Source organism: Lathyrus oleraceus, chromosome 5 (assembly GCF_024323335.1).
Source record: "Lathyrus oleraceus cultivar Zhongwan6 chromosome 5, CAAS_Psat_ZW6_1.0, whole genome shotgun sequence".
In the NCBI taxonomy this organism is placed as follows: Eukaryota; Viridiplantae; Streptophyta; class Magnoliopsida; order Fabales; family Fabaceae; genus Lathyrus; species Lathyrus oleraceus.
The window spans coordinates 512,080,130-512,224,308 of record NC_066583.1 but is presented as its reverse complement, the minus strand read 5'-3'; the positions used below and the strand labels follow the sequence as shown (position 1 = coordinate 512,224,308).

At 39.0% G+C, this 144,179-nt stretch overlaps 1 protein-coding gene, 1 long non-coding RNA gene, 1 other non-coding gene and 1 pseudogene across 3 annotated transcripts; 3 read left to right on the top strand and 1 right to left on the bottom strand.

Annotated features, from left to right (window-relative positions):
• The first annotated feature begins 4,516 nt into the window (after positions 1–4,516).
• Positions 4,517–7,969, top strand: LOC127085913 (uncharacterized). Its single transcript, XR_007789310.1, has 3 exons — positions 4,517–4,860; positions 6,136–6,713; positions 6,909–7,969. It is a non-coding gene; the product is annotated as an uncharacterized LOC127085913 (long non-coding RNA).
• A 37,671-nt stretch (positions 7,970–45,640) lies between these two features.
• LOC127089306 (uncharacterized) lies at positions 45,641–45,740 on the top strand (annotated as a pseudogene).
• A 25,056-nt stretch (positions 45,741–70,796) lies between these two features.
• On the top strand, positions 70,797–71,642 carry LOC127081684 (uncharacterized). The gene is made up of 2 exons (XM_051021911.1): positions 70,797–70,834; positions 71,240–71,642. The coding sequence occupies exons 1-2, from the start codon at positions 70,797–70,799 to the stop codon at positions 71,640–71,642; spliced, it is 441 nt and encodes a 146-aa protein (XP_050877868.1).
• A 5,575-nt stretch (positions 71,643–77,217) lies between these two features.
• LOC127089461 (small nucleolar RNA R71) lies at positions 77,218–77,324 on the bottom strand. The gene has a single exon (XR_007791054.1). It is a non-coding gene; the product is annotated as a small nucleolar RNA R71 (small nucleolar RNA).
• Positions 77,325–144,179: the final 66,855 nt, after the last annotated feature.

Sequence of the window (144,179 nt, the reverse complement as noted above, 5' to 3'; positions counted from 1 at the left end):
TGTGGAACAAAAGGACGTTTCAATCGGACCGGTCATTGAATTTCTTGTCAATTATATGTAATTTGTATTATAACATAAATATAAGTTTTATTTTCAATATTTTTTTATTTAATTGTAAAATTAACATTTAAAATTAAAAATTAAAAAATTAAAGGTGCATGTGCTAGATGCATTGCCGTATACACTATATAGTGCATGCATACGCCAATACATGTAGCACCACACATGCACGCGCTAAGAGGCATGACACCTACATGCATGGCCATTAGGAGCATGCGCCAGGTCCAACGACGCCTCCTCTTAAGCTTCAATGGATGTGCCAGTTCAACTGACGCATCAGTTAGTAAATGTGGTTATTTTCGTTTTTTTTTAAATGGTTATTTAGGGATTTAATTTTAAAACCATGGTTATTTTTAAAAAAAGTCTGGTTAGGGTGATATAGATTGAAGCGCTGTGAAAAATACAGAGTCGCCACCGGATTTTATTTATTCCAAAGGAAAGGGAAAATAACGATAAACCCCAAAATGAGAGAAATGGTCTCGCAACCAAGAGTGGGTTCGGAAGTCGATTATGCAAGGGGAAGGTATTAGCACCCCTCACATCCATGGTACTCCATGGGAACCATTTGCTCGTATCAAATGCGTATGGATATTTGTTTATCTGTAAGTCGTTTGCTATCGAGAATGAGATGAAAGAATAAGATGGGGGAGAAAATATGTTTTAATTTAGTGTGATCGCCAAGGATTGGGACCCTTGTGCCTACGTATCCTTATACGTGCAATAAGGAAGTCAGAGCTTCGTAGTTCGACTTACAAACGGGACATGTGTTTGGTTGTTTTTACTGAACATTATTAACGTTCGCATGCTACCGCTTACTTGCTTGTATACTCTGTCATGGGAGCGGAAAGTATTTGCTTGTTTGCGGTAAAGTGGATACGCTTGGTTCACACTCTAGCAGTTAAACATTACTTACTCGCACATGGAGGCTTAAGCTTCGTTCATGGTAGAACGGAAGTAACACGTTCTTATTAAAAGGTTTTGATGAGTGCACTAAGGCAAAAGATGATTTGATTTGTTGGGGTTGATTTTATGTACGGAGACAAGCATCAGACCTTTGGCTAGATACAATCAACAATCCAAGAACTCGGGAATTGAGAGGACAATATTGTCGTAACCACTCTTTTTTATCCAAAAAAGATATTTGAATTGTGAAAAGAGTTTGGTAAGTCTAATCATTGGAACTTAGAGGGAGACAAGTATCTGACCCTTGACTAAGTACGTTCAACTATCAGAGTATTTGGGAATTGAGAGGACAATAAAGTCCTAATGATCGCTCGACTGGGTGAGTCGAGAATGGGATACAAACTGCAAGTGCACAGTTCTATCGCGTAGTTTTAAAAGATATCGATCCCACAGGGACTTATGAATCGATATACCGTTATCTAAAGTTACTACGTAAATCTAAGGTGAAGATGTTTGATCGTTTGGGGAAAAACTAAGAGCTAAACTAATGTCTAGATTAAATATTAATAAAACGGATATCGGTATGTAATTCGTCAAAACTAGGGAATCAAGTCTTTGTCGGTTTCTTGGTTTTAAAATGAATCGTTTCGGTTAACTTTATTGGTTAAAGGTTCTATCTCAAACTCTCGCTCTGTTGAATAAACCATGATTTTATATTAATGTTGCTGTCACTTATAATTAAGTCAAAAACCATATTTTGAAAACAATAAAGTTGCAGAAACTCTTTTTAAGAAAATACTGACCGTTTTAAACACCCTTATCTCAAACTCTCGCTCTGTTGACTTAGGTTATATAATTAAATCCAAATGCTTAACTCTCGTCCTCACATTCAATCTTTAAAAATACTTTTTGGAAAAGGTCAGAATTTAATTAACTCTAAAACTTGCTCTCGCCCTGATCTAGAATTAATGCCTAACTTACACTGTCCAGTTAAAATCTCAAACTCTCGCTCTATTGATTTTAACTTCTTTATGTCTTTTACTTTTGTAAAAAATCTTGTTATTAAACCTGTAAGTTGAGACCATAAAAAGATTGATTTTGATTTTAAGTTTAGATAGACCGACTCAGTCTCGATCCCTTATTCTGCTTACTTTACATACCGATACCTAGGCAAATTAGCCAGACATGCTAAATAAACAAGAATTTATATCATGCATAAACAGACTCATTCCAGGCAGGCAATATGAATAAACAATAGAATAAAACATAAAAAATTAAATAACAATTAAAGAACCTGAATGCGTAATACAATGGTCTTGAACACTCCACCACAAGCCGGTAGGATTTGTTCTTCGATTCTTCAATTAAGCAGTAAAATAAATCAAGGAAATAAAACTCGAATATAACGTAAGGTTAAATCCGGTATAAAGTTGCACAGTAGTTTCCGGTGTAGAAACTATTATGCGAAAAATATCTAAAAGCTAAAAACGGGAAAGATAAATTGCAAGGGAAAAGAGAAAGTAAAGCTTGCAAAAGAAATAAATAAAATGAACAATGCTGGAAAGGAAGAAAAATAAGCAAAGGCGTGAAAGGAAAATTTGGCAGAGCTTTCGCAAAACTGAGCGTGCAAAAACTTGTTGTTCGGCAAAGAGAGGAGATGGCTATTTATAATAGCCTTGGTAACTGCCTTGCGTTTCCTACGAGTCTTCAGCATGGCTAAATACACGGCTTGGGAATAGGACACGAAGTCCTCAACGTTACTTCCATTCTTCTGAGAGCGTAACTTGCGCCAAAAAGCTAGTGGACTGGTGTGACGCTCGTCACACCATGTGTGACGTCCGTCACAAGGCTACTTCGCGTGACGCTCGTCACAACCCTTGTGACGCCCGTCACAGGGGCAACGTGCGCTTTCTTTTGGGCTGGGCTTGGTCTTGGTTATTTGTTTCCTTTTTATTGCTTTTTACACCTCCTTTTCTTCCTTTTTTCACTTTTGCTTCAAAATGGGTACCTGATGTAAATAGAAAAGAAATACTGCATAATATCTGATAAAATGGGATAAATTAAAGTAAATGATAATATAATCTAATTAAATTAAGTCTTAAAATGTGATATAATTTCATGTTATCACCTAACTACTCTTTTTATCCCTCATAGAACCTAGATCTAACTTGTTTGAATCATTAGATGTTTTAAGGGGGAAAGTCAAGTGTCGGGTCCTCAGGCTAGGTATGGCCGACAATCCAAGTACTTGAATGTTGTGTACAAGCACATACACCCCATTTTGCATTCCAATTTATTATGAAAATGGTTTTGAAAAAAAAACTTGATATTGGATCAAGTGTTTGATTTTATTATGAAAAGGTGTGAGTGAATAATAAAGGTGAGAGATAGAATAAGGTTGAGAAGAGAATGGAGAAGAGATGTAAATGATGGATCACAGAATGGATGGGGAATACTTGGCGTTGGATAAAATATTTGCGTTGCAATGGTGTGAGTTTTATTCGGAAAACAACTTGATGTTGAATCAAGTACCTTTTGTTTCTTTTGAAATGCTTTATTTATCGTTTTGTATTTTATCTTTTTTTTATTAACATGCATGGTGAACTAACTCGAAAGCAATAAATCTAAGCTATTACATGATCATGGGGTGGGGGACATTTGACCCACAATGGGGGGATGGATCCACACAATACAACATAAGGGAATAAAAAGAAAATACAAGTTACAAATCATGTGCCATGTCTAAACCATACAAGTGGCATGATACTTCAAACAACACAAACTAATGAATAAAAACAAGATGAGTAACTTGGATGGTTTAGATCTCTCATTCACATGTTAACACAAAAACAACAAATATGGTCAGTATGCATTAACAACATAGAATTAAAATGAATATTAAAATTCTAAATAGATGGATGAAACGTTGGAATTACGTAATGACCATGGACATGCTAACACATCATATCAAATTGAAATATCATTTTCAATTTGGTTATAATAACCAAAATAAAATGGACAATTCAATTAAATGGAATTAAAAGTCACACAATACATGAACATGACATATGGAATTAAAAGGGAATTACAATGATTTAATCCTAATCAACCCAAACATTTAATTGTTAAGAATGAAGGGAAAGTTCTAATCAAAATTAATATGTATAATCAAGTATTTTTGGGAATTTTCCATATGAGCTAATCAAAATGTTTAAAATCCCTAAACATTATTAATCTTTAAATCTAAACTAAAACTAACAATTAATATCTTTTATCATTTATAATCATGGTAAAAAAAGCTATTAAAAAATCAACATCAAAAGTTAAAACTGAAAGGAATGAAAAAAAACAATTAAATAAATAAATGGGCCAAGGGGTGCATATGTTGGAACTGTGGTGATGAAGCCAAAAGAGGCGCATGGGCCCTGGGTGTTAGACCCATTGAATTCTCTTCTGGTCAGGGGTAAGAAGATGAATTTTGGGGTGATGGCTAGAAGATCCAAGTTTAGGCCCACCTAAACAGACCAGGTCTGGAAGTGATTTCAGCACATGCTAAGAAAAAGAGCCAACAAACACATGTGGATCTTGATGATTGGATAAGGAATTCAAATGAAGAAATTAAACAGAAGTCAGTTTAGAGAGGCGGCTCAGGTCGACATCCTCTCCTCACCTCCGCGGACCACCGCGTCGGAAATCGCTTCCGGCGGCGATGGCCACAAAAATAGGAATCGAATACATCAACTTGTTCATCCCACCTCCATGATTCATTCTCAGACCTTAGGGCTATTGGTACTGATCCATACCCAACCTACCGGTAACTAGAAACGAAGAAAACAAGATGAAATTTAGAATGCCTACCGGAGTAGCTCGAAGGTGACGATGACAATGAAGTCTCAGGTAGGTCTTGTACTTCCTCCGCTTCCCTTTGAATCTCTTACTTCCTCCACTTTCTTCTTCTTCTTCCCTTCTGATTTGTGGTTGTAGTTGCTCTGAATCTTAGAGTGAGTCGTTGAGAGATTGAGATGTTGAATCAAGAGTGATGGAGATTGTTGCATAGAATGATCAGTGAATAGAGAAAGATGAGGATGAATGTTCAGGAGAATGAATTTTGTAGCTCCATGATGATAATGTATGGTTAGAGATTGAATGTGTAAGGGTGAAAAACTGATTGGAGATGATGAAGCAATATTCAATCAATGGAGTATGATTGAGGATGATTGGAATTGAAGAGTGATTCCAATCAAAATGGAAAGCGATGAATGTGTAACTGATTGGGATTTGAGAGTGGAAAAATGATTAAACTCCTCGAATGAAAGATTGGAGATTGAATTTATAGGTGGTTTAACATTGGGATTGGGGACTTTCAGTTAGGAGTTAGTTAGGAATTGAGGAATTCGATGTCAAGTTCTGTTATTCAGTTTTAATTTCTGATTTTTTTGGTGGATCCCTAGGCAGTTAGTTAGACAGCTGGCATGGTGGTTAGGGTAGTTAAGTTGGTTAGCTGAGGTTAGTTCAATTAGATTCAGTTATCCGTTGGAGAAGTTAAGGAGTGGTCATTGAAGGGTTATCGAAGATGGTTTATTGCGGGTTGTGTAGGAGTTATGGAGTTCGCGAAAGATGAAGAAGTGTGAGGGAAGTGAGAGTGTTATGAGGGAGTTTTGTACGGTTCTGCTATGGATTTTTCCAGGTCCTTTATTAGTTGAAGAGGGTTAGTTAAAGGTTTTGTCATACCAGTTTGTTACAGGTTATTGGAAAAATGGTTGAGAGAAAAAATGGAGGGTGAATTCGATTAGGTTGGTTCTGGGTGATTGAGTTGGATGAGAAGTTAGGTTGAATTCTCATTCTGTTATAGGTTATTAGCGGAAGGTTGGTGTCGCCGGCTTAGTTGCGCTTCTGTTGGAGGTTGCAAAGTTGTTACAGAATTGGAATTTTATCGAGTTGGTTCGCCATTCGGTTGGAGCTTTGGGTAAGTGTTACGGAAACAGTTGGAGTGAAGAAAAAGGGTTGAGCGGTTTTTTCTGTTGAGAGTTTGGTTATGGTTCTCTTAACTGAAACGTTCAGTGAGTTAGCATTTCGGTTAAGGGTTGTTATGGTTGGTTTCTGTCAGTTGGAGAAATCGGTTGAGATTGGCTAGTTGTGAAATCTGAGTTTCCAGTTTATATTCTTTTGCAGGGTTCTTCTTCCATAGATTGGCAATATGAATATGCGACAAGACTTGGCGGTGGACTTGTTCCATGATCTAGATAGTGGCTGCAGCTTTTCATGGATGGATTATGTCATCTAAGCGTGTATACTCATCATTGCTTCCAATCCTTCTTTGTTCCCACTACTTAAGCATAGTCTTTGTAAGGTAATGAAGAGGTTATCCATAAAGCTTCTTAATGGATGTGCCTAATTCCATCCATGAGGCAAATGGGATAACAGAGCCTCGATTACTCTTGGTTTTGGAATCTACTGCATGTAATCCGGATACATTGTTGCCCGTCTGATGATTACATCCGGGGAATTGATATTTATTGAGGGTATTAAGATCGGACTGTGGATTGTTGGAAGATTGGGAATAGGATTTGTAAGAAAGCCATCACTCGATACTGATGGAAATGACATCTTCTTTGTGGTCGAAGAACACACTCCCATTCCTTCAACTTCTTCAAGATAAGTGGTAGAATGATTTTCTGGTCCCCCGACATGATGGTTTCCTCCAATATTATGTCTACCCGATTTCAAAGATCATCCAAACATTGCAGCAGGTATGTTACGATTAATAAATGAAGTATCTGTTTTGATTTTTCGTGGTCACTTCGAAAATGCTAGGTGGTTGTAGAATGTTAGGAATATTTGTGAACCATTATGATATATGTTTGATGATATACATTGCCATGGACTTGGTGAATTACCTTGCTGTTATTGACTGTTGCAAATATGTTTTTGTATTTATTATGCAGTTTTTTTTGGTGTTATTGTCATGATCATTTGGGACGTTTCTTCACTTTGGAAAGCCCAACAGGTAAAATCATTTTCTGAAAAGAGAGATGAAGAAGTTGTTTTGTAGAATGCTAAAGGAACATGCTTCACCCTCTGAGTAATCTTTGCTCCAAGTATTGTTGCATAAGAAACATTGCTAAACTCACCAACATCGTAGGACTTTGTCAAGAAATCAGATAACATGATGGGATTAGACAGATGGGGAAGCACTGCTTGGTGAAGATTAATAAGAACCTCTTTGTACACATCAAGTGGAAGTGGCAATCTAAGATATGCAATCCAAGCTTTAGTAAATTTTAACTTCATATTCTTGGCAATTCTGTCAACAGACAATACATAATTTTCATGCTTCTTGGACTTAAGCTGCTTGTCATCCAGATCTCCGGAAAGCACTATATTATCACTTTTTGATACACTCCACATTTTGAAAGCATATGTATCATCAGATTTTCAAGAAAAGGGGCATGTGAAATGGTGTAGTATATATTATGGATGACCCTCAATATTTGAGCTCAATTGACTTTCATTAGTGCCATCTACACTTGCAGTTTTATCATCAATAACATCTTTTTCTTCCAAATTTCTAGCAAATTTTTCAAGACTTATGAATGTAAAATAACTGACATCAATATAGTTGAAATACTTTGATGTTAGTAAATCAATCAAAAATTCAGCAGAACTAGAAGAGTGAAGAATGCTACTGATAATTCTGTTATACAAAGAAGAATGAAAGGGTTGTATGTAATCAGAGCTCAAGATGTATGTGTATGGTTTATGTATGGAATTGTAGTTTCGGAAATTGGTTTCAAATGGTCATTTGAATAGAGTTGGAATTTTGGAAGTTGGTTTGAAATGTTCATTTGAATAGAGTTGGAATTTTGGAATTTGGTTTGAAATGTTTGGTTTTTTTTAATACATAAGTTGGTATGCATTAGAAAGTGACTTAGAATGTTTGTAATTGAATTTTGGTTGTGATCATTTGATGTAAAAAATAAAATTGGAATTTTGTATTGGATTGAAATTGTAATGGGATTTTGGATGTTTGAATAATTTGGGTTGACTTTGGTCAAAGTTGGCCAAAAGTTCAATTGTTGACCAAAGTCAATATTTGGTCAACATTTCCATTTTTTTTATTTCTCATGTAATGGATATTCCTAGCAATGTAGATGATTATTTGAATGAATTTGGTTTTTATTTATGGATGAAATTGATATGAGTGGAAATTGAAATGAACATGACTTGAGAAAACCAACTATGGTGTGTAACATGGCATGAATAGCATATAAAAAATGGAATTGAATTAACCATTTTAGACCTCTTGAAATCAACCTTTGAATGGATGATGGAGTGAAAATGAACAACACGACTTTAATTAATCACCATAGCATGGACCAAAGAACAATGAGACTGCATACATGAACAAATGGACATATGGACAAACCATGAATGATCCATGCACTAGGTGTGACCAGATGAAATGAAACCAAATAAGACATGAACAAACCTCGGGCTAGGAATAAGAAAATGATCAGATGATATACCATGGACTTGAACTTGAAACAAAGATCATAAACAAGCAAGAGATGACCATGTGGGGCCATGAGATGAATGCCAATCAAACCAAAGAAAACACATGACCAAGTGGGCTTAGACTGGATTTTGGCCACGCAAGTGCACATACAAACCATGGAATGATGATGGCCAATGAAATGGGATTAGGGGTACACACAAGGAGTAGTGCCATGAATTAGGGTTTGGGGATATGATTAAGGTTTATAGAAAACAACAAGAAATCACAGTTGAATCTCCAATGCTAAGCATATACACAAGCTTCAAGAGATACCTCCAATTAAGGTTTAACTTATTGGGCCATCTTGAGTTGCAGAGAAATCTCAGTTTTCACTAGGTGCAAGCACAAAGTTTAGAATCCATGACACATGTCCTCTTGTATTTGACCAATGATTATGTAGATGCAATGAAATGTCTATAAGGCTATTCATAGGATTAAGGTTAGTGACCTATATGAATTTTGTGAAAGGTATGGTGAATTTTGGGGTATGATATAGATGAATATTTTTTTTAATTAAAATTTAAAGTTAATGCAATGTAAAACAATATTAGGCACATATTTTTTAGATTTATCAAATTATATTATATTTTAAAAATAAAAGTGTGATATAGCATAATGCACGCTTTATTGATTTGATAGTATAAAATTTTTTTATATTATTAGTGTATATATATATATTTAAGAGGAAAATGCTAACGAGTGTCCTCGGGACACTTATTAAGACATTAACATGATAAGTTAAATATTATTTAAGATATTAAAAAGATATATATATATATATATATATATATATATATATATATATATATATATATATATATATATATATATATATTAAAATATATGTGTATTCAATATATTGAAAATAAAAATAATTAATTTTTAAAAAAATATTATATATATTCAATGAACTCAACCTAACATATTTTTTTTATTTGAAATTCTTAACCTCGGAAACACCGGTTAACATGACCCTTTTTAAAATAATAAAAAGTTAAAATTATAATAATTAATAATTTTAATTTCTTAAATTAAAATAACGCTAATATGTACAATATACAATAAAAGAATACAAATTCAAAGTAAATATAAAAAAATCTTAAATATTATTTTATTTTAATTAAAAATTAATAACTATTTTTTAAATTGCTTTTTCTAAACAAACTTTCTATTTTAGATTTGAGCACCCTTTAAAATATAGGAATTAAATAATATACTTATCATAAGAGCACCCTTTAAAATATAAAATATAGAAGTTAAATAATATACGTATAGGTTTAATTTCAATATAGATAGAATTTATGTAGACTTATATAAAATAAACTGGAATAAAACTATGATTAAAATAATAAAATTGGTATATTTATAAAGAATGGAAATATAACACTTTAATTGAAATTTAAAATAATAAAAGAAACAAATATTATTTTATAATATAACTAACAATATAGTTAAATAAATTTTAAATATTATTTTATATAACTAACAATCTAGTTAAGTCAAACAAACAAAGACATTAACAAAATTTAGATTTATTTTTAAATTATTATAGAGTGAATTTATAAATATCGGATAAATTATTTTGGATTTCATTTTAAAATTTTCTTTTCATTTTTGTCTATTATTAATTTTTTAATTTATTTTTGGTAGAGATGGAAATTTAGTTTATATTTAGTGTATCTTTAATTTCTTTTACGATATATTGAATGAAATCCCGTAAAATGGATACGTGCACATGCAATCATTCACTAAAATAAGTGAGCATAGGCACATTACTATCCACCCCACTCCGTACTCATACAAAATATATTTATATATTATCATTTTTATTATTATATAAAAATAATGTTTATGAGTTTTTAAAAATATATCGTTATTAAATTATTACACATTTTAATATAAGTGTTTGTTTATTTCATAATTCATTTTTTTTAATATTGTCAAAAAAACTGAAATGCTATGATGTTTTATAGTCTATCGGTTTATTCTTACTAAAAATGTGGATAACGAGTCCAAGTATGGAGAGTTAGATACCCATAGAGTATAGACATAGATAAAAACATTGTTCCCACATGCATATGAGTTTGGGTACGAGGATTTTTTTTTAACATGTGTATGGGAATAAGTACTATAGTACCTTGCCCAAACATTCATCATTATCATTCCTACTCTTTAGTAAAATCATATGTTTAGGAAATGTGGATAATATTGTGTCTCTTAAATTTAAACTCTTTTGAATCTTATTACTTTTTTACTACTTTTGTCTTATTGTATGTATGTTATCATAAAATATAGTTTATGCAGGTATATCTTCATCACCTTTGAATCCTACTAGACCTGAAAATGTTGTCATCAACACCTCTTTCCCATTTTTACATATACATTTATCTAGGGGTGTTCATGGGTGCGGGTTGACCAACAAATCCGATGACCCAAATCGAACTTGTTGGAACAAAATTGGTTAATATCATATCCTTTGCGTTTTGATGATAACAAAGGATTTAAAGAACAATTGAATATTCTAACATATGTTCATGTTTGCAGGAATATAATCATTAAGAACAGATGCTTGAGGAATATGAATTTGAAGATCATACTCTGGCTCTGAACATCACTTTTGAAGACTCTGGCTTTGATGGTGATCCAGACTTTGAAGAAGTCAACTCTGAAGAAAGTCATCCTCGGATGCCTCAGACTCTGAAGCAAAGTCTCTTCAATCGTGGCAACTCTGGAAGACTCATAGACCTTTTAATCACGTGAAGACTTAAGAAAATATCTCTCTCTTGGTTATCTGAGCTTCAATAGATAATTCCTCTTACAGAAAAGTGTTTGCTTGATGTGTCTAATTAAATACAAAGGTTATCCAACCTTTTAGTGAAAGTCTTCAACATCTCTTTTCTCTCTCTCTATATAAGGAGATACAAACCTGAAGAAGAAGAAGACTACCACACATCAATACACCACACCACAAGACTCTGAACATTGACGTTCAAAGAGAAGCTACTCTGTTGAATTTTTTAGATTTTGAACCTCTTAACCTTGTGTACATTTTATAAATTCTTAAGTCTTATAGTCTTTCTAAGTTGTATTTTGTCTACGCCTTTGATTGTGTATCAAGTGTAGTTATTGATGGTGTAAGCCCTATAGGCCAATAATTTTGGTACTTGTATTGAATTATTTATTAATAATAAAAGACTTTTTTTTTCTTTATTATGTTTATTTAATAAAGTCCCTAGAATAAATAGTCCGTTTAATGTATCAAGTGTGACTTAATCATGAGATCCCATTAAACATAAGGACATTATTCTTAAAGTATCCGTAGTCGAGCTTTATTGTGAAGTGGGATAACATTGAAGCATTAAGAGTATTATGTATATAGACTGATGATCACATCTCATGGATCATGGATAATAAGTTATCAAGTCTTAAACATAAGTATGAATATTAGGAGTAATATTTATACTGGATTGACCTGCTATGAGAATATTATATAAAATGTTATGCAAAGTGTCATAAGTTATTCTCATAGTGATAGTGGTGTATACCACCCTTCGACCCGAAACCACTATGGACCCTAGATGTAGAGTCAAGTGCTTTATTGCTGATAAAATGTTGTCCATAATTGGATGACCATAAAGACAGTTGATGGATACTCAACGAAGCATGTTAAGGGACATGAGTGACCTAGATGGAATTTGCCCATCCTGCGTTACATGATGAATGTCTAAGGGCCCAATATTGACTGGACAAGGATGACACGGTCTATGCCTTGTGTTCAATATAAACATAAGGGAAATGGGTAATTGTACACATAAGTATTATCATAAAAGGATTTGTCATATCACATGACATTTTCGTGTCTTTGGTAGTAGTGATGTGTTGCTAGATACCGTTCACTGTTTATTATGTTAAATACGTGATTTAATATAATTTTCAATGTCGTGAAAACCTACAGAATCACACACAAAAGGACGGATTGATGAGAGATAGAGTAAATAAGGAACACCGTAAGGTACGATGCACTTAAGTGAATTGTAGAACATCATAAGGTACGGTGCACTTAAGTAGAATATGAAATATGGTAAGGTACCACGCGCTTAAGTGATTTTGGTATATCATAAGATATGTGCCACATACACTTAAGTGGGCTTTTTATCTTGCAGCCCATACAAGTGGTTCTATAAATAGAACCCTTGTGCAGAAGCATTTGATTAGATGAAATTTCGTTCTCTCTCTCTCTCTCTCTCTCCCTATCTATCTCTCTCTCTCTCTCTCTCTCTCTCTCTCTCTCTCACACACACACACACACACACACACACACACACACACACACACACACACACACACTCACTCACTCACTCAAAGCCTTCCTTCGTAGCAGCTAACACTGAGACTGAAGACATTCGTTCGTGTGGACTGAGTAGACGCGTTGTCACCATTCAACATTTGTGATCACTCCTTAGATCTGCATCAAAGGTTTCAATCGCCACAAGAGGTAATGATTCTATCATTGATCATGCCCATTTGTAAGGATCACCAAAGGAGTTTTTTTTCTGCTGCGCTTTGGATCACTATTCTCCTTCAGTTATTACCTAAATCTCTTACCAATTTGTTAAAGAGTCATAAGCCTCTTGCTTTAGAGCCTGGGAATTTGAAGTCTCTTACTTGTGTGTTTGAGCAAAGGAAGTCCCTACCTTGTGTGCTAGATCAAGGAAGTCTTTAGCTCGTGTTGAAATTCTAGTTATCAGACTTTCGATGTCACACGTGTTGTTATGACATCCAATTCTGCGCAGACAAGAATTATGCAGAACTTAAAAAGTAAGTGTAGTAAATAACACAAGTAATTGTTTACCCAGTTCGGTCCAACATGACCTACGTCTGGGGGCTACCAAGCCAGGGAGGAAATCCACTATCAGTAGTATTAATTCAGACCTTAAACCAACTGTTTAACCCTATCACTTAATACCTATCCAATGCAATTTCAATCTTACACTAAGATCAGAGTTCCTACTCACTCCCCCTCAATCACCTCAGTGATTACAACCTTTAATTAAAATTAAAGACAATTGTGAAGTCACACTTCAAACAACTCTTGATTGTGCTTAACAGCTTTAATCAAGATACACAGCACTCACGCTTAAAAGCTTAGAGTGACACAACACTTACAACTCAATGAACACCCTATACCAATGCAATCATCTCAGTGATAATAGCTTGGCTTACAAGATACGTCTAATACAAGACACACAAAAATACAGCAGTGAAGTATACTGGACAAATAAAATCTTCACGCCTAAAACCCCTAGTGCTGAATGAAGGATTGCCATCCTTTTATATTGCAGCACTTGGGCCTTGTACTTGTATTTTCCTGAAATTAAGGTCACGCGTGTTCCCCTAAATTCCACATCTAGGTTACTAACAAATAGGCTATTTGTTAGGTTCATTAATTGTTGCTTGGTTGTTGGTTTCCTGGATTTTCGCTCAGCTGTTGAATCCCTGAAGAATAGCCTGAGAAAAATGCTGAAACAGAAAAACTAAACAACCTACAATGTAGCATACGCTGTCAGGAATGAATGTCACAACATTCAGTTTGACGTCCAAATCATAGACCATATGCTAAGTCTGTTTTTCCTGAAAACAGACTGTACAAATTTGCTGAACTGTACAGAACCAATCTGTCCATACTTTAGTATCAGCGTACATTAATAAATGTCAAAACATCCAATTTGACATTTACACATAGAGCCTTACATCAGGTCTGTTATCCTCTTGATAAGCAGACTGAGCTGCACACTGAAATGTAGCATAAATCCAATCTGCCTATTTCAATATACGTTGTCAATGATGAATGTCATAACATCCAGTTTGACATTCAGACAGTAGGCCTTATGCCAGGTCTATTATTTCCTTGATAAACAGACTGAAACTAAATACTGAGTTACAGTAGAACACCAACTGTTCTATTCCTCAGTATCTGCTGACAGGGATGAATGTCATAACATCCAGTTTGACATTCAATAAATCCTGTATTAGCTAAACCTGCAGTATACTACTCAAGTATGTCATGACATCAGCCAAGACATCATAGTACATCTAGATATTCTAACATACAATGTAGTCAAACAAACATCTCCACAACATGTCATGACATCAGTCAAGACATCAGAATCCAGCTAGTGTTTTACCATACAATGTAGCCAATTAAACATCTACAAACTCCCCCTTTGGCAAATTTTTGGCTAAAACACTTAGGTCTCACAACAGAGTCCATAGCAGCGGAAAACACACATCTAGCAGGAAATTAACCTAGCTAATACACTCAGAGTAGCAGCACACTCACACAGATGGAAGTTAAATAAAAACTTCACATATCAGCACACATACAGAAGTTAAATAAAAACTTCTAATTGCAGCACACATAAACACACTCACACTCATAGAAGTGGAACATCAGCTGCAGCACAACCTCTGGAGTAGAGGATTTTGAATATCTATCTTGAATATCTGTTTAACAAAACAATCTGTTGTCCTGGGGCATCACAGGTGTTACTCCCCCTTTTTGGCAAAAATGTTGCCAAAGCAACACTTTAAATTACAGACCAACATAAAATAAACAGAATTACACAAATGACAGAATTACAGAAAATGATTTATTCATCAGCCTCATCATTAGTGTCATCATCAGAACTGGCCTCCTCCTCACCCTCTGAGCTTTGTCTTGCAGCTCCATCTGTATCCTCAACAGACATCTCCAATTGACTAATCAGTTTTTCCAAAGTGAGCTTCCTAGCCTCCAGCTCTTTGCAAGTCTCTCTGAGCACAGCAATGACAGCAGCTTTATCTGGTTGGTTGCCAACATTGGATGTTTCTCCAGTTGTCATGACAATGTCAGGAACATGCTTACCCAGGAACAACTTGTAATTGAAGGCCAACGGACTCTTTCTTCTTTTCACAAAGTCATTGTCTGTCAAGATGTTTGGGAATTGATTCAGCACAATGCCACATATGAGAGAAGGAAAGGCTATAGGTCCCTTCACACTGAAACTCCCAGCATGTTTCATGGTCTGATCAAAGATGTAGGTTCCATAGTCAAACTTTGCCTTGGTTCCAACAGCATAGATGAACTTTCCAAGCATCACTGACACAGTTGACTTGTGATTTGTGGGCACCCAGTTGGCAGCTCCAACTTTGTGTAGCATAGCATACTTCACACTGAGTTGGCTGGCCACCAGCTTACCTTTAAGAGGCCACTTCCGGACTTGATTTGCAGTGATGACTTGACAGATTCTGTTGTCAGTCACTTCAAGCTCTGGTTGCACTACATCAGCTCTTCCCAAATACAGATTGATTACTGAGGGAGAGAAGGTCACACACTTGCCTCGCACATAGACCTTTCTGAATTCTCTGGACTTCCCATCTGCACATTCCTCAGACACATTGACAATGAACTCCTTCACCAAAGTCTCATAGCACTTTGGGAGTTGAGTCACAGTTCTCATTAGCCCTGCCTCTTTAATAAGGTCCACAATCTCCTTACACTCCAGGGCATTCTGAGCCAGTTCCCTCTCCAAGGCTAGCCTCTTGTGGTAGACATACTTCCACTTGTTCACACTAGAGGCAAAATGGAATGACACATTGTCAATAGGTACCATTGGAACACTAGCAGCCAGCTTGCTAGTGGTTGGCTTCTTCTTAGACAGAGATGTTGTGGCATCACATGGGACATCTGAATCAGACTCCACCATAACAGCCTTGGTCTTCATTTTCTTGGGCACCTCTTTGCTCCAAGATTTTGCAGGTCCATGACCTTTCCTTTTGAGGGAACTCTCTATCACCTTTTGATTGTGAGAAGTTGTCACATCAACCTCCCTAGTTGGGGACCTCTGCACCACAGTCTTCTTCTTTCTCCTAGTCCTAACCCTTTTGGCTATGCTAGGGACAACTGAGGTCAACAGTTCATTATCAGAGAACTCTTCCAGATTCACCGTGTCAGCATTAGGGTTGTCACTGGCATCTTGAGTGACACCGACCTTCTCACCTCTCACATTGTCTGAGGGTTTGTCAATTTTTGACCCCTCATGAGCATCAGGTTGCTCAGCATTGTCAGAGACATTCTTTCTTAACACGATTGCGTTTTCTTGACATGCAACATTATCAGGTATGATCGTGTTCAGGGGAACTGAGACCCCAGGAACCTTATGATTACCATACAGAATTCCAGTTACCAAGGTTGCAATGGAATTATGAACATACCTTGAACCTTCTCTGGTTTGTTCATCAAGCGCGAGTGCTGAGGAGAATCCGGAGACCGTTTCTTTAGGTCTTCTTGCATGGGACGAAGTTGCAGCGTCAGCAACAGGATCCTCCCGGTTAGGGTTGCAAGACTCAGTGCTGGGGGAATCAGACAGGGTCGTGTAGGAGGTTGAGTCCGATTGGTGCGACATGCTGAATATCTCAGAGGAGAGTTGAACAATTTCGTTGGGAGAAAGTTTGCAAGACTGAAAGTTGAAGCGATGGAATAGGAAACGCTTGTTGCACGAGTAATGTCTATTATTTGTTGACCACTCAGAGTGCCCTATTAATTGTTTAATAAGTTGACTTCCTAAACAGTAGCTAACTAACATCATTAGTTGCTATAATTTATCAGAAGTGCACATTCCCTCTTTGCCCCTAACTTTGTCAAACTGAGTAGCATCCAATGTCATGACATTCTGAGTGACATTGTACTCAGTCTGCATCAGGTTCATCCATACCAGTGATAAACACCCGCTACCAGAAGCTAGGTACTTAGCTTCTGCAGAGGACAATGATACACACATCTGTTTATCCCTTGCTACTGCACCATTTGTATGATGACCAATATGTGACAATGACTCACATCTTTCAATCAGATATTTTCCACAGTCTGTTCTTTTATCCACAGGCATATTTGGGATTCCTCTAATTGCTCCCTTGGATATGATCTTCTTCATTCCTTTTAAAAGAAGTTGTCCAAGTCTTCCATGTCCCAGCTTCACTTCCAGCTCTCCCTTGGCTAAGGGGCACTTGGAGGAGTAGAGTGAGTCTTTAGATTCCCATAGATAACAGTTATCTTTGGATCTGGCGCCTCTCATTACTTCCTGATTGCAACCATTCAACACCACACATCCTCCCCTAGTGAATTTCACATTGAATCCTTGGTCACATAGCTGGCTTATGCTGATGAGATTAGCAGTTAGTCCTTTTACTAACAGCATATTACTCAGTTTTGGACCTCCGGGACAATCCAGCTTACCAACACCCTTGACTTCTCCTTTAGCTCCATCACCAAATGTCACATACCTGGTGGCATGGGGTTGTAGATCCACCAATAAGTTGCTCATCCCAGTCATATGTTTTGAGCAACCACTATCAAAGTACCAGTCTTGTCTGATAGATACCCTTGGAGATGTGTGAGCTAGTTTAGCAACACATTGTTGATTCTCACTGGGGAGATTAAGCTTAGATGCCTGCTGCTTAGGTCTGACTTGAGGTGTCTGATTTGCAGCCCATTTTTGTTTCTTAATGGGGGCATTATGCTTAGAAGCCTTTTGCTTAGGTCTGACTAGAGTAGCCTGGTTAGGATAACCATGCAGCCTGTAGCAGAAGGGTTTTATGTGACCAAATATACCACAGTAATGACATCTCCATCTCTGAAATTTCTTCTTCTGATGATTACTCATTCTGGTTCCCTGATGTTGAGATATCGGTTGTGACTTCTGCTTGAATTTCTGAACTTCAGCCTTAGCTCTTTTGAGTTCAGTTGACGATTTCTTAGCAAAGCCTAAACCAGACATGGTTCCTGACTTCTGTTCCACCTTTAGAATCTCTTCCAAGGTGTCAGTTCCTTTATTCAACATTCTGATGGATTTAGTCATTTGTTCTAGCTTAGATGTCAGCAAAGATATCTCACCATTCAGACCATCTATGACTTTCAGCTGCTTCTGTTTCTCAGCTTCCAGCTCTTTGATGAGTTTCTTCTGCTTTTCTCCTTGGATACACACTTCTACACTTTTAACACATAGTTCTTTATATGAAGCAGCAAGTTCATCCAAGGTAAGCTCATCTCCGCTTAAGTCATCATCTGAGGCACAGACACTGGTCAGAGCAGTGACATGTTTGGAAGATTCTTCTTCAGATTCACTCTCAGAGTCTCCTTCTGACCAGGTGACAGATAGCCCTTTCTTTTGCATCTTGAGAAAGGTAGGGCATTCAGCTTTAATATGACCATACCCTTCACATCCATGACACTGGATTCCCTTGCCTTGAGTGACATTCTCTTCATATTTTGACTTTCTACTGATGTCATATGAAGAGTTCTTGACATTAGGTCTACCCTGTTGATCAACCTTCTTTATGAACTTGTTGAACTGTCTTCCAAGCATGGCTATGGCTTCTGAAATGCTTTCATTTCCTCCAATGTTTCCTTCTTCTGAATTCTCTTCAGTATTTGATACAAAAGTTATGCTTTTGTTCTTCTTTTCAGCATCCTCACATAAGCCCATTTCAAAGGTTTGGAGAGAACCAATGAGCTCATCCACCTTCATATTGCTGATATCTTGAGCCTCTTCTATGGCTGCGACCTTCATAGCAAATCTCTTAGGTAAAGACCTGAGAATCTTTCTTACAAGTTTCTCTTCAGCCATTTTCTCACCTAGGCCATCAGAGGTGTTTGCAATCTCAAGAATATTCATGTGAAAGTCATGAATAGTCTCATCCTCTTTCATCCTCAGATTTTCAAACTTGGTGGTCAGCATCTGAAGTTTGGACATCTTCACCTTGGAGGTACCTTCATGAGTTATCTTGAGGGTATCCGAAACTTCCTTAGCCAGCTCACAGTGGTGCACCAGCCTGAAGATGTTCTTACTGATTCCATTGAACAATGCATTCAAGGCCTTAGAATTTCCAAGGGCTAATGCCTCTTGCTCCTTGTCCCACTCTTCTTCAGGAATTTGCACACAGACTCCATCTTCACTTGTCTTCGTTGGATGTTCCCATCCTTTGTTGACAGCTCTCCAGACTTTGCTATCTAGAGACCTTAAGAAGGCTATCATACGAGGCTTCCAGTCATCATAGTTAGAGCCATCCAACATGGGTGGTCTATTTGAGTGTCCTATATCCTTGTCCATGGTACTAGAAAGTAACTTCCCTAGATCTCACCCAGAAATTAACAGGCAGGGTGCCTGCTCTGATGCCAATTGAAATTCTAGTTATCAGACTTTCGATGTCACACGGGTTGTTATGACATCTAATTCTACGCATACAAGAATTATGCAGAACTTAAAAAGTAAGTGCAGTAAATAACACAAGTAATTGTTTACCCAGTTCGGTCCAACATGACCTACGTCTGGGGGCTACCAAGCCAGGGAGGAAATCCACTATCAGTAGTATTAATTCAGACCTTAAACCAACTATTTAACCCTATCACTTAATACCTACCCAATGCAATTTCAATCTTACACTAAGATCAGAGTTCCTACTCACTCCCCCTCAATCACTTCAGTGATTACAACCTTTAATTAAAATTAAAGACAATTGTGAAGTCACACTTCAAACAACTCTTGATTGTGCTTAACAGCTTTAATCAAGATACACAACACTCACACTTAAAAGCTTAGAGTGACACAACACTTACAACTCAATGAACACCCTATACCAATGCAATCATCTCAGTGATAATAACTTGGCTTACAAGATACGTCTAATACAAGACACACAAAAATACAGCAGTGAAGTATACTGGACAAATAAAATCTTCACGCCTAAAACCCCTAGTGCTGAATGAAGGATTGCCATCCTTTTATAATGCATCACTTGGGCCTTGTACTTGTATTTTCTTGAAATTAAGGTCACGCGTGTTCCCCTAAATTCCACATCTAGGTTACTAACAAATAGGCTATTTGTTAGGTTCATTATTTGTAGCTTGGTTGTTGGTTTCCTGGATTTTCGCTCAGCTGTTGAATCCCTGAAGAATAGCCTAAGAAAAATGCTGAAACAGAAAAACTAAACAACCTACAATGTAGCATACGCTGTCAGGAATGAATGTCATAACATTCAGTTTGACGTCCAAATCATAAACCATATGCTAAGTCTGTTTTTCCTGAAAACAGACTGTACAAATTTGTTGAACTGTACAGAACCAATCTGTCCATACTTTAGTATCAGCGTACATTAATAAATGTCAAAACATCCAATTTGACATTTACACATAGAGCCTTACATCAGGTCTGTTATCCTCTTGATAAGCAGACTGAGCTGCATACTGAAATGTAGCATAAATCCAATCTGCTTATTTCAGTATATGCTGTCAATGATGAATGTCATAACATCCAGTTTGACATTCAGACAGTAGGCCTTATGCTAGGTCTGTTATTTCCTTGATAAACAGACTGAAACTAAATACTGAGTTACAGCAGAACACCAACTGTTCTATTCCTCAGTATCTGCTGACAGGGATGAATGTCATAACATCCAGTTTGACATTCAATAAATCCTGTATTAGCTAAACCTGCAGTATACTACTCAAGTATGTCATGACTTAAGGAGAATTGCGGTCCAAAACGCAGCGGAAATTAAAATTTTCGCCTTCAAAGATCCTTACGAATGGTCATGATCAGTGATAGAATATTTACCTCTTGTGATGATCGAAATCTTTGGTGCAGATCTCTTGTGACGATCAAAACCTTTGATGCAGATCCACGAAGCGATCACGAACGTTGAACGATGACAACGTCTCTACTCAGTCCACACGAACGGGTTCCTTCAATCTCAGTGCTAGCTGGTACGAATGAAGGCTTTGAGTGAGAGAGAGAGAGTGAGAGAAAATGAAAATAATGCAACCGCAATTTTTTTTTTTGCTTCTGCACAAGGGTTCTATTTATAGAACCACTTGTGTGGGCTTCAAGCTAAAAAGCCCACTTAAGTGTATTTTGGCCCATATCTTATATTATGCCCAAAATCACTTAAGCCCATGGTACCTTACCATATTTCGTATTCTACTCAAGTACAACGTGTCGCATCCTGCGAAAAATCAACCGGCGAGCTAAAAATAAAACACACACAGAGCCGCCACTGCGCGTTATTTATCCCAAGACAGGGAAAGGAAACGCTCAGAGAAACCTGGAAAGGAAATGGTCTTGCGACCAGAGAGAAAGGGTAAGGGAGTCGGTTACGCGAGGGGAAGGTATTAGCACCCCTCACGTCCGTCGTACTCGACGGGATCCACGTCCTAAGAAAAGAACAGGTTGCTAAACATCACACACACACACAAGGGAACGCAGGTGGGGTTAGGAGGAACGAGCTCGATAAGGTATCGCACCTTATGCCTACATATCTTGTCTGGAACAAGAATCAGAGCCACTGTAGTTCGGCTTACGCACGCCAAACAACACAAAACATACAAACAAGCAAGGGTGGCAAACATGGAGCCCGACAACCACTTGACGGAATTACGTCGGCATCCGAACCAAAACACACTCAAAGGGGCAAACGGGGAGCCCGACTGCCAATCACTGGGCTTACGTCGGCATCCGAGCCAAACACATAGTCAGATAACAAGTAAACACACGCAAAAAAGAAAAAGGTTGCCCGGAGTGGTCTCGCACGACCACCTGCCTACATACCTTGTCTGGAACAAGGATCAGGTCGATGTAGTTCCCCTGAAAGGGAAAAAGATTTCAGCCAGAAACCGGGGAAAGACACACAACTAGGGAGCTGAGACTCGAGCCTAATGTTGTCATGCATCGTTCACCTAAGTTCGGTTTTCTATCCTACTTGCATAAGCAAACTAACCTAACCAGGAAAGAAGCTAGCACACAAGCATACAATCATATATCATACATCAAATGAGAACAAGCATCTCAAACAAGCATGTCAATCAGATATCCACATAGCACGCACTATAGCCAAACAAGGGGCTCAATCAATAGGTTTGACTGCCTCAACAAGTCGTCTGTACAGGCTGTGTTTGCTCTTAACCTTGCCATTACGAGGCTAAGGTGAAGCAGATGAAAGGATGAAGTGAGGATCAGACCTCACAGCTCTTATCCCTAACCAGGGAGAGCTGACAAATGAGCATGGGTCCAGAATAGGGGAACCCTTCTATACTCGAAGACTATGACACAACAAATCTTGGGCTTTTGATCTCAATGCTACAACCATGTAATGGGAGCAAGGAGAAGACTCACAGAATAGTGGGGGACAGACTGCTTATCCCTAACTTCCACCAATTGCCTTATTTAAAGGACTTTCACCTGCTTGGGCACAAAATTAAACAATCACAATCATCGCCTCTTAAGGAGGACTTCAGACATTTATTTGCCCGGCCCGGTAACAGCCGGGTCTCCAGACTACATGAAGTTAAGAGGACCTACCTCAATGCAAGTTGCTTAAGCAACGCAAAGCAAAAGTTCACAAGGAACTGAGCAACTAAAGTACCTGGAAACAATCCAACACAGTTAGTACTCAGACAGACAAAACCAAACAGCAAGTGTTCAATCAATCAAACTATACAAAGCAATGCACAATAAAGCAAGCTCAAAGCTCAAGCCTAAGCTTCACCACCTACAAAACAATGTTACGTTAGTGTACAAACATCAACAACATCAATTAAATTTAACTTGATTCATCCTCCATGTGCATTATGCTTTTGATCCTGAAAAATCAAGCAAATATTAGCAACAAGACCACTAGGCTAAGCCTAGGGTCCAAAGCAAGAAAAAATTCCTAAACAGCAAGGTATTCACCAACCAAACTCAGATTAATGTCAAACAAAAACAAACACCATTGGTCTCATGTTTATATCATTCATCATGCTCATGCTATGCACAAAACAATTCAACTTATGTCAAATGGAACACAAAACATCCAAACAGAACTATTGCATTCAAATCCACACCAAAACACTTCCAAAAATTCTCAAATAAATTACACCTAAACAGGGGCTAATCCAGGTATGGCACACCAAATTTGAGCTTAAATGGGCAAATGGAACCATGTCAATGAAAATCAACAAAAACAGACACAATTATAGGCTCTAAATCACAACATCAACACATGAACTCACTTCAAAAATTCATAACCCAATGAAAACAGTAAAGAAATGAGTGAGACCAAAACAGGGATGTCACATTATGTGTCTACTACAAGCATATCAAATTTCATTACAATCCAATACCATATGAGCATTTCTCATTCAATCTACCAACCTATGTCAAACAAGCTTGCACAATTGACCAATCAGAAATGAAAAATCACAATTAAATCGAAAATGCAATGTAAAATTCCATAAAAATTCACAAAGCATCTTAACATACCAATAAACCATCATGCAAAATTTCATATTATTTCAACAAGCACAGATCACTCAAATAATTTCAACAAGTTGACATCAAGAGGTGTGACACAAATTGTCACACCTAAGTTCTAAAATTCATAACTCCATGGCCAGGTATTAAAAATTCACAAAGTTTACATATAAATGAACATCAATGAATCATGAATCAACACAAAAATTTTCAGACATTTATTTTATGATATGAGAATTTCATGATCAAAATGGTAGAAGGTGTCAAAATGTAACACATGTGAAAGAACCCTAGGTCAAATGGAATTTCTACCAAGCACAACTTTGACCAATAGGTCAAAAAAATTCTACACAAGTCAACAAAGTCATAGAAAAAATCTCCATATTTTTCTGAATTTTTTACCATTTTTTATGATTTTTTTAATATGCTAATGATTTTTTTAGAATTAAATGAATTAATTAAAGTGAACAATGGCAATTTGGTAATTAAAGCTGGCGCGGGCGGTAAACATGAGATTCAAAAATTTGAACAGAAATTTGGATCAAACTACCAATTCATCATCGTTTTCAAGCAAACTTTTCCAGAAATCTACAAAATTCGAAGAACATCCAAACTCCATGGAAATGAACAAACAGATACTCGTTAGAACCGTCTAATCATGAGGAACACGAATATCACATTATTTTTGGCTAAAAGTTCCTAAATCGAACGGATCGTGCAAGTTAGGGTTTGTGTTCATATCTTCAAACCTAGATTTCTCAAGCTACAGTTAATCATTTTCTAAACCACAAGCAGCATTAGAACCTACGTTTCATGCTCTTTCTAACGCATATAAGCATTAATAGAATCGTGACGGTCGAAAAGTTGACATACCTGCTACGGCAGTGCTTGTGCGCGCGGCTTTCACGTGTTTCAGCTCCAAACAGGTGAGCTAGGATGATTAAGAAGATGTTTGATGCGCTTGCTTCGAGTCCAGGCTGCCTCTAATGCCTCAAATCACGATTTGCCATGAACGGATGAATTTTGGACAGCTGCGTTTTCAAGCTCTTTAAGCTCCAATCTCCAAAACAGTTTGAGAAGATGATTATAGGAGTTGAATGCAAAAGAAATCTCGAAGATTGGTTGAGATTTGAGGAAGATTGATGGATTTGAGGGTTTGGTGTTCTTGATGAAAATTGAGAGAATGTGAGAGGTTTAGATCTGAATTTTGGTGAAAATGAAATTCTGTTATGATTAACAGATGATTATGATTATATATGGTAGCTTAATCCATGCTTAAGTGTGTGATTAACCAAATTAGCATTGTTAGTGTAATTGGTTATTTCAAGTGAGGGGTAAAAATGGTATTTCACTATGCCAGCTCATGCCACCTGTTTTGACAGCACATACACCTTCCAATTATCACATGTGAGCTGTAGAAACTTGCCTCATGCTCATTGGTTGCTTAAATCTCAAAATCACCATGTGACACCATTTGTCCATTTTTATCCATTGCATTTTTCAAGCCAAATCTCAATTTACAAGGCCTATGCAAGAAATGATGATTCCAACACACTCCAAATTCCATTTATGAGGTGTAGCAAAAAGTCCCATCTCCAAATTCCAATTATTTTGAAAGTTGGACAATTTTGCCCCTGATCCAATTCAGTTGTCCAGTTGAAAAGTGACTTTTTGCCTTGGCCACTTTTGGGAAAATCCAATTATGCACCATGAAAGTACATGTCAAATGGAGTTTGTGCATATAAAGAACTTGCAATTTGGACAAAGCATGTGGAAATTATGGCCTCCTGATTACGGGTCATTTTTGAATTTCACTGAGCCATAACTTTCCAACCATACATTGGATTTTCAAGTTCTTGGACTTTTTGGAAAGGTGAGAACAAGATCTACAACTTTCATGTTGAACAATTTTTCATTTGAAGCTTCCTTGGACACGTGGTCTTGAGGTCCAAAACTTTCCATTTTTGGAAACTTCAGTTACAAGTCACTTTCTATTTTTGGCAGTTTTTGTCCTGACTTGATTTTCTTCATTCTTAAGCCTTGAGATGTCATATAACACTTGTCCCAACATGAATGAAGTGTATCCAACTCCTTTCCACCTCCAAATTCACCAGATCATGTACAGTTGACCACAGTTGACTTTTCATCTGATAGATGAATCTGGCAATGCATAGATCAATCTGAGCTCCAATCTTCAACTGAAATGGCTCAAGGGTGAAAACCTAGCCTCAATTATCTCCATAAAACCATATAATGAACCCCATATCCATCATAAACCCCATCTCCTGACTAAGCCCTGCTTGGCCCAATGCAGCTGATTAGGGTTGACCAGTGGTCAAAACCCTAATCTCAAGGTATCTTCTTCAATCTTCTGATGACATCCAACCATGATGATGATGATGTATCATTACAATCAAGATGAAGACCAACATCCATTGGAGAATCATGAAACCCTAATTCATAGCCCAATTCTCAGATGGCCAATGATCAGTCAGTAAACCCTAGGCTTGCACTTGACTTCCTCATCTTCTGATCAAGACTTGGGAGAATGGCTTGCACAATGTAACCACATGATATGCAACATGCAATGCCTAATGACCTAAAATGATATGCAAATATGTTAATGCTTAGTCCCAAGAGAGGAGGGCAAATTTTGAGGTGTTACAGCTGCCCCTATTCAATCCACTGTGGACCTGTCGATACGAAATAGCCTCGGCTTTCGGATGATCAGGATGAAGAGTGATTGAATACCAAGAACAGACGAACAATTTGCACTCTGATGGGATAATAATTAACAACGCCTGTCAGCATCGGCGAAGAAACAAACTCTGAAATCGTCAACCTGGATACCAAAATAAATGGTAACGCAGGGATAACCATGGCCTGATCACCACACATCCACTCGGGATTATCATTCTTTTTATGCTTTTCTTGAACCCCGGAAATTTTCTCTTCTCTTTTTTTCCTTTTCTTGAACCCCGAAGTTTTTTTTTCTTTTTTTTCTTTTTCTTGAACCCCGAAGTTTTTTTTTCGCGCAAACGATCCTCGGATCTCTGCATTTGAACCCCGGAAAATGCCTCAGCACTCCTTCTTTGCCAAAATAATGAACCCCATCTCCAGTTTGAACCCCAGTCGCCTGACGATAACTCTCGATCGCCAGAATGAACCCCGTTCTCCAGAAAATGTCGCAACATCTCCCTTTCTCCATTTGAACCCCGGAAAATGCCTCAGCATATCCTTTCTCCATTTGAACCCCAGGAAAATGCCTCAGCATATCCTTTTCTCCATTCTCCCGTGATAATTCCGCTGGCAACGTCGGAAATAACACCAAACCACTCTGAGGGCGACATGTCAGAGGGTAAACCTTCTCAAAAGGAAGGTAGCATGTGTAACTCTTCCTCAGAAGACACCTATAACGACCTCCATTGGCCTCAGCCAGAGTCTAAGGTGACACATGAACAGAAGATAATCCTAAGGACCTCATCCTGGATACAATCTTCAACTTCAATCTTCATTTGAACCCCAGAAAATACCTCAGTATCTCCTTTTCTCCGTTTGAACCCCAGAACATGCCTCAGCATTTCTTTTCTCCATTTGAACCCCGAAAATCGCGTTGATCGAGTAACGTCTTCTGATTTTATCTCCATCTCTGTCCGACGGAAACATCTCCTCCAATATCGCACTACTGGGGAACATTGTTGATCTGACGTCGTGATGCTAAACTCCTCAGAGTAACATCTTCACCATCCAGCGAAACCAAAACTCCAAGCGGTAACCACGGCTTGAATTGCGCTGATCGCATAACCTTTCCATCTCTGTCCGACGGAAAACAATTACTCCAGTATCGCACTACTGGGGAAATACCTTTGATTCAATCACGATGCTGAACTCCTCGGAGTAACACCTCTTCACCTTTGGGCAAAACCACTTCTCGAACAGTAACCACGGTTTGAGACTAGCTTATGCTCGCAATGATGCATGATTGATTTTTTCTGCGTAATGCTCCATAGTTATGGAAATGCTACGCGATTATTATTTTTCTATGCAATATGCCATGCTATTTTTTCATGATGAATGCATAAAAAGGTATCCCCCTCAAGGGACTCTTCTGGGGAGCATGAGACACTCTGCTGAGGAACTCGCCATTGCTCCGATTCCACCCTGCTGGGGAATAACACTGCTGCTGGGAAATAGGCAACCCTTGTTGGGGAAGAACCTCCTTTGCACCCAATCCGCTCGAGAAACTGCTGGGGATAAACACCACCAACACTCTGTGGGGATACAACAGTCTTGACTTGCTGGGGATATCAATCCTGACTCCGCTTCGGGAAAACCCTCACAGATACCTGCTGACTTCACTGGGGAAATACTCACAGAGACTCTGCTAGGGGAATAGCAACCTCCAGGCTCAACTGGGAATGCATCAATCTAAATCACCTGCCGTGGATAACCATCCTGATCCTGCTTGGGACACGCATACTACTCCGCTGGGGATTATCCATGCAATCCATAGGTAGAATCATCTCAGCTGGGGATGCAGAAATCCGTCCACTACGGGACTTTGTTCAATCCACTGGTAGGATGAACACTGCTGGAGAAATATGTCATTGAAACCCGCTCCACTCGGGGAATAAGCACCTTCAGACCTGGCTGTTGAGGAAACACCAGCGTAAACCCGCCGGGGATAACCATCCTGACTCGGCTGGAGAAGTCCACAGACCTTGAATCTGCTGGGGAGCTAGTCCTATGATTCTGCTCGGGGACCTAGCTGGGACATGAGAAAAGTTGGTACAGAACACCCGTCGACTCGTCGAACCACGGTATCTACCTTCCAGCCTCGCATCAGCTTTCCACTTTTGAGAATTCCCAGACTCGTCTGGACCTTTTCTGCTCCATCATCTTGCATTCCAAGTCGCTCCGCGCTCGACGAGAGACGTACTCCTGGGATTTATACAGAAATTTCAATTTTCCGACTTTGAAGAGTCTTCTTGATTAATTTCAAGGGTCGTCGGACGTCTCGTCGTCTCTCCGTCCTTTCTTCATGCATTCGTCCCTGAGCGGACTCTGCGGGGAATTACACACTTTCAAGTCTTCCGACTTTGAAGAGTATTCTTGATTAACATCAAGGATCATCGTACGCCTCAACGTCTTCGTCGTTCTTTCATATATTCGTTCCTGGGCGAACTCTCTGGGGATTTCTCTTGTCAAAGCTTCCACATCACAACCTGCAAGTGAATGAAAATATCTAACAGTTCCTGCAAAACAGATCGTCAGATAAAACCGTGCCCCAAGCGTGTCAAGATTTCAACACTTGGGTCACTCATCCTTCCGAATAAGATTTCAAGCTTTCAATCTTATAAACATGCATTGGAAGGAAACCTGTATGTTTTAAAATGCAAAGATTCTTTATCAAAATATCTGGATGTTTTTGCAATCAAAGCGGTAATGAAAAACAAAAACAAAATTATTTGACTGAATGTGCATTTTATTGATTGAGAAAGTGTGGCTCAAATTGAGCAATACAAAAGGAAGCAATTCCTGAAAAGAGGTAATTGCGCTCAAAAGGAAAAATCTATCCTAATGGCAATGTGAAACCCGTGATCTCATCGAGTTCCAACTCAGTTACACCCCATATGTCCTCAGACTCTCCTTGCTTTCTGCCTTCTGAACAAGACGATTCCAACCGATCCCTACCGGGTATTATCCATGATGCTTCAACCAAAGCGCAAACGATCATGCCAGACGCAGTTGTTCGTTTCAATCCCTCTTTTGCCTGGACCGCCCTTTCGGGTTTTCAGTCCACCGGGATACCCTTTTTTGCCCAAGTCGCCTCTTCAGGTTTTCGACTTGCCGGGTGTACAGTTTTCATTTTTATCCCTAATTTTTGCCCGAACCTTTTTCTTTGTTTTTTGGTTCGCCGGGATGCCCATTTTTGCCTGGACTATTTTGTTCTTTTCGTCCAGCGGGTCTCTTTTTATACGAAGTATTTTTTAACTGCGTCCGCATTCACAGGGGATGGAAAATCCTCGCCATCCATGGTCGTCAACAACAAGGCTCCGCCAGAGAAAACCTTCTTGACCACGAATGGACCTTCATAATTCGGTGTCCATTTGCCCCTTCGATCGTTTTGAGGAGGAAGGATCCTTTTCAGCACCATATCACCTACATGATACACCCGAGGTCGTACCTTCTTGTCAAAAGCCCGTTTCATCCTTTACTGGTATAACTGCCCATGACAGATGGCTGCTAGCCTCTTTTCCTCAATCAGGCTCAACTCCTCGTACCGGGTCTTTACCCATTCAGCCTCTTGCAACTTTACGTCCATCAGGACTCTCAAAGAGGGAATCTGAACCTCAACAGGTAATACAGCCTCCATTCCATATACCAATGAGAAAGGAGTCGCCCCAGTAGATGTACGCACCGACGTTCGATACCCATGCAATGCAAACGGCAACATCTCATGCCAGTCTTTGTAGGTTACCACCATTTTCTGCACAATCTTCTTTATATTCTTGTTGGCTGCCTCAACCGCCCCATTCATCTTCGGACGATAGGGAGAAGAATTGTGATGCTCAATCTTGAATTCCCGGCACAGCTCTGCCATCATCTTATTATTCAAATTAGAACCATTATCTGTAATGATTCTCTCGGGAACCCCATATCGGCAAATGATGTCTCTCTTGAGAAATCTGGCAACTACCTGCTTCGTCACATTCGTATAAGAGGCTGCTTCAACCCACTTGGTGAAGTAATCAATAGCCACTAATATGAACCGATGCCCATTCGAAGCTGTAGGCTCAATTTTTCCGATCATATCAATGCCCCACATAGTAAATGGCCACGGAGACGACATCAAGCTCAACGGATTTGGAGGCACGTGCACCTTATCAGCATAAATCTGGCATTTATGACACTTCCGCACAAAATTAAAACATTGGGCCTCCATTGTCATCCAGTAATAACCTGCTCTCAGCAGCTTCTTTACCATAGCATTCCCACTGGCATGGGTACCAAACGACCCCTCATGAACCTCTTTCATCAATTGGCTTGCTTCTGCATCATCAACACATCTGAGCAAGACCCAATCAAAATTCCTCTTATACAAGACCCCATCCTTATTCAGGTAGAATACCATGGCTAACCTCCGCAGAGTCTTTCGATCTTTCTTCGATGCTCCCTCAGGATATTCTTGCGTCTCAAGATAGCGTTTGATATCGAAATACCACGGCTTCTCATCATCAGGTGCTGTATCAACAGCAAACACATAAGCCGGTCTATCCAGACGACCTACTTCAACACTGGGGAACTGATTCCACCTCTGTACCTTAATCAAGGCAGCCAGAGTGGCCAAGGCATCCGCCAAAGGATTCTCCTCTCTGGGCACATGATGCATCTTCACCTTGGTGAAAAACGTCAACAATCTCCTCGTATAATCTCGATACGGAACTAAATGAGATTGATGCGTATACCATTTTCCGTTAACCTGATTTATCACCAGAGCTGAATCTCCATATATGATAAGGTTCTTGATTCTCAAATCAATCGCCTCCTCAATCCCCAATATACAAGCTTCATATTCAGCTACGTTGTTGGTACACTCAAATGTTAGCCGGGCAGCGAAAGGAATATGGGATCCTTTCGGCGTAACCAAAACAGCACCAACACCGCTTCCATTCACGTTAACGGCCCCATCAAACATCAGAATCCATTCGGATTCAGGGTCAGGCCCCTCCTCCGGGATCGGTTCCTCGCAATCTTTCGATTCGAGGAACATGATGTCCTCATCAGGGAATTCAAACTTCATCGGTTGATAATCATCGATAGGTTGCTGAGCGAGGTAATCAGACAATACACTCCCCTTGATCGCTTTCTGAGAGGTGTACTGAATATCATATTCTGTCAAAATCATTTGCCACCTCGCAACCCGTCCGGTCAATGCTGGCTTCTCGAAAATGTACTTGATTGGATCCATCTTGGAAATCAATAAAGTGGTATGAACCAACATGTACTGCCTTAGTCGGCGAGCAGCCCAGACCAAAGCACAGCAAGTTTTCTCGAGCAGTGAATATCTTGTTTCACAGTCGGTAAACTTTTTGCTAAGGTAGTATATGGCATGCTCTTTTCGACCAGACTCGTCATGCTGCCCCAATACACACCCCATAGACCCTTCGAGGACTGTCAGGTACAGTATTAATGGTCTCCCCTCCACAGGAGGCATCAGAATCGGAGGCTCCTGCAAATACTCTTTTATTTTCTCAAATGCCACTTGGCAATCATCATTCCACCTGACCGTTTGATCTTTTCTCAACAATTTGAATATCGGTTCACACGTGGCTGTTAGATGAGATATGAACCGTGAAATGTAGTTCAATCTACCCAAGAAACCACGAACCTCCTTCTCTGTTCTCGGTTCAGGCATTTCTTTTATTGCTTTTACCTTTGCAGGATCAACCTCGATTCCTTTTTCACTTACAATGAACCCCAGCAATTTACCGGACCGCACCCCAAAAGTGCACTTGTTCGGATTCAACCTCAGTCTGAACTGTCTCAGCCGGTCGAACAACTTGGCCAGATCTACCAAATGCCCCTCTTCTGTTTGGGACTTTGCTATCATGTCATCAACATAACATTCAATTTCATGATGAATCATATCATGAAACAAAGTCACCATGGCTCTCTGATAAGTAGCACCGGCGTTTTTGAGACCAAATGGCATCACCTTGTAACAAAAGGTACCCCATGGTGTGATGAACGTTGTTTTCTCCATATCATCTGGCGACATTTTGATTTGATTATAGCCAGAAAAGCCATCCATGAAGGAAAACACCGAGAATTGAGTTGTATTATCTACCAACACGTCAATGTGAGGTAACGGAAAATCATCTTTCGGACTAGCCCTATTCAGATCTCGGTAGTCCACACACATTCTCACCTTCCCATCTTTCTTCGGGACTGACACGATGTTCGCAACCCATGGCGGATAATTAGTGACAGCAAGGAAACCAGCATCCCACTGCTTCTGCACTTCCTCTTTAATTTTCATTGCCATGTCAGGTCGAGTTCTGCGCAACTTCTGCTTCACTGGAGGACAATCTGTTCTCAACGGTAGCTTGTGCACAACAATATCGGTATCCAACCCGGGCATATCTTGATAAGACCAGGCAAAGATGTCGACATACTCTTTCAACAACGCTACCAATCTGCTCTTTACACTTTCCTCCAAAGCAGCCCCGATTTTCACTTCTTTCTTAACCTCGTCGGTACCCAGGTTCACGACCTCAATCTGTTCCTCGTGCGGCTGAATCACCTTCTCCTCTTGTTTTAACAACCTGGCTAATTCCCCTGGCAATTCACAATCTTCTTCGTCTTCTTCTTCAGCAAGATAGATTGGATTGTCGAAGTCATATGAGGGTGTAACAGGATTGTTATCAATGAGATCCGGAGAGGAATCGCATCTGCATGAATGTTGATTCATGCACTGCTTTAGAACCGGTGCGAGAAATTGAAAAAGAAAAAATGAAAACATTGCCATTTTTATTTGTTTTTATTTTTAAACTGCAAAAATAAATGAAAAACAAGGAACACCGCTTTTAACTGAAAAACATCCTTTATTGATGATGCAAATTTGCAAATTTAAACATGAGGTGGCCCTTACAATGAACCATTACGTGTCGGGCAACACGTATGGTTTGCATGCATATAAGAAGGAAAACAAGAAAAATATTACTCTTCGAGGAGAGTGACCCGGATGATCTCTTCGGCCTTCCAGTTCTGGATTTCCATCCCTGGTACGCACGGCTTTATCCACTGGTCCATGTCGCAATCACTGTCAGTATCTTCACCCATCATACAGATTTGATCTGGATCCAGCATTCCAGCGCTCGTGAAGGTAACCGACGTACGACCTCCTCTTCCTCGCCCTGAGCCTCGGCCCGGTTGATATCCAACTCCAAAGCGATCCTTCTTCTCAGGGACCTCCATCATTTTGCCCCAACCAGGAGCCTCTCCGCTTTTGACCACCTCAGCAGCCTGCTTGTAGGAAGCGATGGATGGTTTCTCTTCCTCCTGCTTAGCAAACAGAGCATTCTCCACCTTAACGGTTTCAAATGCCTGGCTAGGCGTCTCCCAGATTTCTCCATCCATCTCTACGTATTTGAACGAAGACAGGTGGCTGACAAAAATGTCCTCCTCTCCGCATACGGTGACGACCTGACCTCCCCAGACATATTTCAGCTTCTGGTGCAAAGTCGAAGTAACTGCTCCCGCAGCATGAATCCATGGGCGACCCAACAGGCAACTGTATGCCGGCTGAATGTCCATGACGTAGAAAGTCGACTTGAACACCTCTGGTCCAATCTTCACCGGCAATTCGACCTCCCCAAATACGGCCCGCTTTGACCCATCAAATGCCCGCACAATCAAATCAGTCGGGGTCAAAATCAGCCCATCACAGTTCAGCTTCGCCAAGGCCTTCTTCGGCAACACATTTAATGAGGAGCCGGTATCAACCAGCACATGCGAAAGCACGACTCCTTTACACTCCATTGCAATGTGTAAAGCCCGGTTATGGTTCCTTCCATCTACGGTCAAATCCATATCAGTAAAGCCCAGCCCATGGCTAGCATGCACGTTGGATACGACCGTCTCCAATTGGTTGATAGTGATTGATCGCTCGACTGGGTGAGTCGAGAATGGGATACAAACTGCAAGTGCACAGTTCTATCGCGTAGTTTTAAAAGATATCGATCCCACAGGGACTTATGAATCGATATACCGTTATCTAAAGTTACTACGTAAATCTAAGGTGAAGATGTTTGATTGTTTGGGGAAAAACTAAGAGCTAAACTAATGTCTAGATTAAATATTAATAAAACGGATATCGGTATGTAATTCGTCAAAACTAGGGAATCAAGTCTTTGTCGGTTTCTTGGTTTTAAAATGAATCGTTTCGGTTAACTTTATTGGTTAAAGGTTCTATCTCAAACTCTCGCTCTGTTGAATAAACCATGATTTTATATTAATGTTGCTGTCACTTATAATTAAGTCAAAAACCATATTTTGAAAACAATAAAGTTGCAGAAACTCTTTTTAAGAAAATACTGACCGTTTTAAACACCCTTATCTCAAACTCTCGCTCTGTTGACTTAGGTTATATAATTAAATCCAAATGCTTAACTCTCGTCCTCACATTCAATCTTTAAAAATACTTTTTGGAAAAGGTCAGAATTTAATTAACTCTAAAACTTGCTCTCGCCCTGATCTAGAATTAATGCCTAACTTACACTGTCCAGTTAAAATCTCAAACTCTCGCTCTATTGATTTTAACTTCTTTATGTCTTTTACTTTTGTAAAAAATCTTGTTATTAAACCTGTAAGTTGAGACCATAAAAAGATTGATTTTGATTTTAAGTTTAGATAGACCGACTCAGTCTCGATCCCTTATTCTGCTTACTTTACATACCGATACCTAGGCAAATTAGCCAGACATGCTAAATAAACAAGAATTTATATCATGCATAAACAGACTCATTCCAGGCAGGCAATATGAATAAACAATAGAATAAAACATAAAAAATTAAATAACAATTAAAGAACCTGAATGCGTAATACAATGGTCTTGAACACTCCACCACAAGCCGGTAGGATTTGTTCTTCGATTCTTCAATTAAGCAGTAAAATAAATCAAGGAAATAAAACTCGAATATAACGTAAGGTTAAATCCGGTATAAAGTTGCACAGTAGTTTCCGGTGTAGAAACTATTATGCGAAAAATATCTAAAAGCTAAAAACGGGAAAGATAAATTGCAAGGGAAAAGAGAAAGTAAAGCTTGCAAAAGAAATAAATAAAATGAACAATGCTGGAAAGGAAGAAAAATAAGCAAAGGCGTGAAAGGAAAATTTGGCAGAGCTTTCGCAAAACTGAGCGTGCAAAAACTTGTTGTTCGGCAAAGAGAGGAGATGGCTATTTATAATAGCCTTGGTAACTGCCTTGCGTTTCCTACGAGTCTTCAGCATGGCTAAATACACGGCTTGGGAATAGGACACGAAGTCCTCAACGTTACTTCCATTCTTCTGAGAGCGTAACTTGCGCCAAAAAGCTAGTGGACTGGTGTGACGCTCGTCACACCATGTGTGACGTCCGTCACAAGGCTACTTCGCGTGACGCTCGTCACAACCCTTGTGACGCCCGTCACAGGGGCAACGTGCGCTTTCTTTTGGGCTGGGCTTGGTCTTGGTTATTTGTTTCCTTTTTATTGCTTTTTACACCTCCTTTTCTTCCTTTTTTCACTTTTGCTTCAAAATGGGTACCTGATGTAAATAGAAAAGAAATACTGCATAATATCTGATAAAATGGGATAAATTAAAGTAAATGATAATATAATCTAATTAAATTAAGTCTTAAAATGTGATATAATTTCATGTTATCAAACTCCCCCATACTTAAATCTTTGCTTGTCCTCAAGCAAAATTCAGTATAGAACTTGTTAAAAGTTTTAGCTAGGTGAAATTTCAAAGCACACCTCAATTCGTACTAGGTTGCGAATGGATTTTTGTTTAAGAGGATTTTGAGTTTAATCTTGACATCAACAACTACCGTTACAACTTAGATAACCCTATTTTTATGCCAATCAGTTTCAAGTACCCTATGATAGCTATCCTGGTTCCTTTAGTCTTATTTTACCCGTTTTCATTCTAGCGAAATCACATTAAGCCCTTTATCTTTTCGCGCACATAGTGGAGTAACCGGTTAGTGATTATGATCCGCTTTTAGCTAGAAGTTCTGGTACATAAGTCGGATAACTTCATTATTCAGTCCATTGCAAATTGCGGGGGATCGGACCGTAGTCCGCCCTACCAAGTTCAGTACCAGATTCCTACTGAACCAACTCATAATGGATCTTTCGTATTGTGCTTTTGCATGATCTGCAACCTTTAGATTAAATGATCTGGTAAGGATCACCTAATTTAATTAGTGCATTTCTTGACATATTTATATATTTTAGGTTACTTTGGGGATCATTCACTTATATTCATCGGCTCTCCACGTAGTTTGCTATTAAGATGGTGCTGACTTCTGTATAAACTACTTGGGGTTGCCATAGAACTAAAAGTTCGAGGAATTGGTATAATAGGTACTTATCCTGATCTAACATATTGAGGTTCTCAGAGCGTTGTTACGGTAATGGTTTTGTTTTGATCTCACTCAAGTTTTATAAAGTAAGCAACCTTTATACTTATTGGGTGTGTTAAAATTTTTGTTATGGCTCAGGAAATTGAGGGGAATAGATAATAGAAAATTTTCACACTTAGGAACTTAACTTAAAATAAATATATATTATAATAATTTTTTTTTTTTTTTTTCATAATAAGAAAGGGAAATAACAATGAAAGGGAAAATAACATACTTGAAAAAAAAAATGAGAATGGAAAGAATATTGTTTCCCCCCCCCATACTTAAACTAAACATTGTCCTCAATGTTTTAAGGAAATGAAATACAAGATGGAAAGGAAAAAGAAAATAACAACTAAGGCTGCCTTCCGCCTCTGGTTCTTGGACCTGGTGATCTTTGACGTATGTCTAAGTTGTCGAACCTGTTGAACAATTCAGTAAACCGCTGGTCGGTTATGGCATTCCGAGCGTCCTGTTGCTGTTGCATTTGACGCATCATCTGCATCATCTCTGTATTCTGTGCCTGCATACCATCGATAGCATCCATAATGTCATCGTTGGTCGCAGGCCTTCGTCGTCGACGACGTTGGGAGGATGGGCCGGCTGCATTACTGGAAGGGTTTAGCGGGACTGATTGTTGTGTTGGCGGATGATCACCTTGTTCCATTTCTTCAAACTCATCTGTTTGCTGGTTTGTTTGTGAAGGCTCGGTGGTTTCAGGAGCGCTAAGATCGTAGAGGTGGCGGTCGGGGTTTGTGACATCAGTTAGGGTGGTATTGGGTAGCACAACACTCGGGACTGCTTGGTTGTTCACCATAAGATAATAGCCTCCGCCTACTCTGTTTTTAATCAGGCGGCTGGAGCGGCAATAGCTGATATCCATAGACAGGGGAGGTAGGGATTCTAAAGTTTGGAGTTTATCCCCTAGGTTCAGGCCAAGTGCTATGGAGGTTATTAATCCACCAATTATAAAGGGTTGCCGGCCTCTAGCACATAAGGTGCGGATATGATGAAAGAGAAAAGAGGCGGCGTTTACCTTAGTATCCGGTTCGAAAACGCACTGGAGGAAAAATAACTCCTTCGAGTTAACCTTACTGTTGTTTGGTCTTCCAAAAAGTATGTTTTGCAGGATACGGAGAAAATAACGGATGGTGGGGTTATGGATGTGGGAGAGAAGGAGTTCTTCCCAGTTGTAGGTATTTATACCGGAATTTTTCTTAAAAAGATCGAAAACTAGAACTGTGTTCCAGTTTGAGGTTGGAGGGATTCTGGCATGCAGCAGACCTTCTGTGGGAAATTGTAGCATGGCACTCAATTGGCGTTGGGTTAGAGAGTACTCGGTGTTAAACATACGGAAGGTTGCCGTACCGGTTAGAAATTCACCTTCACCGGCGGGAGTGGTGTAGTCGTAAGAACTTAGGAATTCTAAGGTTAGGGAAGGGTAGGTGGGTTGGTTATGGGTGCAAAGGAAGGTTAAATCGGCTTTACGGAGCATCCACTCGATACCTTGGAGTAAGCCCAATTGTTGTAAACAAGTTAAATCGGGGTACCTGGTGGGAGCGACGCCTCGCTGTTGGAAGCGCTCGAATTGCTCTTGCTGATAGTTGTCATCTCCGGATCGGAAGATGATATTTCCGAAATTTTGATTTCCCGCCATTGTGATGAATTTTTGAAGGGATGATTTGGAAAGGAAAAGAAGTGTGTTTGATATGAGAGAATTGTTTTGTGGTGAATGAAGGAAGTTTTGGTAGGTATTTATAGGAGAAGGATTGGAAGGTAGAAAGAAAAAGTGGTTGAAAAGTAATTAAGTGTGGTAAATGAAAAATGAATGGGGAATGTAAAAAATTAAAGTGTAACGTTCGTCTCCAACGGCTCCTTAACGTTCACTTGTCTGAAGGGTGTTACGCTCGTCACAGGGGTGTGACGTTCGTAACAGGCGTTTTGCGTGCCGTTCGTCATGGAGTGTGTGACGCTCGTCACACCTCCTTTTTGGCAAGGCTTCAGTGGCGCTTCACAGAATTACTTGTAGCGTATTTTAATGTTTTGTTTTGCTTATGATCAGTTTAGTCTGCAGTTTAATTTATTGTGCACGCTTAATCTGCTTTGTATAGTAATAATAATAGGTAACAACAGTAGAGCATAATAGCCATTGCATAATAAAATTAATTAAACAGCTTCAATAAAAATGATCATAATGTATTACAGGGAAGGAAAATAATGAAATGAAATAGAAATAAACATGAATTCAAACAACATTAATGAAAAAATCTAGCCTAAAACTAAATAACTTAGAAAGAAATATAACTAAATTCCATCTATCTTCGGATCTCTGGCCGGAGGAGCAAAGGAGTTAACATGATGCCGTAACATACGTAACTGACTTGCCGTTCTGCTCATGCATTCTAGGATTTCAAGTCTCAAGTTATGGAAATCTTCCCTGAGGGCGTCTTGCTCTGACATCAAGGCTTCAATGACTGTTTTAATATCTGTTCCTGGCATATGATGTCGGAGATCAGGCATGACTGATTCTTCGGTCAGGACAGGCTGAGGAGGAGGATCAATATCATAGTAGCCGGAAGGTGTCTGAGGGTCAGACTCAGCAAGAGAGATATGGTCAACATAGTGCTCATAGTCGTCACAAATCTCATAATCCTGGATGGATTCAGTGGATCCAGCCGGAGTTGGGGTTTCATTCAGGTTATAGAGCCAGTTCCTTTGATTATGAACACTAGTTCTAGGATCGGGCATGGTGAATAGGCAGAGAACCTGGTTATCAATAATAAGCTCGAACTCATCAGACCCTATGTTTGCTATAAACATAGTGTTGAAGAGGAAGGGTATACTCATAGTAGTAATGCCACAAAAAGGGTTAAGGTCAAGCATAGGCTGACGTCGTCCAATAGCATTACCTATCATAGTGATCAAACCGCCTATTCTAATGGGTGCTTGCTCATCCTGGATAAGGTGGTCCAAATTAGCTAACATAAAAGTAGCACCGTTTACTGGACGGTTCTGGGAAGCACAAAATATGATGAAGAGTTCATCACGTGAAACTGAAGTACTATTTGGCTTCTTCCCAAATAAAGTGTGGGTCAGGATCTTATGGAAATAGCGAAAAGCCGGGTTATGTATGTTTCCAGAGAGAAACTCATGTTCTTCGGGCTCATCATTTCCAGTCAGCTTACCCCAAAAGTGTTCAAGCTCTCTATATTCAAAAAGTTCTTCCTGGCTTACAGTGAATGTATCAAAGGAGGTAGGAAAACCCAAAAGGTTGGTGAAGTCTCTAATATTAAATTGGTACTCCATATTGAACATTCTGAACTGGATAAAACCTCTGCTAATTCCTTTTCCATGGCTAGGTAGATAGATTAATGAACTAAGGAATTCTAGTGTGAGTCTCCGGTAGGTGGTGAAATGTCTCAGGATAGGGGAGGTCTCCCATCCTATCTGATTCAGCAAAAACAGGACACTCTGTCTCAGTCCAAGGGCAGTCATAGCCCAATCATCAGCATATAAACTAGGTAGCATCTCTCTAGCGGCTAGTTCTTCAAACTTTCGTTTCTGAGCCATTCCTCTGAACTTGATACCCATACGATCAAAATGTCCCATCTGGTTAGTGTTAACTAGAGAAAAGAAACATGAGTTTAAGTCAGGATTTGGCCAAATGCCGAAAGAAGAAAAGAATTATTATTATTATATATAGATATATTTTTTTTCTTTTTGAATAAATCAATAATGAATACTAAATAGAAATTAAAAGAATAATTAAGAGAAAAATAGAGAAATGATAATAATAATAGAATAATAAAATAACAGATTAATTTGTGGGTTGTCTCCCACTAAGCGCTTTGTTTAAATGTCGCAAGCTCGACAAAGAAACTGTTAAATATAGTCTATGAGTCCTGGGGGCGTTTCGTCTAAGTGTAGAATTTGTGAATCCTCGTTGGTTTCCGCATAGTGATAATGTTTCAGACGTTGCCCGTTTACGGTGAACGGTTCTGTAGATTGTCCTTTTATTTCTACCGCTCCACTGGGAAAGATTTTAGTGATATGAAAAGGTCCTGACCATCTGGATCGTAGTTTTCCCGGGAATAACTTTAGTCTAGAGTTAAATAAAAGTACTGCGTCGCCTTGCTTGAAGACTTTCCTTGATATACGCTTGTCATGCCATTGTTTTGTTCTTTCTTTATAGATTTTGGCATTTTCATAGGCGTCTCTTCTGAGTTCCTCTAATTCGTTTATGTCAAGGATTCTCTTTTCACCGGCGGCTTTATAATTCAAATTTAAATTTCTAATAGCCCAATAGGCTTTATGTTCTAATTCTACCGGGAGGTGACAGGATTTTCCATAAATGAGCTTAAATGGGGTCGTCCCTATGGGAGTTTTATAAGCAGTTCGGTATGCCCATAAAGCTTCTGGTAATTTCAATGACCAATCTTTCCTTGAAGTGGCGACCGTTTTTTCTAGTATTTGCTTGATTTCTCTGTTAGATACTTCCACTTGTCCACTGGTTTGAGGGTGGTAAGGTGTTGCTATCCTATGTCTCACTCCATATTTAAGTAGTAGTTTTTCGAGTACCTTGGATATAAAGTGTGATCCACCATCACTGACTACTATTCTTGGGATGCCAAATCTCGGAAATATTATATTTTTAAAGAGTCTAGTTACTACTCGGGTGTCATTTGTTGGAGAAGCTATAGCTTCGATCCATTTTGATACGTAGTCAACTGCCACGAGTATGTATTTGTTACCGAAAGAGGATGGAAAGGGTCCCATGAAGTCTATCCCCCACACGTCAAAAATCTCTACTTCCAAAATACCTTTTTGTGGCATCTCGTCACGTCTAGATATGTTTCCCGTGCGTTGACATCTGTCACACTCCTTAATAGCCGCATGTACGTCCTTCCATATAGTTGGCCAATAAAAGCCAGCTTGTAGGATTTTAGAGCAGGTCTTGGATGTACTTGTGTGACCACCATAAGGCGCAGAGTGACAGTGTTGGATTATATTTTCTACCTCTTCTTCGGGTATACATCGACGGAAAATACCATCGGGGCCTCTTTTGAAAAGTAAGGGATCATCCCAGTAATAGTGTTTTATGTCGTGGAAGAATCGTTTCTTCTGCTGGTAAGATAAAGTAGGTGGAACTATTCCGGCAGCTAAATAATTGACTAGATCAGCGTACCATGGTATGACAGATATAGCTAAGGTGGTTTCTACTTGCATGTCGGAGTTGTTCTCTTCCAAAGTAGCTATGAGTTTATCATACGAGAAATCATCATTAATGGATGTTCTTTCTGGTTCAAGGTTCTCAAGTCTAGAGAGGTGGTCTGCTACTACGTTTTCAGTTCCTTTCTTGTCTTTGATTTCTAAGTCGAATTCTTGTAGTAACAAGATCCATCTTAGGAGTCTAGGTTTAGCATCCTTTTTTGTTAAAAGGTACCTGATAGCAGCGTGATCAGTGTAAACTATTATTTTGGCTCCTACCAGGTAAGAACGAAATTTATCTAGCGCAAATACCACTGCTAGGAGTTCTTTCTCGGTTGTGGCATAATTCATCTGCGCTTCATCCAGGGTTCTGCTAGCGTAATATATAACGTGAAGCTTTTTATCCTTTCTTTGTCCTAAAACAGCACCTACAGCATAATCACTGGCATCGCACATTATTTCGAATGGTTCATTCCAGTCTGGTGTCTGCATAATGGGTGCGGAGATCAATGCTTGTTTAAGAGTTTGAAATGCTTTTAAACAGTTATCGTCGAATATGAATTCAACATCTTTCATCAACAGTCCGGTTAAGGGTTTAGTTATCTTAGAGAAGTCTTTGATGAATCGTCGGTAAAAACCGGCGTGTCCTAGAAAGCTTCGTACTTCTCTCACGGTTCTTGGGGGTTGAAGATTTTCGATTACCTCTATTTTGGCTTTGTCTACTTCAATTCCTCTGTTCGAGATGATGTGTCCTAAAACAATTCCTTCTTGTACCATAAAGTGGCACTTTTCCCAATTAAGTACTAAGTTTACTTTTACACATCGCTCCAGAACTCTTTCCAGGTTTTCAAGGCATTCTTCGAAACTTTGTCCGTATACAGAAAAGTCATCCATGAATACTTCCATGATGTTTTCGAGAAAGTCGGCGAATATTGCCATCATGCATCTTTGAAAAGTTGCAGGGGCATTACACAGACCAAACGGCATTCGTCTATACGCGAAGGTACCAAAAGGGCATGTGAATGTTGTCTTTTCTTGGTCATCAGGGTGAATTGGTATTTGAAAGAAGCCTGAATAACCGTCTAAATAACAGAAATGTGAATGTTTAGCTAATCGTTCTAACATTTGGTCAATGAATGGTAAAGGGAAATGATCTTTTCGGGTTGCTTTGTTTAGTTTCCTATAATCAATGCACATTCTCCATCCCGATTCGATTCGTTTAGTTATAGTTTCTCCTTTTTCGTTTTCAATAACGGTTATGCCTCCTTTCTTGGGTACAACGTGTACAGGACTAACCCATTTGCTGTCAGATATAGGATATATAATACCTGCTTCTAATAACTTGGTTATTTCTTTCTTTACTACCTCACTTAGGATCGGATTTAGTCTTCTCTGGTGTTCCCTAGAGGTTTTACAGTCTTCTTCTAACATGATGCGGTGCATACAAATAGAAGGGCTTATTCCTTTAAGATCGGTGATGTGGTATCCTAGTGCAGTTGGATATTTTCTTAAGATATGTAGGAGTTTTTCTGTTTCGAGTCTTCCTAGATCTGCATTAACTATCACAGGTCGTTCAAGTTCTAAGTCTAGGAATTCATATCTCAGATTTTTGGGAAGTGTTTTCAAATCAGGGGTTGGTTTGTTAAGACACTGCGTAGGATCTGGTGTTATTGCTAGGCATTGTTTAGATTTGTCCTCTTAAAGATAGTCTGATGGTTTGTCTTCTCCTGACTCTGCTTCTTTTATGCATTCATCGATGATATCCATGAAGTAACATGTATCTTCTATTGCAGGTGCTTTCAAGAATTGGGAAAGAATGAATTCAATTTTTTCTTCACCTACTTCGAAGGTGAGTCGTCCTCGTTTTACGTCTATGATTGCACCGGCAGTTGCTAAGAATGGTCTTCCTAGTATAATAGGTGTCGTATCATCTTCTCTAATGTCATAATTGTGAAGTCAGTGGGAATGTAAAACTGACCTATGCGTACGGGAACGTTTTCAAGGATTCCTACAGGATATTTGATGGAACGATCTGCTAATTGCACAGACATTTTGGTCGGTCTTAATTCTCCCATCTCCAGTTTCTTACATATGGATAAGGGCATAACGCTAATTCCGGCTCCTAAATCGCATAAGGCTTTGTCGATGACAAATTTTCCTATGTGACAGGGTATAGAGAAGCTACCCGGATCCTTGAGTTTAGGGGGCATGTTTTGGATTATAGCGCTACATTCGGCAGGGAGTGTAACGGTTTCGCTATCCTCAAGTTTCCTCTTATTAGAAAGAATTTCTTTTAAGAATTTAGCATATGAGGGCATCTGCGTAATAGCTTCGGTAAACGGAATTGTAACGTTTAATTGTTTAAGGAGATCAACAAATTTTCTAAATTGGCCTACATCTTTGGTTTTAACAAGCCTTTGAGGGTAAGGTATAGGTGGTTTGTAAGGTGGTGGAGGTACATAAGGTTCCTTCTTTTTTAGGGTTTCCTTATTACTCTCTTCCTTTTCCTTAGGTTCACTTTCCTCAGTGGATTTCTCAGGGTTTTGGTTTTCTATCCTTGGGTCAGACGGTCCTTCCACTTCCGTTCCACTTCTCAATATAATTGCATGAGCTTGGCTTCTCGGATTGGGTTGGGGCTGTCCAGGGAATGTACCAGTTGGTGCAGCGGTAGGTGCTTGTTGTTGAGCTACTTGAGATATTTGCGTTTCCAGCATTTTGTTATGGGTAGCCAAGGCATCTACTTTGCTTGCGAGTTGTTTAAGTTGTTCGCCAGTGTGTATGTTCTGGTTTAAGAAATCTTTATTGGTTTGTTGTTGGGAAGCTATAAAGTTTTCCATCATGATTTCCAAGTTGGATTTTCTAGGGGTATTATTGTTAGGATTCGGTTTCTGATATCCTGGAGGTATAGATGGGGCTTGATTTGGAGACTGTCCAGGTGCGTATAAAGCATTATTACTCTTATATGAGAAGTTTGGATGGTTCTTCCAATTTGGATTATAGGTATTCGAATAGGGGCTTCCTTGAGCATAGTTTACTTGCTCTGTTTGGATTCCAGTCAAGAGTTGACATTCCGCAGGAGTGTGGCCTTGGATTCCACAGACCTCGCAATTCTGAGTTATAGCAACCACGGCTGCTGGAGGCGATACGTTTAAACTTTCAATCTTCTGGACCAAAGCATCCACTTTTGCATTGACGTGATCAAGGTTACTTATCTCGTACATGCCAGTTTTCGGTTGAGGTTTTTCCACTGTTGTTCGTTCGGTTCCCCACTGATAGTGGTTTTGGGCCATGCTCTCGATAAGCTGGTAAGCATCAGCATAAGGTTTGTTCATTAGTGCACCACCTGCAGCGGCGTCTATTGTTAACCTTGTATTGTATAAGAGACCATTATAAAATGTGTGAATTACTAACCAGTCTTCCAAACCATGGTGTGGGCAAAGTCTCATCATGTCTTTGTATCTTTCCCATGCTTCGAAAAGAGACTCGTTGTCTTTCTGTTTAAATCCGTTTATCTGGGCTCTTAACATAGCTGTTTTGCTTGGTGGAAAATATCGGGCAAGAAAAACTTTCTTCAACTCGTTCCATGTGGTGACTGAGTTGGAAGGAAGAGATTGAAGCCATCTTCTAGCGCTATCTCTTAATGAGAAAGGAAAAAGACGAAGTCGAATTGCCTCTGAAGTGACACCATTAGCTTTAACAGTATCAGCGTATTGGACAAATACGGATAAATGAAGGTTTGGATCTTCGGTAAGATTTCCAGAGAATTGGTTCTGTTGCACAGCCTGCAACAACGAAGGTTTAAGTTCAAAGTTGTTTGCTTCGATTGCGGGCGGAGCAATACTTGAATGTGGTTCATCTTGCGATGGAGCGGCGTAATCTCTAAGAGCACGAGCTGGTTCTGCCATCTCGGTTAAAGAAGGAAAATCTTTGAGATCAGGAAGGTCTATAGGAGGGAGATTGTTTTCAGCACGATATTCCCGAATTCGTCGTAAGACTCGGAGATATAGTTCTATATCGTTGATTCGTAAATAGAGCGGTTCGCCTTGAGAGCGAGTGCGTGGCATACAAATCAACGAAAGAAAGAAAATAGAAGAAAAAGAAACCTTAGTCTCTACAGCGTAACGGAAGAGTTACGATATCGATTGAATAAAAGATCCCCGGCAACGGCGCCAAAAACTTGATCGCTCGACTGGGTGAGTCGAGAATGGGATACAAACTGCAAGTGCACAGTTCTATCGCGTAGTTTTAAAAGATATCGATCCCACAGGGACTTATGAATCGATATACCGTTATCTAAAGTTACTACGTAAATCTAAGGTGAAGATGTTTGATTGTTTGGGGAAAAACTAAGAGCTAAACTAATGTCTAGATTAAATATTAATAAAACGGATATCGGTATGTAATTCGTCAAAACTAGGGAATCAAGTCTTTGTCGGTTTCTTGGTTTTAAAATGAATCGTTTCGGTTAACTTTATTGGTTAAAGGTTCTATCTCAAACTCTCGCTCTGTTGAATAAACCATGATTTTATATTAATGTTGCTGTCACTTATAATTAAGTCAAAAACCATATTTTGAAAACAATAAAGTTGCAGAAACTCTTTTTAAGAAAATACTGACCGTTTTAAACACCCTTATCTCAAACTCTCGCTCTGTTGACTTAGGTTATATAATTAAATCCAAATGCTTAACTCTCGTCCTCACATTCAATCTTTAAAAATACTTTTTGGAAAAGGTCAGAATTTAATTAACTCTAAAACTTGCTCTCGCCCTGATCTAGAATTAATGCCTAACTTACACTGTCCAGTTAAAATCTCAAACTCTCGCTCTATTGATTTTAACTTCTTTATGTCTTTTACTTTTGTAAAAAATCTTGTTATTAAACCTGTAAGTTGAGACCATAAAAAGATTGATTTTGATTTTAAGTTTAGATAGACCGACTCAGTCTCGATCCCTTATTCTGCTTACTTTACATACCGATACCTAGGCAAATTAGCCAGACATGCTAAATAAACAAGAATTTATATCATGCATAAACAGACTCATTCCAGGCAGGCAATATGAATAAACAATAGAATAAAACATAAAAAATTAAATAACAATTAAAGAACCTGAATGCGTAATACAATGGTCTTGAACACTCCACCACAAGCCGGTAGGATTTGTTCTTCGATTCTTCAATTAAGCAGTAAAATAAATCAAGGAAATAAAACTCGAATATAACGTAAGGTTAAATCCGGTATAAAGTTGCACAGTAGTTTCCGGTGTAGAAACTATTATGCGAAAAATATCTAAAAGCTAAAAACGGGAAAGATAAATTGCAAGGGAAAAGAGAAAGTAAAGCTTGCAAAAGAAATAAATAAAATGAACAATGCTGGAAAGGAAGAAAAATAAGCAAAGGCGTGAAAGGAAAATTTGGCAGAGCTTTCGCAAAACTGAGCGTGCAAAAACTTGTTGTTCGGCAAAGAGAGGAGATGGCTATTTATAATAGCCTTGGTAACTGCCTTGCGTTTCCTACGAGTCTTCAGCATGGCTAAATACACGGCTTGGGAATAGGACACGAAGTCCTCAACGTTACTTCCATTCTTCTGAGAGCGTAACTTGCGCCAAAAAGCTAGTGGACTGGTGTGACGCTCGTCACACCATGTGTGACGTCCGTCACAAGGCTACTTCGCGTGACGCTCGTCACAACCCTTGTGACGCCCGTCACAGGGGCAACGTGCGCTTTCTTTTGGGCTGGGCTTGGTCTTGGTTATTTGTTTCCTTTTTATTGCTTTTTACACCTCCTTTTCTTCCTTTTTTCACTTTTGCTTCAAAATGGGTACCTGATGTAAATAGAAAAGAAATACTGCATAATATCTGATAAAATGGGATAAATTAAAGTAAATGATAATATAATCTAATTAAATTAAGTCTTAAAATGTGATATAATTTCATGTTATCAGTGATCTCCTGAGGCACATAGGCTTTCTTCAGAATTTTCAATAAAGCCTCCCTATGACCCTCAGAACTCAACAGCAGTGAAAGGATCGAGATCTTAGAAGGAGTCTGCTGCAAATGGTCCACCAATTTATACTCAGACTTTTTGATTATTCTGAGGAATTCTTCAGCCTCATCATCAAATTTGTTATCCGACCCCGCAGGCGCCGGTGTCATCACAGGAGTACTCCCATTCTCAACCACAGCTTTTCCCTTTGCCCTGGCTAAAGCCTCGGCCTTTTCTTTTTTATCTTTTTCTTCCTCCCCCCTCCTCAAAGCATCGGGAGCAAACAGCCTACCGCTGCGAGTGAAACCGCTGGGACCGGCATTATCCACCTTTAGCACGGTGGTTTCACTAGCAGATTGTTCTTCCAACTTCTCACCGTTGCAATAAACTTCCCCACCATAATGCCATGGCACGGCATCCTCTTTGTCATAGGGAATCGGCCCAGGTACCGTGATGGTAACTGGAGCCTCTTCAGTAAGGTTTGACAAATCAACCGGATCATAGTAGATAGTTATGATGGAGACCTCTTCCTTCTCTTCACCAGCCCTCTCAATCAAAATATCACCACTGTCCATCAGACCCTGGACATGCTTCCTCAGAAGCTCACAACCGTTCACAGAATCCGCGCACTCAGCACACACGTAGCCGCAACCCGGATAAACCCCATTCCTCAACAACTGCCTCTTGACCTCAGTCAAAGGCGTCTTCAACTGATCAACATCATACAGCCCAACTCTATTCTCCGCAGAAATGGCATTTACTCCCCTCTGACCATGCGCAGGCATGGGATTGGCATTGACATTAGGGGATGGAGCAAAATTAATTGCCTTGGAATCCACTAAATCCTGAACTGTGTGCTTAAAAGCTTTACAGTTCTCAATATTATGCCCAGGCGCACCTGAGTGGAATTCACATTTTGCGTTCTCGTCATAGCTGGCTGGCCTTTGATCAGGTCTCAAAGGTGCCAGAGTTCTGGTCTGCACAAGGCCCAAATCTTGCAGCTTCTTAAACAAGAAAGCATAGCTCACCGGAGGCCTATCAAATTGTCGGTCCTGCGCTCTACCCCGGACTTGATAACCAGCCCTTTGCTGTCTCTGCTGAAAGGGTTGTTGTCTCTGTTGCTGTTGTTGTTGTTGTTGCTGTGCAGGTTGAGGCTCAGCAGGAATTGTTACTGCAGCAGTGTGCTGAAAGTAACGGTCCCTACCGGGTCCTCGTTGAGAATAAACAACGCTGGTGTCTCCTTCCTTCTTCCTCTGACCACTACTGTTACCAAACGGCTTCTTCGAACCGGAAGAAGACGCAGAAGCAGTACCCTGAATTTTGCCCAACTTCAACCAACTCTCAATCCGTTCCCCAGCTACCACAATATCGGAAAAATTGGTGACAGGACAACCCACCATTCTCTCAGCAAACGGCCCCTGCAGGGTCCCCATAAACAAGTCCGACATCTCACGATCAACGAGCGGAGGCTGAACCCTCGCAGCCAGTTCTCTCCATCTTTGGGCATACTCCTTAAAGCCCTCATTGTGCTTTTGAGACATACCCTGCAGCTGGGTACGACTCGGAGCCATATCTGCGTTGAACTGGTATTGCTTGAAGAAAGCATCTCCAAGATCCTGCCAGCTTTTGATGTCAGAAGATTTCAGCTTGGTATACCACTCCAGGGAGCCTCCGGACAGGCTGTCCTGGAAAAAGTACATCCACAACTTCTGATCTGCCGTATATGCAGAGATCTTGCGGACGAATGCCTGGAGATGAGTCTCTGGGCATGAACTCCCATTGTATTTGTCAAAACTGGGCGCCTTGAACTTCTGTGGGATCACAATCCCATCTACCAGCCCCATGTTAGCCATATTCACCACCCCGGGAGTGGCATAACTCTCCAACACCTTTATTTTCTCAGCCAGTAGCTGGATTTCCTTGTTCTGAGGAGGAATGTCGTAAGGCACAAAAGGCTCATTTCGCATAGAGAACTGGTCAGCCTCTCTATCTTCCTCCTGATCTTCGTCAAACCCAAAAAACGGAGGCACAAAGTTGTCTTTCATATTCTGACCCGGTTGGCCACCAACACCACCAGCATTATTCACCAGACCAACTGTTGTTCTCTTCCCGCCGTCTCTGGATCCCTGCCCCTGGTTGGAGACTCCATCCAGGTTGACCCCACTGTTTGCTGCAGAAACCCGCTCGAGTTTCTCAACCTTGTCTGCCAGAGCCTTCTGACCAATTGCAAAGCCTTGCATTATATTGATCAGCTCATTCATCTTCTCTTTCAGTTCAAGCATATCTGCACTGGGAAGCTCCATGAGTCTGGGAGTATTACGTCTGGTATAATATCTGTGAGGGCGTGTTGAGCGCAAAGGTACTGTCCTTCGAGCGCGAGCAATGATTCCTGTCACAAACAAGCACGTTAGCAACAATCACCTGCAAAATAAAACACAGTTATTATGATCAATGCATGAATGCAGCGTCTATCCATATGAAGGACACTCTGTCTCTCGATCCTGGCATCATCGAGACAAATAACAATCCGGCCTTAACATTCTGATATTCAGCGTTTGATTTTATCGTGCAGATCGGAGATATGTGATTTAGCATGATACCCCCAACCATGTGTGTGCTTGTGTGAGTGCATACGGCAAAGCAAATAAAGCTTGAAGATTAATCACTGAATGAAAAATCACCATATAACCAAAGAGTGCACAATCAGTGCCATAGTCATACATCAAGTCAAATAAAGTCAAATACAATCCTCCAGAATTGGAAAGAAATACAGACAAGTGAATTCCGTCAACAAGCCTGACGGTAATCCAACACAAATGAAAGATCTAACTGGATGAGGGTCCCACAGATGGCCCTATCTCATCTTCCATCCTTGCGAACTCTGCGGCGAACCTGAGCTCGGTATTCTCCTGCTGCAGTCTCCCCACTTCCTTCTGATGAATCTTCATTTGCCTGAAGTAGTGGTCTCTCTCTGCCATGTAGTGATCTTTCTCTGTAATGATCTTCAGCTTCTCTGACTCCTTAACCTTCAGCTTGGTTTCCCACTCAGCAACAATCTTCAGATTCTCTGACTCCTTTACCCTCAGTTTTGCCTCCCACTCAGCAATAAGAACCCGGACTCTGTCATCCCTCTGACCTTTCACCAGGATTTGCCTTCTCTTCTCATCTTCAATAACCTTTGAAGCTCTAGCCAATCTTTCTTTGGTGATGTCGTGCTCTCGGTTAGATGAGACTAAGGCCTGACTGATCTTCCCATAGTAGGCCGTATCCGTCTCAAAGCGCTTCGCTTCCAGAGCATGTCGCTTGCCTTGATCTTCCATCTTTTCCTTGAGCTCCTGATTAACCCTCTGAACCCGAGCAACACTCATCTCCAATTCCCTCTTCTCTGCAAGTAGCTGATCCCGTTCCCGCTTCATCTCTAAAAACTCATCCATACTAACAGTAGAAGGAATCTCCTCAATCAATGGATACCAAGGATCGACCATCGGAAATGGTAGACAAGTAAGCTGCACTCTCTTGCTGAGCCAGTCATCGAACGGAGGAAAAGATCTGTTATTAGCTTTACCCCAAGAAGCCTTGCCTTTTCTCTGAATGCTGTGCCATGCCTCAGCTATCTGCTTCACCCTGGCCTGATTACCCTCAACTGAGAAGTACACAGATTCCTGAACATCACTCTTGTACGGAGGGAGCTCCATAGCAAATCCCATCTGCCTCTTAAGAAGTGTCGGGTTATAATTAATGCAACCCTGAACTCCTATAAGCGGTACATTGGGAAAACCCCTACAACTGCAGATAAAATCCTGTCCAACTCCACTACTGTGAGTCCAATCTATGTCCTTAGCCCTCAAACCCATCAGCTTGGTCGCCCAATTAACATTCTGGCCCAGAAGAACAAAAGCACCCTTGGATGGTAAATAACCCATAAACCACTTGAATAGTAACTGCGCACAACATCGAATCAATCCCCCACGCCTCTTCTCATTCCGGTTGTGAACCGAATAATAGACATCTCCGATCAATGTAGGGATAGGATTCCTTCGAACAAACAAGCGGATGGCATTAATATCCACAAAATTCTTCTGGTTAGGAAACAGAATGATCCCATAAATGCCCGCAGCAACTAGAGCACAGACAGCTTCCCAATTCCCCATCTCTGAATACTCCTTAGCCTTAGCCTCTAGGAAACTCAGATGAAAACCAGGCAACTTCCCCTTCTCTTTCAGATTACCCTTCACTACCTCTGGACTTAGATAGAAAGCACGAGAAATCCCACCAATATCAGGTTCTTCCTTAGTAGCATAGAAAGGAACCTGATCCCTGATTTGGATACCCAAAATATCAGCATAATCCTCCATCATAGGCCCTAGCACGTAATCTGGGAAGACAAAACACCTCAGCTCGGGATCGTAGAACTGAAGAAGAGTATGAATGGCACTTCTATCTCTGTCCATGAGCCTGAAAACCACCTTCAGAATACCCCCATACATCTCACGAAACAACCCCACATGGTCAGGTGTAATCAATGCTACCATATCCTTCAGCACACTGATATCTGGATCAAAAAAACTGTAGGCCACGTCATCCTTCAAACCGGGTCTTCTCATGTCTGGATAGAAAATCTCTCAACCAGGATCTCGATCAAAAGGGTCCCTGCATATGGGTAAACATGTGTTAGATGTAATTAATGCAAGATGTAATGATGCTGATGAATGAATGCAATGCGTTGCCATCCTCCAAGCCATCTGATCATCTGTACTGAAGCCTGGCTTCTGAACTGATCATAACCATCTGAGGGAGAATGTAACCACAAATCTGACCCACGGGTTCCGAAATAAACGGAAGACAGATACATCATCATCATCACTGGTCTCTGAGCAGACACACCACCACCATCTGAATCGGCCCGGGGAATCCGAAATAAACGGATCCCCACTGATGAATATCTCGGCCCGGGGAATCCTGAAATAAACGGATCCCCACTGATAAATCACGGACAGCACTCCGGCGTCACGGCAATAAATGACCATAAATCCGACTTATAAATAGGACCCACGGAACAAATAGTCACCATCTGAGCAATGCATCTGAAATAATCAACCCTCCCCTCACAGGTAAATTCTAAACAGGTCATCCTAAGGCGGATAATAGTCTCGACAATCGGGCAGAGATACTCAATGGGTTTGCCCTTTCGGGTGTGCCATTGTAGCTCTCCTGAGATCGTCTAAACCAAAGATCCGGGAAATGATCGGTCACCAGAGTCAACAGCTCAAAAGAGATAACCCAACCAAAGTGGAAAACCCCACTGGAAGAGTACTTCTCATATGAACCTCGTCCGGCTTGTGGTATGTCACATCGCAACATCATGCCCAACCGACATGTGAGCGACGCGAGACCACGCTAATCCTAGGTGTACACTCGGGCCTGGGTTTTAGCCCCACTCAGAACACCCACCCCAAACAACAGAACCACCTGCAGAGGACGGCAACAACATGATAGTATGATGCATGCAAGTATTTAATGCACATATATACATGGGTTAGAATAATAAATGCAATAAATAAACAACACACAATAAGCAACCCAAACCAATCCTAAAACGCTAGGAAGGACTCGCTTAGGGACGATGGACCAGCACAGGTCTACATCGGTAGTCCCCAGCAGAGTCGCCAGCTGTCGCATCCTGCGAAAAATCAACCGGCGAGCTAAAAATAAAACACACACAGAGCCGCCACTGCGCGTTATTTATCCCAAGACAGGGAAAGGAAACGCTCAGAGAAACCTGGAAAGGAAATGGTCTTGCGACCAGAGAGAAAGGGTAAGGGAGTCGGTTACGCGAGGGGAAGGTATTAGCACCCCTCACGTCCGTCGTACTCGACGGGATCCACGTCCTAAGAAAAGAACAGGTTGCTAAACATCACACACACACACAAGGGAACGCAGGTGGGGTTAGGAGGAACGAGCTCGATAAGGTATCGCACCTTATGCCTACATATCTTGTCTGGAACAAGAATCAGAGCCACTGTAGTTCGGCTTACGCACGCCAAACAACACAAAACATACAAACAAGCAAGGGTGGCAAACATGGAGCCCGACAACCACTTGACGGAATTACGTCGGCATCCGAACCAAAACACACTCAAAGGGGCAAACGGGGAGCCCGACTGCCAATCACTGGGCTTACGTCGGCATCCGAGCCAAACACACAGTCAGATAACAAGTAAACACACGCAAAAAAGAAAAAGGTTGCCCGGAGTGGTCTCGCACGACCACCTGCCTACATACCTTGTCTGGAACAAGGATCAGGGCGATGTAGTTCCCCTGAAAGGGAAAAAGATTTCAGCCAGAAACCGGGGAAAGACACACAACTAGGGAGCTGAGACTCGAGCCTAATGTTGTCATGCATCGTTCACCTAAGTTCGGTTTTCTATCCTACTTGCATAAGCAAACTAACCTAACCAGGAAAGAAGCTAGCACACAAGCATACAATCATATATCATACATCAAATGAGAACAAGCATCTCAAACAAGCATGTCAATCAGATATCCACATAGCACGCACTATAGCCAAACAAGGGGCTCAATCAATAGGTTTGACTGCCTCAGCAAGTCGTCTGTACAGGCTGTGTTTGCTCTTAACCTTGCCATTACGAGGCTAAGGTGAAGCAGATGAAAGGATGAAGTGAGGATCAGACCTCACAGCTCTTATCCCTAACCAGGGAGAGCTGACAAATGAGCATGGGTCCAGAATAGGGGAACCCTTCTATACTCGAAGACTATGACACAACAGATCTTGGGCTTTTGATCTCAATGCTACAACCATGTAATGGGAGCAAGGAGAAGACTCACAGAATAGTGGGGGACAGACTGCTTATCCCTAACTTCCACCAATTGCCTTATTTAAAGGACTTTCACCTGCTTGGGCACAAAATTAAACAATCACAATCATCGCCTCTTAAGGAGGACTTCAGACATTTATTTGCCCGGCCCGGTAACAGCCGGGTCTCCAGACTACATGAAGTTAAGAGGAACTACCTCAATGCAAGTTGCTTAAGCAACGCAAAGCAAAAGTTCACAAGGAACTGAGCAACTAAAGTACCTGGAAACAATCCAACACAGTTAGTACTCAGACAGACAAAACCAAACAGCAATTGTTCAATCAATCAAACTATACAAAGCAATGCACAATAAAGCAAGCTCAAAGCTCAAGCCTAAGCTTCACCACCTACAAAACAATGTTACGTTAGTGTACAAACATCAACAACATCAATTAAATTTAACTTGATTCATCCTCCATGTGCATTATGCTTTTGATCCTGAAAAATCAAGCAAATATTAGCAACAAGACCACTAGGCTAAGCCTAGGGTCCAAAGCAAGAAAAAATTCCTAAACAGCAAGGTATTCACCAACCAAACTCAAATTAATGTCAAACAAAAACAAACACCATTGGTCTCATGTTTATATCATTCATCATGCTCATGCTATGCACAAAACAATTCAACTTATGTCAAATGGAACACAAAACATCCAAACAGAACTATTGCATTCAAATCCACACCAAAACACTTCCAAAAATTCTCAAATAAATTACACCTAAACAGGGGCTAATCCAGGTATGGCACACCAAATTTGAGCTTAAATGGGAAAATGGAACCATGTCAATGAAAATCAACAAAAACAGACACAATTATAGGCTCCAAATCACAACATCAACACATGAACTCACTTCAAAAATTCATAACCCAATGAAAACAGTAAAGAAATGAGTGAGACCAAAACAGGGATGTCACATTATGTGTCTACTACAAGCATATCAAATTTCATTACAATCCAATACCATATGAGCATTTCTCATTCAATCTACCAACCTATGTCAAACAAGCTTGCACAATTGACCAATCAGAAATGAAAAATCACAATTAAATCGAAAATGCAATGTAAAATTCCACAAAAATTCACAAAGCATCTTAACATACCAATAAACCATCATGCAAAATTTCATATTATTTCAACAAGCACAGATCACTCAAATAATTTCAACAAGTTGACATCAAGAGGTGTGACACAAATTGTCACACCTAAGTTCTAAAATTCATAACTCCATGGCCAGGTATCAAAAATTCACAAAGTTTACATATAAATGAACATCAATGAATCATGAATCAACACAAAAATTTTCAGACATTTATTTTATGATATGAGAATTTCATGATCAAAATGGTAGAAGGTGTCAAAATGTAACACATGTGAAAGAACCCTAGGTCAAATGGAATTTCTACCAAGCACAACTTTGACCAATAGGTCAAAAAAATTCTACACAAGTCAACAAAGTCATAGAAAAAATCTCCATATTTTTCTGAATTTTTTACCATTTTTTATGATTTTTTTAATGTGCTAATGATTTTTTTAGAATTAAATGAATTAATTAAAGTGAACAATGGCAATTTGGTAATTAAAGCTGGCGCGGGCGGTAAACATGAGATTCAAAAATTTGAACAGAAATTTGGATCAAACTACCAATTCATCATCGTTTTCAAGCAAACTTTTCCAGAAATCTACAAAATTCGAAGAACATCCAAACTCCATGGAAATGAACAAACAAATACTCGTTAGAACCGTCTAATCATGAGGAACACGAATATCACATTATTTTTGGCTAAAAGTTCCTAAATCGAACGGATCGTGCAAGTTAGGGTTTGTGTTCATATCTTCAAACCTAGATTTCTCAAGCTACAGTTAATCATTTTCTAAACCACAAGCAGCATTAGAACCTACGTTTCATGCTCTTTCTAACGCATATAAGCATTAATAGAATCGTGACGGTCGAAAAGTTGACATACCTGCTACGGCAGTGCTTGTGCGCGTGGCTTTCACGTGTTTCAGCTCCAAACAGGTGAGCTAGGATGATTAAGAAGATGTTTGATGCGCTTGCTTCGAGTCCAGGCTGCCTCTAATGCCTCAAATCACGATTTGCCATGAACGGATGAATTTTGGACAGCTGCGTTTTCAAGCTCTTTAAGCTCCAATCTCCAAAACAGTTTGAGAAGATGATTATAGGAGTTGAATGCAAAAGAAATCTCGAAGATTGGTTGAGATTTGAGGAAGATTGATGGATTTGAGGGTTTGGTGTTCTTGATGAAAATTGAGAGAATGTGAGAGGTTTAGATCTGAATTTTGGTGAAAATGAAATTCTGTTATGATTAACAGATGATTATGATTATATATGGTAGCTTAATCCATGCTTAAGTGTGTGATTAACCAAATTAGCATTGTTAGTGTAATTGGTTATTTCAAGTGAGGGGTAAAAATGGTATTTCACTATGCCAGCTCATGCCACCTGTTTTGACAGCACATACACCTTCCAATTATCACATGTGAGCTGTAGAAACTTGCCTCATGCTCATTGGTTGCTTAAATCTCAAAATCACCATGTGACACCATTTGTCCATTTTTATCCATTGCATTTTTCAAGCCAAATCTCAATTTACAAGGCCTATGCAAGAAATGATGATTCCAACACACTCCAAATTCCATTTATGAGGTGTAGCAAAAAGTCCCATCTCCAAATTCCAATTATTTTGAAAGTTGGACAATTTTGCCCCTGATCCAATTCAGCTGTCCAGTTGAAAAGTGACTTTTTGCCTTGGCCACTTTTGGGAAAATCCAATTATGCACCATGAAAGTACATGTCAAATGGAGTTTGTGCATATAAAGAACTTGCAATTTGGACAAAGCATGTGGAAATTATGGCCTCCTGATTACGGGTCATTTTTGAATTTCACTGAGCCATAACTTTCCAACCATACATTGGATTTTCAAGTTCTTGGACTTTTTGGAAAGGTGAGAACAAGATCTACAACTTTCATGTTGAACAATTTTTCATTTGAAGCTTCCTTGGACACGTGGTCTTGAGGTCCAAAACTTTCCATTTTTGGAAACTTCAGTTACAAGTCACTTTCTATTTTTGGCAGTTTTTGTCCTGACTTGATTTTCTTCATTCTTAAGCCTTGAGATGTCATATAACACTTGTCCCAACATGAATGAAGTGTATCCAACTCCTTTCCACCTCCAAATTCACCAGATCATGTACAGTTGACCACAATTGACTTTTCATCTGATAGATGAATCTGGCAATGCATAGATCAATCTGAGCTCCAATCTTCAACTGAAATGGCTCAAGGGTGAAACCCTAGCCTCAATTATCTCCATAAAACCATATAATGAACCCCATATCCATCATAAACCCCATCTCCTGACTAAGCCCTGCTTGGCCCAATGCAGCTGATTAGGGTTGACCAGTGGTCAAAACCCTAATCTCAAGGTATCTTCTTCAATCTTCTGATGACATCCAACCATGATGATGATGTATCATTACAATCAAGATGAAGACCAACATCCATTGGAGAATCATGAAACCCTAATTCATAGCCCAATTCTCAGATGGCCAATGATCAGTCAGTAAACCCTAGGCTTGCACTTGACTTCCTCATCTTCTGATCAAGACTTGGGAGAATGGCTTGCACAATGTAACCACATGATATGCAACATGCAATGCCTAATGACCTAAAATGATATGCAAATATGTTAATGCTTAGTCCCAAGAGAGGAGGGCAAATTTTGAGGTGTTACACAACGTACCTTACGATGTTCTATAATTCACTTAAGGGCACCGTACCTTACGGTATTCCTTAGTTACTCTATCTCTCATCAATCCGTCCTTTGTGTGTGACCCTGTAGGTTTTCGTGACGTTGACAATTATATTAAATCACGTATTTAACATAATAAACAGTGAGCGGTATCTAGAAACACATCACTGCTACCCAAGACACGAAAATGTCAAGTGATCTGACACAACCTTCTGTGATAATAATTATGTGTATAATTACCCCTTTTCCCTTATGTCTATATTGAACACAAGGTATAAACCGTGTCATCCTTGTCCAGTTCAATATTGGGCCCATAGACATTTATCCTGTTACGCAGGATGGGCAAATTCCATCTAGGACACTCATGTCCCTCAGCATGCTTTGTGGAGTACCCATCAACTGTCTTTATGGTTATCCAGTTACGGACAACGTTGGATCAGCAATAAAGCACTCGACTCCACATCTAGGATCCATAGTGGTTTCAGGTCGAAGAGTGGTATACACCATTATCACCATGAGAATAACTTATGACACCTTGCATAACTTTCTATATAGTATTCTCATAGCGGGTCAATCCGGTATAAATATTACTCATAATATTCATACCTATGTTTAAGACTTGATAACTCTTTATCCATGATCCATGAGATGTGATCATCAGTCTACAAACATAATAGTCTTAATGCTTTAATGTTATCCCACTTCACACTAAAGCTCGACTACGGATACTTTAGGAATAGTGTCCTTATGTTTAATGTGTTCTCATGATTAAGTCACACTTAATACATTAAACGGACTATCTATTCCAGGGACTTTATTAATCAACCATAATAAAGAGAATGCCTTTTATTATTAATAAATAATTCGATACAAGTACCAAAATGTATTGGCCTCTAGGGCTTACACCAACAATCTCCCACTAGCACTAGAGCCAATCAGGCATACCCCGTATGCCCATTGATCTAGTATGGCCATCATGCTTCTGCTGCGCAAGAGGCTTTGTCAGTGGGTCAGCTATATTGTCAAGTGTAGGTACTTTACATATTTTCACATCTCCTCTATCTATTATCTCTCGAATGAGATGATAACGCCTAAGTATGTGTTTGGATCGTTGGTGAGATCTAGGCTCCTTGGCTTGTGCGATAGCACCATTGTTATCATAATAGAGACCAATGGGATCCACAATGCTAGGGACTATGCCAAGTTCACTAATGAACTTTTTGATCCAAACAACTCCCTTTTCTGCATTTGAGGCAGCAATATACTCGGCCTCGGTTGTAGAATCAGCAACTGTATCTTGCTTTGAACTTTTCAAGCTCACAGCGCCACCATTTCAGCAAAACACATAACCATTGGAATCATTCATATTAAAGCGTCTCAGCACCTTGTCTATGTACTCTGACTTAGGCCAAGCATTTTATGATCTATCTCTATAGATTCTGATTCCTAATATATAGGCTGCTTCACCTAGGTCCTTCATAGATAAGCATTTCCCCACCCAAGACTTTGCTTGTTGCAGGGTAGGGATATCGTTTCCAATAAGTAATATGTCATCTACATATAATACCAGGAATACGATCATGCTCCCACTAACCTTCTTGTAGACACAAGGCTCATCTTCGTTCTTGATGAATCCATATTGTTTTACTGTTTCATCAAAACGAAGATTCCATGAGTAGGTCACACGCTCATCTTGATCCATGAGTAATACATCACCTTGATCAGATATCCATATATCTCAGGTAGGTGACGTATCCTGCCTGACCTACGCTGGTCTTGTTCTACTTGAGCAGGTTGCTCTTACACAACTACTTGTGTTTCCTGCTCCAATTCCTCCATAGGTGTGTCGATGCTTTGTGATTCTTGAATTTCTTCAAGCTCTACTTTCCTCCCACTGGTTCCTTTGGAAATAAAATCCTTTTCTAGGAAAACTCCAGTTCGAGCGACAAACACTTTGCCCTCAGAAGGATTGTAGAAGTAATACCCTCTTGTTTATTTAGGATACCCCACAAATAAGCATTTGTCAGATTTGGGCTCAAGCTTAGTTGAAATTTGTCGTTTCACATAAACCTCGCAACCCCAAATCTTTATGTAAGACATATGTGGTTTCTTACCACTCCATATCTCATATGGTGTCTTCTCAACCTTTTTGGATGGAACATGGTTAAGTGTGTAAGCTGCTGTCAATGTCCCAAAAGGAGTATGGAAGATCGGCGTGACTCATCATAGATCGGACCATGTCTAACAGGGTTCGATTTCTTCTCTCAGATACACCATTCCATTGGGGTGTTCCAGGAGGAGTGAGTTGGGATAGGATCCCACACTCTTTCAGATGGTCATCAAACTCTAAGCTTAAATACTCACCACCTCGATCTGATCGAAGAGTTTTAATATTCTTACCTAGTCGGTTTTAACTCGTTAGGTTTCACCCTTTTAGTATTAATGTTATTAATAGGCATTTCGAGATCAAGGACATACAGTCAATTGCTCATTTGTGCAGTAGCATAGAATATATCATTCAAATAAATTGAGCAACTATTGTTCTTTATTATAAATGAAAAACCAAACTTGTCCAAACAAGAAATGGAAATAATATTCCTGCTAATTGCAGGTGCATAATAACAGTTCTCTAACTGAATTATAAAACCACTAGGTAAAGTCAATACATAAGATCCTACGGCTAAAGTAGCAACCTTTGCTCCACTGCCAACTCGTAGGTCAACTTCACCTTTTGCCAAATCTCTACTCCTTTTCAGCCCCTGCACATTTGTACAAATGTGAGAACCGCATCCAGTATCTAATACCCATGATGCAGAAGTAGATAAATTTATTTAATAACAAAAAATACCTGAAGTTGAAGTCTCTACTCCATTCTTCGTATCTTCCAGGTACTTTGGGCAGTTTCTCTTCCAGTGTCCGGTCTTACCGCAATGGAAGCAGGTGCCTGCCTTTGCTATGCCTCCACTAGGCTTCAAAGCAGCAACGGTGGGTCTAGGTTTGGCAACTTCCTTGCCTTTCCCTTTATCACCCTGCTTGGTGGGCCTTTTGTTTTGTCTCTTTCCATTTCCGATCATCAGAATGGACTTCCCTTTTGACTTCAGATTCTGCTCGGCAGTTCTTAACATGGCGAGCAGTTCAGGAAGAGATTTGTCCATATCAATCATATTGAAATTTAGGACAAATTGACTGAAACTATCTGGCAACGATTGCAAGATCAAATCAGTCGCAAGTTCCTTTTCGAGGGGAAAACCCAATCTCTCAAGGTTTTCCACATACCCAATCATCTTGAGTACATGGGGACCTACAGGGGCTCCCTCAGCTAACTTGCTTTGGAAAAGGGCTTTTGAAACTTCAAACCTCTCATGCCTTGCTTGCTCTTGATAGAGCAGCTTCAGGTGTTCGATCATATCGAACGCTGACATGTTCTCATGTTGCTTTTGCAATTCTGAGTTCATGGTAGCCAGCATGAGACAAGCAGTTTCATTGGCATCATCGACATGCTTCTTATAAGCATCTCTTTCTGCCTTAGGTGCAGAACTAGGAGGTTCCTCTTCAGGAACAGGTGTCTCCAAGACATACAGCTTTTTATCATGTTTGAGGACAATCCTCAGGTTTCGGTGCCAATCCAGAAAATTTGTCCCAAACAATTTTTCCTTGTCAAGGATTGATCGCAAGATGTTGTTAGATGTGTTTGCTGTCATGGTTATCTACATAAGGATTAAGAAAATATAAGTATCATTGACATATTTAATTAGGCCTTTAATCAAATATGCTCCCACTATTTTACTCAAAACAAATGACCCTCATCATTTGATTCGGAAAATCCCGTTGGAAGATTTTCTAGTGGGTCGAGATCCATATTTCACTTCGTTCTAAGTCCGCGTAGGCGGATTACACAAAACTAGGTTATTTAGGTAAGAACTCCTTCCAGTTGTATCTCATACAACTCTCGAAAATTTCAGTTGGGTGAATAACTCCTTATTCCAATCCATCATATGGATTATTCCCAACTCTTGCTTCTAAAACATATATGATATTATTATAATTAAGTTTGACCCATTGTCTTAGCAGTTGGATATTACAATTATCCCATCGCACCTTACTAATATAGAACATGCACCTCGCTTTGTCGAAACCTACATTATCCGATACTAGTCTTGATGAGTGCTAAAACTTGGAAAGCAAACATATATAATATCATCATAATTTGTTTAGTTAAGTTTGACCCATTGTTTTAGCAGTTGGATATTACAATTATCCCATCGCACCTTACTAATATAGAACATGCACCTCGCTTTGGCGAAACCTACATTATCCGATACTAGTCTTGATGAGTGCTAAAACTTGGAAAGCATAAACTTAATATTTTAGTTTGAGGGAATTGCAATTGTTATGATCTCACCGGCTTGTTTATCATATAAATCGTCTCTCACATGCATCAACATACATTCACATGCATCAACATACATACAAACAAAATGAAACAGTTATGGCCCCTAGCGCAATTGTTCTCCCAAGCCAATGAGAGAACCTAAGCTAACCTACAACGATCTAAGCTTCTCCAAGCAAGATCTTCAAGGTTGTCCTCCTTTAATATTGAATTCTTCTCTAAGCTTCTCCAAGCAAGATCTTCAAGATTGTCCTATTTTGATATTAAATCTTCTCTTTCTTCATAACATTGTCTTCTTCTCTTTATTCATAACATTACATTCCAGAAGAAACTCGTTTTACATACGAGGGTTTGAGATGAGAAAAGAAGTTACATTAAGAGATCAAAAGGAGAGGCACGACACACAGGTCGTATTTAAAAACCCAAAACAAAATAAAGGACAACTAAGGCCATAACTGATCACCACAAGGCAATAATAATAAACACACTGTTATTATTAAATTTTAATTCCTTTAATTAATTAAAACCAAATTAAATTTCGGCGACCGACCACACTACGCAGAGTTAGCCGGGGTTGGAGGGGCAGCGCCCCTGTCCAAAATTTTAATGAACAATTCATTTGAAATGGACATTGTTTTGCATGAACACAACCCTTGCGTAGTCACAAAACAGGAACCCCAAAATTTTGACGCTGGGAGTGTGACGACCGTCACAGGCGTGTGACGACCGTCACAGGCAATGTGAGTGTGACGACCGTCATGGTCGTGTTACGACCGTCACGCATCCAGTTTATTACGCCTGTTACGCTCGTCACACGAGCTTCACGCGGCCAAACTAATAGGACTTTGAAACAGTCTACGGACCTCTTCCAAAAAGCCCTAAATTCACAACTCCTTGACGGCACAACCCTTGCGCCGTCACCAACCCTAATGCGACAATTTCAGATCGTCAAACACACCTCGATTGTTTATTCAGTATGATTGATCAACAGGTCATTGCTTCACCATACTAATGTCGGATTCCGAAGCAAATGACCATTGATCGCTCAAAGGAAAACAATCATTTAGTGTTCGAATGAACGAAACAGAAACAGTATATCACATATACCGTATTTTGCATTAGGATTACTTATATCATATATAAGTTGATCGGTCTCAATTGCGTAACTTATGGACGATCGATGTATCGCTGCTTCACCATACTAATGTCGGATTCCGAAGCATAGTCAACATCAATCATCCAACTCGTACACTCATGATGCCAAATTTAATTACTCGTTTAATTAATTGATTCATTCTGTCTTTTAATCATATTAATACAGAAAATAAACAGCTATCCGAGTCATGGTTTCGTAAGTGGCTCTGATACCACTTAAGGAGAATTGCGGTCCAAAACGCAGCGGAAATTAAAATTTTCTCCTTCAAAGATCCTTACGAATGGTCATGATCAGTGATAGAATATTTACCTCTTGTGATGATCGAAACCTTTGGTGCAGATCTCTTGTGACGATCAAAACCTTTGATGCAGATCCACGAAGCGATCACGAACGTTGAATGATGACAACGTCTCTACTCAGTCCACACGAACGGGTTCCTTCAATCTCAGTGCTAGCTGGTACGAATGAAGGCTTTGAGTGAGAGAGAGAGAGAGAGTGAGAGAAAACGAAAATAATGCAACCGCATTTTTTTTTTGCTTCTGCACAAGGGTTCTATTTATAGAACCACTTGTGTGGGCTTCAAGCTAAAAAGCCCACTTAAGTGTATTTTGGCCCATATCTTATATTATGCCCAAAATCACTTAAGCTCATGGTACCTTACCATATTTCGTATTCTACTCAAGTACAACGTACCTTACGATGTTCTATAATTCACTTAAGGGCACCGTACCTTACGGTATTCCTTAGTTACTCTATCTCTCATCAATCCGTCCTTTGTGTGTGACCCTGTAGGTTTTCGTGACGTTGGCAATTATATTAAATCACGTATTTAACATAATAAACAGTGAGCGGTATCTAGCAACACATCACTGCTACCCAAGACACGAAAATGTCAAGTGATCTGACACAACCTTCTGTGATAATAATTATGTGTATAATTACCCCTTTGCCCTTATGTCTATATTGAACACAAGGTATAGACCGTGTCATCCTTGTCCAGTTCAATATTGGGCCCATAGACATTTATCCTGTTACGCAGGATGGGCAAATTCCATCTAGGACACTCATGTCCCTCAGCATGCTTTGTGGAGTACCCATCAACTGTCTTTATGGTTATCCAGTTACGGACAACGTTGGATCAGCAATAAAGCACTCGACTCCACATCTAGGATCCATAGTGGTTTCAGGTCGAAGAGTGGTATACACCATTATCACCATGAGAATAACTTATGACACCTTGCATAACTTTCTATATAGTATTCTCATAGCGGGTCAATCCGGTATAAATATTACTCCTAATATTCATACCTATGTTTAAGACTTGATAACTCTTTATCCATGATCCATGAGATGTGATCATCAGTCTACAAACATAATAGTCTTAATGCTTTAATGTTATCCCACTTCACACTAAAGCTCGACTACGGATACTTTAGGAATAGTGTCCTTATGTTTAATGTGTTCTCATGATTAAGTCACACTTAATACATTAAACGGACTATCTATTCCAGGGACTTTATTAATCAACCATAATAAAGAGAATGCCTTTTATTATTAATAAATAATTCGATACAAGTACCAAAATGTATTGGCCTCTAGGGCTTACACCAACAATGACATCAGCCAAGACATCAGAGTACAACTAGATATTCTAACATACAATGCAGTCAAGGAAGCTAAGGCTAACTTACTAGTTCAGCAGTATCAGTTGTTCACAATAAAGGAAGATGAAGATATTAAAACCATGTTTTTTAGGTTTCAAATTCTTGTGTCTGGACTTCAGGTTCTGAACAAGAGATATTCTACCTCTGATTATATCAAGAAGGTTCTTAGGAGTCTTCCTGTCAAATATAGACCCAAGGTAACAACAATCCAAGAGGCTAAATACTTAAACACATTAAGTCTTCAAAGTCTTATTAGCAATCTCCAAAGCCATGAGATAGAGCTGAATGGAAATGAGTCTTTCAAGAAATCTAAATCACCGGCTTTGAAGTCAGTGGTAGAGAAATCTAGTGATAAAATTGTCAGGTCCTAAAAAATCTGGAAACCAGAAGAAGCTTTTGATGAAGAAGATTTTGATTGTGACACTAATGATGAGGAAATGGCCTTTATCATGAAGAGGTTTCAACATCTGGCTAACAAGTATAGGAGGTTCTCTGGAAGATAATCTAGCCTCAGAGGAACAAGCTCCAAAGTTAATAAAGTTGATCAAAAAGGGTGCTTCAACTGTCAAACGCCTGGTCATTTTATAGCTGATTGTCCAGAGCTTCAGAAGGACAAAGCTAAAAAGGGAAGCTTCCAAAAGAACAAATCTAGAAGCAAGTTCAAGAAAAGTATGATGGCAATATGGGGTGAACTTGATAATCAATAAGAAGCTAATGATTATAAAGAAGAAGCCAATATAGCTTTGGTGGATTCAACATTGTCAAACTCATAATCAGAAGTTGATTCTGACTCAGATTCAGAGGATGAATATGAGGTATTCTCTAAACTTTCTAGATCTTATTAAATTACCATTTATCAAGATCTTATGGATATATGTCAGCAGAAATCCATACACATGAAAATATTGAAAAATTAATATGATCTTTTGAAATATGATCTAAAACCAACTTAAAATAAAATTGAATCTCTTGAAAGAAATCATATTCCTTAAGTAAACAAAGTATATGATCAATCCTTGAGTGAGCATGAAATGGATCCTAAAGAATTTATCATAATTGGTTATGAAAGAACTAAACTTGCTTCTATGATCTATGGTGTAAGTAAGAGAAAATAAGAAGGTCTTGGTTATCACCAAAAAACTTTTAATCCAAGGACTGAAACATTGATTAAACCATCAGATCCTTCTTCTTCAAGCTTTGCTAAAAAAGGATTGTACTCTCAGTTCGTGTCTGCTACTAATGATAAGGTTCTAAACCAATCAGGACCTATAACTATAGAGTTCTAGGTTCTAAATAAATTAGAACCTGAGACCTCATGGTTAAAAGTTCTGAAGAAATCAGAACCAATGAATCTTAAGTCAAAAGTTCTAAAAGAATCAGAACTTGAGACCTCAAATTCAAGGTTCTGAAGAAGATAGAATCTAAGACATCTTGTTACAAGGTTCTGAAAGGTCTGGAACCTAAGAATAAGGCTCATTAAATATAACAAACTTTTAAATCTAAAGTCTTGAATAATCCAAAGTGTTATTATAAAGTAAAGGCTCAAAATAAGAGGAAGCCCAGAAAAACTAACCTCAAAGGATCCATAAGCGTATTGGTACCAAAGAGTGAGATTATTTTTGCTACAAATATGCTGAAAGGAAAGAACAAGATAACAAATTTAGTTCCAAGACAATGACTTCTTACAACTTATAACAACATAAAATCCTATGTTTCAAATCCCAACTCAGAAGGAGGAAGAAAATGTGGAGTCTGGAAGAAACCAGTAAGAAAATATTACTAGTACATGGAGTATTGAGGCTTAACCAACCTCTAAAGCTCATCCAGATGTTCAGAAGCTGGTTATTATGAACCTATCCTAACTTCTAAAACACATCCAGAGGAAGTAAGTTCTAAAGAAACTCCCTATGACTCTCAAGAAGTTGCAAAATCCAAAAAAAACTTCAAATACAAGTCTTCTCATCTAGAAGAGTTAATCATTGAAAACAAAGATAGTCCTCTAAAAACAAGATCTGCCTTCCGAGAAAAGAACTCAATATTGGGACTTATTGAAGGTGGCAAGAAACACAAGAAATGGTGGTTTGAATTGAGTTTCTAAAAATGAAAGCTTTTTAAAATCAACACAATCAAATAGTAATACGAATAAGAAAAATAAGACAATTATTTTTATCCTGGTTCGTTGTTAAGAAAGCTACCTCCAGTTCACCCGCCAAGGTGATTTTGCCTTCTCAATAAGGACTTAATCCACCATAACCAAAACTGATTACAGACACCACAAGTACAAACCTTCTTTGCCTTCTTGAGTCTATCTGACTAAAACCTAATCACTCAAGGAATATGTAACGCCACTATTTAAAAAAAAAAATTCATAATTTAATTATGTAATAGTTGTAGTTTTATTGTGTTGTGTTACTCCTGGTGTGGGGTAGTTGCCTTAGAATTATAGAAATTAAGGTATTGGGGAGTATATGAGCAAAAGTGTAGAAACAGAGATGTGGTGAGTAAAACTAATTAACTATTTTAGTTATTATTTAATTTAATTAGTTAATTGAGGGGATTATTATTATTATTATTATTATTAAGAAATTAGTGATAATATAATAAGTTAATAAAAATAATAAGAATTATAATAAAAATAGAAAAGGGGATTGTGGGATAAAAATTTAGAGAATGTAACATTTGGGAGAAAAGAGAAGAAACTGAGAAAGGGAGAAAAAGAGGCTAGGGCTTAAGTGGAGATTCACCATTGTTGAAGGTCAAAGAATCTATTGCTAGGAACTCTAAGGTAAGGGTGAGGTTATGATTATCTAAGGGTTAACATGATGATGGTGGGTAGATTATTCCATGTAGGTTTTGTGTTTTTCTTCTCTATGTTCATGATCATGGTGATACTTGTTAATTGTTAAATTGTGTGAATGATGAATTATTGTTGTTAAAATTATAAAGTTGATTGGATTGGTTGTTGCCATTGTTGCAGGATTGATGTTGTTTCGGATCAGAGTTGAAACTGAGTTATGAATGTTTTCGGTGTAAATAAGTTGGGGTTTTGGACTTTGGAAAAATGATTTTCGTGTTAAAATATGGTGTAAGTGATTTGTAAAAATAATGGGATTTTGGGATGAATTTTGGGTGATTTTAGTTTTGAAAATGTTGCAAAAAAGTGCTTCTATAACAGTGTAATCGGTTACATGGCTTAAAAACACGTTTCTAGGCAAAATTTGAGGGGTGTAACTGGTTACTGGTTTTTGGGTAACCGGTTAACCTGTGTAACAGGGGCCACGTAGGGGTTGGAAAGGGTGGTGAAATCGGTTACCAGTTTTAGGGTAACCGATTACCGTGTGTGTGACAGTGTAGGGTTGCACTACTGGAAGTAGTGTAATCGGTTACTGGTTTTAGGGTAACCGGTTACATTAGAGCAATTTCTTAAAAACTTTAAAAATTCATAACTTTTGTTCCAAGTGTCTGATTAGAGTGTCGTTTAAAGCATCGGAAAGCTGAGAGCATGTGTTGTCATTTCAAATTAGTTTCAGTGCCTGAAAATGAATATTTTTCTGTGTGATGGTGTTGATATGTATTAAAATGTTTATGTGGTGGTGTGACATAACCTTAAATGCATTCTTGTTGTTTGTTATGTTGTATGTTGATGTTGTTGAATTGTATAATATGCCTTTGATGCATGATGACCAGTATTGGTGGTGTATATTGACTATGGAGGCGGGTTATTATGCATGATGTTGTTGTTGCATGTATTGTATGTTGCAAGCATTCATGTTATTGGATAAATGGTCAGTCGTTGGGGAGCCTCAAATCCCATTATGTGGATTAGGTCGGTAGCTGATTTCAGAGGTGATGGAATCAATGAGAAGTTATCGGAGGTGATGGTAACGAATTGGTGGCTTTGATCCTAGGAGGTGAGGATCGAAGTGGTGAACCTGAGTGTTCACGTATTGGTACCACATGCATTGAGTCGAGTTGTTGAGTCTCATTGCATTGTACATTTGTTGTATTTGTTATTGTGTGGATGATATATTATGTTGTTATTATGTTGGATGATTATTATGTTGCTATTATGTTGTGAATAACTGCTATGTGGATTTATGTAGAATTGTGTTGTGGAATGGGTGATGTGCGTGTGATAATATGAGGCTGACTTATTATCATGTTTTCCTTTATATAATTATGATATCACACCCATTATGTTTGAATATTGCCTCCACGTGGGTAACGTGCAGATAATCCGCAGTAGGAGCTTAGATGTGAGTGGAAAATGAAGTTTTCCATTTTATTTTTGTATCGACGTCTGCTCTGATGTGTAACATCGGGGAATTTGGAACATTGTGTCTTTCGTTATATTTTAACGTTTATTATTATGACATGTTATGTTGATGTTGGATGTGTTTAGTTAACTGTTTAATATTGTTGTTCTGCTGCTATTTAATAAAAGTTAACATTCATACATGTAGTTATTACTACTATTTTTTATAAGGGTCAAGTGTTACATGTCTTTCCGATTGAGCATGTTGATTGTATGTTGTAGTGTAGCATCCTAAATTGCACGTTGATTTGTTTACTCTAATAAATGTTTTAATTTTTTATGGGGAAAATTTAGGGTGTTACATAGTCATTTAGAGTAGGTAGGCCTGGCCGACCAAGTTGTTGAGTCGATGTAGTGTGATAATTGAATACTGTCGATGTTGTCTCTTTAACCATTATTATTATTGTTGATGTGAAATAGAAAATGGCTGGAAGAAATGTCACTGCTATTGCTACTGCTTTGTAAGTTGTTGTTCAGGTTGTGCAGAATCAGCCTAATGTTGGTAGGAATGATGAGTTCTGACATTTAGGGAAGTTCTAGAGGAACAATCTGCCTACTTTCAAGGGTAGGTACGATCCTGATGGAGCGCAGACTTAGCTCAGGGAGATTTAGAGGATTTTTAGAGTGATGGATTTCTCTAAAGCACAGAAGGTGCAGTTCGATATGCATATGTTAGCTAAGGAACCTGATGACTGGTGGATAAACACTTGTCAGGTGTTAGATGTTGCAACTGAAGTCGTAACTTGGGTTGTGTTTAGCAGGGAATTTTTGAGAAAGTACTTTCCTGAGGATGTTCGTGGGAAGAAGGAGGTTGAGTTTCTAGAGCTGAAATAGGGTAACTTGTCAGTTACTGAGTATGCTTCCAGATTTGTGGAACTTGCTAAGTTCCATCCTCATTACAGTGAGACGACTGTTGAGTTCTTGAAGTTTATCAAATTCGAGAATGGTTTGCATCCTGAGATTAAGCAGGAGATTAGATACCAACAAATTAGGAGGTTTCCACAGTTGGTGAATAATTGTAGAATTTATGAGGATGATAGTAAGGATCAGTCGGCTTACTACAAGGGGCTGAGCGAGAGAAGAGGAAAGCAAAATTTGAATAGTAGGAAGCCATATAATGCTCCAGCTGATAAAGGTAGACAGAGAGATACTGATGGTAAGAGGCAAGGTGGGGGAGGTGTTCCTACTCATCTTAAGTGCTATAGGTGCGGTGAGTTAGGTCATCGTGTCAGTGAATGCAAGAATGATGTGAATAAGTGCTACAAGTGAGGGAAGCCAGGACATCTGGTTGCTGATTGCAAAGAAAATATGGTGACTTGCTACAACTGTCGTGAACCAGGACATATCAACACCCATTGCCTGAATCCTAAGAAAGCTTCAATTGGAGGAAATGTGTTCGCTCAGACGAGGACTCAGACTTCCGGTGATGACAGGTTAATCAGAGGTATATGTTATATCAATAATATTCCTTTAATTGTTATTATCGATACTGGTGTTACTCAATATTTTTTTGTTACTGACTGTGTCAAAAGGCTAGGCCTTTTTGTGTCTTCTATGAGTGGAGAAATGGTTATCAAAACTCTTGCTAAAGCTTTGAGGACTACTACTTCAGTTTTTTTTTGAATCGCCCTCTATTAATCATTGATAAAGATTTTAGCATTGACCTTATTTGCTTGCCATTGGATAATCTTGATGTTACCTTAGGGATTAACTGGTTGGAGTTTAATCATGTTTATATCAATTTCTATAACAAGATAGTGCGGTTTCTTACTCCTGGTGAGGAGGAAGAAGTTGGTTTCTTGTTTACTAGAGAGTTGGAGGAGCTTTTGGAAGAGGAAGCTCGGGTGTTTGCACTGTTCGCGACATTATCTGTTAAGAGTCAGGCAGTGGTTGATGAATTGCAGGTAGTACGGGATTTTCCAGAAGTGTTTCCAGATGACATTTCTAATGTACCGCCAGAGAGAGAGGTGGAGTTTTCTATTGAACATGTATTTGGTATCAGACTTGTTTCTATGGAACCATACAAGATGTCTGCATCAGAGTTAGCAGAGTTGAAGAAACAATTAGAAGATCTTCTAGAGGAAGAGATTTGTGAGACTAAGTGTGTCGGCTTGGGGAGCTCCGATGTTGTTGGTATAGAAGAAAGGCAGTAACATGAGGTTATGTGTGGTTTACCGTTAGTTGAATAAAGTGACGATTAAGAACAAGAATCCACTTCCGAGAATAGATGACTTGATGGATCAAGTCGTGGGTTCACGTGTGTTTAGAAAAAATTATTTGGGGTCAGGTTACCACCAGATCATGTGAAGGATGAAGATGTACAAAAGACGACGTCTAGAACTCAATATGGACACTATGAGTATTATGTGATATCGTTCGGTGTTTCTAATGCCCCTGGAGTATTTATGGAGTACATGAATCATATCTTTCATAATTACTTGGATCGTTTTGTTGTGGTATTTATTTATGACATTCTGATATATTCTTAATCAGAAGAAGAACATGTTGAGCATTTGTGAGTTGTGTTGCAAGTGCTGAAGGAGAAGAAGCTTTATGTTAAGTTGTCGAAGTGTCAAATATGGGTGAAAGAGGTTAGCTTTCTTGGTCATGTTATTTCAGGTGGTGGTATTGCTAGGGATCCATCCAAAGTAGACGCAGTTCTACAATGGGAGGCTCCGGAGTCGGTGACAGAGATTAGAAGCTTTTTGGGCTTGGCTGGTTATTACCGCAGGTTTATTGAAGGCTTTTCCAAGTTGACACTCCCGTTAACTCAGTTGAACTGCAAATGTAAACCGTTTGTATGTGACATTTGTTTTGAGAATAGTTTCGTAGAGTTGAAGAAAAGGTTGACTACAACTCCGGATTTGATTTTACCTGAAACCGAATGAACTGTTTGTGGTGTATTGCGATACATCATTGATGGTTTTAGGGGGTGTGCTAGTGCAAGATGGCAAGGTTGTGCCTTATGCTTCAAGAAAGTTGAGGATTCATGAGAGAAACTATCATACTCATGATTTGGAGTTGGCTGTAGTGGTGCTCTTGTTGAAAATTTGGAGGTGTTGTATCTATGGTTCCATATTTGAAGTGTTTAGTGATCATAAGAGTTTGAAATACTTGTTTGATCAGAAGAAATTAGATATGAACAACGCGAATGGTTGGAATTCTTAAAGGATTATGACTTTGGGTTGAATTATCATCCCGGTAAGGCAAATGTCGTGGCAGATGCTTTAGGTCGGAATTCTTTGCATATATCTGCTATGATGGTTAGAGAATTGGAAATGATTGAATAGTTCAGAGACATGAGTTTGGTCTGTGAGTTGACACCACAGAGTGTGATGTTGGATATGCTGAAGATCGATAATGATTTTCTCAATAACACTAAAGAGGGTCAGAAGTTGGATGTGAAGTTGGTGGATTTGATGGTTGGAAGTAATCAGACTGAAAGTAATGATTTCAAAGTGGATGGACAAGGTGTGTTGAGGTTCAGAGACAAAATTTGCATTCCTGACAAAGCTGAGTTGACGAAGATGAATTTAGAAGAAAGTCATAGAAGTAGCTTGAGTATTCATCCAGGAGCTACTAAGATGTATCAGGATCTGAAGAAGATCTTTTTGTGGTCTGGAATAAATCGGGATGTGGCTCAGTTTGTTTATGCTTGTTTGACTTGTCAGAAGTCAAAGGTTGAACATCAGAAACATGCATGATTGATGCAACCGTTGGATATTCCATAATGGAAATGGGATAGCATTTCTATGGATTTTATGATGGGGTTGCAAAATACTTCGAGAGGGCATGATGCCATTTGGGTAATTGTTGATAGAATGACAAAGTCGGCCCATTTTTTTCCGATTAACGTCAGCTTTTCTATGCAGAAGTTGGCATATATATATATATATGTGTGTGTGTGTGTGTATGTGTGTGTGTGTGTGTGTGTGTGTGTGTGTGTGTGTGTGTGTGTGTGTGTGTGTGTGTGTGTGTGTGTGTGTGTGTGTGTGTGTGTGTGTGTGTGTGTGTGTGTGTGTGTGTGTGTGTGTGTGTGATATTATGAATTTGCATGGAGTTTCGTTGAGTATTATGTCAGATAGAGAATCAAGGTTCACTTCTATATTTTGGGAGAGTTTGAAGGAAGTTTTGGATTCGAAGTTGAGGTTGAGTTCAACTTATCATCCGCAGATCGATGGTCAGACATAGAGGATCATTCAGTCATTGGAGGACTTGTTGAGATCTTGTGTTCTCGAGCAAGGAGGTGCTTAGGATAGTCATTTCTCATTGATTGAGTTCACGTATAATAAAAAATTTCATTCTAGTATTGGAATGACACCTTTTGAAGCCTTGTATGGTCGAAAGTACAAGACACCTTTGTGTTGGCATGAGTCTGGTGAGAGTGTAGTGCTTGGACCTAAGATTGTCCAACAGACTACTAAGAAGGTGAAGCTGATTCGAGAGAAGATGAGAGCTTCGTAGAGTAGGCAGAAAACCAACCATGATAAGAGGAGAAAGGATCTCGAGTTTCAAGAGGGAGACCATTTATTCTTGAGAGTCACTTCGGTGACCGGTGTAAGACGTGCTTTGAAGTCGAGGAAGCTTACTCCTCAGTGTATTTGTCTGTATCAGATATTCGAGCGAGTTGGACATGTTGCTTATAGAGTGGCGTTGCTGATCACACTGAATTACGCCGTGTTTTTGACTTAGATTTCACATGTTTATTAGGACTTTATTATCATTTTGTTTGTAATATGCTCTCTTTTCTCTTGTTTTAAGATATTTAGCACTTTCGGACTCTTTTGGAAGAAACGAAGCAAAAAGACCTAAAATTAGGGTTTTTCAGCGAAATCACACACATGGCGTTGCACATGGCGGCCGCTATGGGAGAAGCCATGAGTCATCAGCTCTCAACTTGGAGGTAACCGCCACGTTCCCATGATCCACCCCATTTACACACATGGCGGGCGCCATGAAGGGATGAAGGGTGCCACCTTTGCTAATCACGTTCCCACTAAGGAGAAGTTGGAGGGCACCATGGTCTTTGCAAGCTGCTGAAATCCTCTATAAATAGTTCGTTCCATTTCATTTTCTAATCATCCAACTTAGTTTTACAACACTAAGCATATATTTATCATTTGTAATAGCGGCAATCCGTCACATCGGGGGGTCATCGCACCTTAGTGAGATTGAGTTGGGTCACTTCGAGTTGCTGTCGTCTTTAGCTTCAGGAGTCGGAGGTTTATTTTTGTACCAGATTTAAAGCCCTCCATTTGGAGCAGGTTCTTATTTATCGCTTTATTTATTTATTTCCCGCATCGCCTTTATTTTATTTATTTCCCGCATCGCTTTTTATTTTATTTATTTCCCGCATGGTTTTTATTTTATTTATTTCCCGCACTCGCTTTTATTTTATTTATTTTCCGCACTCGCTTTACTTTATTTATTTTCCGCACTCGTTTTACTTTATTTATTTTCCGCACTCGCTTTACTTTATTTATTTTCCGCACTTTACTCGCTCTCTACGCCTCACATTCTAAAACAAACTTTTCATCATGATTAACACCGTTGTGTTTGTTTGTGTTACCATGTTTGGCTAAATCTTTTAAAGGTTAGAATGCAAGGATCGCGGTTAAAGTAATGTTTCACATATTAAATTTGTAGAAATACTTTAAAGGCTGTTTTGATTTTTAACTTGAGTTTTCTAAAACAAACTTGGTTAGTTTTAATTATTCGAGGAGTGTGAAAGCACCCTGGCTTAGTAATTAGGAATTTTTACCACTTTAAGGAAAAACTATTTTTGAAACTGTTTTTGGACGCGTTGATAGATTTAAAATCAGGAAACTCCTTGGGTAAACTTTCCAAATCAAAATCACTTTTCAACTAAGTTTACGAGTCTCATTTCTTAAAAATAAGTTTACTACTTTAGTGTTCTGCACACCTTTTATAAGTGACAATAAGAGGCCTTAATTTAAGGGTAAACTCGGTTCTGAATACGCGAAAGCGACAGTTCCTGTTAAATGGATTCTTTTCAAGAGTAGAAAATATTGCCTCATAAGTAGTTCTATTTAGACAATCGAAACATCACTTAACTGACGTGAGATACATTCAACTTGTCATTACCTGCATTTATTATTTACCGTTATTTTGCAAACCCAATATCTCTTTTATACCGCCTTAGATAAATACCGTAACGATAGTAATCGATAGATTGACAGTTAGTCTCTGTGGGATCGATATTCTTTTATATTACTTTGACGTAATTCGTGCACTTGCGAATCAACATGATCATGTTTTTGGCGCCGTTGCCGGGGACCAACTTCGTCAAATTTCGTACCCTGTTGTTACACCGTACAGACTAAGGCATTATTAACCGGTAAATGTGAAGAACACGTAGTACCGTAAATTTAGTAGATCCTTTCGCGAAACCCGGACGTTATACTCGTGCACGCCTCTTACTCGTCTGAATTAAGAAAGCTATGGGCAAGAATCGCGATATGAGACCTCTTAAGGAATTCGCCCCACCCTGTGACGAGGAACCTAGTTCGAGTATAGTAAACCCCCTTATTCCTGCTAACAATTTCGAACTAAAACCGTCTTTGTTGCAATTAGTGCAACAAAACCAATACGTGGGTCTCGCAACCGAGAACCCGAATCAACATTTAAAAGTTTTTATCCAACTAGCCGACACCTTTAAATCTAACGACGCTTCACCCGATGCGATCCGTTTAAGACTATTTCCTTTCTCCCTTAAGGATAGAGCATGTTCATGGCTAGATTCACTTCCAGCTAATTCAATAACTACCTGGGAAGACCTTAGGAGAGTATTCCTTGCTAGATATTTCCCCCTAGTAAGACTGCTGTTCTTCGAAACCAAATAACTAGATTTGCTCAAAACCAAGGAGAATCGCTTTTCGAAGCTTGGGAGAGATATAAAGAGCTATTAAGAGTCTGTCCATACCATGGCCTAGAACAATGGTTGATCGTTCATACTTTCTACAATGGACTCCATTATAACACCAAGATGAGCATCGACGCTGCCGTAGGTGGCGCGCTGATGAACAAACCTTATCCAGAAGCTTGTGACCTAATTGAGGATATGGCCCAAAACCATTACCAATGGGGAACTGAACGAGCATCAATAGAGAAAAAGGAGACCCAAGGTGGAATACATGAGGTAAGCTCTCTAGACATGATGTAGACGAAAATGGACGCTTTAGCCCTTAGGATCGAACATATGTCTAAAAACACTAACATCGTGGCAGTAGTCCACATAGAGTGCGAACTCTGTGGATCTAAAGGACACGAATTGGTGGAGTGTAACCTTTTGAACGACCTGAACACCGACCAAGTGAACTACGCCCAAGGTAACCCATTTTCAAACACTTACAACCCTGGATGGAAGAATCATCCGAATTTATCCTATAAAAATCAGAACCCTATCCAAAATTATGCCCCTCAGAGATCGCAAGGTTATCAAGCCCAAAAACCAAACCAACCTATGCAAGTTGTGCCCCAGAAGTCTAACCTTGAGAAAATCATGGAGAGCTTTATATCGGGCCAGACTCAGCAAAATAAAGAATTCCTAAACCAGAACATCCACGTAAACAAACTTATAACGCAATTAGGAACCAAGGTTGATCAAATAATCACTCATAACAAGATGCTTGAAACCCAGATCTCACAAGTAGCACAAAACCAAGCCCCACAAACTACACTTGAAGGCCAATTTCCTGGACAACCTCAACTAAACCCTCGAGGGCAAGCTAACGCTATCTCGTTACAAAGTGGGACCGCTTACGAAGGGCCTCATAACCCAGCAATGAGCGAGTCCAAAACTTCTAAAGAAAACATACCTACCGACCGAGAAGAGGAACAGGAGGAACCCGAGAAACAAACCAACCAAGAAAGTGAAGCCAAGGATAAAACTTACAAACCACCAATCCCATATCCGCAAAGACTTAAACAAATCAAAGTCAATAACCAATACCAAAAATTTATAAAAGTGATAGAAAAGCTTCATGTAGAGATTCCTTTCACCGAAGCTATCACCCAAATTCCGTCTTACGCCAAATTTCTCAAAGACATCTTAACCAACAAACGTAGGCTCGACGATCCAAAACCCTTGGAGTGCAATTTTATTTCCGAGGATAAACTTGCTAAGAAGGAGAAAGACCCTGGTAGTTTTTCTATACCTTGCATTTTAGGGAGTCATGTGATCGACAAAGCTTTCCTAGACTTAAGCGCTAGTGTGAGTTTAATGCCCTTAGTTGTATGTAAAAGGTTAAACCTAGGAGAATTGCAACCAACTAAGATGTCCCTACAATTAGCCGATAGGTCCGTTAAGTATCCTGTAGGCATTTTAGAAGACATCCCAGTTAGGATCGGTCAACTTTATATCCTAACAGACTTTGTGGTCATGGATATCAAAGAAGACAAATATATCCATATCCTTTTAGGTAGACCATTCTTATCAACAGCCGGAGCTATAATAGATGTCAAAAGAGGGAAATTAACCTTCGAAGTAGGGGATGAAAAGATCGAGTTCATTCTTTCAAAATTCCTGATGGCACCAATTCTAGGAGACGCATGTTATGCGATCGATATCATAGATGAGTGCATAAGAGAATTTGATCAAGGAGAACCTAAGATCGAACCATTCCGAATGAAAAGGATGACGAGTTAGAGGAAACGGAACCTCACACTAACGAATGTCTGGATCTTACTCCATACCCTTCACCTAATTCTCAAAAACCAGCTCAAGAACTTAAGGAACTACCCAAGAACCTAAGATATGAGTTTTTGGATGAAGAAATGAACCGCCCAGTAATAGTTAGTGCCACCTTAAATCAAGACGAGACGAATCGACTCTTGAATGTTTTAAGAAGGTACCCCTCTGCCTTAGGGTACAACATCTCTGATTTAAAAGGTATTAGCCCATCCGTGTGTATGCACAAGATCTCACTAGAGGAGGATTCAAAACCTTCTAGAGAACATCAGAGAAGGATCAACCCTGTGATGAGCGAGGTGGTGAAGAAGGAAGTCCTTAAACTACTTGAAGCTTGTATAATCTCTCAGATTTTTGATAGTAAGTGGGTAAGTCCTGTACATGTGGTACCCAAGAAGGGAGGCATCACAGTCGTGCAGAACGAAAAGGGAGAGCATGTGCTAAACGCATAGAAGGCATATGGCGTATGTGCATAAATTATAGGAAGCTAAATAAGGCAACTAGGAAAGACCATTTCCCCCTTCCATTCATAGATCAAATGCTGGAGCGTCTTGCCAGGAACTCTTACTTTTGTTATCTTGATGGATATTCTGGATTTTTCCAAATACCCATTCACCCCGAGGATCAAGAGAAAACAATGTTTACCTGTCCTTACGAAACGTTTGCTTACAGACGAATGCCGTTTGGACTCTGTAATGTGCCAGCTACTTTCCAACGTTGTATGATGTCAATCTTCGCAGATTATCTCAACGGAATTATGGAAGTATTCATGGACGACTTCTCGGTGTGTGGATTAGACTTTAAAGACTGCCATATTAACCTTGAGAAAATCCTAGAGAGATGCGTAGAAGTTAACCTTGTGTTAAACTGGGAGAAGTGCCACTTTATGGTCAAAGAAGGCATAGTGTTAGGACATATAATATCTGAAAGAGGCATTGAGGTCGATAAAGCAAAAATAGAAGTTATAGAAAACCTTAACCCTCCTAAGACAGTTAGAGAAGTCCGTAGTTTCCTTGGACACGCCGGTTTCTACCGACGCTCATAAAAGACTTCTTTAAAGTAACAAAACCCCTGACTGGCCTTCTGATGAAAGACATTAAATTCATTTTCGATGAGAAATGCATCGAGGCCTTTAACCATTTAAAACAAGCATTAATTTCAGCACCCATTCTACAAACCCCGGATTGGACTAAACCCTTCGAAATAATGTGTGATGCTAGCTATTTCGCTATAGTAGCCATTTTAGGGAAAAGAAAGGATAAGAAACTACACGTAATATATTACGCTAGTAGAACCCTATATGCCGCTCAATTAAATTATACAACAACAGAGAAGGAACTCCTAGTTGTAGTTTTCGCAATCGATAAATTTAGGTCTTATCTTGTAGGATCTAAGATTATAGTCTATACAAACCATACAGCTATCCGTTACCTTCTGAGCAAAAAGGATGCAAAACCTAGATTACTCAGGTGGATCCTTTTGCTACAAGAATTCGACTTAGACATTAGAGACAAAAAGGAACAGAAAACGTAGTTGCGACCATCTTTCCAAATTAGAGCATTTAAAGCCAGATCATTTACCTATAAATGATGATTTCACCTATGACAGACTGATAGCTAAGATAGATACCGCTCCCCTTGAACCTGATAGAGACAACCTTGGGACGATTTCATAAATTAGCAGAGTATCATGGTACGTTGATTTTGTGAACTATCTAGCCGCTGATATCATACCACCTGACCTCAACTATCAACAGAAGAAGAAGTTCTTTAAAGATATAAGACACTTCTATTGGGACAAACCACTCCTTTTCAAAAGAGGAACTGATAACATATTTCGACGTTGCGTCCCAGAAGAAGAAGTCAGAAACATCATAGAGCATTGTCATTCTTCACCCTATAGTGGACATTCAAGCACATCCAAGACATACGCTAAGATCCTGCAAGCTGGTCTTTGTTGTCCGACATTATGGTGTGATGTCCATGCTTATATTGTCCGATGTGACCGGTGCCAGCACGCTGGAAACATCTCAAGACGTGACGAAATTCCTTTGAAGAACATCCAAGAAGTAGAACTATTTGGCGTTTGGGGTATTGATTTCATGGGACCTTTTCCATCTTCATTGGGAAACAAGTACATTTTGGTAGCAGTTGACTATGTGTCCAAGTGGATAGAAGTTATAGCCGCACCCACCAACGACACAAGAGTAGTCATTAAGATGTTCAAGAATAATATCTTTTCCAGATTTGGAGTGCCACGACTTGTCATAAGTGATGGTGGATCACATTTTATATCTAGGATATTTAATAAACTCTTAAGGAAATATGGAGTAAAACACAGAGTAGCAACACCATATCACCCCCAGACTAATGGTCAAGTGGAAGTATCCAACAGAGAGATTAAGCAGATCTTGGAGAAAACTGTATCAATATCTAGAAAAGATTGGTCTGAAAAGCTAACAGAAGCACTGTGGGCTTACAAAACTGCTTATAAAACCCCTATTGGAACTACACCGTACTAGTTGGTCTACGGGAAGTCATGCCACTTAACTTTTGAACTCAAACACAAGGCATATTGGGCCATCAAGACCCTAAATTTGGATTACCTAGCATCTGGCAAGAAGCAAATCCTTGATATTCACAAATTGGAGGAACTCCGCCAGAACGCTTACGAGAATGCCGTTATATACAAAGAGAGAACCAAAGCTTGGCACGACAAAAGGATTGTGAAAAAGGAATTTAATATAGGAGACTCTGTTCTCCTCTTTAATTCGAGATTACGTCTTTTTCCAGGTAAACTGCGTTCGAGATGGACAAGCCCCTTTGAGGTGTCCAAAATCCTAAAATCTAGAGCAGTTGAAATCCAGAACAACTCCTGTAATCCGTTCGTGGTAAATGGACAAAGACTGAAGCAATACCAAGGAGGTGGCATACCCACATAATGTCATGACCAAACTATGACCGACCCTCCAGTTCCTACCTCTAACATATAAAGTTCGAATCGTTAAGCTAACGACGTTAAACAAAGCGCTGCATGGAAGGCAACCCATGATTTCTTTTCCTTTACTTTTACTATTTTCAATTTTTATTTATTTTATATATATGTATATCTATGTGGAGACTAACAGTTATAATATTTGTGATTTCAGGTGTCCTCTATTTCTAATCTAACTTTTCAGGAATGGAGAATATCGATATTATGCCAGTAATCTTTCGTGACCCAGTTCAAGAGCAGCGCTACACCATGCTTTCACAGCGTCCAATACTGCCCACCAGATATCCCGACTTGAGCTGCGTGGAGGCATTAGGCATTGAGCCTAGTGTCAGGCATTTGTGAAATTAGTTGCAGTGGGATGAATACACTGATGTTATGCACGTGACTTACAGGAACCTGACTTTGGAGTTCCTGAACTGGCTTATCTACGAGCCTTATATTGGTCACGCCAGTGATGGAGGATACATTAACTTCAGGTTGTTTGGGGGAGAATACACCTTCAACCACAAGCATTTCGATGACTTGCTTGGTTTTCAGACTGCCTATGATGCTTCGTCTGAGCTCCCCATGAGCTACTTTCTGAGTCGAGACGTCGAGAAGCTTTGGAGCGATATTACGTGTGGAGGTAATCCTGACCCTTCCACCCAAATCTCTAATAAGATTCACAACCCTGCTTTCCGATGCTTCCAGATGATCATTGCCCACACCTTCCTGAGGAAGAGTGACCCTGATATGCATGTGAGTGCTGAAGAGATCTTCTTCATGTACTGTACCACTCAATCGCACCCGATAGACTGTGGAGCTTTCCTGATCGAGAGTTTATATCTTAATGCTCTCTCTGCTGCGAGCCCTATACATGTTGGAAGCACGGTGACTCATATAGCCTCATCCCTGGGACTCGATAGAAGACTATCTCACCTGACATCTTACTGCGGTTACACCTTGATGGATATTGATTTCTGTCTGGACCGTGGCCTCATGAGGAGATCTTCTTTCCAACCGAATCAATACAGGCTGTTAATTGAGGGTGAGACCATTCACTACTTCACTTTACCTGACCCTCAGGTGACTTGTGTTATTGATCAGGCTAACTGGGCCTACACCATAAAAGGGCAGGGAAAGACAATAGATGCGCCGAAGATCACACCGATCGGAATCAAAGTTCGCACCAACAATCCGAATCTCCAGACTCCGAGCATACAATCCGAATTAGTTAAGCTTCGCATGGAGCTTGTTGATGTTGCTTTGCAGGTTGAAGTATCAGTTGCCTCACACGACACTGAGACTGATATGCTACATGATGAGATCGCCGACCTCCGACGCCTGATCGCAGAGCTTCGAGGATACGAAGACGAAGAGACTCCACCATATCCCGAGCATTGATGCCATCATGAACCGAGAAATACCGTTTGAATTTCCCTATTTTTTCCGTTACTTATTATTCATGCCTATTTTTATTGTTTCCTCTGACATTATGCTTGCTTTATTTTTCCTGAGATCTCTGGACTCGTGAATTATTATTGACTCTTCATATATATATATATATATATATATATATATATATATATATATATATATATATATATATATATATATATATATATATATATATATATATATATATATATATATATATATATATATATATATATATATATATATATATATATATATATATATATATATATATATATATAATTATTATGTTTTTATGTCCATTTTGTTTTTTTATTTTTATTTTACTTTACTATTTTATTTTGTTTTATTTTGTTTTATCAAGCTTAAATCAAAAACAAAAAAAACAGCATTCATGGATACCTATATGCACCACCCTTTACAAAAAAATGAAGACAAAAGGACAAAAGCCCAAGTAGCAATGAGCATAGCGAGCCCAACCAAATCCGAAGACATGGCGGGCGCCATGACGTAACGGACAGATTTCCCTTTTTCACCATTTATACCTTCTTCAACCTCTCAAAACCCATTTTATTCTTCTCCCAACTCCACCAAAGTTCATAAAAAAAATTCCCAAGCTTCTCATTTTCACTACAAGCCATTACAATTTCCCAACTTCACTTCTCCATTTCTCCACCAAAAATCCATTAAACTCCATTTTTTCATTTCCTTTCTATAAATACTCATTTTTCTCTACAATTACCATTAATGGCCGGAATAGAGTTTAACAACATCATTGTTCTTGGAGGAAAGCCCGGTGAGCGACAAAACAAGATTTTGCAAAGATTACAAACTCGGGAGATCCTCGCTACCAGGTATGTCGACGAAGACTGTTTGTACACTCTAGGCACATACCATAGTGTTTTCCACATGCTTGATAATTTAGGATTACACAATATTTTCGCTAGTAAAGCACCCACCTACGATAGGCTCACTAGGGAATTTTTGAGTTCCCTAATTTACACTGTTTACCCCGGCACTGCTAGCACGGTAGGTACCGTCTGTTTTAGAATGTTTAATTTAAAATACGAGTACACTACCGATGCTTTAGCGGGTTTTCTCGGAATGCCTTATGGTGAAGGTGCCACTTGTGAGACGCCCTTAGATACTGAATGGGCACTCGAGGCATTTACTTTTTGGAACAAATTATCTAATGTGAATGTCACTTCCTTTGAAGGTGGCTTCTAATATTCATAACCTAGCCATACGTATTTTTAGATACCTTTTGGCATGTACTATATTTGGCCAGGAAAATTCTAACAAAGTAAATGCCCGAGAATTGCTGTTTTTACAGGGTTGCCTCACTAATCGCAGGATCAATCATGTTCCTTTCATGTTGGCCCATATGTCTGCCATCCTTAAAAAAGGAGGAACCATCTCTTTCGGTGGTTTGATTACCTCCATTGCTAGAGCGTTGAATCTACACGCTGAGTTAGCCACCTTGGAACCACTCCCTCACTGCACCATTAACTTGAAGTTTTTGAAAGATATAAAATTATGCAAGGTGCAGCGAGAAGGTGGTTTCTACCTCATGATACATGGTGCAACTATACCCAGTGTTGTCCTACCTTGCTCTCAGTGTACGGATGTGTGACATGTGAGGAACTGAACATACGATCTTGATGCTCCACCCTTTACCGGTCCTTTGCCACCTAACGTTCCTATGGACGATGGGCAAGGGACCGATGATGGGTATGACCGGCGCGACCAGTCACCGGCTCATGATATTCCTGCTGCATCACCTGCACACACCATACCTTCTTCCTCTAACCCTTTTGCAGGTACCACTCCCGGTTTCTACATCACCGAGGAGATGTGGCGCGAGCACTTGGCTCGTGAGGAAAGGCGTGACACCCTCCTGAATACCATAAACCAACAACTAACAGATAATATGAGTTTTATGGTAGCTTCCCAGCAGCATAGTGAGCAAGCACACTGGACTGTTACTAAGTCCTTGCTTGCGATCACTAACGAGCTGCAATGCCAGCGACAGGCTAATAAGCGTCACTTCGCTCTCATCGAGGCCACCCAAGGATCTCTCCTAGGTCGCTCTCAGCAGCTGCAGGAAGGACTTAGTACTCGAACCATACGTCGTCGACCCAGGCATCCTGACCAGGGCGGTGATGGTGACGGTACTGGTGCTCACCCCTAGCTCTCTCTCTCTCTTCCAGGTTACTCCTACCCTATCTCATATCGAAACATTGAGGACAATGTTCGGTTTAAGTGTTGGGAGGAAATTTTATCGCTTTTCATCTTTCCTTTATTTTTATTATTTTTTATCGCTTTCCTTTACTTTTTTTTTTTTTTACCGTTTTCTTTTAATTTTAGTATGTTTTATGTTTTAGTTGTTTGTTTTTCCTTTCAATAAAATAACATGTGTCTGACGAGTCATCTGTGTAGTGTATCCTTATTTCCCCAATTTCTTTAACCTTATCAAAAAAAAATTAGCCAAGAAAACAGTACATCTTGAACATTCAGGCTATAATACAGGTTTATAACAGGATGTAAAAGACTTGGGAAAACTTTTTCTAAAAATCGGTATTGTCTTAACACCTTAGGCTTCATGATTATAAGAGTCGATCCCGATACCCCATATGATGTAGCCCTAATTTTTGTTCCAAATAAGTCCTTAAGTAGTTTATCTTAGCAGTCAGCTCTGGCTTTAGCATGCTCTACGTAGGGGACTGATGAAAATAAGTGAATGATCACAAAAATTCATGCTTTGTTCTCAAATCGCATGAAAATCCGGGCTAGGTGACTCTCACACGGTCATTTAACCTAGCAAAATAAAAACATATGCGGAACATGCAGAAGAAAAAAATAAAAAAAATAAAAAGCTTATTTGTTTGTTGGTTCAGAGGTATCTGGTGCTGAACTTGGTAGGGTGGATTACGATCCAATCCCCCACAACTGCAAATTGGGTTGAATAAAAGGGTTACACCAACTTATGTACCGGAGCCCCCCCATGCTTAGAAAAACAAAATAATAATCCTATTTGTTTGTTGGTTCAGAGGTATATGGTGATGAACTTGGTAGGGTGGATTACGATCCAATCCCCCACAATTGCAAATTGGGTTGAATAAAAGGGTTATACCAACTTATGTACCAGAGCCCCATGCTTAAGATCATAATCACTAACCGATCACTTTACTATGAGTATGTACGGATAACGGGCTTAATATGATTGCACCTGAATGAAAAGGACTTTAAGAAAACGAAAAGAAGGCTTAGGCATGGTGGGGTAATGTGGATTGATTTGTATAGGAACGAAGCCTACGACCGCAATTGCGGGAAGTGTCACTACAATACCCTTAGTTCGATTCGTTAGTACCTATCGATACATTCCTTGAATGAACTCATAAGTATTTTTGCCTCAAATTAACTCTAGTTGATACTGATTTTCTTGCATAAACTATAAAGATTTTTGCTTGAGGACAAGCAAAGGTTTAAGTGTGGGAGAATTTGATCACACTGAATTACACCGTGTTTTTGACTCGGATTTCACATATTTATTAGGACTTTATTATCATTTTGTTTGTATTATGCTCTCTTTTATCTTGTTTTTAGATATTTAGCACTTTCAGACTCTTTTGAAAGAAACGAAGCAAAAAGACCTAAAATTAGGGTTTTTCGGCGAAATTACACACATGGCGTTGCACATGGCGGCTGCTATGGGAGAAGCCATGAGTCATCAACCCTCAACTAGGAGGTAACCGCCACGTTCCCATGATCCACCCCATTTACACACATGGTGGGCGCCATGAAGGGATGGCGGGCGCCACCTTTGGTAATCACGTTCCCACTAAGGAGAAGTTGGAGGGCACCATGGTCTTTGCAAGCTGCTGAAATCATCTATAAATAGTTCGTTCCATTTCATTTTCTAATCATCCAACTTAGTTTTACAACACTAAGCATATATTTATCATTTGTAATAGCGGTAATCCGTCACATCAGGGGGTTATCGCACCTTAGTGAGATTGAGTTGGGTCACTTTGAGTTGCTGTCGTCTTTAGCTTCAGGAGTCAGAGGTTTATTTTTGTATCAGATTTAAAGCCCTCCATTTGGAGAAGGTTCTTATTTATCGCTTTATTTATTTATTTCCCGCATCGCTTTTATTTTATTTATTTCCCGCATCGCTTTTATTTTATTTATTTCCCGCACTCGCTTTTATTTTATTTATTTTCCGCACTCGCTTTACTTTATTTATTTTCCACACTCGCTTAACTTTATTTATTTTCCGCACTCGCTTTACTTAATTTATTTTTCGCACTTTACTCGCTCTCTACGCCTCACATTCTAAAACAAACTTTTCATCATGATTAACACCATTGTGTTTGTTTGCGTTACCATGTCTGGCTAAATCTTTTAAAGGTTAGAATGTAAGGATCGCGGTTAAAGTAATGTTTCACATATTGAATTTGTAGAAATACTTTAAAGGCTGTTTTGATTTTTAACTTGAGTTTTCTAAAACAAACTTGGTTAGTTTTAATTATTTGAGGAGTGCGAAAGCACACTGGTTTAGTAATTAGGAATTTTTATCACTTTAAGGAAAAACTATTTTTGAAACTGTTTCCGGACGCGTTGATAGATTTAAAATCAGGAAACTCCTTGGGTAAACTTTCCAAATCAAAATCACTTTTCAACTAAGTTTACGAGTCTCATTTCTTAAAAATAAGTTTACTACTTTAGCATTCTGCGCACCTTTTATAAGTGACAATAAGAGGCCTTAATTTAAGGGTAAACTCAGTTCTGAATACGCGAAAGTGACAGTTCCTGTTAAATGGATTCTTTTCAAGAGTGGAAAATATTGCCTCACAAGTAGTTCTATTTAGACAATCGAAACATCACTTAACTGACGTGGGATATATTCAACCTGTCTTTACCTGAATTTATTATTTACCTTTATTTTGCAAACCTAATATCTCTTTTATACCGCCTTAGATAAACACCGTAACGATAGTAATTGGTAGATTGACGACTGGTCTTTGTGGGATCGATATTCTTTTATATTACTTTGACGTAATTCGTGCACTTGCGAATCAACACGATCAGTTGCCACCGAATTTTTAAAATCTACATGATGTGTTCCATGTTTCACAACTTCAGAAGTATTTTCCGGATCCGTCACATCTGATTCTGATGGATGATGTGGAGGTGAGGGATAACGTTACAGTGGAGGGTCTGCCTATAAAGATTGATGATCGAGAACTGAAACTGTTGAGAGGAAAAGAGATTGCTTTCATGAAGGTAGTGTGAGAGGTGCTGTCGGAGGAAATATGACTTGGAAGTTGGAAAGTAGGATGCGAGGGGCGTATCCAGAGTTGTTCGCATCAAGTAATTTTCGAGGACGAAAATGTTCTAAGTGGGGGAGAGTTGTAACACCCCTATTTTATTTAAATTATTTTTCGTAATTTAATTATGTAATAGTTGTGGTTATGTTGTGTTGATTGGTGTTTTGTTGTGTTGTGTTACCCTTGGTGTGGGATAATTGCCTTAGAATTATAGAAATTAAGGTATTGAGGAGTGTATGAGCAAAAGTGTAGAAAGGGAGGTGTGATGAGTAAAACTAATTATCTATTTTGGTTATTATTTAATTTAATTAGTTATTTGAATGGATTATTATTATTATTATTAAGAAATTAGTGTTAATATAATAAGTTAATAAAAATAATAAGAATTATAATAAAAATAGAAAAGGGGATTGTGTGATAGAAACTCAATGAATGTAACATTTGGGAGGAAAGAGAAGAAACTGAGAAAGGAAGAAGAAAAGGGCTAGGGCTCAAAGGGAGATTCACCGTTGTTGAAGATCAAAGAATCTATTGCTAGGAACTCAAAGGTAAGGGCGGAGTTCTGATTATCTAAGGTTTAACTTGACGACGGTGGGTAGATTATGCCATGTAGGTTTTGTGTTTTTCTTCTCTATGTTCATGACCATGGTGATATTTGTTAATTGTTGAATTGTGTGAATGATGAATTATTGTTGTTAGAATCATAAATTTGATTGGATTGGTTGTTGTCAATGTTGCGTGATTGATGTTGTTTCAGGTCAGAGTCAGAACTGAGTTATGAATGTTTTCGGTGTAAATAAGTTGGGGTTTTGGACTCTGGAAAATGGATTTTTCGTGTTAAAATATGGTGTAAGTGATTTGTAAGAAAAATAGGGTTTTGGGATGAATTATGGGTGATTTTCATTTTGAAAAAGTTGTAGAAAAGTGCTTCTGCAACAGTGTAATTGGTTACCAGAATGGGAGTAACCGGTTACACTGCTTAAAAACACATTTTTGGGCAAAATTTGAGAGGTGTAACTGGTTACTGGTTTTTGGGTATCCGATTACCCTGTGTAACAGAGGCCACACATGGACTGGAAATGGGGGTGTAAGCGGTTACCAGTTTTAGGGTAACTGGTTGATGGGTGTTTTCCTCAAGTATATGAAGAGTATCAGGGTAATGTAAAATATTGTCGAACCCACAGAGACCTAATGGTCAATATATCGTTTTCTATTGCTACGATGTTTATCTAAGACAATCGTAAATGAATTGGAATAGGAACAACAAAGTAGAAATAATAGACTTTAATGAATTCAGAAATGCAATACGGGAATGTGGCTTTCATTGATCAACAATACTCTTATTATTCCTAAGTAGAACTACTTACGGGGAAATGTTTCCTTCCTTGTAAAAGAATTAATTAAAAAGGAATTGTCACTCTCGCGTATTCGGAATTGGGTTTTACTCTCTAATTTATACTGTCCGCTCTCACGTGCCCGATGCGCTTTGTGTTAAAGTAGTGAAAACCTTTTTTAGAAATTAGATTCTATCACTTAGTTAAAAAAATGGTTTTGGTTGGAAAATTTAACTTTAAAGGGTTCCCGCCTTCCGCTCGGATAACCGGATTCTAAGCTTATAAACGCGTTCGAGAATAGTTTTAAAATCACCTTCTAGAAATATCAAATTCTCCTAATTGATTAACAAAGTGCTCACGCGTGTTTACTAATTAAAAACTTTACAATTTTATATAGAAGTTCAGCTAATTACATCTAATCCGGACACAAAGGATTTAGCTACACATCATATGGTAGCTTGTTTCATAAGAAGAGATGAATGAGCATCAACAATGATTTCTCGAGTATTGATGCGTATCTAGCTTCGATTTTCCAATTTTCGAAGTTCTATGAGTTTTTGGTGTATTTGGTGCCCAAAGTTGATGTCTAACCCTCTCCAAATGAAGTAATAGGGTATTTATAAAAACCAGAAAAAGCAGACCGCGCTAAGCCCCACAGACGGTGCTAAGCGTGACTAGATGACAAAACCCATCAAACTGTCATAACAAACTAAGCGACACCAGACCGCTCTAAGCACGGAAGCTCCTGTCCAGAAAATTTGGCTGGCGATATGGCCGTACTAAGCCACATCTCCTAGCATGTCTTTGATCCAAAATAGCATGTAGAAGCGTTTCTTATGCCTTTAAGCATCCCAAACTCCTCCAATGCAACAAAACTACATAATTAGATGCAAAAAATGATTAATCTTCATAATGTGTACATGATTAAACTGAAAAGTTAATTTTACACTAAAGTTGAGGGATCAATATACAAATCCAATGAATTAAGCTAAAAAAGCCATTAATTATACTATTAATCAACACAATTGGCCCTTAATAAGCACTCAAAATATTTATTTTAGTTGGTTGAATGTTAATACTTGAACTATAGTTTTGGAACTCTTGTTGATGATTTTATTTTAGGTAAAATTTCTCGATGGTTTTAGACTTTTAGTTGCCATTTTAGTTAATTCTAGTAATTCCAATTCTTGATGATTTTAGTTTATACATTTATTTGTGAATATATGCAATATTTTTTAAGGAAAATTTGTTTAAAAGATTCTTTATAAAAATTTGTTCTAAAAAATAAGTGAAAATTTTAATTGAAATGGAAAAATTTATGGAAAAATTTAGTTAAAATGTAAATAAGTGAAGCAACTCAGAGGTAAGGAGATTGCTTTAGTGAATGTTGTATGGGGAGGACCTACAAGAGGATGTTTGACATGAGAGTTGGAAAGTCAGATGAAGGAATCCTTTCCAAATCTGTTTTCACCAGGTAATTTTCGAGGATGAAAATCTTTTTAAGTGGGAGAGAGTTGTAACACCCTGATTTTTAAATTGAGTATTTTATCTAATTATTGGTGTTTTATTCATTATACTTGAATTTTTGCATTTTTCAGTGTGTAGGAGTATTTTGATAATTTAATAATTATCTGGGTTATAGAATTGGAGAGTAGAAAAATAAAATAGAATTATTAAGGTTATTATAAATAATTAGATATATTTAATTATTTTGTGATAGGTTGCGAGAGTAGAAAATTAAGAAATTTTTATTAAATAATTATTTGAATTAAATATTTATTTAAATTAAATATTTATTTAATTTAAATAATAATTTATAAAAAATTGAGAGTAAGGGGAGAAATTAGAGTTTTTAATAAAATTGAAGGGTTAAGTTGTAGTAATGAAATATTATGGGTAAAATTGAGAAATTGACAAAACCTATTAGGTTATTTAAATAGAAAAATTTGGGATTTAGAGAAAGCTAATATGTAGAGATTTGGGAGAAACAAAGAACGACTATTAGAAAATCCTAAGGAGATTTCTAGGAAGGAGAAGAGACAGGTTAACCAGAAACTCTACAATTTCAAGGCAATGGGATTGTCTTATTGATGGGTGATTTGGGCAGGCAGGATGGTGATTGTTTCTTACCCTCCCATCAGCACCTTAGAGTAATGCATTTTTTTTCCTAATCTCGTATGATCTGTGTAATTCTGGCCAAATAAGGTTTGGAAAAAACCTAATGGGCATAATTGATGAATCTTTTTTGCTGTTCGTGTGATTGCTCTAAGACCCGGAAATGGGATTCATGATAAATCCCATATGATCTCTGAAATGTTATTGTTTGTAGGTTTACAACTTTTGGTTGATAATGATGATATTGTATGAATTTTGGTGTATGTTGTTTGATAGTAGTTTAGAGTTGTAGTTTCGCACAAAAAATTTGAGCGACTCTATTTGGGTCGCTTGGTTTCCCAAATGTTTTTGTCTGAAGTACCATATGTGCTTCCTAATTTTTCAAATAACCGTAACCAGTTTTTACAAAAACTTCCCAAATCCCGTAAAGCTATTTTTTTTGTTCCAAAAATGAGACTTTTTTCATGAAAAGAAAATCAAAATTCGGAAAATTTCGCATAAATAAAAAAATCAGAACCTTCTCGAAAAAATCGAATTTGGGGGGGGGGGTGCTCGGTGGCGGGGGGTAGGTCGCACCCTGGGCGGTTGGCGGAGATCGGTGAACACCGATTTTTGGCGGTTTCGGGCATTTCAGATTTTTTTTAGTTCGGGAGTTTTTCGGTGATTTTTGAGCAATTTTTGATGTCAGAACCCTTTTGATAACCTTAGGGCCACATTTTAGCAAATTTAGTCGATCTGCTCGCCTTTACGCTTAATATAGTTATTACATGTGAAATATTTAACTTTAGAGCACTTTGGATTAAAGAGTACTTTTGAGGCACTCTAAAGTTATTTGTGAGAGCTGAGAAGTATTGAGATGTTTTGAGTTTCCCTGAGAATTTTTTATGAGTTGGAGGTTTGGGTAATAAAACAACTTTTCCCCTTTTGATGGAAAATAACTAATATTTTTTAACCATAATTTTTTAGTATAGTAATCCAGAGGGATTACATTGACGACCTTAATTGGTGATTTTTGATGATTAGTAATCCAAAGGATTACATTAATGATGTGTGATTGCCAACCTATAGGTTCAAGAGTGGAACCTTCTAATGATGTTTTAGATGATGTTTATGACGTTATGATGTTGATGATGTTTATGATGTTATGTTGTTGATGACGTTTATGATGTTTATGATGTTAATGGTGTTACATGCTTACATTGTACACGGTCATGCATGCATTTATTTTGGTGCTAGTAAAATTTTGGTCCACTAATGATCTGGTTCAAAGAAGGACTATGGCGGTCTCACGTCTAGAGAGGGGCATATTTTAAGAGGAACCGAAGACATGGGTAAGTCAGTAACATAACTTTGATCCCAAACACCTGGTACCACGTGCATTTTTTATGAGAAGTTGGTGGCATTAGCATTTGCATCATTATTTAACTTGATTGTATTTTTATGTAAATGATGCACTTATGAATTTGTTATTGCCATATTGTTTATAAATTTCACTGTTAACATTTGTAAGATATATTCTCACCCTCTTTTTGTTTGCTTTGTTGGCTTTGTTCAAATTGATGTACAACTACTCAGCATGATTAGTCACTTATGAGTGGAAGACTCCCTTGGAGCTTTCTTCTTTCATTTTTATTTATCACTTTTAGTTGGTTTTCATTTGTCTTGGTCTATAACACTAGGAACATGTGCATTATTTGTTTTGGAGTTTATTTTTGTTATTTGGTGGTTTAATATATTATTTGATGATTATAAGGATTATTTGTTTTGGAGTTTGAAAATATTTTTACGAAGTGCATGATTTATGTGAAATAGCATCCTAAACAATACAATTTTCCATTTTATTTTACGAGTCGGGGTTTAGGGTGTTACAAGACTCGTCTGCTATTTCCCTCGCCCTACGCTGAGGAACTCTCGGTGAAAAGGGTGTCGACCTCAGCCCAGAGAACCGCGAGCAGGACGATATGCGCCTTAAATAAGAAGGTTGGTTCAAAAACACTTCTCCCTTTAACGGATAAAGCCTTCGTGCTTGAAGGAATGCGTTGCGTCATATTTGGGGCAAAGTCCTAGATTAGGGTTCCCGTCACCTAACAAGTAAGTCACCCAGACACAGTACAATGTAGCCGCCCACACGGCTCAACCAACGTATAGTCGAGGAAGTAAAAATACTTGTTGACTCAGGATATATAGATGATTAACAACCTCCCTAAAAAAGGGGTGAACAAACAAAACCACATCTAAAGGGGTCTATAAACACTAACCCTGAAGAATCCCTATAATTAGATGATATCTTAAAAGGAGAAGTACTCAAGTCATATTCATTTAATACCACCCAATACTGCTCTGAAAGCACTTTGCTCCCAACCGTCCTAACACTAGTAGTTTCACCGTCTGCTTGCAACCCAACAATGCAGACAACCGACAAGGCCTCTCACCTTACATGAGTTGGTCCGTTAAACAGGAAAAAAATGACCATATCGGACTACTCACCACCATGAGATAACCCTTACTCCATTCGTGTAATATACCTAATAGGGTCTCTGAGTCTCCTTGCCATTGCAGGGAAAACACACACTCACAATACTTTTTTGGACATTACATATTGCATGAGTTTGTATAACATAAATAAACATTAAATTAACATTGAAATTTCATAACAACTTTGTTCATAACAGTTACAACCTTGTCTATACATTCCAAAATGACATATAACATAGCTCATACAAACTAAAAGGACATATAACATAGAAAATGACACCAAAAAACAAAGACAGAACATAAAATTGTTTAATACATATCAAAATGACATAGACATAACATAAATTCTATTCTAGGGTAGGTTGTGGTGCTCCTGAGAAAGATCCAATTTCTTGGGTAGGCTATGTTGCACTCTTGTTTGAATTCTTTTTGTTTCCCTTGGTAGTTTTTGACCTTTTCTTCTTATTGTCACCCTTTGGTATGGCCCTATTTACTGCCCTTTTTTAGGTTTATGATTATGAGATTTTTAAAATAGAATTAAAAGAGGAAAATAAAATAAATATAATTCATTTGAAACGTTTTAAAATTGGTCAACATTTAAAATGTTTTAGAAAATGATTTTATTGATGTGGATATTTTATTTTCAAAATTGGCCAACATTTTCTTTGCCATATCACAAATGGACCTGGAACTTATACAATTCTAGGAGGGGACCAAAAAAAAATATTATTTAAAATAGGGGATCTAAAATGACTCAGATCAACTGAGTCGATTCATGAAAATTATGAATTGATTCATTTAGTTCTATTTTACTCCTTTTTCACACTTTATCTCATGCAACTATAAATATGTTTTTCATTCCATTTTTTCAAGAGATTAAATATTTCCAGTTAGAAAAAGCTTTGTAAATACAACTTCTTCCTCTCTCAAATCTTCATCTTAATCATGTTCATGAAAAATCTTTTCTTTTGTGTGTGTGTGATGATTAATTGTGAGAATACATTAGAGATCTAATTGTTCATTGAAGTGTGTAGATTTTGAAAAGAGGAATTTGATCTTGTATAATTTCAAAGATTTGAAATTTCTTGAAGGAAAAATAAGAAGTTTTTCTCCATTGTTATGGAATTTTTTAAAGTAGATTTGTCAACTTGAAGAGAAGGATTCAAGGCTTGTAATTTCAAGATTGAGTGAAGATCGGCGAATTTATCAAGATTGAATTCCATCAAAGGTTGAAGGTCAAGGTCTTGGTAAATATCAAAATTTTAGTGGTGGTAGCTGGTTGCAAACAAGTTCTATCAAGAAGCAAGAAAGAAGATAGATAGGATTGTTATAGTTTACCTTTTGCATATCTGAATTGTTGTAACACGATATGAACTCAAAACCATATTAATGGAATAAACAAATTTTCGGTGGTTCGCCATCGGAGACTAGACGTAGGTGGCTGCGAGGACGATAACACCAAACTAGTATATATATATATATATATATATATATATATATATATATATATATATATATATATATATATATATATCTGTGTGTGTGTGCTCTCTCTCTCTCTCTCTCTCCCCCTCTCTCTCTCGTTCATTGCATGCTTGGGTTGAACGGTTAGATTTATCGCTTAAAATTTGCTTAATTCATAGGTTTATTTTGTTTGTAGTCTTAATTTGTAAAAGATTAGGTTTGATTAGAATTAACTTTTGAACTAATCTTGTTATTGATTAATCGGTAACAATTGTAATTGGATTTGCTTTCGATTGATAAATTGTTAAAGAAATTAAACATCTTGTCTGAAGCTTTAACCATTAGTCATTATATTATCTATTACTTCAGTACAAACATTTGATTTGTGTATAATATCAATCTTCTTCCAATAACTTACAACCATTTCAAAACAAGTTTTCACCATATTCGGTTTTGCTTGAGTAATCTGATTTTTAAATTGAAAAGAATAGAATTTTAATTATTTATTCAACCGCCTTTCTAGACAAATTACTCCATATTCAAACCAACACTTGACGCTTCACGTATGACAACCTTTCTTGAGCGATGGCAAAAGGAGACATCTTCCTTTCATCTTCCATTTGGGGACAGTGACTATCACTTTGGATGATTTCTCCTCCTTGTTCCATCTCCCCATTGCCAATAGATTCTTCACCGCTCTTGTTATTAACCAGGAGCTTATATGTATTGCGATTGTACGAAATTTGGGAGCTTATATGTTATGGAAAGACTTCAGAACTTCAGCATGCAAAAGACTTGTATGAAGAAGATTTAGAACATTCAATTATAACTATTCCATACTGAAACAATGTAAGGCTCAAGACGAAGACAACTACCGCGGTAAGACATTCATTTTGAGGTAAGAGGGGTACCTGCAAAAAATGTTAGCACTCCGACGCTCAAGTTAGTATATGAATGAGGTGAAACTTTAAAAATATGAATAAAAAATACCTGATTGTGACGCAGAATCACACGTATATAGTAGAGATACTACTCATCTTTGGTTTGTCTAGCATGAAGTGTAGACTACCAAGTAATTGTAGATCAAAGTTGAGATGAAAGAGGGCCGGTGTTCTTGTCCGTTTACCAATATTGAGCAGAGTGAACGTCTAGATTAGATTACACAAAGATTGCTGCAAGTCTTAATGAACTTTTGACTAATCCAGTAAGCATCATAAAAAAAGGAGTGGCATACTCCAAAATTAAAGATGTATATTATATATATTGTTGTATGATGGGCTATTAATGTAAAACAATCGCGATAATGGTGCTATGATCTGATAATTACATACCAAAACTGCTTTGTCAATCATCTGATAATATATCTTGCGCTTAAAGATGTGAACTGTATCCACTAACAAACAACACATTACTATATTGAATTCCAAAATCTATATGAATCACAATGATCTTCAGATTAAATATAACAATAAAGAATAAAGTATCTATATACAAATAGATATCTTCAGATTTTTTGACATAGATCTTCTGATTAAAATCTAGAAATAGTGAGAACATAGGACACAACCATCAGAATATTTATGTTTGGAACAATTGCCATCAAATTGCATATTTTGGACCTCAATATGAGCACAATTACCTTTCCAAACTCCAGATGGAGATACTTTCCCAAACCACACTGTTCACTCTACAAAATGAAACAAGTTTTCTACAGAAATGTATATGACTCGAATTCCTTAGAGATTATCTTACAGTCTGCAGAACATGATGGTTCCAATAATGAATTCTGGTGCCCGATGAAATCCTTAGAGAGGAATGGAATTCCTATTCCAATGTATCAGAAATAACAGAAACAAATAGCAAAAGAGTGCAGGAATAACTTGTAAGAACAAAAATTGTTCTACAACAGATTCCTTGATTTTAATGATAACAAAGGATGAAACCAAAAATGGCACCCTAACGAAAAGTTTCTAAGTGTGCAGGGTTCTAAAGAAAGAAGTAATAAATCTGATGATGTCATCAGATGCACAATAAGATCAGATACAAATTATCAAGTATCAGAAGCATCTAAAGTAGAATCTCGTTCAAGAAAGTCTAGAAGCTCTGACTCTGGACAAAACTGCAAGTATCAGAAGCATCTGAACATGAAGTAAAGTCTAGAAGCTCTGACTCTGAACAACGCCCTCTGAAGAATCTATTTGGATCAACATCAGAAGCAAGATTCCAAGTTTCTCCAGTTACACAAATACTCTGATTATGGATTTGCTAATCATGAAAGAGTAACGTTTAAGCCAAGTTAAAGTTCTGCAAATGGATTTCCTCAATTAGAAAGAGACGTTAATCTCCTCTTCCAAGAGAGAAGATACTACTTGTGGTAAGTAGTCACTTCTAAAAGAAAAAGTCTCCTGCAGAAGCTATTTATGGAATGGCGTAATTACATCTCATTATCCAGCAGATTTAACTCTACTTCAACTCTATTTCAACACTACTTCAACTCCTATATAAATAGAGAAGAAATCAACTTTCAGTAAGTAAGAAATCAACTAGCCAAAACTATACTGAATTATTTCACGCTCAAGAAAATCATCTTTGCTCTCAAAGAATTTCACTAAGCTTTTGCTTATTAAGTGAAAAATCTGTTCTTAAGTTTGTAATACTTGCTTTACTAGAAGCACTCTAGATTACATATCTTGTATCTTTTATTTGTTTGATTTCCTCAAGTGACTCTTTGTAGTCTGTAGACTTGAGAGGACTAAGAGATTTTCTTCTCTCTTAGGGGTTGTTTGTAATCTTTCAAGATTAGTGGATTAAGTCCTTGTTGAAGGCGAAATCACCTTGGCCGGGTGGACTGGAGTAGCTTTGTGTTATAAGCGAACCAGTATAAAATCATTGTGTGATTTTCATTTTGGAAAAGCGCTTATTTTTCAAACAATTCAAACCCCCCCTTTCTTGTTTTTCTCACCTTCAGTTGGTATCAGAGCTCCGGCTCTGTTATTGATTTTCTAATCAAACACTTAACCGTGTAGAGAGATCCAGTACGAGAAAAACAATGGCCCACTCAAATGAGAAAGATTCTTACAATGCCAAGCCTCCTGTTTTTGATGGAGAAAAGTTTGATTACTGGAAAGATAGAATCGAAAGTTTCTTTCTGGGTTATGATGCTGACCTCTGGGACATTGTCACAGATGGATACAAACCTCCAATCTTAAATGGGGCTGAAGTTCCCAGAAGCAAAATGTCAGAAGATCAGAAACGTGTTTTCAAAAATCACCACAAGGCCAGAACAATACTTCTAAATGCTATATCATACAATGAATATGAAAAGATCACCAACAGAGAGACTGCCAAAGATATTCTTGACTCTCTGAAGATGACCCATGAAGGAAACTCCCAAGTCAAGGAGACGAAGGCTCTGGCGCTTATCCAGAAGTATGAAGCCTTCAAGATGGAAGATGATGAAGCTATAGAAGCTATGTTTTCCAGATTTCAAACTCTTATTGCAGGTCTTAAAGTGCTAGACAAAGGATACACGACTGCAGATCATGTTAAGAAGATAGTCAGAAGTCTGCCAAAGAAATGGAGACCAATGGTTACTGCTCTGAAGTTATCAAAGGATCTGAACAATATCAGCCTTGAAGAACTTGTTAGTTCTCTCAGAAGCCATGAGATAGAACTAGAGGAGGATGAGCCTCAGAAAAGGAACAAGTCAGTGGCGCTGAAGTCCAGACCTGAAAGACAGAAGTCAGACAGAACCAAAGCTCTCCAGGCAGAAACTGCAGATACTGACGACTCTGAACCTGAAGACTCTGATGATGAAGAAGAACTGTCCTTACTAACCAGAAGAGTTAAGCAACTCTGGAAAAGAAGGAACAACAACAACTTCAGAAGATCAAGACCCAGAGGGGATCGATCAGAGTCAACTTCAAAAGGTAAACCTAATAAAGATATTACCTGTTTTGAATGTAAAGAAACAGGTCATTACAGAAATGAATGCCCCAAGCTGAAGAAAGACAACCCTAGAAAAGAAAGCTTCAAGAAGAATACCTTCAGAACAAAGAAAGGATTAATGGCCACCTGGGACGATAGTGAATCAGGATCATCAGAATCTGACTCTGATGAACAAGCCAACGTAGCACTTATGGCTATCACATCCAGCAGCTCAGATGAAGAATCTGAAGAGGTATTTTCTGAACTTTCTAGATCTGACTTAGAATCATGTTTATCAGAAACTCTTACCTCTCTTCAGAAATTAAAACAAAAAGTTAAAAGCATTAAAGGCCTTCTTAAAGCAAAATCTGAAGAATGTAGTAAACTTGAGACAACAATTCTAGCACAAGAAGATACTATCAGATCTTTAACGTTAGAAAGAGATAGAGCTAAAACAAAAGGCTTAGAATTAGAAGAAGCGTTGTCTCAAGCACCACAAACTTCAAATGAAATTATTTATAAATATGAAGAAGCCTTTCAAAAATTTCTGAAGAATGGAATAGATAGGAGTATTATGGCATCCATGATTTATGGAGTAAGTCAGAATAATAAAAGGGGAATTGGGTATGATTCTGAGGAACATAAAACCTCTACCAGTAACCAAATTAAATCGCCTTTTTCATATCATTACACACACACACAAGAACACAAATTTAAAAATGCTAGAAGACCCAAAGTTGTAAGAAACTCTGGGAAAACTAATCTGAAAGGACCCAAGAGATTCTGGGTACCGAAAGATAAGATCATCTATGTTGCAGATATCCTATGCAGCAAAGTTCAGACACCAATCATGGTACCTGGACTCTGGATGCTCGCGACATATGACGGGAAGAAAGTCTATGTTCCAAAGCCTGGAACTTAAAGACGCTGGATTTGTAGGCTTCGGAGGAGATCAGAAAGGAAGGATCAGAGGCTCCGGAACTATTGGTAATGGTACTCTTCCCTCTATATCTGATGTTCTTTATGTAGAAGGATTAATGCATAACTTGTTATCCATAAGTCAATTAAGTGATAACGGTTATGATGTAATCTTTAATCAAAAAACGTGTAAAGCCATTAGTCAGAACGATGGCTCTGTCCTTTTCACAGGCAAGAGGAAAAACAACATTTATAAAATAAATCTTTCTGATTTAAAAGATCAAAATGTTAAATGTTTAATGTCAGTTCACGAAGAGCAATGGGTATGGCATAGACGCTTAGGCCACATTAGCATGAGAAAACTTTCTCAGCTAACTAAACTTGAGTTAGTCAGAGGCCTGCCTAAACTGAAGTTTTCTTCAAATGCTCTGTGTGAAGCTTGTCAGAAAGGAAAGTTTTCAAAAACATCTTTTAAAAAGAAAAATGTTGTTTCTACCTCTAAGCCTCTGGAGCTTCTTCACATTGACTTATTTGGCCCTGTGAAAACAGCATCAGTCAATGGAAAGAAGTATGGACTAGTAATCGTTGATGATTACAGCCGCTGGACATGGGTAAAATTCCTAAAGCACAAGAGTGAGTCTCACTCTGTATTCACCAGTTTCTGTTCTAAAGTGCAAAAAGAATTTGACTCTAAAATTGTTAGAGTCAGAAGTGATCATGGTGGAGAATTTGAAAATAAAGATTTTGAAGAATTATTTGACTCTAATGGAATATCCCATGATTTCTCCTGCCCTAGAACTCCACAACAAAATGGAGTTGTAGAGAGGAAGAATAGGACACTCCAAGAGATGGCCAGAACCATGATCAATGAAACCAATGTAGCAAAGCACTTTTGGGCAGAAGCTGTAAATACAGCGTGTTACATTCAGAATAGAATCTCTATTAGACCTATTCTGGAAAAGACTCCCTATGAACTGTGTAAGGGAAGAAAACCCAACATCTCATATTTTCATCCTTTTGGATGCATTTGTTTTATATTAAATACTAAAGAACATCTGAACAAGTTTGATTCCAAAGCACAGAAAGGTATTATGTTAGGATACTCAGAACGCTCTAAAGGCTATAGAGTATACAACACAGAAACCAAAATTGTGGAGGAATCAATTCATGTTAGATTTGATGATAAGCTTGACCCTGAAAAGTCAAAGCTAGTTGAAAAGTTTGCAGATTTAGAGATCACTCTGGTAGAATCTGAGAAAACTCCAGAAGCAACTGTCACTCCAGACTCTGAAGAAATTAAATCTCCAGATATTCCAAGGAAAGCTAAAAGTCGTATTAACATATCTGAAGATTTGATTTTGGGAAACAAAGATGAACCTGTTAGAACCAGATCTACCTTCAGAACTTCTGAAGATATTCCTCTGGGACTAGTGTCTCTGATTGAGCCTACGTCCTGTGATGAAGCTCTTCAAGATAACGATTGGGTGGCAGCTATGCAAGAAGAGTTAGATCAATTCTCCAAGAATGATGTCTGGGATCTCGTTCCTAAACCCAGAGGCACTCATGTCATTGGAACCAGATGGGTTTTCAGAAACAAACTGAACGAGAAAGGAGAAGTTGTCAGAAACAAGGCTCGACTGGTAGCTCAAGGTTATAGTCAACAAGAAGGTATTGATTATAATGAAACTTTTGCTCCAGTCGCGAGGTTAGAATCTATTCGTCTTCTTGTATCTTTTGCTATTAATCATTCTATCAAATTATACCAAATGGATGTCAAGAGTGCATTTCTTAATGGGTATATTTCAGAAGAAGTGTATGTCAATCAACCTCCAGGTTTTGAAAATTCAAACTTTCCAGAACATGTTTTTAAACTTAAGAAATCCTTATATGGACTTAAACAAGCTCCCAGAGCTTGGTATGAACGCTTAAGCAATTTTCTTCTGGAACAAAATTTTATCAGAGGGAAAGTTGATTCTACACTCTTCTGTAAAAACCTTAATAATGATCTCATGATATGCCAAATTTATGTTGATGATATTATTTTTGGTTCTGCTAATATCTCTGTTTGCCAAGAATTTTCCAAGTTAATGCAGGCAGAATTTGAAATGAGTTTAATGCAAGAATTAAAGTTCTTTCTGGGAATTCAAATCAATCAAACTCCAGAAGTCACGTACATTCATCAAAGTAAGTACATTAAAGACGTTCTGAAGAAGTTTGACATGACTGAATGCAACTCTGCAAAGACTCCCATGCACCCAACTTGCATTCTGGAAAAGGAAGAGGTAAGCAACAAGGTTTGTCAGAAGCTCTATCGAGGTATGATAGGCTCTCTTCTCTATCTGACTGCTACTCGTCCTGATATTCTCTTTAGTGTCTGTCTTTGTGCCAGATTCCAATCAGATCCTAGAGAATCTCATTTAACAGCTGTTAAGAGAATTCTTAAGTATCTGAAAGGAACTCCTAACCTGGGCCTGATGTATGAGAAAACATCAGAGTATAGGCTTTCTGGTTATTGTGATGCAGATTATGCAGGAGATAGAATAGAACGAAAAAGCACATCTGGAAATTGCCAGCTTCTGGGAAACAATCTAATCTCCTGGGCTAGCAAAAGACAGTCAACTATCGCTCTATCAACTGCAGAAGCAGAATATATCTCAGCGTCACTGTGCACAACTCAGATGCTCTGGATGAAGCATCAGCTAGAAGATCTTCAGATATATGAGAGTAACATTCCTATCTTTTGTGATAATACTGCTGCTATTTGTTTAAGTAAGAATCCTATTCTACATTCCAGAGCCAAACACATAGAAATAAAACATCATTTTATCAGAGACTATGTTCAGAAAGGGATAGTAACATTGAAGTTCATTGATACAGAACATCAATGGGCAGATATCTTTACTAAGCCTCTAGCTGAAGATAGATTTCTTTTTATATTAGAGAATCTGAACATTAAAAATTGTCCTGAGTAAAATTTGGCTCTGAACATGTAAAATGAGACTCTGATAAAAACAAATACACTTCTGCCTCTGACTCTGATACTTCTACAAGTTTAGAAGATATCTGAATCAGAAATCTTCAGAAACCAATCTCTTGGTATTCCTGAAGATCAGATACATTAAACACGTGGAGCTCTGAGCGTCAAACCTTAGAACTTCTAGACAGCTGTCAAGAAATTCAAAAGGCAGACGTTTGAGTTTTCCTCGAGCAGTGTGCAAACTGTGGGATTAGACATTCATTTATTAGCTGTAATCATTTTTCCCCCCAAGCGTGCTATTTTGAGTATTGTGTTTAACGCATTCTGAGGTGTCGTTTTGCATGTGTTTTACTTAGGGTATATAAACACTTTTCTCACATTTCACACACTTATCACTCTCACTCACTCTAAAACCCTAAACCCTTCTCTGCAAGTTCTCTGCAAGTTCTTCATCTTCTTCATCAATCTTCTTCATGGATGCTCAACAGCAAGAAGTTTTTAACTTCTCCCAACAGATGGAATCCAGTTCTAATCCCCAAACCTCAAACACTCAAACACCAACTGTTACAGGCGTCACCATAACCCCTGTTTATCAAGAACCCCACATTCTTGACCGAGAAAGCCACATAAACCTTTCAACTCCCTTTGAAGGTTTGGATGTTTTGTGTGAATCTTTGGTTGATTTTGACAACCTAAGTAGAAATGGCGTTGATCTTACCAAGGAACTTCGTCAACAAGGATGGGAAACCTACTTCAACAGGCTTTATGGTCCAATCTACCCTCTTCTGGTCAAGGAATTCTGGAGACATGCTGATGCAGATGACCAATTCATTGTCTCTTTTGTTCTAGGGGTAAAAATTGTCATCACTGAAGCGTCAATAGCCTCCTTGCTGAATATGGAGGAAAGTGGAGGAAAAAGGATTTACAACATTCCTCCCAGGTCTAAGCGCATCACTGAAGTTATCAACCCAACTATCTTCAAACCTAATGTTGAAGGAAACCCCTCTAAGAACAAGGAGCTACATCAGAACCTCCGAGTGTGGCTGAAGATAATTCTGGGAACAATCCATCACCGTCCAGCCTCTAACTCTTCAGATTATATCAATGCAGACCAGAAATGCATTCTGTACTGCATTCAGAAGGGTATCAAGATCAACCTCCCTACTCTCCTGTTCAGATATCTGAGGGATTCAGTCAGAGAGACCAGGAATAACATGAAGCCCAGATCCTACATTCCTCTGGGCAGATTGCTCTCTGACATCTTCATTGAGCATGGACTGGTAGACGCTCTGGAAAAGACCAGATGTATGGATGATCTGGCAATTGATATAGGGAAGCCTCTGAATGCCAAAAACCTCAAGAGCATGGGAATCATCAAAGACATTAGAGTCAAGCCCACTCTGGATGTATCCTGGGAATCTCTAAAAGATCAGAGGAAGATGCCTCATGGCCTGGCCAGATTCTTCAAGAATGAGCCCAGAGACGCTGTTGCCCTCTATCTTCATCGTCTGCTGGAAGAAGGTGTTGATGTCTCTGATTTCAGCATCGATGACTGTCTGGATTCAGAAGAAGATCTAGTCAGATACAAGAGAGGTGTCTCTGAGAAACAGATAGCTGCTGAGGCAAGGAAAGCAAAGAAAGCCAGAACTGAAGGAGCTTCTGGAAGCGGATCTTCAGCTCCTCTGCAAATCTCAACTAGTAAGTCTATCCCTCCTGTTACTTCTGTACCTATGATGGCTTCTTCTCTTCCTCTCACAACACCTCCCTTATATACTACCTCTGAAATACCACCCTCAATCACCAGAACCTCCCAACCTACACCTGTTCTAAACATAGCCAGAACCTTCATTCCTCCCTCTATACCTGCACAAACTCACCTAAGCCCTTCTTCTTCTTCATCATCCTCAGAACCTGAAACACCTCCTTATGTTTCTCTCTCCTCTGACCCTGATTTTTCTGATCCTGAGTCCCCAACAATAGCCACTCTATATGCTCATAGACTTGCCTCTCAACAACAAACTCTAACACAATCTGAAGTAACCTCACCACTCCAAACTTCACTTCCACCACAACAAACAACAACTCTCCCCTCTGAAACTCAACCATCTGATCCCTTCACCTCTAATATCACTTCACCAATTATTCCCGCTGTACCTGGACCAGACTCTGACCCATTAGACCTAAATCCACTTTATGCTTCATCCCCCAGTCTTCAACCAGAAGCAGATTCTGAACTTCAACCAGAAGCAGAATCTGAACCTCAAACTCTAAATCTTAGCCCTCAAAACTCTCCACCTCATTCACCTGAACCTGAACCTGATCTTACCATACCTACCCTTGAGGAGGCCATTATACAGGTTGCAGAAGCTTCAGTCCAGAAGGTCAAGTCTCTGGCTAAAAACTCTGAAGTTAGTGATGATCCTAAATCTGTTAGGACACACTGGAACAGAGTCATTAGTTGGATGACCTCTGAGTCTTATAGGCTGAAAAGTGTCTCTGAACAAGTCAGAAATGGCTACATCAGAGATGCTGAGGAAAGACTTCAGGAGAGATTAGCTAGAGAGGCTGAAGCCAGAAGGCTTGAGGAAGAAAGGTTGGCTAAAGAAGCTGAAGAAGAAGCAAAGAGACTAGAGGAAGAAAGACTGGCAAAAGAAGCAGAAATCCTAAGGCAACAAGAAGCTGAAGCTAAGGCTCTGGCAGATGCAGAAGCTCAAGCTGCTGCAGAAGCTGAAGCCCAGCAGGCTCTGACTCAGGGGGAGTCTTCAACTGTTGTTCCCATGATTCTTCAGACTCTGAAGGACCTTAAGGAAGATCAGAATATCCTCCGAGACAGAATGGACAAGCAAGATACGGTCAATGAGAACATCCAGAAGATGCTTGCCATGATCTTGCAGAAATTGCCTCAGAACCCTTAGGCACTTAGGATTTTATGTTTTGCTTGCCTTTTGTTTTCTTTTTGCTTCTGTCCTCTTTTTGGATCTAATGTTTTGCTTTTTGATCTTAATGAATCTGATGTTTCTCTTTTAATGAAGTGTTTTTCTCTTTAATTCAATTTTTATTACTATGTCTTTTTGATTCTGACAAAAAGGGGGAGAAATCATTAAATAGCTCTGATGAAAATTGTCTAAAAACCTTAAGCACTCTGCAACAATTGTAGAAATAGCTCTGATAAAAATAGCTCTGATTAAATAGCTCTGATTAAATAGCTCTGATTAAATAACTCTAACATTAAATTTAAGAATTTGCAGAAAGTTTCAGAAATCTCATCACTTGAAAAGCTCTGGTAAGAACTTCTGAACTCCCTAGCACTAACTCAGGGGGAGCTTCTGTCTATCTGATCTTATTTCATTCATGTTTCATCTGCTATTTTAAGTTGTTTTGTCATCATCAAAAAGGGGGAGATTGTAAGAACAAAAATTGTTCTACAACAGATTCCTTGATTTTAATGATAACAAAGGATGAAACCAAAAATGGCACCCTAACGAAAAGTTTCTAAGTGTGCAGGGTTCTAAAGAAAGAAGTAATAAATCTGATGATGTCATCAGATGCACAACAAGATCAGATACAAATTATCAAGTATCAGAAGCATCTAAAGTAGAATCTCGTTCAAGAAAGTCTAGAAGCTCTGACTCTGGACAAAACTGCAAGTATCAGAAGCATCTGAACATGAAGTAAAGTCTAGAAGCTCTGACTCTGAACAACGCCCTCTGAAGAATCTATTTGGATCAACATCAGAAGCAAGATTCCAAGTTTCTCCAGTTACACAAATACTCTGATTATGGATTTGCTAATCATGAAAGAGTAACGTTTAAGCCAAGTTAAAGTTCTGCAAATGGATTTCCTCAATTAGAAAGAGACGTTAATCTCCTCTTCCAAGAGAGAAGATACTACTTGTGGTAAGTAGTCACTTCTAAAAGAAAAAGTCTCCTGCAGAAGCTATTTATGGAATGGCGTAATTACATCTCATTATCCAGCAGATTTAACTCTACTTCAACTCTATTTCAACACTACTTCAACTCCTATATAAATAGAGAAGAAATCAACTTTCAGTAAGTAAGAAATCAACTAGCCAAAACTATACTGAATTATTTCACGCTCAAGAAAATCATCTTTGCTCTCAAAGAATTTCACTAAGCTTTTGCTTATTAAGTGAAAAATCTGTTCTTAAGTTTGTAATACTTGCTTTACTAGAAGCACTCTAGATTACATATCTTGTATCTTTTATTTGTTTGATTTCCTCAAGTGACTCTTTGTAGTCTGTAGACTTGAGAGGACTAAGAGATTTTCTTCTCTCTTAGGGGTTGTTTGTAATCTTTCAAGATTAGTGGATTAAGTCCTTGTTGAAGGCGAAATCACCTTGGCCGGGTGGACTGGAGTAGCTTTGTGTTATAAGCGAACCAGTATAAAATCATTGTGTGATTTTCATTTTGGAAAAGCGCTTATTTTTCAAACAATTCAAACCCCCCCTTTCTTGTTTTTCTCACCTTCAGTTGGTATCAGAGCTCCGGCTCTGTTATTGATTTTCTAATCAAACACTTAACCGTGTAGAGAGATCCAGTACGAGAAAAACAATGGCCCACTCAAATGAGAAAGATTCTTACAATGCCAAGCCTCCTGTTTTTGATGGAGAAAAGTTTGATTACTGGAAAGATAGAATCGAAAGTTTCTTTCTGGGTTATGATGCTGACCTCTGGGACATTGTCACAGATGGATACAAACCTCCAATCTTAAATGGGGCTGAAGTTCCCAGAAGCAAAATGTCAGAAGATCAGAAACGTGTTTTCAAAAATCACCACAAGGCCAGAACAATACTTCTAAATGCTATATCATACAATGAATATGAAAAGATCACCAACAGAGAGACTGCCAAAGATATTCTTGACTCTCTGAAGATGACCCATGAAGGAAACTCCCAAGTCAAGGAGACGAAGGCTCTGGCGCTTATCCAGAAGTATGAAGCCTTCAAGATGGAAGATGATGAAGCTATAGAAGCTATGTTTTCCAGATTTCAAACTCTTATTGCAGGTCTTAAAGTGCTAGACAAAGGATACACGACTGCAGATCATGTTAAGAAGATAGTCAGAAGTCTGCCAAAGAAATGGAGACCAATGGTTACTGCTCTGAAGTTATCAAAGGATCTGAACAATATCAGCCTTGAAGAACTTGTTAGTTCTCTCAGAAGCCATGAGATAGAACTAGAGGAGGATGAGCCTCAGAAAAGGAACAAGTCAGTGGCGCTGAAGTCCAGACCTGAAAGACAGAAGTCAGACAGAACCAAAGCTCTCCAGGCAGAAACTGCAGATACTGACGACTCTGAACCTGAAGACTCTGATGATGAAGAAGAACTGTCCTTACTAACCAGAAGAGTTAAGCAACTCTGGAAAAGAAGGAACAACAACAACTTCAGAAGATCAAGACCCAGAGGGGATCGATCAGAGTCAACTTCAAAAGGTAAACCTAATAAAGATATTACCTGTTTTGAATGTAAAGAAACAGGTCATTACAGAAATGAATGCCCCAAGCTGAAGAAAGACAACCCTAGAAAAGAAAGCTTCAAGAAGAATACCTTCAGAACAAAGAAAGGATTAATGGCCACCTGGGACGATAGTGAATCAGGATCATCAGAATCTGACTCTGATGAACAAGCCAACGTAGCACTTATGGCTATCACATCCAGCAGCTCAGATGAAGAATCTGAAGAGGTATTTTCTGAACTTTCTAGATCTGACTTAGAATCATGTTTATCAGAAACTCTTACCTCTCTTCAGAAATTAAAACAAAAAGTTAAAAGCATTAAAGGCCTTCTTAAAGCAAAATCTGAAGAATGTAGTAAACTTGAGAGAATGTAGAAAAAAGTGAGCCAAATCAAGTCGTCAAGAATTCGTTCAGCAAAGATAATTTATACAAAGCAGCAGAGACACTCATCTCCAATTTCTCCACTATAGACCAAATAAAAATGTGAGTGTGATTCAGAATTAAGAAAACTTCTGTTGTACAGCAAAGTTTCTCTGTCAGCAACATACGATAAATGTAGAGAAAAATTAAACTGCCAGATAGGTTGTAGAAAAAGGAACCAAGAAGAAAGAAAGAATATAGCATAACTCTCCAAACCAAGTTGCAGATCCGGATAACAGAGAGGCCTACCAATTTGTCCGAATGTCTAGAAAATTATGTAAACTTTTGCACTTTCTGAATACAAAAACCCAAATGTAGAACAAACATTTGTAAGACAAAAGTAGTAATGATGTTAAAAACGCTTAAGACTGATCTTTTCAATTAAACATCAATAGACAAACAGAATCAGCAGAGAAGAAATCAAATGAAAGAATCTCGGTACCAAAAAAACTAGAGCCATATTTCAATTCACATGTATGGCAATAAAATCCAGAACAAAATGAAACCCCAATATCAATAAACCATAAAGGAACCATAATACAAAACCCGAAGAATAATATTGCTCACAAACTACTTTTCCTGAAACGCACCAGAGAAAATAAAAGATCAAGAATAATATTTATTTCAAAAGGAATAAAGAGTTTTAGAAAACTAAGAGATTTTAAAAGAGATCACCAAAACAAAACGCAGGCTCCATGATCTATTGAAACTTATACTAACAAATAAAGCTGCAAAAAAACAGGTTTAGATTTCAAATTGTATGTTTTGTGATCAAAGTCTGAAAATAAAAATAATAAAGAATTGCAATCATAATCGTTCTTATCCATTGTAATCAAGAATTGCAAACTGATCCAGATACCTCGAAATTGATCGCGACTTTATAAGTCTATTGGGGTACTAACTGCAAGTGCACAGTCTTATCGCGTAGTTTTAAAAGATATCGATCCCACATGGACTTATGAATCGATATACCGTTTTTCTAAGGTTACTTCGTAAAGCTAAGGCGGATGATACTTTGATGATTAGGGGGAGGAAAGTAAAACTAAAATAAGATCTAGATTAAATATCAAATAAGCGGATATCGGTACGTAGTTCGTCGTAATTAGGGAATCAAATCTTCGTTGGTTTCCTAGTTTTAAAATAAATCTTTTCAGTAGACACTATTGATTTAAAAGCCTTTTCTCAAACTCTCTCTGTTGAATAGACTATGACTTTATATTAACGTGCGCTGTCACTAATTAGTTAAGTCCAAAATCACTTTTTGAAAACAATAGAATCTAGAGAAACTCTTTTTAAGAAAATGCTAACCATTTAAACACCCTTGTCTCAAACTCTCGCTCTGTTGACTTAGATTATATAATTAAACTTAAATGCTTAACTCTCGTCCTCACATTTAACCTTTAAAAATACTTTTTGAAAATGATTAGAATTTAATTAACTCTAAAAATTGCTTTCGCCCTGATTTAAAATTAATGTCCAATTTACATTGTCCAGTTAAAATCTCAAACTGTCGTTCTATTGATTTTAACTTCTTTATGTCTTTTACTCTCGTACAAAAACTTTGGTGTTAATTCTGTAAATTGAGACCATAAAAAGAGTGATTATATTTTTAAACAAAATTAAACCAACTTAGTTTTGATTCCTTCATTCTGCTTACTTTACATACCGATATCTAAGTTTATTTAGCCAGACATGCTAAACAAGCCTAAACAATAATTATGCTTACATATAGCCATATCAGACAGACAGTATAAATAAATAGCAGTGCAGAGCATATATAAATTAAAACAATAAAATTAAAGAACCTGTAAAATTAATAGAAATCTTGATTATTCCTAGCTTCGATGCTTGAACACTCCACCACAGATCGGTTGGATTTGTTCTTGCAATCTTCAATCGGACAGGAAAATAAAAACGAAGGAATAAAATACTATGACCTAACGTAAGGTTAGATCCAGTAAAAGTTACACAATAGTTTCTGGTGTAGAAACTATTGTGTGAAAAATTAATTGAATGCTTGAAAGATTGACTGGAAAAGAAAAGGAAATAAAAATTGCTAATACAATAGAAAGCTGTAGAAAATTAGTACCGTAAATGCTTGCACGACGGAAAAAGGAGAGAGAGCCTCAGGGTTGGCTTTCTGGTTCTATTTATATTAATCCCTTTTGTAACCGTTTCCCAAAAATTCCTTCAGTAAGTAACCTTCACGTTTCAACGAGTCAAGCGGAAGAATAGGCTCAACGTGCCTCTGTTACGCGTCAAAAGCCAAAAATATAGGAGTGGGGTGTGACGTTCGTCACACCATGTGTTACGCTCGTAACACAAAGCAGGGGGGCGTGACGCTCGTCACACCTTGTGTGGCGGTCGTCACAGCTTCAGCGCTTCTAGTTGATAGTTGTGGGCTGGGCTTTAGTGGAATTGCTTCTCATCATCTTTTTGCACCTCCTTTTCTTTCTTTTTCACGTATGCTTCAAATAATGTTGCCTGAAATAAATAGAAGGAAAATACCAAGTAATATCGAATAAAATAAAATAAATCGAATCAAATAATAATATAATTTAATTAAATCGAGTCCAAAAATGTGATATTATTTCATGTTATCAAACTCCCCCATACTTAGACCTTTGCTTGTCCTCAAGCAATATATAGTATAGAAAATCGTTTAAAATATTAGCCGGATGAAATTTCCAAACACACATCAAATCGTAATAGGTTGCAAGTAAATCTCGTTTAGAAATAACCTGAGCTTAATCTTAACATCAACAACTACCGTTACAACCTCAGATAACCCCACCTTATGCAAACCAGATCGAGTCACGCTATTATAGCTATCCTAGTTCTTTTACTCTTGTTTCACCCGTTTTCATTCCAGCGAAATCACATTAAGCCCTTTATCTTTTCGCGCACATAGTGGAGTCACTGGTTAGCGATTATGATTCCCTTTTTAGCTTGAAGTTCTGGTACATACGTTGGATAACTTCGTTATTTAGTCCATTGCAAATTGCGGGGGATCGGACCGTAGTCAGCCCTACCAAGTTCAGCACCAGAAACCGCTGAACCAACTCATAATGGATCGTTCATACAATGTTTTTGTAGGGTCCGCAACCTTTGGATTAAATGATCGGGTAAGGATCACCTAACTTAATTAGTGCATTACCTGATTTTTTTCTTTTTTTTAAATTGTCTTGGGAATCATTCACTTATATTCACCGGCTCTCCACGTAGTTTGCTATTAAGATGGTGCCGACTTCTCGTATAAACTACTCGGGGTTACTAAAAAACTAAAAGTTCAAGGGATTGGTATAATAGGTACTTAGCCTGATCTAACATGTTGAGGTTTTTAGAGTGTTGGGGCGGTAATGATTTTTGTCTTAATTTTACTCAGGTTTGATAAAATAAGCAACCTTTATACTTATTGAGTGTGTTTAATTTTTGTTATGGCTCAAGAAAATTGAGGGGAATAGATAATAAAAAAAGTTCACACTGGGGACTTAACTTTAAAATAAATATATATTATAAATATATTTTTTTTATATTGATAAAAGAAAGGGAAATAACAATGAAAAGGGAAATACATACTTGAAAGATGAATGTTGAAAGAGAAATAATCATAACTGAAACAACGTTTTTCCCCCCACACTTAAATGAAACATTGTCCCCAATGTTTCAAAGAAAACAAAAGAAAAGGGAAAAGAAAAGGGGAACCCAAACTCAATTCTGCCTGCGTCCTCTTGTTCTCGGACCCGGTGAGCGTTGACGTACTTCCAAGTCATCAAACCTGTTGAGCAAGTCCGTGAACCGCTGGTCGGTTATCGCATTCCTCGCTTCCTGTTGTTGTTGCATCTGGCGCATCATTTGCATCACTTTGTTATTCTGCACATGCATAACATCAATAACATCCATGATGTCATCATTAGTTGCTGGCCTTCTTCTTCGACGACGTCGGGAGGATGGACCAGTTGCATTATCGGAAGGGTTGGGCGGGACTGATTGTTGTTCAGGACCTTGATCACCTTGCTCCATTTCCTCAAACTCGTCCTGGGGCGGGTTTTCTTGTGTAGGCTCGGTAGATTCGGGAGCAGTCAGATCATAGATGAAGCGGTTGGGATTGGTGACATCTGTGAGGGCAATGTTGGGCAGAACAACGCTTGGGACTTCTTGGTTATTCACCATAAGATAATACCTTCCGCCTACCCTATTTTTGATTAGGCGGCTGGAGCGACAATAGCTAATATCCATAAATAGGGGTGGTAGAGATTGTAAATTTTGAAGTCGGTCCCCTAGATTCAAACCAAGGGCTATGGTGGTGATTAATCCACCAATCACAAAAGGTTGGCGGCCTCTAGCACATAGGGAGCGGATATGGTAAAATAAGAAGGAGGCGGCGTTTACCTTTGTATCCATTTCGAAGACGCAGTGGAGGAAGAATAATTCCTTTGCGTTGACTTTACTGTTGTTGGGTCGACCAAAAATGGTGTTTTGTAGGATGCGGATAAAGTACCGGATGGTTGGGTTATGTATATGCGAAGCAAGTAGTACATCCCAGTTGTTGGTTTCCACACCGGATATTTTTCTAAAGAGGTCGAAGGCGTTTATGTGCCACTGGGAGTTCGGAGGGATTCTTGGGTGGACTTAGCCTTCTACAGGGAAGTGTAGCATGGCACTCAATTGGTTTTGGGATAGCGAGTACTCGGTGTTGAACATGCGGAAAGTTGTGGTACCGGTTAAGTACTCGTCGTCACCGGTTGGGGTGGTGTAGGAATAAGAACTTAAAAATTCTAAGGTGAGTGATGGATAGGTAGGTTGATTGTGTGTGCAAAGAAAGGTTAAATCAGCAAGTCGAAGCATCCATTTCACTCCTTGAAGTAATCCTAATTCTTGTAAACAATTTAAATCAGGATACCTGGTAGAGACGACACCTCGTTGTTGGAATCGTTCGAATTGCTCTCGTTGATAATTATCATCTTCGGATCGGAAGATGATATTTCCGAATTGTTGGTTTTCTACCATATTACTAGGTGGGTTGAAAGAATGAAAGAGGATGAGAATGTATTTGTGTAGAGTGGTTTTGTTGGAATGAAGTGGTTTAGGGAGAAATGGAGTGTAGGTATTTATAGGAAAAATTGTTGGAAGTTGGAAGAGGAGTGGGTGAGAGAAAAATAAATGTGGATGAATGTGAGTGGGATGGAGTAAAGGTGAATGAATGGGGAAAATAAAAATGAGGTGTAACGGTCGTGTCCCCAACGGTCACCAACGTTCACCTAGTCTGGAGCTGTCGCGCTCGTGACGGAAGGTGTTACGGGCGTCACATGCACTTGCGTGACGACCGTGATGGCTTGTGTGACGCTCGTCACACAAAGTAGCTTGCAACGGTCACTTACGTGAGTGCCTCATAATTTGTTATTATTATTTTATTGTTTTTGTTATTTTGTTTTGCTTATGTTTATTTTATTTTGCTACTGTTATATTTTAGAAATACCATGCATGCTATTCTACTACAAAATATATTTTTCTCTGATAGGCTATGTAAGTAGCATACAGTAAATATCATTATCGATAATTGTAGATATTGCATAAATCGAAATAAAATAAAATAAACCAATAATGCAATAGCTTCATAAAATAACCATAATGTAACATTGGAAGATAAAAGCAAACATGCGAAAGAAAAACAAGTACTAAGATTAAAAGTAATGTGAAACAAAACTATAAATAGCCTAAACTAAAACTAATTAACTAAAAACTTCTAGCCACTTGCGGGATCTCTGACCGGAGGAGCAAAGGAATTTACACGGTGTAGCAACTCATGAAATTGATTTGTCATACTACTCATGTATCCCAGAAATTCATGTCCCATATTAGTTAACTCTTTTCTGATGGCTTCTTGTTCTGACATCAAGGCTTGAAGGGCGGTGTTATAATCAGTTCCGGGCATATGATGTCTAAGATCAGGTATAGTCGACTCTGCGGTCGGGATATGATGAGGTGGAGAGGTAACATCATGGTAACCAGTAGGTGTTTGTGGGTCAGACTCAGCATCTGGAATCGGGTCGTCACAAATCTCATAGTCTTGGATGGATTCTATAGATCTAACAGGGGAGGGTATTCCATTCAGGTTGTAGAGCCAATTGTTTCGGTTATGGACATTAGTCATCGGACTAGGCATGGTGAATAAGTAGAAAGCTTAGTTATTAATTCTTAGCTCAAACTCTTCAGGTCCAAGATTTCCTATAAACATAGTGTTGAAGAGGAAAGGTATACTCATAGGCGCAATGCCACAAAAAGGGCTCAAGTCAAGCATGGGTTGGCGCAATCCAATAGCATTAGCAATCATGGTTATCAGCCCTCCTATTAGGATCGGTGCACGGTCAGCTTGAATAAGGCGGTCGAAACTCGCCAACATATAGGTGGCACCATTCACTGGACGGTTCTGGGAAACACAAAATATTATGAAGAGTTCATCACGTGAAACTGTGGTATTGTTTGATTTCTTCCCAAAAAGAGTGTGTGCTAGGATTTTGTGGAAATAACGAAATGATGGGTTATGTATGTTTCTAGAAAGAAACTCATGTTCCTTAGGGTCGTCATTACCCGTCAAACTTCCCCAAAAATGTTCAAGCTCTCTATATTCAAAAAGGTCTTCTTGGCTCATGGTGAATGTATCAAAAGAGGTAGGGAACCCTAAAAGGTTAGTAAAGTCTTGAATGTTAAATTGATATTCCATATTGAACATCCTGAACTGGATGAAACCTCTGCTTATTCCTTTTCCATGGCTGGGTAGGTAGATCAGGGAGCTAAAGAATTCTAGAGTTAACCTCCAGTAAGTGACAAATTATCTTCGAATAGGTGTGGTTTCCCACCCTATTTGACTCAGCAGATACATGACACTCTCTCTTAGTCCAAGGGCAGTCATTGCCCAATCATCAGCATAGAAACTTGGGTGCATCTCTCTCTCTGCTAGCTCTTCGAATTTTTGTTTCTGAGCTTTCCCTCTGAATTTGATACCCATACGATCAATTTGTCCCATCAGGTTAGTGTTAACTAAAGAAAAGAAAAACAAGAATTTAGTCAGGATTTGGCCAGATGCCGAAAGAAGAGAAGAAGAAAGGTTTAAAAAATAAAATTAATGAAGAATGAATACTAAATAAAATTAAAAAGAATAATCAAAGAAAAAATAGTATAAAAATAGAAACTAAAATAGAAAATTGTGGGTTGTCTCCCACGAAGCGCTTTGTTTAATGTCGCAAGCTCGACATAAAGCTAGTAAATGTTAATCTATAGATTTAGAAGACAATACGTCTAAGTGCAGGACTTACGAGTCTTCATCGTTTTCATCATAGTGATAATGTTTCAGACGCTGCCCGTTTACGATAAATGCTTCCATAGATTTTCCTTTAATTTCCACAGCTCCACTAGGGAAAACATTAGTAACTTGGAAAGGGCCTGACCATCTAGAGCGTAGTTTTCCTGAGAATAACTTAAGTCTAGAGTTGAACAAAAGAACTACATCGCCTTGTTTGAAAGTTTTCCTTGATATGCGCTTATCATGCCATTTTTTCGTTCTTTCCTTGTAGATTCTGGCATTTTCGTATGCGTCTAGTCTAAGTTCCTCTAATTCGTTTATATCAAGGATTCGCTTTTCACCGGCGGCCTGATAGTTTAAATTTAATTTTTTAATAGCCCAATAGGCCTTATGTTCTAACTCTACTGGGAGGTGGCAAGATTTCCCTAGTTCCCCAACCGAGTCTTTCCATTGATTTATTTTCGTGGAAATCCCCCTCGTGTCTCCAGCAGTTTCTAAGTCGTAGCTTGGCCTACACATAGCTTTTATTCCCTAGAGTCTTTGTCTCCCCAGTGAGTTTTCCTTATGGAAAGCATAATGCTCCTGTGGATCTTCGGTATCTTCCGGATTCTTTTCCTTTGTGGAAAAATATTTCCCACAAAGATTATTTTAACACTCATATCATATGCATCGTGAGGTCTCTTAGGGACCAAAATTTGTTTCTAGATGTTGTTATTTAAGTCCATTCTGCTGAGTTGATACGAAGATTTTAACCTTCACATCCTCAGCTAGAATGTCCTTAAATAGGGGCAGATGTAAGACCCCAATTTTGACCTTAAGATCCCTCATGTTATCTCATCATATGCATTGGCTTTGGGATTACACTTTGGCATCCTTCTTACCCATCATCCATTGAGTTTGCATTGGGAGAGATCACCAAGCACATTTGATTGTATCATACTTTGTTTTTCATTATTTACTAACCAAAATACCAAAAATATGTCTATGTATAGCTTTGTCTTGGAAATCATCAAGAAATCATCAAGAGTTTGAACCTAGTTTGCCTTGGAAAGCCTAATTCATCTGGGTATCTTGTGTGACTTCCTCAACAAGTTTCTTCCTCATTTGATCAAATATTTCAAGGGATACTTAATATTATATCATCTTATACATATATGATCCTCCATAAGTCTCAAAGATCAAGAAAACTTCAAGTTTGCAAGATAGTTCAAAGGGGTTGATCAGAGAAAGTCAACTAGTTAAAACTGGGGTTCCCTAGACCCTATCTCCTACAATATTTGTCATATTAAAATTATTCCAAGATGAAAGATACTCTTTATTACATTACAAACAAATTTTATGTTGACATCAAGAGTTATTTTTGCTTGGAAAGTCATTTTTTATGGTGAAAGATTATAGGTCATTTTGTATGTGCCCTAATTAGGAGGTCAACTTCCAAGGACCATAACTTGCTCAATATTTATGATATTAAGACCATACAAGTTCCATGATCAAACTAAATATGTCTTATCCAACTTTTATTCTTCTAGAAACTTCAAATTCAACTTGCAAGAGCATGCGCCAAGATGAAATATTATAGGTCATTTTGAGTCATTACCATTGAACAAGCAATTTTCCTCAACTTATAAAATGCATAACTCTTCATGCCAAATCTAAATGATGTCAAATTTGTGACAAAAATGAAGAGGATTGAAATATCTATAACTTTTATGAATGGGATTTTCCCATTTGAAGCTCATAGAAAAAGTTATTCAAGGTGGAAGAAGTGGATATTTGACTTGGTACTTAAATTTTTTTCAATTATGTTTGATTTCTCAAACTTCCACCTCAAAATTCATCATGATCCAAGATTCAAATGGAAAAGTGTTCAACATGAAAGTTGTTTCCCTGGATGTCACATTTCCAAAAAGTCTAAGATCACCTCATTTGGACAAGATTTGAATGACTTGTGCATGGTTATCCTTCATGGTCCCATTTGGATGAATCATATGATCATTTCTTAAATACAAATGCATGGCCTCATGTTAAGCTTTCAGCATCATTCATAATCATTTGTGGATCTATTCCAATCATCTCATGTGCCTATCACACACCCACGCAAACATGCACTAACCTTTCCAATTTTGGCCAAATTTTCAAGTGTGTGAAAAGCAATGCAAAACCCTATAAATACATGACCTTGCTGATCAGAATGAGGATGTTGCTTGCCCAAGCTTTGAACCATTGCTTCCCTAACCTCTATTAAAGGATAAACTTGAAGATTTCACTTGAAATTGAGTTTCAAATTTCTTTCTGTGTTGAGATTGAAACTCCAAGAATTCAAGCCTCTATTTGATCAATTTCACTTCCTGCAAGCTTTTAGAGTCGAGCCAAGCCAAATTGGAAGCAAGTTCAAGCTGATTTGAAGCTCCCCGAAGGTGAGATTTCAGAAACTCCTCTTCTTCGATTCTCCCTCATTTCTCATCTATTTTGATTGATTGTTGGTTTACTGAAGTCCTACCAATGTAGGCAACAAGATTGAGTTAATTTGAGGCCAAATCGAAGCAACTCAGTTCATGATCCTCAAAATTCAAATCCATGTATCTTTTAATATACTTGGAATTGGAGGAAATTGATGCCAGATTCGAGCTCCTGAGCATTTTTCCTTTAAAATCATGTACTTGTTTTTCATTTTGGTGATGGTTGATGGTCATCCAGTCCGGTGAGGTTCACCGGAGAAGATGACCGGAGCCCTAACTTCGGTGATGTGTTGGCGTGTTCTCAACCTTCATATCCTTTCAAAATGTTTTAATCTTGGACCTCCTTCTTGATTACTACGCGTGTATACACTTTGACTGCAAAACATGATGGAAGCGCATGCTTGGCCATCAGATCTGCCACCTCAATTAATGATGGAGATCTGATGGCCCCTGATTTTTCATATTTTCTTATTTTTCATGTATTTGCTTTGTTTTGTTTAATTCATAATAATCCATTTTTAATCCAAAAAACACGGGACTTTCACCCAAAAAAATTAAATATTTTTCTCTTCCATATTCTGAATTAAAATTACTTTTTGGATTTATTTTGGTATTTTTCATGAATTAAGTGTTTTTGTGAATATTTTTAATTGTTTAAAAATACTTCTGACTTTTTAAAAATCATAATTTTTTTGTCTAAGGTCTTTTGACCTTGTTTGACCTAGGATAAATCCCTTGGCCATTTATTTGGTGTTTCGAAGGGATTTTAGGTTTTCTCCAAATTAAAATGTATTTTAATTCATTTTTAATGTGATTTTTAATTGATTAAATTTTTAAAGATATTGTTGAGCCATTTTTATGGTCTTGTGATAATTGACTTTCTGTTTGGGCCTTGGTCATGGTTGTTGGAGAATAGCCATCCAAGGCGCAGCGGAATTTAAAAATTTCTCCATTTAGTGATCCTTACGAATGGGCATGATCAGTGATAGAATCGTTACCTCTTGTGGCGATTCAAACCTTTGGTGCAGATCTCTGATAATGATCAAAACCTTTGATACAAATCCACGGGGCGATCACGAACGTTGAACGATGACAACGTCTCTACTCAGTCCACACGAACGGATTCCTTCAATCGCAGTGCTAGCTGTTATGAATGAAGGCTTTGAGTGAGAGAGATATACGAAATTCCAACTCTTCAGTGGTGTTGTCTGTCTCAGTGAGTTACTGTGGAGTGACAATGCTTCTACCCAAGGGGTTCTATTTATAGAACCACTTGTGTGGGCTTCAAGCCAAAAAGCCCACTTAAGTGCATTTTGGCCCATATCTCATAATATGCCAAAATCACTTAAGTATTTGGTACATTACCATATTTCGTATTCTACTTAAGTACACCGTACCTTACGATGTTCCTTAATTATTCTATCTCTCATTAATCCGTCATTTGTGTGTGACCCTATAGGTTTTCGCGACGCTGGCAATTATATTAAATCACACATTTAACATAATAAACAGTGAGCGGTATCTAGCAACACATCACTGCTACCCAAGTCACGAAAATGTCATGTGATCTGACAAAACCTCCTGTGATAATAATTATGTGTGTAATTACCCCTTTGCCCTTATGTCTATATTGAACACAAGGTATAGACCGTGTCACCCTTGTCCAGTTCAATATTGGGCCCATAGACATTTATCCTGTTACGCAGGATTGGCAAATTCCATCTAGGACACTCATGTCCCTCATCATGCTTCGTGGATGTAGCGGTGTATTCGTCGCTATATGATTTATTGATTAAACCATAAGCAAAGCATACAATGAATCGAGTCGCCACCGCACTTTTATTTATCCTAAGGACTGGTTAAAAAGCGAACAAAAACCTAAGAAGTTTTACACGTAGAAAACTAATGAAAAGATCAGAGAATCTGGGTAAGGGGTAAATTACGCAATGGGAAGGTGTTAGACACCCATCACGTCCTAGGTACTCCTAGGGAGCCCTTTTCACACTTGTTGTATAAAAATGTTTATTTGTTTTTGACATATTGTGCAAACATGAATGGGAAGATGAGAAAAGAATGTACAATTTTTATTATTTTTGTGTTCGAACGGATGAACCCGTTGCCTACGTACCTTCCATCAAAGGTAAGGATCAAAACGCCGTAGTTCGGCTAAAAGATTTCCAAAAATTAGTGAGTTCAATTTTAAAACACAAGCACTAAGGCTTTTCATTACCAATGGGAGAAAACTCAACCCGAATCAACAATCCACCATGCGAGGACGACTTCGACGTACTAGAGGGGTTAACCCTGTTTTCAGTACGGAAGTCTTACAATCGACTCACTAAGGATAAGGTAAGATTTACATCAACCACTATGGTAATTGAAACCTATGGCTAATGTATGAAAACATATTAACAATCGACAAAGCCAAAACAATTGAATGGGTGAAATTAATTGATTATGATTATTCACAAAATATGGTCAAGGTATGATTAAGGTTCAATTCAAAAAGAAGTATTAACAAAAGTGAAGTGTGAAAAATCAAGGACTTATGGTCCAGGTTTCTAATTTGAAAAGAGGTGAGAATGTGTGCACAACATGTGTTTATAAGTTTTTGAAAGCAAAGTGTGAAAAGGTTTAGGACAAAGAGGGTATGGACAATGGAATGTAAAACTTCTTAGAAAGGTTCACCTCTTGAAATCATATAGAAGATGATTCAAGTGTGTCCTTAGGAATAAGGCAACAAAACAAGTAAGCAACATAAAAGCAAGGTGATACCGGATGCCATCAATGGACTTATACCAATCTCACAAACAAAAGCGGATACCGGATACCAATAAATGGATTTACACCAATCTCCTAAAACACACAATGATACCGGAAGCCAATAAATGGTCTTACTCCAATCTCACAAAGCAAAACAAAACAAAAGAGTGGATATCAGATGCCAACAATTGGTCTTACTCTAATCTCCCAAAAGAAAACAAAATGTGGATGTCAGATGCCAATCTATCTGGGCTCATACCAACCTCCAAAGGATGATCCTAGGAGTACAAATGCCAACAACATGGTCTTACAATTGCATCCTCACATACAACAAACAAATAAGAAGTACAAGGCTAAGAGGATATGAGTGACCAAATGAAATGGTCTTACACTCTATCCCTTCCAAATCATAGGAACAATGGCCAAAGAACATGGTCTTACAATTGTCCTTAATGGGCAAACACAAATGTGTCATAAAGATATGAAATGCTGGTCATGCAATAATGAACAATCAATGATGATAAATGCACAAAGGTATGCAATCAAACATGTATATATGAAGCAATCAATCAAACAAACATTTAGCACACTCTATAACCAAACAATTAGGCTCAAACAAAGGGTTAGACTTAAAAGTCAACTGGAATAGGGTCAATGGTGCTCTTAACCTTGACATTGAGAGCCAAGGTGAAGCAGATGAACGGATATGAGGGGTGTGCCTCATCACTCTTATCCCTGGTCAGGGAGAGCATTGAATATAAGAAGGTGGGGGAGTTCAGAAAGAGGGAACTCTCTCCACAAGTTAGACTCGATAGATCTTGGGCTTTTACTCACTATGCATCAACACAAGTAGTGTGAGCAAGGTGAGAGACTCACAGAATAGTAGGAGATAGGCTACATATCTCTTTTGTCTACCAATTGCCTTATTAAAAGGACTTCACCTGCTTGGGGACAAAAAATAAACACACAAAGACATTGCCTCTTAAGGAGGACTTCAGACAGGTGCCTGGCTAAATAACAAGCCAGGTCTTCCAGACTACATGGAGACAAGAGAGTCTACCTCAATGCAAATGCTATCAAGCAAAGCAATGCAAGTTCTCAAAGAACTATTAGCAACTATGGTACCTGAAATCAATCAAATATAATCAGTACCAATCACAAAGTCAAAACAGACAAATAAGAACCAACAGTCAACACAATTAATCACATGTGCAAAGCACAAAGCTCAAAGCAAGTGAGCTAAGCATCCTACAAAATGAAACAAGTTAGTTCATCACAATCAATTAAATCAAACTCAATCAACTTGAATTAAACTCCTTAAAGCAATTACTTCTTTAACCTGAAAAAACAACTCAAATGTGAGAAGTAAGACCACTAGGACAAGCCTAGGGTCAAAAGGAGGTGAAAAATTCAAAACAGCAAGTGAAAATTAATCAAAACCAAGATTAATCAAATAAGAACAAAGTCTAATTGGTCTCATGTCAAAACTATACACCAAATCCATTTTTGTATACATAATATGTCAAACTATACATTTTGGAGCCACATTGGAGCTAACAGAATGATCACACTCAAACCAATATCAAAACAGCTCAATAAATTCCACAAAAATTCCAACTCAAACAGAACACATTCAATGAGCCTCATATCAAATTTCATGCTATTTGGACAAGTGGAAGTAGGGGAATTAAATCAGGAAGTCATGGTATGCAAATACAACTTCAAATAAGGCTACAAATCATGTGCCAACTTCAAATGAATGCCAAACAGTGGAAACAAATGATAAATGAATGGGACCAAAGCCAAGATGAAGTTAAAAATGTTAAGAACCACTCCACCAAATTTCATCTTCATATCATAAGGAATGAGAATTTTACAAGTCATGTAAGTTGATTACTCAAGAGAAGTTCACAAAATGGTAAACAGCAAACAAAAATACCAATCAAATAGGAAATTGATCAACAAATCCTACAAAAAATCATGGTTAAACTAGACATACAGATGTAATCACATGCAAAATCCCAGAGCAAATGGCATTCAATAAGCATGGAAACAAAATTCATGAACATGGCATAACATAGTGTGACATACATTGTCACACTCAACTTGATCACATCATATCTACCAAACCAGAAACTCAAAAATAGCAAACTATACATCAAAATCACCAGGAAAGAGTCAAGAATATACATGTAAAATTTCATACATTTTGGATAAGGCATCATTATTTTATGAATGAAATGGAAAAACATATACACAATGCATACATGATCAAAGTCTCTAGACAAAATAAAAAATCAATCAGGCACAACATTTGTTATCATACCTAAAAAAAACTAGAGAAAATTTGGAGATGAACACAAAAATCCTCATTCAATTTGGATCAAAAATGGATTAATTATGATTTTTTGAAGATTTGTGAAAAAATGAAATAATTATTCAAGAGTTTAAATTAATTAACATGGCGCCAGTGGCATTTTGGTAATTATGCCAAGCCAGGGGCGAAACGCCCCGTTTCACTAAAAGCTGTGGCATCACACAATTGGCCAGAAGCCGCGGGAAACAGGATTTGAAAATGAAGCCAAGGTAAATAAGATCAAACAGCCATCTGGAAAAGAAAATCACAATGTTCTTCGTGTTCTTGGCTATTCATCATGCTCAAGAACAAATTCTCATGAAAATCAACATGCCTTATATGGTTGGATTCGTCTTTCAACATAGATTACAAATATCACAATGAATTCGTCCAGAAATCAACACACAAAAAGATTCGATCGAAAAATGTTTTGACACTCAAACTTTAGATCCAGATTTCTCCATGAATATTGAATGGATTCGCACGATTCAAATGTCAGAATACTCTATGTTCAGTGATCTACCTAAGCCACATGTTGATTTCAAGAATTAGACGTTTTGAATTTTTACCTCTTGATGATGCAGTGATGAAATCGTGTGTTCCAGGTCCTAATTGTGCGAAACAGATAGCCTATATTGATGTAGAAGGTGTATGGAAGGCGCAGCTCAGCTCAGAAACGATTGGATGATGAGGAATCTTCAAACTGCCATTGAAGCTCAATGTTGTACAGTTGTGAATTCAGCACGATTTCTTCAATGTTAGCTTCAAACAGTTCTTCCAATCCACATGCTAATGATGAACAACACAAAAGATAGCACGAACAATGATGAATTCTTGATGAACAATTGAAAAAAATATGAAGAAAAATTGAGAAATTTGAGAGAATTTGTGAATTTTGTGATTTGATCTGAAAATGTGAAGTGTTGATTCTGAACTTTCTGTTAGGATTAGGCTTAAATAGTTCCTCTTAATCCAAAGCCTTAATCATGTTTAGCATAATTGGAGTGATTAGCAAAATTCTCATGTTATGCACTTTGGCCAATTTGCCCTTTTGAACTTAGAACCAATGGAACAATGATTTCTGTTTTGAAGCCAGTCACAAATCACATTTAGAAGCTATCCAAATTGGTTTGGTGTAAAAATCCCTTGTATTTTTGAATTTGACTTTTTTTTTCCCACCAATTTTTAAATGGTTCACTTGAAAAATGACCTTTTTATGTGAAGGTTTTTGATGAAATGTAATGATGGATTTGGATAGTACACATCAAATGTGGTTTGCTCAAAAAAGAATCAACCAAATTGGCCTTTCCATTCAAAAGTTATGGCACTTTGAATTTCAACTTTTTCTGAAAATGATTTGATCATAACTTGTCAACCACACATGGGAAATGAGTGTTCTTGGACTTTTTGGAAAGGCAAGATCAAGCTCTCCAACTTTCATGTTGGACAAATTTTTATTTGAAGCTTGGTTCATGATGTAATTTTGAGGAGAATGACTTTCCATTTTTGGCAGGTGAAGATTACAGGTCCTTACTATTTTGGGAAACTTTTTTGCCTGACTTCCCATTCTTCACTGTGGATGTTTGAAATGTTAATTGAAGCTTTTATGGACATGAATGAGGTCTTTCTAACCATCTCACACCTTCAAATCCTGATTAAATGCACAGTTGACCACAGTTGACTTTGCTAGGGTTTTGGTTGACTGATCCATGCTTTAATGAATTTCAAGCCTCTTTCTCTTGAGATCTTGACTTCAAATGATATCACAACTCATATGAGCTCTTGATGAATGATCATGGTGCCCAAATTCTTCAAGAATGGCCACCATCCATTGCTCAATGAATGATTTGACTGTTTGACCTAGTTTGCTTCATCTGCAAGAAACAAGGTTAGATGACAATATTTTTGTAATTTTGGTTAGTAAACAAATGAAAAGCAATGATATACAAATGCAATACATGCTTGGTGATCAAGAACCACACTCACAAGATACCCACCCACTAGGAGGCAAGCAAAAGTGCACAATGATCCTTGAGGCAATGATATGGTATGTTATGATGCCATGAGGGATCTTAGGGACAAAATTGGGGTCTTACAGATGCCCCTATTTAAGGTCATTCTAGCCGGAGAAGTGAAGTTTAGAAATCTTCATCTCGACGCGGTAGAATGGGCTTAAATAACAGTAATGAGACAAATTTTGGTCCCTAAGAGACCTTATGATGCAGATGTATGCATGTAAAAGACACAAACTCTGTGGGGATAATGACTCACACAGAAGCAAAGACGATCCATCAGAGTAATACACTCACCAGGAACAGAGACTCTAACAAGACTCTTGTGGGGATTCTTATGGGGATAATAGGAATAAAAAGAATGCGTGAGCAGGACACGACTCCGAGTTGGGAAAACAAAACTGACATAACGCGCGCAAGACACGACTCTGATTAGGGGATAACAGAAATCAGACTGGAGACCTCACTGGGGAAGTGAAAGGACTCAAACTGGGGAAGAAGCAATTCCAAAGGAAAACACTCCCGTTGGAAAGACAGCAAGCTGACTCACATAATGCATGTACTGGGGAGACCACCAATACAGCAACACAAATAGAAACACAACGCCGCTGGGGAAATCTAGAAAAGACTTTCCAGGGGGAGCCAAAGGATGAGATGTTACCGGTATAAGGGCAACAAACTCAGGAAGAATGAATATCTAAGACCGGTATAAGGGTGAGAGATATCAATCAACCAACATCTGAGAAAGACCTGAAAAAGGTACATCAACTCAGGGAACCTGACTCCACAGGGGACCAAGGTCATAATAGGGAGCAGAAAGGAAGGAAACACCAGGGATACCGAGGTATATAATAGGTGACCGACCAAAACGTGAATTGGTTTTTACTGCCAAAACACTCATCATCCGAAAGGAGGGCTTAAAAAAGTAAATCGACTTACAGGATGGACATTCGAATCCACAACGGGAAGACAAATCTTACTCAACTGGGGACACAAACCCAAAGAGTTCATGAGATATAATATCCATAGCCGTCAAAACGTGAATAATACCCTCGCATGGAAAATTATCCTGAACCGGGTTGTAGGTTGTTTATAGGATAAAAATCCGAAACCGTGAATTGGTTTGTGTTCCAAGACACTCATCATTCTGAAGAAAGCTAGAAAAGCAGACTCGTTTATAGGATGGACATTTGATTCTGTAAAGAATGCAAGTCTTACTCAATTGGGGAAACAGACAAAGGATTCGACAAAAGAGCGCATGAGACATATTATTCATAGCCGTCAAAACGTGAATAATACCCTCGCATGGAAAATTATCCTGAACCGGGTTGTAGGTTGTTTATAGGATAAAAATCCGAAACCGTGAATTGGTTTGTGTTCCAAGACACTCATCATCCTGAAGAAAGCTAGAAAAGCAGACTCGTTTATAGGATGGACATTTGATTTTGTAAAGAATGCAAATCTTACTCAATTGGGGAAACAACAAAGGATTCGACAAAAGAGCGCATGAGACATATTATTCATAGCCGTCAAAACGTGAATAATATACTCGAAAGGAAAAGACACCAGAGATACCGGGGTATATAATAGGTGACTAACCGAAAAGAGAAACAATCGATACCAAGCATCCGGGTAAACGAAAGACAACTCAAAGGATAAATTGCAAGCATCCGGCAATTATCCAACAACAAAATATTCGATTCCGCAAGGGAAAAACGAATCTTACTCGACCAGGGAAACACAAAAGGCTTCGACTGAAGAGTACATGAGATATATTATTCATAGCCGTCAAAACGTGAATAATAATCTCGCATGGAAGATTATCCTGAACCGGGTTGTAGGTTGTTTATAGGATAAAAATCTGAAAAGAAAGGCATCGGGATACCAAACTGGGTCTATAAAGATGACCAATCAAAGGGAGTGACGGACATTACCAACAAGAGGGTAAATGAAAGAAGATTCGACGGGGATACAATGATGAAAATCAATGATCCGGGGAACACAATCACTGACAAACGGTGAAAGGACCCGCATGGGATAAAATTGCTAGCATACGGCAATTATCCACAAAAGACTTGCTGGGGATATGAGTACTTATTCAAGCGACTCATCCCAGCGAAGGAAAATCAACATCGAATACTAGATGAAGATAACCACAAAGAGGGGATTACATCTACCAAAAGTTGGATAGAGAACCACAGAAGGGGAATTGTCATCGGTTGGGATGAACAACAAAATTAACTCTGTTAGGGGAGAAAACAGGTTTATAACTACCGGGTAGTAGGTAGAAAACCGCAAAGATAGGACTTACAACTGCTGGTTTGTAGGCAGAAGGCCAAACATTCCACTGAGGATAAGATGAATGAGCGCCGGTTTGTAAGCAACTATTCATTTATGCTTCAACGAAGTGCAAGAGACAGTTGAAAAAGGCCAATTTAGGATCGAACCAAAAAGGCGGACTGAATCAAGACTCGTCCTGATGAGGATATAACTCAAAAGGGTAGACCCGTTCCAAGGTGTGTTGGGAAGGAACGGAAGTAACCGTCATCCACGAGGATGTATCTCAGTGGGGAAATGGCAGGAAAGGATAGACACTTTCTGCTTAAGGGCTGACTCTATTTTGAGAGATTAACACCCGACATCTGCTCTGGGAGATCTATAAAGGAGATCTATGAGACCCATAGTAGGAAACAACAAACAAAAGATATATGGCAAACTATGCAACATGAATATCTGAATGTTTATGAGTATGCATGAATATGCGTGATTTATGTTTGATGAATGCTGACAAAACAGACATTTCTAACACAAACAGGACCAGGAATCAAACATCCGGTACTATACTTCCAGGGAAAACCAAGGAGGTCCAACTGGAAAGCCAATCTGCTGGAGATCCTCAAGCTGAAAAGCAAAGATCTACGGGGAGGCAAAAGATCGGAGATATCACAAAAATCTCTGAGTGATGGATCAGCAATCATCCCAACTGGAGTACAGAAAGTCACAACAGGCAACGACGGCCACAAAGACAAATCTGCCGGGGAATGGGATAAATCCCAAAACATCTGCAGGGGAAGAAGAGTTCACTGCTATGAAAGCAACTCTACAATAACTCCACTGAGGAATAACCCACTGAGGGAGAACAAATCATCCACGTAGAATCTGGCTGCACAAGCAACTCTACCTGAGGATAATGCAAGTATCCATTCCATTGGGGAACAACCCACTAAGGAAGAAGAAAAGATCACATAAGTAGATTCGGCGACAAGCCACTCTACTGGGAATCAAAAGCAATCATGGAACCAACCCAAATCTTTGGATGATAGGTCACCAACCAACCCTTACTGGGGAAAACAGAGGTTTCAACTCTGGCGGAGATGCTGATGGGGATATCACGGATGCAATCCTGACTCTGTTGAGGAATATCCATAACTGCTGAGGAGGAACACAATCACTGCCCTGCTGAAGGAATAATCGCACTGATGGGGAGATATAGCAACTCTGCTGGCGACGTGGCCGGGGAAGAGAGTACTACTGGAGCAAACAAAGTCTTTCACAACGCTCTGCTCTGGGGATGTATCACGAATCCCGCTATCGACTGTGCTGAGGAAAGAAGCAACAATCCTGCTTACGACAATGTTGGGAAAGTGGTAAAGTACCGTGATATCAATCCACCAACCATTGAATCTTCAAAGGAAAGCATCTACACTAAGGATAAAAACCACGACTCCGCTGGCGACGCACTGGGGAGAGTGATAGGGTACCGGGGTCTCAAACCACCAATTACCGAAGCTTCCAAGCGGGGAATACCCATGCTGGGGGGAATACTGCTGGAGAAGCAACTGAGCTTTCAACAACACTCTACTTAGGGAACAACCCTAACAAAAACTCTGCTTGGGGAACAACCCTAACAATAAAGCAGGAGGAAGAGTATACAACCAATGCTAGGAATATGAACAAATGTCTTACCTGTTGGAAATCATGCCACCCTCGGGAGAGCACTGAGAAATTCTTGAGTATCCTTTCATCTTTGTGAATGGTCACTTTGTTTAAAACAAAAATTTTGAAAAATTTATTTGTTTAAAACAATGACATTTTATCAATTAAAACATGCAAAACATTTGTTGAATTGAAACAAATAAGAGTGCAAATAATTGGATAAAAGCTCAAATTGATTTGATGGAATGGTAGCCTGCAAATGGCAAGACCCCATAGATCTGTACAAATTTGAAATCAGTGATATATATTGGAAGAGGGCTACATTGAACATAATGATCCTTTCTCTACCAGTTTGAATCTCGATGTATTCGAAGCTTCAGTTGACGATGAATTGAGAATCTCTGACGAAAAGACAGCTGGTGACCAGAAAGTCTTGCCATCGTGCATTCATCATCTTTGTTTGCCATTAGTGCATGATCATTTCTTTTGTCCTTGTGACATTGATGTTTCCCATTGAGGACAATTGTAAGTCCATATTGATTGGCTTTTGTTCCTATGACATGGAAGAGATAGAGTGTAAGACCTCATTGGTCACTCATATCTTCTTTGCTCTTTGTTTGAGCATTGGTGTTGTATGTGAGGATTCATTGTAAGTCCCTGTGATGTGGCATTTGTATTCCTAGGATCATACTGTGGAGGTTAACATAAGTCCAGATAGATTGGCAGTTGACTTCCCTGTTTTGTTTTTTTGTTTTATTCTGATGGAGATTAGTGTAAGTCCATAGAGTGGCTTCTGATATCCTTACTTGTTTTAGGAGACAGGTATAAGACCATTGAGTGGCATCCAGTATCCGCTTTTATTTACTTTCATCTGTTACCATGTTCATTGCTCATTTGTAGCCTATTCCTAAGGACCCACTTGAATCATCTTATATATGATTTCAAGAGGCGAACCGCTTAAGAAGTTTTACATTCACTCCACCATTCCATTCATCCCATTGTGTCCTACCTTTTCACACATGTTTTAAAACTTGAAATAAATGTTGTGCAAATATTCTCACCCCTTTTCAAATTAGAAACTTGGACCTTAAGTCCATGATTTTTCCAAACTTCATTTCGTAAATACTCATTGTGAATTGACTTTAATCATACCTTGACCATACTTTGTAAATAATCCAAATCAATTAACCTTCACCCATTCAAATGTTTTGTGGCTTAGTCCATGTTTGTTAAGTTTTCTATGCATTAGCCGTAGGTTTCAATTACCATAGTGGTTGATGTAATTCTTTCCTATCCTTAGTGAGTTGATTGTAAGTCTTCCATACTTATTATAGGGTTAACCCCTCACTAGTATGTTGAAGCCGTCCTCGCGTGGTGGATTGTTGATTCAGGTTGAGTATTCTCCCATTGGTAATGAAAAGCCTTAGTGCTATTGTTTTAAAATGAACTCACAAATGTTTGGAAATTTTTTAGCCGAACTACGGCGTTTTGATCCTTACCTTTGATGGAAGGTACGTAGGCAACGGGTTCATCCGTTCAAACACAAAAATAACTAACTTGTATATTCTTTTCTCATCATCCCATTCATGTTTGCACGATATGTCAAAACAAATAAATATTTTTATACAACAAGTGTGAAAAGGGCTCCCTAGGAGTACCTAGGACGTGATGGGTGCCTAACACCTTCCCATTGCGTAATTTACCCCTTACCCAGACTCTCTGATCTTTTTCATTAGTTTTCTATGTGTAAAACTTCTTAGGCTTTTGTTCGCTTTTTAGCCAGTCCTTAGGATAAATAAAAGTGCGGTGGCGACTCTATGTTTATTGTATACTTTGCTTATGATTTAATTGATAGATCATATAGCGACGAATACACCGCTACAGAAAAGTGGCGACTCTGCTGGGGAAAAGAGATCCCTGGTGGTATTGCCTACTTTTCACCCTTGTTGTGCTATATTATTATTTGTTATATGACATATTTTTGTACAATTTGGGATCACTGTATTGATTGTAATGTTTGAATTGCTTGATATACAATTGCTGTTTGCTTTGGTGATCTTTGTGAGATGAGTTCTATACCCGAACTCGAGTGCACTCTAGGATAGGAGAATGGCGTAGTCTTGTCGATTGGTGTGGAGTATTCCTTAGCCAGTTGACTTGCGAGTCCATTCACTTGGTGGAGGTCATGTTGGATTGATAATGTCACACAAGTCATTTGTGGTTAGGCATTATTCGTTCAATCATGTGCCTTAGAAGCCAAGGACCTTAGTTTACCAAACCCATCTTGGCCTATTTTTAGGACGTAGTGCGGAGGTCGTTCAGATGTAAGTTCTGATGCGATTGTCACGCGATACTACACTCATAAGAGTCTCTCTTGAGAATATTTTTGGAATACGAGTATTCGTTCCTCCGATAATATCCGAGAGATGGGACGATGATTATGGGAACCTCTGATAGAACATGTCTGGCAGGTTTAAACCCTAGTACACTCCCTTTGGGTGGTTCTTAACCGAGACTCCATGCTCGTGACTCTCAGCAAACCCGTGATTCATGGTTGAGTCGTTCAGACACCGTTAATATCAATGGAACCCGGATCAGGTGTAAAACCTAAAATCCACCAAAGCGGCTGGTTGATATTAATGATGTTTGAGCCGGTTCATGTACCGTTAATATCAATGAAACTTGGGTGTCGATAAGGTGAAAACCTAAATCCACCAAAATGGATGATTGATATTAGGGATACGTTGAGCTTTCCCATGACCTTTGTTTGGTGTGCTTTGCTTGATCCTTGAGTGTGATTGTTGCATTCATACATTCATGCATTCATCCGCATTTCATGTCATAAAAAGAAAAAGGGAAAATTTTCAAGGAACTTAAAAGGGTTTATTTGCAAAATTTTCAGACATGGAAAGACCAAAGAGGCATACGAAGAAGTACAGTTTCCGACAGCCTGATGTAAAGGAGTTAAGGAATCTGACATCTTATGTATTAGATCCCTTGGGTTTCAAGGCTCGATATGGGAAGCTTCTACCGTTGCTGACCACCCAGGTTGATGAGGGATTGATGAGCACTCTTGCTTAATTCTATGATCCGCTGTATCACTGCTTCTTATTTCCGGACTTCCAGCTGTTGCCTACTTTGGAAGAATACTCTCACCTTATTGGGATTCCGATTCTGGATCAAGTGCCGTTCAGTGGCCTAGAGAGTATTCCATCTGCTCGAGAGATTGCTAGTCTGTTGCATATAGATGAAGACCTGATTAGAGCCAATCTGATTACCAAAGGTGGAATTCAGGGTTTTTCTTCCGAGTTCCTTGTCGCTCAAGCTACCTTCTATGGAGAAGCCAAGAGTGAGGATGCCTTTGAGGCTCTGTTTGTGTTACTCATCTATGGGCTGGTGTTGTTCCCCAACTTTGACAAGTTCGTGGACATGAATGCTATTAGGATCTTCTCAGTTCTTAATCCAGTTCCGACTTTGTTGGGTGATGCTTATGTCTCTCTACACCTAAGGAATATGAAGAGTGGAGGAGTTATTGTCTGTTGTCTGCCTTTGCTGTACAAGTGGTTTATTTCGCACTTGCCGCAGACACTTGCTTTTAAGGAGAACAAGAGTTGTCTACGGTGGTCCCAGAGGCTCATGTCTCTCACTAATGATGATATCTCTTGGTATGACCGCGTGTATGATACTGTGCAGATTATTGATTATTGTGGTGAATTCCCGAATGTGCCTCTTCTTGGTACATGTGGTGGGATAAGCTACAATCCTATTTTAGCACGTCGTCAGCTTGGGTTCCCCCTAAAGGATAAACCCCATAACATTTTGTTAGAAGGTGTATTCTTCCAGGAGGGTAAAGATCCCCAAGGCTTGAAAGCCAGATTTGTCCGTGCTTGGCGCAGTATCCATAAGAAGAGTAGGAATGAGTTAGGTCCGAAGAATTGCATTGCTTTGGAGCCTTATACCTCCTGGGTCAGACAGAGAGCTGCCACTTACTTGATGCCATACGACCATCCGAAGCCTACACCGTTGGATGTGGCTGGACCTTCAACCCTCCCTACCCAACGTGTAGAGGAGTTGAGAGAAGAAGACCTTTCACGTGCCTGGATCCGTGAAAGAGAGGAATTGTTGCAACAGATTAAGGAGAAGGATGCTCTGATTGAGTTTCTTGAGCATCAAGTGATCGATGACCCGAACGACACTTGGACTTCTTTGCTTCCTCAGTCTTCTAAGTTCTGGAAGAGGAAATATGATCAGCTTGCTAAGGCAAAAGCAGATATGGAAGCTGCTTATGAGAGAGAGATCAAGAAGTTGTGCACTTCTCGTCTTCCAGCATCCCGAGCTAATAGGGATCCATAGGATGTTATTTTCCTTTTCTCCTTGTAATTGAATCAAATTGATGTACTTCTTTGTCCAATATATCGAATGAGATATTTCCATGAGAAACTTAAATGCTTAAATATTCAAAATATTGCAAATAATACCCTAAGGGTTCCTTGAAAATAAAACAAAGCATCTGCACAAGCATGTCATGCATCATGTTGCATAAGCAGGTACCTTGTTTCTGGTCTTCTTGTCCTGACTCTGTTCTTCATTTATTTTGAAGACAAGCTGACTCACCGGTATTATACCCGAGCAAATTCTGCAAGAGTAATGGATCAGCTAGAGCAAGAGAACAGAGAACTGAGAGATGAAGTCGCCAGACTTGGCGCCCTGATGGAGCAACTTCTCGCTGCTTAGAATCAGCCTGCTCAACAGCCTGCAACCCCCCAAAGGACTGTAATCTCTGAAGTGGCCGTTCCGACTGTGCCTGCTGTCAACGCTTCTTATATGCCCAATGCCATGCCAGCCGGGTACCCGTGGGGTATGCCTCCAGGTTTCATGCCTGACATCCCTGCTCCTACCTTCGTTCATATGCCGGCATCTAGCCCGGTCATTACTGCTGCTCCTCCTGTAGTGCATACCTTGCCAAGAGTAGAAGAACCCATCTATCATTCCGAGCCATCTGAGGGCCCGGACGTTAATGAAAAAATGGATGCTATGAATGACCAATTCCTTGAGCTGAGGAAGGAATTGAAGACCCTCCGCGGTAAAGACCTATTCGGCAAGTCTGCTGCCGAGCTCTGCCTTGTTCCAGGTGTTAAAATACCTATCAAATTCAAGGTTCCTGACTTTGAAAAGTACAAAGGGAACACCTATCCGCTTGCTCACCTGGTTATGTACGCCAGGAAGATGTCTACTCAGACAGACAATGATCAGCTATTGATCCACTACTTCCAGGACAGCTTGTCCGGTGCTGCGCTTCGGTGGTATATGAACCTGAACAGTGCCAACATCCAATCCTTCAACGACCTTGGCGAAGCTTTCGTCAAGCAGTACAAATATAACATCGATATGGCGCCTGACAGAGATCAACTCAGGTCTATGTCGCAAAAGGATAAGGAGACTTTTAAAGAATACGCCCAGAGGTGGCGAGAGCTTGCAGCACAGATCACTCCACCGCTCGAGGAGAAAGAAATGACTAAGATTTTCCTGAAAACTCTTAGCTCATTTTATTATGAGCGAATGGTGGCTAGTGCTCCCTCAGACTTCACCGAAATGGTGAATATGGGGATGAGACTTGAAGAGGGTGTCCGTGAAGGACGTTTGGCCAAAGACGAAGGCTCTTCTAGCAAGAGGTATGGCTCTTTTGCTAAGAAGAAAGATGGGGAAGCACATGCTGTGCAGTCCCATAAATCCAGGAAACCTCCCGTTCAGAGGAAGCCGACACGACGTGCCGGTCATCAGCATCAGGTGGCCCATATTGCGCCTGTCTTCAAAGACAATGCCCAGCATCAGCAATATCAACCTCAGCAACAATACCAGCAACCACAGTATCAGCAACAGCAACGCCCACAGCAACAGGCCTACCAGCCTCGTGGAAGCACGACAAATCAAGCCAATTTGAGTTATGACCGGAAAAAGATCAGCTTCGATCCTATCCCTATGTCATACGCAGAGCTTTATCCCTCCTTGTTGGAGAGAAAATTGATAACTCCCAGGGATCCTCCTGCTATTCCTACAAATCCACAATGGTGGTACAAACCAGATCAGCATTGTGTATATCATTCCGGAGCTCCGGGCCATAATATAGAAAATTGTTATCCACTCAAGACGAAGGTTCAAGACCTGATGAGATGTGGTATTTTGAGCTTCGAAGATTCGGGCCCAAATGTTACCAAGAACCCATTGCCTTCGCATGGGAAATCTGTAAATATGGTCCAGGGATGCCCTGGGAAATATAAAGTCAAATATGTGAGTCATATTCGACAATCGTTGGTGGAGCTACATCGCCTGCTGTGCCAGTACAGCCATATGGTACATGACCACGATAAGTGCCGTATCTGTTCGGTGAACCGTCTGGGTTGTAATCAGGTACGAAGAGAATTGCAAGAGCTGTTAGACGAAGGGACCATTGAGATCCTCCAAAATCGCAATGTTGATGAGGATGAACCTGAGATTAATGTTATATCTCCAGTGTTCAAATTGCCAGAGCCTGTTGTTATTCGCTACGATAGCAGCAAGCCGAAGACTTCTCTTTCACTTGTGATTAAGCCAGCCGGCCCTGTGCCGTATTCCTCTGATAAAGCTGTGCCGTTCAGGTACAATCCAGTTGCTGTGCAAGATGGGGTGGAAGTGCCTTTGCCCTCAACTGCTGTAACCAATATTGCCGATGTGAGCGGCCTGACCCGGAGTGGTCGAGTATTCTCTGCGCCTCCTAAGGCTCCTGTTGCTTCTGACTCTTCTGAGCGTCCAGTTGGGACTGCTGTCAACAGTCAGAATCCGGCACTTGATGTTGCCAGACCCTCCTCCATACAAAAAACTCCTACTTCTTCAGCTGGCCCGAGTGGCATTTCGAATGAAGAATCTGATGAGATGCTGAGGCTCATCAAGAAGAGCGAGTATAACGTGGTAGACCAGCTTCTACACACGCCTTCCAAAATCTCCATACTATCCTTGCTGATGCATTCAGAACCCCATAGGGAGGCTCTGCAGAAGGTATTGGATCTGGCGTACGTTGATCACGACGTCACTATCGAACAATTTGACAGTATCGTTGCAAACATCACTGCTTGCAACACTTTGAGTTTCAGTGACGCGGATCTCCCTGAGGAGGGAAGAGACCACAACATGGCCTTACACATATCTCTGAACTGTAAATCTGATGCTATGTCCAACGTGTTGGTGGACACTGGATCATCTCTTAATGTGTTGCCTAAATCCACACTCTCCAGATTGTCATATCAAGGTCCTCCTATGAGGCAGAGTGGGGTTGTTGTGAAGGCTTTTGATGGGTCGCGCAAAACCGTGATAGGGGAAGTTGATCTCCCTATCAAGATAGGCCCAAGTGATTTCCAAGTTACCTTCCAGGTAATGGACATCCACCCATCATACAGCTGTCTCCTTGGCAGACCATGGATTCACGAGGCTGGCGCCGTGACATCCACCCTACACCAGAAGCTGAAGTTTGTTAAGAATAAAAAACTGGTCATGGTAGGGGGAGAAAAGGCTCTCCTGGTTAGCCACTTGTCTTCTTTCTCATATATTGATGCAGAGGATGAAGTTGGAACGTCGTTCCAAGCTTTATCTATTGATGAACCGATTGAGAAGAAGTCTCCTTCATTTGCTTCCTACCGTGATGCAAAACTGGCCATTGAACGTGGTGCAGTTGCTGGTTTAGGGAAGGTGATCGAGCTGGAAGACAACAAATCCCGGGCTGGCATTGGCTTTTGTTCTGGGGCATATAATGAGCACGGTCTATTCACAAGTGGAGGATTCATCCATGATGATCAGTCTGTAGAAGAGGAAGCTGCTGCTATCATTGAAGAAGATACAGAGGATATGAGCAATTTTGTTATTCCTGGTGGTGTCTGCCACAATTGGGTCGCTGTGGATGTTCCTACAGTTATCCGTAGATCAGAGTAAATATGCTCACTTTGTTTAAAACCCTTCTCCCATGCCAAAAGGAGAAGTGATGACATTGTTTGGCTCATATATACAATGATGTTTTCATTCAATTAATGCATTGTTAAACATTTGTTTTTCCATTTGTTTTCACTTTTCGCTTTGCATGAAATCAGTGATCACAAAAAACCCATAAAAACAAGAATAAAAGCAACCTTGTCATCTGCATAATGGTTTGCTTGTTTAAATGCTAAAAGTTTTTCATTAACCAAAATCATTATGCAGGTTGATTCTAAGACCCATTGAACATAATGATCCAATGCCATCTCCCAACTTTGAATTCCCTGTATTCGAGGTAGAGGAGGATGATGTTGAAGGAATTCCTGATGAGATTACCCGTCTTCTTGAGCACGAGAAGAAGATCATTCAGCCGCACCTTGAAGATTTGGAAACAGTCAACTTGGGGTCTGAGGATTGTGTTCGTCTGGTGAAGATTGGGGCACTTCTTGAAGGGTCTGTCAAGAAGGATTTGATTGAGTTGCTACGAGAATATTCCGATATCTTCGCTTGGTCATATGAAGACATGTCGGGATTAGATACAGACATTGTGCAACATTTCCTGCCTTTGAAGCCTGAGTGCGTGCCTGTGAAGCAGAAGCTCAGAAGAACTCATCCAGATATGGCAGTGAAGATCAAAGAGGAAGTTCAGAAGCAAATTGATGCGGGGTTTCTGGTGACTTCTACATATCCTCAATGGGTGGCCAATATTGTGCCTGTTCCTAAGAAGGACGGAAAAGTCCGTATGTGCGTTGATTACAGAGATTTGAATAAAGCTAGTCCGAAAGATGATTTTCCTCTACCACACATTGATATGTTGGTAGACAATACAGCTAAATTCAAAGTCTTTTCCTTTATGGACGGATTTTCCGGATATAACCAAATCAAGATGGCACCAGAGGATATGGAGAAGACAACATTCATCACACCTTGGGGAACATTCTGTTATCGAGTGATGCCCTTCGGTTTGAAGAACGCCGGAGCCACGTATCAACGAGCTATGACTACCTTGTTTCATGATATGATGCACAAGGAGATAGAAGTCTATGTTGACGATATGATTGCTAAGTCCCGAACGGAAGTTGAGCATGTTGAGCATTTGTTGAAGCTTTTTCAGCGTTTGAGGAAGTTTAGACTCCGCCTGAATCCGAACAAATGTACCTTTGGAGTCCGTTCCGGCAAGTTGTTGGGTTTTGTGGTAAGTGAAAGAGGTATTGAGGTTGATCCTGCCAAGGTCAAAGCAATACAAGAGATGCCTGCACCCAAAACTGAGAAGCAAGTCCGAGGTTTTCTTGGCCGCTTGAATTATATTTCCAGATTTATATCCCACATGACTGCCACATGTGCGCCTATATTCAAGCTCCTCCGGAAAGATCAGTCCCATGATTGGACCGAGGATTGCCAGAAAGCTTTCGACAGTATCAAAGAATATTTGTCTGAACCTCCGATCTTGTCTCCGCCTGTGGAAGGAAGACCTCTGATTATGTATTTGACTGTTCTTGAAGACTCGATGGGTTGTGTACTCGGTCAACAAGATGAATCAGGGAAGAAAGAATTTGCTATATACTACCTCAGTAAGAAATTTACGGATTGTGAGTCCCGGTACTCCATGCTTGAGAAGACGTGTTGTGCTTTGGCTTGGGCCGCTAAGCGTTTGCGCCAGTACATGATAAATCATACAACTTGGTTGATATCCAGAATGGATCCAATTAAGTATATCTTCGAGAAGCCTGCTTTAACTGGGAGGATTGCCCGTTGGCAGATGTTGTTGTCTGAGTATGATATCGAGTATCGAGCTCAGAAAGCTATTAAAGGTAGTATCTTGGCTGACCATTTAGCGCACCAGCCGATTGAAGATCATTAGTCAGTGCAGTATGACTTCCCTGACGAGGAGATCCTGTATTTGAAAATGAAAGATTGTGATGAGCCTACACTTGATGAAGGTCCAGAACCTGGTTCCAGATGGACGATGGTGTTTGATGGCGCTGTTAATCAGTATGGAAATGGAATTGGGGCAGTAATTGTTAATCCTCAAGGTGCTCATATTCCATTTACAGCAAGGCTAACTTTCAAATGCACGAATAATATGGCTGAGTATGAAGCCTGTGTTATGGGACTTGAAGAATGTATTGATTTGAGAATCAAACATCTTGATGTTTATGGTGATTCGGCCCTAGTTGTTAATCAGATCAAGGGTGAATGGGAAACGAATCAGCCAAGTCTCATACCATACAGAGATTATGCAAGAAGGATTTCAACTTTCTTCACAGAAGTTGAATTTCACCATATCCCTCGAGAGGATAATCGGATGGCAGATGCTCTTGCTACGCTTGCTTCCATGATTGTGGTCAGATAGTGGAATGATGTCCCCAATATTACTGTGATGCGCTTGGATAGACCAGCTCACATATTTGCAATTGAAGAAGTCAATGATGATAAGCCTTGGTATTTTGATATCAAGAATTTCCTCCAGAACCAGGTCTACCCGCCTGGGGCATCTGTGAAAGATAGGAAAACTTTGAGAAGGTTGTCAGGCAGTTTCTACCTCAGTGGTGAAGTGCTGTATAAAAGAAATTTTGACATGGTTTTGCTCAGGTGCGTGGATAGACACGAAGCAAACCTATTGATGACTGAGGTCCATGAGGGTTCATTTGGTACTCATTCCAATGGACATGCCATGGCTAAGAAGATGTTGAGAGCAGGCTACTATTGGCTGACAATGGAGTCTGACTGTTGCAAATATGTGAAGAAATGCCACAAGTGTCAGATTTATGCGGATAAGATTCATATTCCTCCGACACTTCTGAATGTGATTTCATCACCATGGCCTTTCTCCATGTGGGGAATTGACATGATCGGCATGATTGAGCCAAAAGCGTCCAATGGACACAGGTTTATTCTCGTAGCAATTGACTACTTCACCAAATGGGTTGAAGCCGCTTCGTACGCGAATGTGACCAGACAGGTGGTTGTGAAGTTTATCAAGAACCAGCTGATTTGCCGTTATGGTGTGCCAGAGAGGATCATTACTGATAATGGATCTAATCTGAATAATAAGATGATGGATGAGTTGTGCGCTGAATTCAAGATCGCACACCATAATTCCTCTCCCTATAGACCCAAGATGAATGGGGCTGTTGAAGCTGCTAATAAAAATATCAAGAAGATTATCCAGAAGATGACTGTCACGTACAAAGATTGGCATGAGATGCTGCCATTTGCTTTGCATGGATATCGTACGTCTGTACGCACTTCAACAGGGGCAACCCCTTTCTCTCTTGTTTATGGTATGGAAGCTGTTCTCCCAGTAGAGGTGGAGATCCCGTCAATGAGAGTCTTGATGGAAGCCAAGTTGGCTGGTGCTGAATGGATTCAGAGTCGTTATGACCAGCTGAATTTGATTGAAGAGAAGCGATTAACTGCCATGTGTCATGGTCAGTTATATCAGCAGAGGATGAAGAAAGCGTTCGATAAGAAGGTCAAGCCTCGTGTGTTCAGAGAAGGTGACCTTGTGCTCAAGAAAGTTTTGTCTTTCGCGCCCGATTCCAGGGGCAAGTGGACTCCAAACTACGAGGGTCCATATGTTGTTAAGAGAGCCTTTTCAGGCGGTGCTTTGATGCTTACAACAATGGATGGGGAGGATTTCACTCGTCCTGTGAATTCAGATGCAGTTAAAAGATACTTTGCCTAGAAAAAAAAGTATATGCAAATGAAAAACAGAATAGCTCGCTAAGTTGAAAACCCGAAAGGGCGGCTTAGGCAAAAATGAGCGTCTCGGTGGAGAACCTGCAAGGGTGATCCAGGCAAAATTTAGAGACTTGATAAAAGAGCATATTTGTATCCCGCTAGATTGAGTACCTCACCCTGGGGCAATCTAGGCAAAAATTAGGGATCAGGCAAGTAACTGCATCCTGACGAGACTTTCTGTTTCACCAGCCGTCGTTTCGTCAGAAGATTCTCGATTCGTCGCCGACTGAAGCTTCGCATACATCGAGATTCAAATTGGTAGAGAAAGGATCATTATGTTCAATGTAGCCCTCTTCCAATATATATCACTGATTTCAAATTTGTACAGATCTATGGAGTCTTGCCATTTGCAGGCTACCATTCCATCAAATAAATTTGAGCTTTTATCCAATTATTCGCACTCTTATTTGTTTCAATTCAACAAATGTTTTGCATGTTTTAATTGATAAAAATATCATTGTTTTAAAAACAAAATTTTTCAAAGATTATTGTTTTAAACAAAGTGAACATTCACTATGATAAAAGGATACTTAAAGAATTTCCCAGTGCTCTCCCAAGGGTGGCATGGTTTCCAACAGGTAGGACATTTGTTCATACTCCTGGTTTGGTTTGTATCCTTCTTCTCCAGATTTGGTTGTTGGGGTTGTCCCCAAGCAGAGATTGGTTGTTGGGGTTGTTCCCTAAGCAGAGCTTCTGTGGATTTTGACTCCCCGAAGCAGAGTGGTGTGTTGAAGACTCAGTCTGTTCTCCAGCAGTAGTCTCTCCCCGGCTTGATTGCTCAGTCGTTCAGAATATTTGTGGTTAGTGGGTTGATATCCCCGTATCCCGTATTTCTCCCCAAGTGAATTGCCAGTGTAATCAGAGCAGAGTGTTGTTGAAGACTCAGTTTTCTCCAGCAGCAGTTTTCCCCGGCATGGATGCTTTCCTTGTGGAAGATTCGGCAGTCTCTGGTGCCTCGCCACTTTCTCCAGTGGGTCGCTATGCCCAGACTTTATTTTGTCTCCTTGGCACAGTAGAGTTGTTATTGATATCCCCATCCAAGTCGCGAGCAGAGTTGTTGTCACTCCTTCCCAGCGCAGTTGCGAACGGAATGTTTACTTTCTCTCTATCAGAATGGTTGTTATTCTCAACAGAGTAGGATTTATTTTCCTACTCAGTGGTTGATTGGGTTGATATCCCCGTATTTTCATCCAACTTTCTCCAGCATTTGTCTGCAGAGCGGTTGTTGTGGCAGTATTGCCTGTTGAACCTCCTTCAATCCCCCGTATGGTCAGTTGATAGCCCCGTCATCCAGAGATTGTATTGATTTCCTGATCACTTTTCGATCCTCAGTAGAGCGACTTTTATTGCCGAATCTGCTGATGTGATCCATCAGATGTGTGTTCGCCCCGAGTAGAGTGGTTTGTTGCAGAATCTACTTGTTTGGTGTTTTCCTTCCTCGGTGGGTTGTTCCCCGAGAGAGTAGCTGACAGTATCCCCGGTAGAGTTGCTTGTGCAGCCAGACTCTATCCGGACGACCTTTGCTCCCTCAGTGGGTTGTTCCCCAATGGAGTTATGTTGGATCCGTTTCCATAGCAGTGCTTGCTAGGATCCCCTGCAGGACTTTGAGATTTTCTCTTGTTCCCTGACAGATTCGTCTTGGTGGCTCTTTGCCTGTTGTGACTTTCTGTGCCCTAGTTG

Coding starts and splice junctions, on each gene's coding strand:
- LOC127081684 (XM_051021911.1), top strand. CDS start 70,797: ATGGCTGGAAGAAATGTCACTGCTATTGCTACTGCTTT. Junction 70,835..71,239: donor ACTGCTATTGCTACTGCTTT/GTAAGTTGTTGT, acceptor GTATGCTTCCAG/ATTTGTGGAACTTGCTAAGT.